We start from the raw sequence: 144,179 nt of genomic DNA, 5'->3' as shown, positions 1-144,179 counted from the left end.
AAGCACATGATACACTTTACACTGCTCACCCTGGGGGAGTAAAGATGTACCAGGATTTAAAGAAAACTTATTGGTGGATAGGTATGAAGAAAGATATTGAAGACTATGTAGCTAAGTGCTTGGTATGTCAACAGGTCAAGGCTGAGCATCAGAGACCTTCAGGTTTGCTTCACCCACTTAGTGTTCCTGAATGGAAATGGGAAGATATTTCAATGGATTTCATCATTGGCCTACCTCAAGTACAAAAAGGCTATAATGCATTATGGGTGATTGTAGATAGATTGACTAAATCGGCTTATTTTATTCCAGTGAAAGATAGTTTTGCTTCAGATCAACTGGCCCAGATTTATATACGGGAGATTGTGAGATTACATGGCGTACCCAAAACTATTGTGTCGGATAGAGACCCCAGATTTGTTTCAGCTTTTTGGGCTAGCTTACAAAGAGCATTGGGTATTAGACTAGCATTTAGCACATCATATCATCCTCAAACAGATGGCCAGACAGAAAGGGTGAATCAAATACTAGAGGATATGTTGAGGGCCTGTTGTTTAGATTACAAAATGACCTGGCATGAAATGATTCCATTGATAGAATTTGCATATAATAATAGTTACCAATCCACCATTAAAATGGCACCATATGAGGCTCTTTATGGAAGAAAGTGTAGATCTCCATTACATTGGGATGACATAGGAGAGCGAGATGATTTGAGTCAAGTTCTTGGGCCTAAGTTAACCCAGAGGATGGTGAAAGATTTAAAGACTATCAAGACTAGATTGAAGCAAGCTCAGGACAGACAAAAAAGCTATGCAGATTTGAAAAGGAAAGAAGTAGAGTTCCAACCGGGTGACAAAGTTTTTGTGAAAATAGCCCCTTATAAGCACGTGATGAGATTTGGAAGAAAAGGGAAACTTGCTCCAAGATTTATTGGCCCATTTGAAATTTTAGAAAGAGTGGGCAAGGTGACTTATAGACTTGCACTTCCACCTAGTATGGATCGAGTTCATAATGTATTTCATATTTCTTTATTGAGAAAGTACATTAGCGATCCTTCACATGTCTTGAAATCAGATGATGTGGAATTAAAAGAAGATTTAGCTTATGAGGAGCAACCGGTGCAAATACTAGACAGAAAAATAAAAGAGCTCCGAAATAAGACAATTCCATTAGTGAAAGTATTATGGAAGAATCATAAGGTGGAAGAAGCCACATGAGAGGTTGAGCAACAAATAAGAGAGAAATTTCCCAACTTATTTGTTTAAATTTCGAGGACAAAATTCTTTTAAGGGGGAAGAAATGTAACATCCGAATTCAGGTGTGTCAGTAAACTCCACTTCCAAAATTATCCCTAGAGTTGATTTTATAACTTGTTATTTAAAGAAATTGCAAAAGAATTATAGAAAACTACTAAATGAGCAATAATTTTCAAAAGGGGTAAAATGGTCATTTTATAAAGGTTCAAGGGACAAAGTGGGAATTAAAATTGAATGGCACACTAGAAATTATATGGTGGTGCTAAGGGTTTTTGGTAATTGGCTAAGGATAAAATAGTTATTTATGGAAAAGGTTAAGGGCAAAATGGTCCAAAAGGCTTATAAAATATATACCCTATTCATTCTCTTCATCAATTGCCGAGAACTCCATTATTTTTTAGCTAAAGCTTCCCTTAACCAAAATTCACCAAAAAACCTAGCTAAACTACCTAATTTCCAGAGGCTTCAGTTATAAAAAATGTAGATCTGTCAATTCTGATCAGTTCTAAGGTAAGAAATTTAATTTTCAAGCGATGTGAAATTTAGAGTTTTGATGGATGATTATATTTTTGGTTGATTAAGGTTGTCAGAAAGAAGAAAAGAAGGTGAATAAGCTTAAATCATCTATTTAGCAAATAAAAGGTAAGAATTTCATACTTTACATACTTGAAGTAAATTTGAGTTAGGTTATTTAAATAACCTTTACTTATATAAGAGTGTAAGGTATTAGAATTAAGGTGATTTATGCTTAAAAGGATAAATAAATTCATTAGGATTCATGATGTAATTTTTGGCCATAAGGGTAAAAAGGTAAATTTTGGCCATAAGGGCAAAAATGTCCTTTTATGTGATATAGGTTAATTTTGCTTAATTATGTGCATAATATGTGTAATAACCCTTATATTAAGCCTACATTGTATATTTTGAAATTAATTAAATGTATGAGATATATATAAATGCATGAGAAAAGAATATGATGTTTGATAAGAAATGAAAAGAATAAGGGAAAACAATGAATAGGCATATTTCATATTATGATTATATATGCATACATGAGGAATCATAGCATATGCATGATTTAGAAAAAAATAAAGAAAGAGGAAAAATATTTTCTAAGTCACGTATGCTTTCAGAAAATGGAAAACAAGTATTTTTGGTTTTATAATGACTCATATGATACAGGAAAGCAAAAAACATACTTAAAATCCTTACACGTGAGTTGTACTATGTGGACAGTAAAGAAAATAATCGGTTGTACTGTGTGGACAACCAACTGTACTGTGTGGACAATAAAAAAAAATATCAGCTGTACTGTGTAGATAGCAAATAAAATAATCGGTTGTACTGTGTGGACAACAAAGAAAAATATCAGTTGTACTGTGTGGACCGCAAAGAAAATAATCGGTTGTACTGTGTGGACAACCAGCTGTACTGTGTGGACAGCAAAGAAAAATATTAGCTGTACTGTGTGGGCAGCAAAGAAAAAAAAATATACGTGTAAGATAGAATTATACTTTGTATGGTGACTGCAAGTACTATCATATGTAGTCTATACCGATCAATGAGAAAGAGAGAAAAAATTTAGTAAATATTTTATAAAAGTCATTTGCATTAGAATTATGCATGCAAGCCTGTGTGGTTGATAAAGAGTTGAGAAAGATGTACGATCAGAAAATAGAAATGTCATGGCACTCATACATGCATAAATCATAATGAGTGAATCATATCTATATAGTAAGGAAATGAATAAATGTATGAAAGAAAGGAATTATGATACGTGTTAAATGCGTGTTCTGTGTCAATTATTTTGTGGTAAATAGCTTAGACACGCTAAGTATGGAAAGGATTAGTACTGGTATAAAATATTTTGAGTATTGAGTATGATTTTCTTACTGAGCCATAGTCGCTCACTCCGTTTAATTTAATATTTTACAGGTAAAGAGATGCAGCAAAGATTCCCGGGAAGTACTAGTGAGACATGAGGCTGAGGGAGAAAGGCACCATACTCTTGTTGATTTATATGTTTTGATGTATATGTGAATATATGCATATATATATATATATATATACTTGATGTAGATATTGGTGGATATGTATACATTTTGTTTCTTATATGTATATATGTGATTGTGTATAGCTATATTTATAATGTGTATATATATATATATGGCTAGTTATGAAAATTGGTAGTAAAGTTTCTGTGGGTGATAATTTTTATGATGGGTATTATTATGTACTTATTTGATTAATTGTGATTAAGTTGATAAAAATTCAGTCGGTTGGTAGGATTGGTTTATGTGAATTGCTAATTGGGAGTGTTACAGGGCATAATTAAAAAGAGAAAATATTCCTCGGGCCCTCTAAAATAGGGGAACTCTTACTGTTTTTCTGTAACACATCCAATGGTTAGGAGAGGTTACATTTAATAAACTTCTCTGTGTTCTTATCACGTTGAATCTATTCTTCTTAAAAACGATTAAAAGCATAGTCGGCAATTTTAATTATCAATTCTACAATAAAAAATTTTGGGAAAAAATTAAACATTTATAGGAAAAAAATCCATAATAACCATTTATTGATATATATGCTACTTCTAATTTCCTAAAATACATTTATCTATTCATAAAATTTCATTTAAAACTGTCTTACAATTATTAATATGAAAATACCCTTATATTTTTTTAACATTTCATTTAACTACATATAATTATCTAAAATTTTATTTAATACCCTCATATGTTATCTTATATCGAGATACATTTATCTACTGCTAACATTTCATAAAATCATTTTACAATGTTTAATATGAAAATGTCTCCTATGTTTTTCTAACAGTTCATTTAACACTCTCATATGTTGTCTTGTATCAAAATGCATCTATCTATTTCTAACATTTCATTTAAAATCTTCTTACAATTTTAATATCAAAATACCCCCATATCTTTCTAATATTTCATTTAACCCCTTAAATTATCTAACATTTCATTGAATACCCTCATATATTGTCTTGTATTGAAATGCATCTATCTACTCCTAACATTTCATTTAAAACCACCTTACAATGTATAATATCAAAATGACTCCATGTTTTTTTAACCTTTTTTTAACCCCCTATAATTATCTAACATTTTATTCAACACTTTCATATATTATCTTGTATGGAAATGCATCTATCTATTCCTAAAATTTCATTTAAAACCTTCTTACAATGTTTAATATCAAAATATCCCTCATATTTTTCTAACATTTCATTTAACACTCTCGTATGTTGTCTTGTATCGAAATGCATTTATCTATTCCTAACATTTCATTTAAAACTTTCATACTTTGTTTAATATCAAAATGCCCCCATATTTTTTTAATATTTTTTTAACCCTTAAATTATTATAAAATATCCAAATGCCCCCTTCACATAAAATATGAACTAGATTAACCAAATAAAATTAAGTTTTGAGTTAAAATTTATATAAATATTTTTTTCTCACAAATTGATTTCTTTTGATTTGAATTCAGAAATATGAATTTTTTCTTTTGAATAAACCCGCAATATCAAATATTGAGTTAAAATGAGAATAAGAATGAGTGTTTGAATGATATGAAAAATGTATGTAAGTGAGGGGTTTATATAGAAATGGTGAAGGGTAGTTTTGGTATTTTAAAAAATATTTAGGATATTTTTGCTTAAGAATATGAAAATGGGCATTTTTGCTTAAAGAAGGGCAAAATGCCATTTATTTTAATTTCCCTATTTCTTACTAATGGAACATAATTTAAAAATTAAGGAAGAATTTTTTTTTTAACTCCCTGCTTCAGGGCTACTTGATCCTGTGCTCCGTAGATATAATTTTCCCTTGACAGTATCGATCATGGTCAATACACGTTTCAAACATATGACGTGGCAACGTTACAGTAACTTAGTACCGTACAAGAATAACACCTGATATTTCCGTTTTAACGCTATGACGGTTATAAAACCCGCCAAAGTCCCTAGCATTTGAACACCCTCTGTTCTTGAAGTTTTCTGTCGCTGAAATTTTCCAAGAAAATCTCCCATTTTAGCCCAAAAAAGGAAAATTCTGCGCGGTTGTTCAAGTCCTCGCTGTACTCTTTTCACGGTGTCTTTATTTTTTCTTCCTATATTTTTTGATGGGTTGCCGAGAATATCATTTCTTTCTTCGTTTTCTGTTTGTTTGACGAGAAACTAAAAGAAAACTCATCTTTTCATTTTCATTTTCATTTTTGAACGATTTGTTCTCTTTGGTAGTGTAAATCTTGTTTGCATTGTACTGTATAGAAGATTGTGTTTTGTGCAATAAAGTAATAGTTTGGTTTCTGTGAACGATTTATTTTCTTTCTCTAATTGTGTTTCTGTCATCAAAGATTCTTTTATCACCATCTTTAAATAATCATTAATTGTACATTTTAATAATGGATTTATAAAAATTATGCAACAGAATATTTTGGGAATGACAATAGAAGTACCAAAACTTTGGGCCGTGAGGAGAAGCCGTAGCAATGGAAGAATCCCTAAAGAAAAAGAAAAGACGTACGTCTTCCTCTTGGATCATGTAAAATGGACAAACGAAATTCCCTACTGTCCTCCATACCATCCAACAGAGTTAAAAAATCCTTTACTTTATCTGCAAAAGATTGCTCCTGATGCTTCCAAATATCGTATGTTAATATAATTTTTAGCGGTGCTTTTGATTGTTCTATAATTGATCACATGCTCTATATATATATATATATATATATATATATATATATATATATATATATAAAATTATGATGATGCTTCAGGCATTTGCAAAATTAAATCTTCTTTTTGCTTAAGAGTTCTTCTTCTTTTTGCTTAATTGTAATTTGACAAAAATCCTCCTTATGTAGGACTTTGGCAAGAAAATTAAATATTTTTAAATCATGTTCACATCATATGTAATAATGATAATGTAAAATTTACATGTTATTTCAAGAAATAAAACATAGAAATATATAAACTATCTTGTAACTTGTAATTTCATTTGAAGTAAAGAAGCTTGAATCATTAAAAATAAGTGATCTTTTGACTTGCACCCTTCAAGGAAGAAAAATGTAAGCTTTCCCGGCAAGAGAAGAAGAAGAAGAAAAATCTATTATTTTTCTACATTTCTCTACCATTTATTAAACTAAAACTTGATATTTATCAAGTTAAAACATATGTCTATTTCTCATTGATTGATAATTAAGAGTAAATTATAATTTGACACATGTTGAATAATTTGTGCCAAAATTATTCATTCAACCTTCTAAACAATTTAAAAATGCAAAATGACAATTTCACCCCTTTTTCAAATCTTATTCGAAAACACTATTTTTATCCGCGGAAAGTGCTTGCCAACTATGGATAAATATTTTCAGCTTCATAACACCATTTTGTTCCTTGAAATATGGGTGTGACCTTCAAGGTTTATAGTGACGTTGCTGTGAGGCCCATATCGAATGATACATTTCATTATATCACTATATAATCCAAAATTGTCGTTAACTAATATACTTCATTTTCTGCTACAAAACGAAGCTCCCATTGATCGTGTGGTGTCATCTAGCAATGTCCCATGACCCCTACATCACAATGAAGTACAAGCTTCACATATACCAAGTGAACCTTTCTTACTCACACTTACCATGTAGTCCAATCTTTTTGTCATTACATCCCGATTAAATTTGGATTAATGGAATGTCAAAATCCAATATTTAATCTTTTTGAATATCAAGTCATACCTCAGAACGTGCCACATCGAAACTCTTTTCATGTGGATTTTTTTCTACACTAGCCAGTGTATTAGATTTTCATGTTTCTCGATATTCGCATGAAAACTTGAGAGTAGTCAAGCTGATAGATCCCTGTATGATCATCACTTGTACTCTCACTCAAGCAATATATGATCAAAGTGGCTTCTGAACGAGACATGATTAGCCTCCTGGTATACACCATATGAACCATACATTCTAGAATGAAGCACAACCGTGATATCTCAAGTCAAATGATCTATACACTAGTATGATTTACGATGTATCATTGACTACATATTAATGCCCATGTGATCATCGTTCAACAATCATGTTCGATAAACAATATAATATAATAACCTTTGATCAGTTCTCTAACCATCAAACAGTCCCATTGTTTACCCATATGTATATCCACTATGTCTAATATCATCCATTGATATACTGTGGTGATATAGCACACACCCACTATGCAATACTATTGCCCAAATAGATTACCTATATAGGGAACGATTTGATGATGTTTATTAAAACTCATCGAGACCTTTCGTATGTCATATACATGTAGTTAATATGGGTGTAATATACAACTACAACATAAATATAAAAAGTAACACAGAAAATATGTGAAGTATTATTAATAATGTATATGCAAGATATACAACCCTTGAAACCAACAAAACGATTGGTTTTTAGGGCATATTCTAATAATAACTCTCACTTGCGCTAAAATCAATCACTGTAGTACCTAATGCCCATCATCTTTAGATGCTGGTCTAACAGTCTTTGCGTTAGTGCTTTAGTTAGTGGGTCTACAAGATTGTCTACGGAAGCAATCTTCTAAATGAAAACATCTCCAACTCTAACAAATTCTCTCAAGATATGATATTTTCGCTGAACATGCTTTGACCTTTGATGCGCTCTTGGTTCCTTTGCTTGTGTAATGGCACCAGTATTGTCACAAAATATAATTATTGGTTGACTCATTTAAGGAACCATGCCCAACTCTGTGGCCAATTTACGTATCCAAACAACCTCTTTCATAGCTTCTGAAACGACAATATACTCAACTTCTATAGTAGAGTCTACAGTAATTGACTATTTGACACTTTTCCAACTGACTGTGCCTCTATTACAGACAAAAACAAATGCAGATATAGACTTTCTATCGTCTACATCTAACTAAAAATCAAAATCTAAGTATCCTTCGAGCATCAACTCTAAACCCCCACAACCTAGTATCAACTCCTTAGTCTTTTTTAAATATTTCAGGATAGCTTTTACTGTTGTCCAGTATCTTTCTCCAAGATTTGACTGATATTTGCTTACTGCACTAACTGCAAAAGCAATGTCTGGTCGTGTACATAACACGACGTACATGAGACTACCTACTGTCGAAACATATGACACCTCACACATTCGTTGTCACTCTTCATCAGTCTTTAGACACATATCTTTTGATAGATACATTCTATGAGGAAATGGTAGAAGACCTCTCTTAGAGTCTTGCATGTGAAATCGTTTCAACACTTTCTTTATGTATAGCTTTTGAGATAAACCTATTAATCCTTTCACTTTATCTCTATAGATGTGAATACCTAAAATATAAGTTGCTTCTCCTAGATCCTTCATGGAGAAAGATTTTGCTAGCCATAGCTTAACCTCAGTCATAGTGCCAATGCCATTTCCAATTAATAATATGTCATCTACATATAAGACTAGAAAAATGACAATTTTATCCCTATCCAATTTATAGACACACAACTCATCTAGATTTTTAATGAAACCAAATACTCAAATTGTTTCATCAAATCGAATATTCCAGCTTGTTCCAATCCATATATAAATCGATGTAGTTTACACACTTTATGTCTCTCGGTAACAGATATAAAATCAATTAGCTGCTCTATATAGATATTTTCCTCAATGTACCCATTGAGAAAAACAGTTTTAATAACCATCTGCCATATCTCATAATCATAATGTGCTACGATAGCTAGTGAGATTTTGATGGATTTAAGCATTGCGACTGGTGAAAAAGTCTCTTTATAATCCAACCCTTGTTTTTTTATAAGTTCCAACCCTTGCTATCAATCGAGCTTTATAAGTTTCAACTTTTCCATCCTTGCTAATTTTCCTATTGAAGATCCATTTACATCTGATCGAAACTATTCCATTAGGTGATTCAACGAGTATCCATACTTGATTGGCATTCATAGATTCAATTTCTGAATTCATTGCCTCTAGCCATCTGTTGGAGTCAATATCCAATATTACCTCTTGGTAAGTTTTTGGATCCTCTAGATGTTCAATTTCTCCCATTAGAAGCAATTCAAAATCCTCTTCTGTTAGAAATCCATATCTCTTGAGAGGTTGAGACACTCTAGCAAACTTTCTTACTTGAGCTGTTGTAGTTGGTACAGGTGATTGTATACTGGGAGGATTTACCTGAGTAGGCTCGGTTATTGGCTCTCCAAACTCTTCTTCGAGCATAATTTTCCTTCCTGTACCACCTTCCTCTAAGAACTCTTTCTCTAGAAAATGTGCATTTCTACTGACCATAATCCTTTGATCAGAGTGAAAGTAAAAATAATATCTTAAACTTTCTTTTGGATACCCAATGAACCGACCTTTTTTCTATTCGAGATTCTAATTTATCAATTTTAACCACTTTGACAAATGTTGGATATCCCCAGATTTTCAGGTAGTTTACACTTAGAAATCTACCATACCACAATTCGTATGGTGTTTTTTGAATGGACTTTGATGGTGCTTTATTCAGCACATGTAGTGTTGTCTGAAAAGCATATCCCTAAAAATAAACTAGTAAGTCAGTAAAACTCATTATAGATCGTATCATATCTAATAAAGTACGATTTCTCCATTCAGACACACCATTATGTTGTGGTGTGAATGACAGAGTCAACTGAGATAGTATTTCTTTGTCTTTTAAAAATTCCTAGAATTTTGTACTTAAGTATTCACCACCATGATCTGAACACAAAGCTTTAATATTCTTTCCAGTCTGGTTTTCTACTTCCTTTTGGAACTCTCTAAACTTTTCAAAAGTTTCAGATTTGTATTTCATCAAATACAAATACTCATATCGAGAATAATCATTGATAAAGGTAATGAAGTATGAAAAACCTCCTCGAGCCATTTCATTAAATGGGCCACACATATTAGTGTGTGTCAATTCTAATATATTTTTGGCTCGCTCCCCTTTATTCTTAAATGGAAGCTTGATCATTTTTCCTCAAAGACAAGATTCATAAGTAGGATAGGGTTCTGAACCCAATGAACCTAAAAGTCCATTTTCTCCTAATTGTAGAATCTGAACCTCTTCAATATGACCAAATTTGTGATGTCATAGAACTATTGGATTTATGTGTTCTCTTGTTCTTTTAGACGATATAGAAGACATGGCGCTATGTAAATCAAGTTCTACCATATACAAACCATTTATTTCCAAAATAAATTAGACATTCATTTCCATTAAATGTAAACTGATAACCATTTTTACACAAAACTAGAATGGAGATGATATTCCTGGTCGCATTAGCAAAATACAAAGTTTTATACAAAGTTATTACATGCCTAGTAGGTAACTATACACTACATACACCTACAACCTTTATGAAAACTCATGTCCTATTGGCTAATCTCAGTGTGATCTCATCACTTCTCAAGGTAGAACTATTCTGCAGATGCTGTAAACAAGCATAAACATGTGAAGTTGCAGCAGAATCCAATATCCAGAAATCAATGTTTGAATTAACATTTAATTCAAATTTAATTACATAACACTAATATGTACTTGCTTTGCTTTTTCTCATATCATCAAGGTATTAATGGCAGTTCCTCTTCCAATGCCCCTTTTGGTTGCAATAAAACAATTGCTCTTCTCATGCGTCTTTTCTTTTTGTGGAATAAATGGTCATGGAAATTGAGAACGTGATGCCCCGATGCCAAAAACCTTCATCCTATAAGGTCTGGTAGTGGTTTTTTTAAAACCCTTTCTTTGTACTTTTAGTCCACTAAATCCCAGTGTCTATCTACTCATACTCATAAGACATGTTTGTAGTCAAATGCATTTTTTGCTATATCAAGGGTACCCTGTTTCATGGTCTCACATTTCATCGTGACTCTAGTCCTCATCTCTTTGCCTATTCAGATGTTGACTGGGCCACTAATGTTTCAACACAATGCTTTATCACTAGCAATTATGTTTTCCTAGGCTACACTTGTTTGTTGGACTACCAAGAAATAGGTTGTCGTGTCCCACTAAAGATAGCAATTTTAGCCTAACTTTAAGGGTCTTGACCCTCTCTAACCCTAATAAGGAGGGGAAACAGGGAAGGGGATGGGGACAGGGATTAAAAAATTTATGTTTTTCAAATAAATTTAGGTTTTTTTTGTGCTTATTAAAATGGTTATTATATTGTATTTGTGACATTTGAAATAGTGGGTTGGTTTTAATTTTACTTAATTTCGTTATTTGATATATTTATATTGTGTTTAGAAGGTATAAGGAAGAGATTTTTCCTTGTGGATACGAGGAGAGAATTTTTCCCTGCATGGATAGGGAGAGGATTTTTCTTTGCAGGAAAAGGACGAAAAATCATTTTCATCCCTGTAATAGGGACGGGGATTGATATCCTCTATGGGGATGGGGATTGAGATCCCCTCCCTACCCCTCCTCGTTGCCATCCCTATGTCCCACTCTTTCTAAGTACCAAGCACTTGCAAATGTGATTGCTAATGTTAAGTGGTTTTGTTATCTTCTATAGGAGCTCGGTATTCCACTACACTCCTCTCCACTTGTGCTTGGTGACAATTAGTCTGCTATACACATGGTTGCCAATCTAGTGTTTCATGCTTGCACTCGACATATTGACATCGATCTGCGCTTCATTCTTGAGTTAGTTGCTCATGGGGCTATTCGACTGTGACATGTCCCTATCATTTCTCATATTACTGATATCTTTACCAAGGGACAATCTTGTGAGCATTTTCTATCCTTGTGTCTTCAATTGTAGCAATTGCAGTTTCGTGAGCTCTTATTGCAATTGCAAGGGAGTGTTCATATACTTTCCCTTTTGGTCTGATTCTAATTAGATCCAATTTTGATTGATTTCATTCAATCTAATTCAGATTCGATATTATTTTCATTTAGTGTATATTATTTTTTCTATTTCGTAGGATTAGATTTTTTTTATCAATAATATTCATTCAATTTATAACTCATTTCATAATTCTTCACATACAGGGTTTTAAATAGAAAAAAAATGAAGCGTCAATACTGTCACCATTATGTTCTTATGGTGTCAGTAATTCTTTCCCGTTATATTAATTACTAATAAGATATAGTTATTGAAGGAACCTTTTTGCGGTTTTAATAGATTACTTTCTTTTAAAAATTCAGTATAGAGGCAATTTTTTATTTTAGCTCAAATTATCTTGCACATACTTAGTTTCATATATTTTTGTTGACTTGCAATTAACATGTGTAATATTTACTTTACTGAGTAGACAGAACTGAGGTTGATGGAGATATTTTATAATTCCAGTCTATTTTGGTAGCAGTAATCTTGTGCTAAATGGCTTACGAGGGCAGTTTTTCATTTTTCTTACATTGACGAAAAGACTTCTCTGATAAATTAATTAGTGTCTTTTAACCAGAGGGCAATCATGTGCACAATTCTATACCAAATTCTTATTGATCTAAAGTTTCATACCTTTTAAAGTTAATTATAATAAGACCAATATGATCATTAGGGGTGTTTGGTTGGGATAATCATATGTCACACAAACTGAAAGATTGTCTAGAAGATTATTTGTTATAAATTAGGCCAAAAGAATTACTCTCACCCAAGGTCTAGTGTATTACCAAAGTGATACCCACTAACTTTAAAAAACTCAAAGACCCACCTGACATCCAACTTTTATTAAAATTTCTATTAGTTAAAAGGGTAAAAATGTCATTTAATTAGTAATATTAAAAAAACTAAAACTTTATCTTATTTTCCCACTTTAGTTTTGATAACTGATAATTTTCCCCTAACTCGATATTTTCTAGTTTAAAAAAATGACGTTTTCCCCTAGCTCTAAGGTCTCATCTCTTTAAGTTTTTTGTTTCTTAGCCGCCCTCCAAAATTTTTGAAAATTTCGTTTCACACGCACCTCAAGGGTTTCACTCTTTCCACTTTGAAAATTTGGCTGCTGGCCAATCTTTGTCGAACGAGTCTGTTGGTGTTTTCCTTCTCTTCGTTGGCCTATTATCTTTGTTGGCTCTCCTCTGAATCTGATTGAATCATCTTCTATCTTTATTTCCATGGTTGGGCGAATCCATCAGTTGTTTTGTCGCAGTCATTGTTTCCACTCATCTACTAAGTCTTTGGTTCCAACCTCAGGATTGACTCCAAGCTCAAGATTTGTTGTTTCAACTTTGACTTGTTATTCTCCACCATGTCATTCACTTGATAGAGCTCATTTTCAAACTCAAAACATTGGAACATGGATGGTCGATGAGATATCTCGAAGAAAAGAGGTTGTCAGAAGCATTTAAAAAAGATTGACCATGGATCGAATTTTCATAGCAGAAGAGATGAAACCCTTGAGATGGGGGCAAGACAAAATTTTCAAAAATTTGGGGGGGGGGGGGGGGGGGGGCAGCTTCAAAAACAAAAAATTTAAAAGAGATGAAACCCTAAAGCTAAGGGAGAAAAGTAATTTTCAAAACTGAAAAATATAAGGTTAGGGGAAAATTGTCAATTTTTAAAACTAAAATAAGAAAATAAGATAAAGTTTTAGTTTTTTTTTAATAACAAACACAAATTGTGGGTATTTAGATCTTCAAAAGTTAATAAATATCACTTTGGTGATAGACTAAACCTTAGGTAGGAATAAGTCTTTTAGCCTATAAATTATTACTGTGTTTAATAAAAATTGTTAGGTATAAATAATTACTATGTTTGGTTGGATGAAATAAAAAGATTACTAAATTATTATTTTACTTTAATATCCTTAATTATAATTATTAAAAAATATTATTCATGTTAATTATTATATTAATTAAAAATAAAGATATTCTTGTCCTAAAAAATTAATAGATAAAGATAAAGTTATAATAAAATCAATGTTGCTTCCATAACTTAAGATCGAGGTAGTAATCATATTATTCATTATATTACATGTCAATAAAAGATTATCAGAATATTTTATTTCCTAACAAAACAAACAAAGTAATGTTAATAATAAAAAAATATATTATTAGAATAATCTTTAAATACTCAAATCAAATGATCCCTTAATGTTATTGAAATTTTTCTGTGACCATAATGAATGATATGGTGAAAGAAAAAAAATTATCATTATTAATCTTATTTCTTGCCATAAAAAATAAAAACTACCTAATATAATAGATCAATGGAAGAGAATTTTAAAAAATAAAAACAGAAAAATTTAGACTGTCATGAGTTAGACTCCAAAGTATGATTTTCAAGTGGTGCCAAAGCAATTTAATGTTGACGATTCTTGAGAATGATAGCTTGCCCTTAGGATCATTAATTATGATATTTTTGCAAAGCTTTATAAATTAATAAAACAATATCATATTTAAATCAGGTTAAACAATATCAAATTAAGTACTTAGATATTGTACCATCATGTGATTAAATGAATATTATTTTATGATAAAATAACACTGAATGGTATGATAACTATACATTTGAATACCCAATTGGGTTCTTAAAATTAGGTGTAGATAATGTTACTTCTTTTTTTTATTTAATCATTTTGTTTTTTTTTCACTGGTCTTTAAATTTAAAATTATAATATTATTAAATAATATAGATTAAATGTACAATAATATCACATAAAAGTTATTTGTATGTTGTACTTTCACTTTTATTTGTATTTTATTGCTTTTATTTGTATGTTGTACAATAATATCACTTTTATTTGTACTTTCACTTTTATTTGTATAATATTATTAAATAATATAGATTAAATGTACAATAATATCACATAGATTAAATGTATTTCACTTTTATTTTTTCACTGGTGAATTATAATATTATGTTGTTAAATGTTGAGTATAAATGTAATTATCGAAGTAGTGTCTTAATGCAAGGTATTATGCATTCTTTTATTTAAAGGTAAGTTTAGCTCGAAATCTAAATCCTGCATTGCGCCATCCGGAAATTCAACGGCATGCAAGTTTAACATGAATATATATACATATATATATATATATATATTGGGTAAGTAAGTTTAGTTGTTCCCCCAAAAAAAATATATATATATATATATACATATATATATATACATATATATACATATATATATACATATATATACATATATATATACATATATATATGTATATACATATATATACATGTATATACATATATATACATGTATATACATATATATACATATATATATATATATTTTATGACATCAACACATAGTAGTAAGTAATAAGCATCTTTCTTATAGTTGTTCCCCCAAAAAATGTGGCTGCTCTGTTATTTCTTCTTCATGGAAAGTGGACTTAAACATTGAATTTATTTTCAATGTTGTGAATTTCTCATTTCTGTTCAACTAAAGTAGTAAGCATTTTTCTCATAGTTCTAAAATCAATTGTGTTAAGTCACTTATTTGATTCTGAGCCTGATTGGAATGAGGTGGAATTCCTAATAAAATGGAAAGGCCAGTCGCATTTGTTATTTCTTCTGCTTCAAAATATATGCTTTGAATTCTCGATCTTAGATATGTTGTTCATGTATGTTGTTACCAAGTTGTGTCATATTTCTGTATAATTATGTGGGAGTTGACATTAATGCAACTTTTTATGTTATTTTTCTTTTTTCCTTTATTATTCACACAACCTTTATATTTTATCTGTGTGAGTTTGCAGCTTAGTGGTTTTAAAAAGGTTTTGAATTATACAAAAAAAAGTAACAGAGGATATAAGGCACCAGAAGGCCGCTTCACAAGAAGAGGTAATGCCTGTCTCATATAAACCAATTCATTTTTGGAGTTCTTATTTCATATGCATGCATGTTCTTGCAATAAACATTTTAATGATTCATTCCCTTGCACTTGTGATTTGTAACTTGTTTAGTGAGACATGAATGGAGATCAATATTTATCCAAAAATAAGCAATTGCATAGCCTTTACGATAATGTATTTAGTTCCCTAGTCTTATCGGTGTTTGGTATTATATGGAAGTCCATATTCAGCCATTTAACTTGCTTCAGGGAGGACATGTTATTACTTCATAGCAGGATCTTAAAAGTCTAAATAAGCAAGTTTTAAAACTTGTTTCAAAATTTACTTGAGGAAGTTCATGAAAAAACATTCTGTTCTATACATTTTTATCATCTGCTCTGCTCTAAATAATTCTCATAATAAATGACATGTTATTGGGTGTCAATGAGTTTGTTGCTCTCTGTTTCTTTTACTATGGTAATATATTTTATCTCTTCATATATTCTCAAAAATTATATTCCTCAAAGTCTAAAAATTATATGCTTGTTTATCTACATCCTTAAATATGTTAAGTTTTCTTTCTTTTGCATTAAGTTTTTGTAATTATTCAGGTCGAGAGGATAATTGCTGATTGAATGATGATTACCTGGAGCAATATCAGTGAGAGCTGCTACTGCTGGAAGCCTTCCACACACAGACGTATAGTGCACTGCAGATTCTGGTGTGAAAGATAGTTGTCTGTAATGTAGTTTTTGCTAGAGTTGTAAATGAACTGATGATATTGTTTGTAAATGCTGTAGCATAGAAAATCAATGAAACATAAACACCATATATTGATGATTCTACTGAAATGAAACAAAGAGATTTTACATCAAAAGGATCTCTGAATACAATTCTGTTTACAATGAATCTCAGCACCCTAATTCAACAGAACTACAGAGCAACAAAACCAAATTCCAGAAAACCACCTAAGAGCAACTCTTAGCCCTAGAGAGACTAACTCTCTCCCTCCTCCACATTCTACAATGTTTTTGCCTGCTTTTCTCTTCCACTCAAGGTCTCTTTTTATCTCTTCTTTTCCACTGCATTTCCTATCCAGCATTGCCACCTAATCTTGGGATATCTTGGTGTTCCCACATTCTAATTGCGTATCCTGATCTGGAGGCTTCTGCTGCGCTTTATGTTCCCCTGCAGGTTGAGTATGTTTTTCTACAAGTTGACTTGCTGGTTGACTGCTACTTGTTATCCTCCCGGTCTTGCCACTTGTGTTTCTTCTTTTCTTCACATAAACATAAACCCTAACATTGAATCAGTAAAGATAGCTTCGATAATGTGATGCTGCAGTATTTAGTCAAGTGGCAAGGCCTTTCATATGCAGAAGCGACCTGGTATAATTAGACTAGATTTTCTTTCTAATCTTGTATTCAAAATAAGATTAGTTATCTCATTTTCAGTGCAATTGCTTTTTTAGTAAATTGAGGCATCTAGTTTTCCATGCTTTCCTGGATAAAATATCGTTTGTGCTAAAATAGTATATCTAGGCTCTCTGAAGGGGGAAATGTGCTGCATCACTTTATCATTTATGGTTTTCTCTTTTATATTCTGTTGCTTTATTTTGCTTCTTCTATGCAGATGAACTTGTCTCATAACAGTAATTAATGTATAATATTTCTTTTTGATGTTTGGTTTTAGGGAGAAGGACGTAGATATTAGTACAAGATAGCGTATCACATAGGTTTTGTTTTTTTTTTCAATTTTTTTTCTCATTTTTCATTTTCTTTTAGTGCGCTTTTCTTCAGCATGGCAATATTTTTTCTGTTTATTACGTTTAGATAACTAAAATTCTTTTATCTTTTTTCTTAGCCTATATTATGGATGGTTGAGCCACAATAGACATGCCTCAAGTTTTCACTCTACCTGGTCCTTTGTATTGAGTTAATATCATCTTCTGTTCGTTTCTAGAATTATGGTTGAATGCTATATTTTAACTATTATTTATGACTTGCACACTTCCATCTGATCTCTACATCATTGGATTAAGATAATGGATGGGTGAAAATTTAAATGAAGTTTTCAATCCGGAAATAAGTGAAAGATACCAACCCTCATAGTTTTGCACAATATCTTTACTATGCTGTAATCATAACTTTAGCATAGTGAGCTTGCTATATGGTGGTGGATGAGCATGCATAATTTATAACAGGATTTTGTATAGTTTTGAGGTTTGTGATCGATCTTTTGTTTGTGAGGCTGCATGTTAAAATCATTGTTTAGTCCATTTCTTTGCAATATACTTGTGAATATGAACACGCATACCCCTTGAAAGTGAGCAGAATTATGGTGTAAAGAGTTTGTGATTTGAATTTTGATAAGGCTCATGAGGCTGCAACGCAGTACAGGGGGAAACGGTGGATCACCGGCGTGAGAAAGGCAAAGGTCTGTAATATAGTGTTGTTGCTGTGGGGCGTTTAGCTCCATTCCTCTTTTAACATCGTGTATCATGAGTTGTAAACTATAAAATGAAAAATAATTCTTTTCTTCCTATGGTTTCTGTTCTTCCCCAGCTTACATATTGTTTTCTTAGTCTTTTCTCTTTTTATCTGATTCTTATATCTTCAGTCATGTAAACCTTACTTTGTGAATAAATCATTTAATCTTTGAACTATTTTGATGTGCAGAAAGTTTACGAAAGCTTGATGAACAACTTGAATGGTTGAAAGGAGGAAAGCCTCGTGATTGTCAACTCGAAGGTTTGAATTTTCTAGTTAATAGGTATGGCTTTCCCATTTGGTTAAAGTTTTGGCATTTGATTTCTGAAAGCTTTCTAGTCATACATGTAGTAACTAGTCTCTCTTAATATGACAGTTGGAGAAATGATACCAATGTCCTTTTGGCTGATGAAATGGGTCTCGGTAAACTGTTCAGTCAGCCAATGCTTGGTTCCTTACAGGTGAACTTTGGTTCTCCTTTCAATGGGTGGTCTGGGAAAAGGTTGTTGTTAAGTCTAATAAAATTTAGTTTATTTTGCTTTCTGCAGAATGCTCAACAAATTCCTGGTCCATTTCTTGTAGTTGTACCATTATCCACCTTGTCTAACTCGGCAAAGGAATTTAGAAAGAGGCTAACCACCATGAATATTATTGTATATGTAGGTGCCCATGCAAGCCAAGAGGTGAGACATGTTATTTATGCAAGTGTTTGGATTTTACATATGAGGAGTGCTTGGATATTTCTTATATGTATTGGCTAGTCCTTTTTTTCTTTAACATCCGTTTTTTAAAGTATTCTCATGAAAGTTCTTGTCAGATAACTGAATTTTGGTTAAAACCAGTGTTTGCATTGATAAGCATATTGTATTTGTTCTCTTAAATTCTTAATGACAAACTTTCTCCTTATTTGTCATCTCTGTCTTCTCTCAGTTCATTTGGTTAACAAGTTTGTAGGTATTTAAAGATACAAGTGAATCGTGAAACACTTGATTATACATGATGCATATATTCTTAAGTTACTTGTAACAACTTTTTAATTATGATTATGAGGAGAGATTACTATAAGAGGAAATTTATATTCTTTTTTCTTATTTTTTGTAATTGTGGATAATGTGGAGACTTTGAGATGATTGTAATTAGAACATAAACAATGACAATGATCATATTTTGAAAATCAAAATTTTATTATCAATATTGTTATAACGATGAGAACATTCATCATTGATATTACGCTTAATGGAAAGTAAATATTGTTAAAATGACTGAAATATTTATCCTTGATATTATGTTTAGTGATTGATAAATATTGCTATGAGGATGGAGATATTCATTATTGGTTATGTTTAGTGATCGATAAATATTGCTATAATGATAGAAATACTCATCGTTGATATTATGTACAGTGATAGGTAAATAATGTTATAACGATGGAGATATCATCGTTGATATTACTATTTTTTAACGACGAGACTTACACCTCTTATTATTTATATTAATGATGACATTTTTCTTTTCATTATTAATACTTTTAATGGTGGAAACCATAACGATAATTGATGATGAGATTTTTTTTGTCATTAAAGATTTTTAATAACGGAAAATAAACTTAAAACGCCTAGTTTTCCTCCTGTTAGAAGTCTTTTCTTTTCTTTTTTTTGTAGTGTTTGGTATTTTTCATACTTTGTATAAAATAGATTGTGATAGTGGCTGTGAGTACCAATTAATCAATTTTGTTATTCACTTGGTGAGGGATCAAACACAAAGAATTTTAATATGGTTTGGCCAAATTTTTGGGAACCAATATCCACAGTTATTCGTAACTTTGAAAAAAAATTCAGCAAAGGGTAAATTAGAAATTACAAAAAATATGTTCAAAGAAGAACTCGATTTTGGACAAGAGTTCTAAAGAGTCTAATTGGGTTTCGATGAGAGTCTCGACAACACTTATCTAATCCTAATTGCCAGATATTAGTTATATCTTATTTGTTGTTCATTATTTTCCTCTCCTCCCCATCTTCCTTAATTAATAATTTTTATTTATAAGACGAAGGAAATATTTTACAATTATATCAGTTACATTTCAAATTGAAATTCAAAATTTAACTTCAAATTTGTTACATATCAATATTGTTATAGTAATGAGGATATTTATCATTAATATTATATTTAATTGTGGGTAAATATTATTAAAATGAGAGGAATATTTATTGTTAATATTATGTTTAGTGACTGATAAATATTGCTATAACAACGAGATATTTATTATTGGTATTATGTTTAGTGACTGATAAATTTTTCTATAATGATGAGGATATTTATTGTTGATATTATGTATAGTAATGGGTAAATATTTTTATAACGATGAGGATATTCATCGTTGATATTATTGTTTTTAACGATGGGACTTACACCTCTTGCTATTTATATTAACGATGAGACTTTTCTTCTCGTGGTTAATACTTTTAGTGGCAGAAAGCTATAATGACTAAATATGACAATTTCAGCCCGACTTTAAGGGTTTCAACCGTCCCTGACCCTAACGAGGAGGGAATTCCCCAATAGAAATGGGGAAGGGGATAGGGACAAGAATATATGTGTCCCCTCCCTGTCCCGACCCCTACCCTGACCCCATCCCCGTCCTTGTCCCCGTCCCCGTCCCCGTCCCCGTCCCCGTCCCCGTCTCTTTATCTTAATATATTTACTTAAAATACTGACATATCTTTAAAGTTTTATATTAATTATGTTTTTTAAATTTATTTAGGTTCTTGTTATGCATGTTAAACTGGTTAATATATTATATTTGTGCTATTTGAAATAGTGGATCAGTTTTAATTTTACTTAATTTTATTATTTAATATATTTATATGATGTTTAGAGAGTATAAAAAAGAGATTTTTCCTTGTTATTCATTCCTTGTGAAAAAAAAAAAGGCATCTTTTTGCTATTCATTCTTTTCCTCTCCTCCTTATCTTCCCTAATTAATCATTTTTATTTATGGGATGAAAGAAAGATCTTACAATCTTATTGGTTACATTTCAAATTCAAATTCAAAATTTAACTTCAAATTTGTTGCATATCAGAGATAAGATAACAATTGTGTCTTGATAAGGTAGGAAGTTATTGTTTTCATTGTGAGCTAGTGATATAAAAATGATAATCATTTATACCTAATAATATTCAAAGTAATCTATCTTCAAAGTAATCTTTTAATTTTAGTAATAAAACAATATCCAAACCAAATGCACCCTAAAGGGATTGCATTAAACTTATCAAGACATAACCATTTTTGTCTAACAAATTACGCAGATCATGGTGGTTATATGTCATTAATTTGACATAATCTCTTCCATATATCACATTACTTAGACGTCATACTACCTGATGATGGCGAAAGAGTTATGACCTCACTAAAGATCCAAATATATACTCAGATGATATCACCTGATCAAAGAAATCATTCAATATAGAGATGTGTTGATAGGTAGAATAGACACTGATGACAACTTGATGAACCCATTGACAAAGCCTTTGTCGTAGTAGGAGCATGATAAATATGTAGCATCATATAGCATCAGACATATGACTAATTGTTAGGATAGGTACTCTAGATCCAATAGTCACCAATGTATAAAAAATTGTAATCATAATTTTTAATTAATAAAAATGGTATTCTTTATCATAAATTATGTGTGCGAAGTAGATAAATGCTCTTAGACTAATTGAACCATGATGAGAAAATCAGTGCGTGCCAATTAATTATGATGACCATATGTTCACATAAGATAGTCATTGTAGAAAAATCCATAATTCTAATATTACCTTGACTAAGAGCATAAGTAATATAATGAGAACTATAATGATATTGAAAACCCCCATCAAAAGTTAGTGACTGATCTCACATGTTAAAGTTGTTTATAGATAACTTAGTACAACACATAGGTGCACATTATAAACGTATCTACCAAACTGACCCACTAAAAAGATTTCATATGAATGGTTATTCTTCAACTATAGTCTATAAAAGATATCATCTTAGCAAACGATAGTGTATATGACCCTTCAACTTGAGGTCATTGGACCATCTTGTACAAAAATTAACATGGTTTGACACCAACATAGTCCATGAGAGAGGGTTGCCAAAAAGGTGATGATTGGCCATACTAAGATATTTACAAAGACTATAGTGGATCAGCAAAGGATTCGTCATCCCTAAGCAGGAGAGTTGATATTTCTAATTGGCCTACTAACAAACATTGATAATCACATATATTTGTGGCCATATTAAGATTGAGTAATTGCTCAATCCAATATTGTTCGATTTTTGACATTAACATCAATCTATGCATATCAAGGGTCCCTTGAGATAAACATTAAATCTATGCATTAACTTTGAAGAGATGTTATATGATGAAAAGATCAGATTTTATGAGGACATAATTGCATCCTATCTATACTCTACTGAGTATGCATTAGCCCTAAAAATTTGCAAGTGCTAAAGATCCAACTATAGTTAAAGAGTGGTTGGAAGTAGTTGAGAGTGCTTTGGCTTTATATGATATGTCAAATCAAGAAACAATCATATATACTCCCCACCTATTTAAAGCAACTACTAAGGTATGGTGGAATTTAACTAGGGAGAAAGTTAAGGATTCTATGATGACATAGGTCGAGTTTGGACAATTATTCGAGGTAGAGTACAATGGTGCTAATGTCACATGTATGAGGGCCCAACGGTTCATAACACTATCACAAGGATCATATTCAAAAAAGGAGTATGCCAACAAATTCAACAATTTGGTGAGGATGCCATTAGGAAAGTGAGCTCAAACTTAGGAAGAATGGATAAGTTCATCTATGGGCTTGATCCAACAATAGTCTAAGATGTCATTATAGGACCCAGAGATATAGTGAGGCCTTAAGTAGAGTTTTGAGACCTAAGATGTTTGTCTATAAGAAGTATAAAGGGTCAACATTAAGCCCCAATTAAGTAGTAGTAATACATAAAGGGGTAAACAACCCGAGATATCAAATAAGGGCAAGAGACCATTCCAATTAAGAGGTAACAAGAAAGGTTAGAAAAGGAATAAGAAGCAGAGAGAGACTGAGATCCCTACTTGCCAGAGGTGTGGCCAGCCACACAAAGGACAATGTTTAGACCACTTATGATCTATTATTATAATAGCTTAGTTATGTTCTTGATTAAGAACAACAAGACGACTATTAGATTGAAGCACATAATTGATGATGGATATTCCCCTAATTAAAGGACTAAGACATATAACCTTTACAATCTATGTTAAAAACAAAAGGGTTGTAAAGGGATAGTGGGAGTTTGATACATTTTTTCTACCTAAGGACTTTTATTTAAGTTAATGAATGTTTGATCATGATCTTTGTTCTATTTTGTTTATTTTATGCATGTGAGCACGTATGATTTGTTATTATACAACATTGTGTCTTAAGAATATTGATTGTCTTGAGAATGACAATCATATGTGTATGTTTCAAGTTTTGACATCACAAGAGTTCTAGTTAAAACATATAAACTTTATTGGAAGATCTAAGATTTTCTTGTTTTTCTAAAAGTATAAAAATTAAAGAGAGATCTAGGTCAATCAGTACTGAATAGGAATAACATATATTAATGATCACTTGTAAGGAGTTACTTTTATCACTCTATCAAATTACTAATCTATAGTAATGTGGTTGCTAATAATGGTAATCATAGATTGATTTTATGTCGATAAATGGATATAATAATTGTTTTGGTTTCTTTTTAAAGGTCATATTAAGTTATTAAGTGTATCATTATTGAGATGTTGTCTCTAAACTATTTTGGTTTAAAAGAAATGGTCACATCACAACTTTTCTTATAAGCTACTTGGGAGTCATTGTATAAAATATTTTGTTTACATAAAATAAAATAATTAGTATTACCCAAATATAAGGATGTTGAAAATTTTTTTATTTTGCATTAACAATAGAGTCATTTTATAAAATCTTTTCTTTAAACAAAATAAAATAATTAGTATTACCCCAATATGAGAATGTTGAAAAATATCTTATTTTGTATTGGCATTAATTGATTTAATAAAAGCAAGTAGTGTTATAATCCAACGATGTGTTGCTAGGTTTAATGTGATCATTAAAGGAACCAACTGGGTTTTACTAGGTCCTTGAGGGTGTGGAACCAGTATTCAAGATAAAATCTTTGGGTGGGTTTGGTTCAAGGATAAAAGTATTATTTTAGAAATTTATATTTCATTAGTTATACTACTTTGTTTGGTTGACAAGTAATAAAAGATTCTGATAATTTTTTATTACCAATAGTAATATGACAGGTAATATAAGAGAAAATTTTATTATCACCTTTACCTTAGGTATTAAAATATTACCAAACTAATCTTAATTTTATTATAATTATATATTTAGTTAATAATTTTTTAGGACAAAAATAACTTTATTTTTAATTAATATAATAGGTGGCATATATGATATTTTAGAATAATTATACCAAAAGACATTTAAGTGAAATAATATGTTAATATTTTTTTTAATCTCTAACTAAACATAATAATTATTTATACTCATCAATATTTATCAAACTTTATCAAAGAAAGTAATAATTCATACTCAGGAATCTTCTAGGTAATCTACCTTTAAGATAATATTTCAAATTTAATAATAAAACATTTCCAAAATCAAACATATAATAATAGTAAAAATTTGGGAAATTAAATTAAATACCTATTTTACCCTTCTATTAAGGAAAAATGTCTATTTTTCCTATTCCTAAACAAAAATGTCCATTTTTCCTATTCCTAAGCTAAAATGCCCTAAATATTTTTTTAAAATATCAAAACTACCCTTCACCACATCTATATAAACCCTCTCACTCTCACTTTTATTACTTACACTTTTCATATTACTCAAACGCTCACTCTCACTCTCATTTTTACTTAATATTAATTACTGTAGGTTTATTCAAAAAGGAAGAAGTTCGTATTTTTGAATTCAAATCGAAAAAAATCAATTCATGAGAAAAAAGTATTTATACAAATCTTAACTCAAAACTTAATTTTATTTGTTAAATCTAATTCATATGTCATATAAAGGGAGCATTCAGATATTTGATAATAAATTAGGGGTTAAATGAAATGTTAAAACAATATGAGGGCATTTTGATAGTACACAATATATGAAGAATTTAAATAACATATTAAGAATAGATAGATATATGGCCAAAGGACTATTTCCTACCCAATGTATGTTTTTTTTCCAAATTCCCCTTGTTAACTTTAAAAATCCCATTTAACCACCCATGGGCCGTTAGACTTAATTGAGTCCATTAGTCATATCATTTTCCCCTCTCAAACCCTAAAAACTAACACTTTCCCCCCAACCTAAGTTTTCAAAAACTGTATTTTCCCCCTAGGGTTTCCAAACCTTCAAATCCAATTTTGTTGACAATGACCGGTGATTTCCAAGCACCTACTCTCCCTCTCTAATGGCCCTTCCTTTTGGTCATACACTTTCGACGTTGTATGGCATCATCGTCGACGAAGATGATTCATCTTCGTCTAAGAACAAAAATGATTTGTCTTCATCAAAGATGAAGATCATTTGCCTTCGTCTAGGAGGGGAAGATGTTGCACGATCGAAAAGAAGAGACATCGGGGAGGAAGAGATGTCACCTAGAAATCATCGATTGTTGCTGAAAAATTCAATTCGAAAGTTTGGAAACCCTAGAGGGGAAAATGTTGTTTTTGAAAACTTGGGTTATGGGAAAATTGTTAGTTGTTAGGGTTTGGGGTAAAAAAAAATTAAATTTAAGTTTATTTTTAATATTAAAAATAAAATAACGATTTTACCCTTGAATCTGTCAGTCTAACTTTTTTTTAACAACCCATGGGTAGGTAAATGGGCTTTCCAAAGTAAATGGGGGGAATTTGGAAAAAAAAGCATACCTTGGGTGGGAAATAGTCCTTTGGCCTAGATGTGTTTTAGTACAAGACGACATACAATGGTGTTAAATGAAATGTTAGATAATTATGAGGGGTAAATGAAATGTTATAAAAATATGGGGGTATTTTGGTATTAAACATTGTAAGAATATTTTAAATGAAATGTTAGGAATAGATAGATGCATTTTGATACAAGACAACATACAAGGGTGTTAAATGAAATGTTAGATAATTATAAGGGGTTAAATGAAATGTTAAAAAAATATGGGGGTATTTTGATATTAAACATTGTAAGACAGTTTTAAATAATATGTTAAGCATAGATAGATGCATTTCTATACAAGACAACATGTGAGGGTATTATATAAAATGTTAGATAATTATAGGGGGTTAATAAAATATTAAAAAAATATGGGAAACATTTTGATATTAAACTTTTTTCGACGGTTTTAAATGATATGTCAGGAGTTGATAGATGCATTTCGAGAGAATACAATATTTAAGGGTGTTAAATGAAATGTTACATAATTATAGGGGGTTAAATAAATGTTAAAGAAATATGAGGGTATTTTGACATTAAACATTGTAAGAATGTTTTAAATGAAATGTTAGGAATAGATAGATGTATTTTAATACAAGACAACATGTGAGAATGTTATATGAAATGTTAGAGCATTATAGGGGGTTAATTGAAATTTTGAAAAAATATGATGGACATTTTTATATTAAACTTTTTTAGACGGTTTAAATGACATGTTAGGAGTAGATAGATGCATTTCAAGAGAACACAACATTTAAGGGTGTTAAATGAAATGTTACATAATTATAAGGGTTAAATTAAATGTTAAAAAAATATCGGGGTATTTTGATAGTAAATATTGTAAAAAAGTTTTAAATGAAATATTAAGAATAGATAATAGATAGATGCATTTTGATACAAGACAACATGTGAGGATGTTATATGAAATATTAGATAATTATAGAGGTTAACCAAACTTTTAGAAAAATATGAGGGGTATTTTGATATTAAACTTTTTAGATAGTTTTAAATGATATGTTATGAGTAGGTTGAGACATTTTGGAAAGTTATAGATGGCATATTTATCAATAAATTGTTATTGCAGATTTTTTCTTATAAATGTATAATTTTTCCCAAAAATTTGTCATTATAAGATTGATAATTAAAATGACTGGTTATGTGTCGATTTGTTTCCAAGGAGAATAGATTCAACGTGATGACAACACAATGAAATATGTTAGAGGATATACACAATTGATTAAAATTTCCTCTGGGACAACATTTGAAGGATTTATTCAACTTTTAAATGAGCATTGCGGTTTTGGTCCAATTAGAAATTGTCTTCAATTATTTATGAAGCCAAAAAAAATTGAGCTCGACTGTCCGGTACAAATCCAAAATGATGAAGATGTCCAAGGTCTTATTGACTTGTTACAATACTTCCAAGAATGTATTCCTATTTTTGTTATATGTACCCCGGTCGAAGGACAAAAAGAAGAAGGAGAAGAAGAAGAAGAAGAACAACAACAACAACAACAAATTAGTGAAGTTAAAAAATAATATAATTTTGAAGCTTAAATTTTTCTAATTTGGTTAATATATGATTTACTTGTGCATGAAGCTTAAATTATAAAAATCAATAAATTGGGTTATTGAAACTGAACTATATTTGAAAGATGACTTGTAGCATCATACATTAACTTATAAAATTTATGCAATTTATTGATTCAATATTATTTCTAAACTAATAATATGATCAAGTCCATACAATTAATTAAAAATATCACTCCAAAATGATATCTTGATCTTTTATTTTATATAATTTATCAATCCACTTAAAGATTCAAATGAAATAATGTTATATCAATAATTTTCATATGTAATAATGACATTAATATTAAAAATATTTTAGTATTTCACTAATACCATAATTTAAAGTTAATAACATGACACTACTCTCATATAATTTTTTCCGTGACAAAATTATTTAGAAAATAAAATCAAATGCACATCCATATATAATGATAGATAATGTATATCATACACATAAGCATATAAAATAAATATATACATAACAACTCTCGTATCAGTAAAATAAACAATGATAAAAATAAATATACATTCATGATCTATTCGATACAGTGAAAATACAACTGCAAGGCTAAATGCTGATGCATAGAGGTGGATGACTCTCAGGGAAAATCCATGCTCCATGACAATGCCAAACACTCGATGAAATGTAACATATAAATGCCACAGTCACTAGAGCCCTTGCCCTGCTAGGGGACACCCTCCGTTCGACGTAATATCAGGTGATCGCCTTATGGTGTATGCCTAGAAGCTATCTAAAAATTCGTTACCTCTAATAACACTGGTATGAATGTCATGTACAGTTGCATCCATCATGCGAGACACTTTAAACTCCTTGAGTATGATATCTTGGAGTTGTATACCGTAATCAATTAATCACGAAAATCTATAACTCTACTACCCAATGTACATAGTCAAAGTTTAGAGGGATGAAAACCTATAAACGTTGAGAAATTAGAATGGATACACGTGTAATATATAATTTAATTCAAAGTAAATTAAAACGAAAATACCACTATACTATACCATATCGGCCTTCCCCCATGATTTGTAAAACAGAGTAGGGGTATAATCTACCTTAACCATCTTTGTGAAGAGCTCGGAAAACTGATACTCCTCTATCAATGTGGTAACCTAGCTGTTGAATGTCATCTTGATATGCCCCACAAAGAAGGTGTGGGTTGTCATCTAACTCTGTGAAATAATAGCCTGCTGATCGTCCTGGTACCGATGTAATATAGCCAAAAAAGAACCGACTTGTTGAAATGGATATAAAAAACTTGAATGGTGTTAGTTCTTGATGAATATATAAAACTGTTAACCAAATTATATAGTAAGTGCAACTTACTTTGTCGGTCAGCCACTCGTCTAACTCCACAACAATCCTCTAGAAACTATCTTTAGACTTCACTTTGATGAAATAAACTTCAAGCTCATCGGATGCTATAGCTTTGGTGCACCACGTGAGGAAAGATTCCTCATACTCTGTAGTAGAGGATAGAATGGTCTGGAGTTGTCATTTCACCCTTAGTTTGATTGGATCTGTATACGGGGTGCGAACAAGTAAACCCTTCCAGATTACTAGACCATGTGCAATACAAGCCATATGAAAAAAAAACATACAACGGTTGATTCAATATTTAATCTTAAGTAACAATTATGATTTAATCGATTAATGTTACCTTATCGATGTATGCCAAAGGAGGTTAAATGGGGAAATCCTTAATTGTAGTCAAGTCAACCGTCCGTACCCTCTCAAAAGACTACAAAATTAATTTTATATCTTCAGTGACAAATATATATGAATATATACTAATTATAATGGATATACCTCATCTTGGTTTCCATTGGAAACATCCTCTTATAAGTTCTCCCCTTGTGAACTAATATCCATTGCCCTTTTGCTGGAGCTGGAGATATCAGCAAGTAACCACAACCGCTCATCCTGAAAAGGAGACAAAACACTTTAAATAAACATAATAATTTGAAAGACCAATTGATCAATGACATTTCATCAAAAAATACACTACCTCTATGGTCGGGGAAGGTGCATAGGGAAAACTCTTGATAAAAAATGCCTCACGACAAGTACCCTATATGAATGAAAAGAACAAATTGGTTAATGATATTTTATATAAAATATAATAACTACAATAATTTTCATACCTCATATGTGGGATCTAAAGCAATCGAAGGACCAACTAAAACACCCTCATAACTAGGACCCTTTTACAAATATATATAAGGAATTAATCAATGACATTTAATTAAAAAACTTAGTAACAACGATAAATGATAAACCTCGGATCGAAGAGGTGATATAACAAAAGGGCCAACCGAGACCCCCTCATAGCGACTACCTGGGGGAATAGTAATAATAATTTAATCAATGACATTTCATATAAAATATAATAAAAATAAAACAACATCTTATATTAAATATCATCAAAAATTAAATACAGACTTCATATAGGTGACGGGATGCAATCGACCTGTCAATGGGGGAGGTTGTCTTGACACTGACTTGCGTACCCTGCAGGAAGTTAATATAAATATTAGAGTAACAACAAAATACAATTTTATATAAGGAATAAATGAGATGTGGCTTTATAACTTGATGAATTGGAGCTGGGAATATACATGTCATAATTTCCTCCAAATGAGTCAGACGATCCTTTAATGAATCATTTGAGAAGACACCTCATCGCATAAACAGGAAATCTCACATAATATCATAGTGCCCCAGTATGCCAAAGTAGCTTTTATTATGGATAGAATAGGTGATGCAGAAGGGGGACACTCCTGTGTGACAGGAAGTGGTAGCACGGTCCTGAACCCTAGGAAGATGTGTGGTCTTGGTGGCTAGTGTTTGAACAATAAGGGGACATGAAGGCTACACTATAACAGGGGGCTAAATAGGCTTTTCATGTGTAGCAATACTATCGACCGGTATATCTACAGGTAGCATCATTGGAGAAACTCCATCTCCTATCGAGGAGAGGCATCGAAGATAATGAAGAGGAATGCAGATCTAAAATACTCGTGTACAGAAGAATCTCTACATACCATGGTCTAGCCTCTTCAATTAGTGACAGACAGAGCAAGAAAGTAACATCATCCTATTCATTTAAATATATAATTCAATATATTTGCAATAATCAAGGTATCAATTAATTCATTAATTAACGATTACATACTTGATCACCGATAAAAATAGTGCCTATAGGACTCCAAGTAGGAGTATCTTGTGTATGCCATTTGGAAATCTATGGAAACGCATGAATATCAACCATATCCACCCAATCATATAGGATGTCCATCATCTCATATATCCAATACTGCAATATAAATGTCAATGGTTAAATTAAATCAATTTGTATTTTTGCCAATTAATATAGGTAATCAAGAAATATAAACTTACCTGAAAATCAAAAAGAAATTTGTAAAGGTCATATTTACGTATTTCGAGCATATAACCAGAACAGACTTTGTCACTCACCTAGGACATCGACTCGCATGTCATCTACCACACTAGAATGCCCCAGGGATAAGAATTAAACCCATCCAAATGATCTACCAACTGAAGGCACTCTGCAAATACCTTCTTTCATTGATCATTCCTCAACAACACCATATGGAGGCAATACAACAAGGCTATCTTGATGGCATCGATATCGTTATCCTTTCATGGCCTAGCCAAGAAAACACGTTTAATATAGTAATACTGCACTTTCTAACAGCCTTGAAAGTAGGTATCTTTAAAATAATGTTCGAATGATCAAGGAATATATGATGAAAGTGTAGTGAGCTAACTGAATGGTAGACTCATCATCAAAGCAAACTCAAATGGGTTGAATCTCACGTCAAACCCATTAACCCTGAACCATAACTCATATCCGTCTACGCCCCAATGTAACTATTGTAGCAAAAATGAGTGCACCAATACTCCGAAGAACCTAATATCTAGTAGTTAAAAGAAATGCCCAAAACATATCCTCTTGAATAATCGAAGCTGCTCTAGGGTCAGTGCTGACCTAATCTTTGACATGGTAGCACGTTGGACATGACATATCACCTCTATTTTGAACTATCCTGACTCGCCTTTGACACGTTTTCTTTTATCAGAAGTATCCTGAAAAGAATTTTGAAAGTTTGTAAGAATTTCATTAAAAACAGATATAGAACTGACAAATATAAAAAAAAAAACACAGAGGTAAAATATGAAACTACATGTTGGAATACCATAGAAAGATGAAAACTAAAAAAATGAAAAAACAGAACTAAAAGTTGAAATCTACACGTTGAAATACCTTATAATGTCAAACAGAAAAAATCGCTAGAAAATCTGAAAATACAAGTTGACATATACTAAGCTGACAAATATTGAAAAACAACACTGAAATTTGTAATCTACACGTTGAAATAACCTAGAATGTCATAAATCGAAAATCACTGAAAAATATGAAAAAGTACGAATTGAAATATGCCAAAATAATAAAAATCAAGAAATTGAACAAAATTTTAAAAACTACACTTCCAAAAACCAAAAAACAAAATTGAAATTCGAATTTTATACGTTGAAATACCTAAGAATGTCAACAATCAAAAAATAGCTTGAAAATTTGAAAAGTACGAGTCAATATATCCTAAAATGATAAAAATAAAAAAAACAAAACTGAAATTCGAACTCTATACATTGAAATACCCTAGAATATCTACAATAAAAAAATCACTTAGAAATCTGAAAACTACAAGTTGATATATCCTAAAATGATAAAAATCAAAAAAATGAAACTGAAATTCGAATTCTATACGTTAAAATATGCTAGAATGTCAATAATAAAAAATCACTCGAAAATCTGAAAAGTAAGATTCGATATATCTTAAAATGACAAAAATTGAAAAAACAGAATTGAAATTCGAATTTTATATGTTAAAATGCCCTAGATGTCAACATTTAAAAAATCACTTAGAAATCTGAAAAGTACGAGTTAATATATCCTAAAATGATAAAAATAAAAAAAATGAAACTAAAATTCAAATTCTATACATTGAAATACACTAGAATGTTAACAATTGAAAAATCGCTTGAAAATTTGAAAAGTACGAATCGATATGTCTTAAAATGACAAAAATAAAAAAACGAAACTAAAATTCGAATTTTATATATTGAAATACCCTATAATGTCTACAATGAAAAAATTACTCGAAAATCTGATAAGTATTAGTCGAGATATCCTAAAATAATAAAAATAAAAAAAACAGAACTAAAATTTAAATTCTATACGTTAAAATACGCTAGAATATCAACAATCTAAAAAGTACTAGTTGATATATCTTAAAATGACCAAAAATCAAAAAAAGGGATCTAAATTTCGAAAAGTAAATGTTGAAATAGCTTAGAAACAGAAAAACTGAAATTAGGAAATTACATAAGAGAAAACGCCAGTAGAAAACACAAAAATAATGAAACAGACATGAAATTCAACAATAACACGTCCAAGAATCCTCAACCAGGAAAAAATGACATAAAATTCGAAAATGAATGTTAAATTAGCTTAGTATGACAAAATATGAAAAATTTATATGAAATTTTATAATTACATCTTAAAATGTGCCTACAAAAGCATAAAAATCAAGAAACGAACGTCAAATTTGAAAACAACATATCGAAACCCTAAAATAGGAAAAACGGATATGAAATTTGAAAACTACACGTTGAAAAACCTTAGGTGTGAAAAATATCAATTTATCCCCTAATAAATTTTTAACTCTTAATAGGTCTAATATTGTGCTTTTGCTCCCTTATCAATTTTCTAATCTCTTACAGGCCTTATAGAATAAAAAAAGTCAATTTCCCCTAACCCCCTGGATTCCTTGCCTTTCACGGATCAACCCATGGTTTTGTGTAAAATTTTCCACAGACCCCCATGGATTTCCCCCTCTTTCCGTGGCCCTAATATTTTGAAAAAGCTAAATTCCCCCCCCCCCCCCCCAATCCCATGGGTAATCATTCCTGCCCCTGGGATTCATTATTCCCCTGAACTCGATCTTCGACCAATCTAACCCATTTTTCGATCAAAAATCGTCATTTCAACCTCAAATTTTAACACAAATCACATATACACATCCTATAACACAAAACCCCTCAAGAATTTCAAGCAAAACAACCAAGAATCAAAACTTTTATGCATTATTCAAAATTAAAACCTCAAAATCTCCCTCAAATTTCAATAATCCTAGCAATAAATTGATTCAAACAAGAGTAGGGATGATGTACTAACCTTCTTTGTCATTTTCGATCGTCAGAAAACATGAAAAATCAATGAAAATTTCTACACCCATGGAAGACTCGTGGGAGACTTGTGTTTTCTTTGAATTTCAACAGTGAATCTGCGGGAAATATGGAGAGGGATATGTAAAATTTTTGGTTTATGTATAAGGGCAGTTTGGTCATTTCTTAAAAAATGCATTTTTGCTTAATCCTTACAGTTTTTGACAATTTCACTTAGCCTCCCTTAATTTTAGGCATTTTATTTAATTTTCATAAAAATTTCCTATTAGGGCTCAGTCCCTTTTTTACGCAATGGTGAAACTAGGATTTTTCAAAGGGTCTTTGTATAGGGTTGAATTTGAGTTAAGTTATCTCAAGTTTAAATCCATATTTGGCTAAGAATGAGCCACACGAAAGTTGGAACTCCTACAATTTCAAGTTTCTGCTTAAAGATTCAAAACTTCTAAATGATGGTTCAAATATGTTTTTCTATAAACTTTGAATTAAATATTAGTTGAAGTGTTCTATTAATTTTGTATTATTAACGATTGTGATTTGTTATGCAAGATTTATCATGAAATTTTATAACAACAGTCACCTTTGATTTAATGGATTTATAACATATCTATTCCTCCTGTACAGTTTTTTACGTCTTTCTTTTGTTTGTTTGTCAAAGACACAATAAGGCATCATAATATCATTGTGAAAGTAAATTTAAATGCCAGTTGTTTGTTTGATTCAAGTAATTCGAATCAAACGATTTAAGAGTATATCCTTTGTAATGATTAATGATTAATTGTTTTTGGAAAGGAATGGGTTCTTTTAAAGATAGAATACATCTCTTCACATCACAAGGTTCATACACTTCAATAAAATCCAGAAGTAAAAACATAACCACATATTGAAATTAGTGTGAGGAAAATTTGAAATTTGTTCACAGTGTCTGATGCACAACTTTATTGGATGCTATATATATTTAACTGCAAATGATGAATCCTGAACTTTGACAATCCTTTATGACATTGATCTTCACACCTTACATGATCACACACATGGAAGTACTTGCATTGTTAAAGTGGGAATGACATTAATATATAATCATATAACATTAATTATCAATAATGGAAAAGAAGATGTATAATTTAACCAAACTGACCTTAAAAAGAAGTTGGAATCTCTCCAACAAGCTTGTTTGAAGATAGATCTAAGATTTCAAGTGCAGTCAAGTCTCCCAATGAGAATGGAATATGACCAGTTAGGCTATTATGAGAAAGATTGAGTCATCGAAGTGAACAAAGTTTTCCAATTGAGCTTGAAATTTCTCCATGAAAGCAATTGTTTGAAAAATCAATGCTAGTAGAAGCAGTAAAAATTTTCTCCAGTTGAAATTCAGAAACTTTAACTACCACCTTATCTCTCCCTCTGGCCACTCTCCCTTCCCTCTTCGGTCGTCTTCGATAGAGAAGAAGACGACGAGTCTTCATCATTGGGACGAAGATGATTTCATCTTTGTCTCGACCAGAGAGAAAAGGAAGAACTACCGAAGGGAGAGAAAAGTAGCGAGGGAGAATGGTCGACGGTCAAAGATGGCAAATCGACGTCGAAAAGAAAATGAACAAACCCTAGGGGGTATTTGCAATTTTCAAACTTTGGGTTGAGGGAAATTGTAACTTTTTTAAACCTAGGGAGGAAAAGTGATAAAGCTTTAAATTTTTTAATAAATAACGGTTTCTCCTCTAATTCTAACTAAAATTTTCAATAAAAATTTACTTATAGGTGGGTGTTTTAGTTTTTGAAAGTTGGAGAGTTAGAGTTTAGGATTTCACTATACTTTATATGGAAATAAGTCTTTTAGTCTAGCACTTAACATAAATGGCAAAATCGATCTATCATTGTCAGCATAAAAATTTATCACTTAAACTCCTAAAAAGTATCAAAATTCTAACTAGCTTTAAAATATTATGTTTTGGTTAATTCTTTGAGGGTGTAATTATTACTTTTAAAACTATTGAGAGGCATATTGAAAATTTAAAATTTTCAAAAACACCCTCAAAATTTTTTGAATTTCAAACATCTCCTTGAAAATGTTCTTTAACACCCCAAATATTTTTAAATTTTTTTTGCCCCTCAAACTTTCAAAAAGGGAAAATAGAAAAAATAAGGGGAAAAAAGTAAAAAGAATCTGAAGAAAAAGTGAATATTTGGGGTTTTTTGAAACTTAAAGAGCAGGAATTTGTCATTTCAACAAACTCTAGATGGAATTAGTCTTTTGGCATTATTAAAATTTATATTTTTCAATTTTAATTGTACGAGGTTGTTTATTATCAACTAATTACACATCTAAAAATCTATGTATCTACTATATGGAATGTTATATATAGTATTTATTATTATTGATTTTAAATTTTTTAAATATGATAAATTTTCATTCGAGATAAGGATAAGAGAAGAGATTTTAACTTTTAAAAGGAATTATCTCACATCTATGAAAATGAGATATATTTTGAATATTTAAATATTAAAGATGATTTATTTTTAAACTTATAGTTGTTTTTTTTTTTTTTTAGTAACGAGGAACCCTATCCAAGTTGAAAAGCCCCTTCAAGGTTGAATCAACCACATCGAGCAGTTTTTTATTTTGTTTTGAGAGTCATATACTATAACAAATATCATAAAACGTGACAAAACTTTTCGTCTCATAAAGTCATAAATTCATCCCAAAAAAATCAGTTGTGACAAAAGATTAAATTGTAAAAAAACGTGCGTTATCAAAAAGTAAAACCCATGAAAAATGAAATCATCCCTAATAACCCACCATTAAGGATGAAATGATATTTCATTATAAAATGATACATATTTTGGGACAATTTTTTTTGTGCATAAATAAATTAACTTTCATCCCAAATTACTCTATTTTGTCCTAGAAAACACATATTTAGGGTCAAAATTTTTTGTCTTTGATTGTACAATGAAATGTGGACAATTTTTTTGTCCTTGAATGTATAATGAATTAAAGACAAAATTTTTCATCATTGACTGTGTATTGAATTGGGACAATTTTTTTCATCCTTGAGTGTATAATGAATTTGAGACAAAATTTTGTCTTTGATTGTACATTGAATTGAAAACAAATTTTTTCGTCTTTGAATGTGCAATTAATTAGGAACAAATTTTTTCGTCCTTAATTATTTAATAAATTAGTGACAAAATTTTTCATCTTTAATTGTGTAAAGAGTTGGGAACAATTTTTCTTTTGTCCTTAATTATATGATGAACTAAATTTTTTGTCTTTAATTAAGTAGTGAATTGAGGACAATTTTTATGTCCTTAATTGTGTTATGAACCAAGAACAAAAAATTTCATCTTTGATTATCTGGTAAATCACTGTCAAGAATTTCTGTTCTTGTTTATGTTGTGAATTTGATACGAGAATTTTGATTATAAATTAAAATTAATAATTACATTAATCCTAAAAATTGAACAATTCAATTAAAAAATATTAATCATTTCAAATTATTACTATTACAAATCAACTAATAACATCGTAAATTGTTACTATTACAATTGTATTAAAAAATATTAATTAGTTAATACTAGCAAAATAATATAACTCTCCTTCTGGTCACTCTCTCAATTGAGACGAAGACGACGAGTCTTCATCTATGGGACGAAGATGATTTAATCTTTGTCTCGACCAGAGAGGAAAGAGAGAGCGATCAGAGGGAGAGATAAGAAGGGAGGGAGAATGGCTAATAATCGAAGATGGCAAATCAATGTCGGAGAGAAAAGAAACAAACCCTAGGGGGTATTATCAGTTTTCAAACTTTGGGTTAAAAATCTCTAAAATTTTATTAAAAAACCCTTAGTTACTAAAAAGGCCAAATTTTCTTCAATCTGTCAATCAATTTTTAATCATGTTTGACAATTTAATATTTTATTTTATTTTTATAACTTTGTTAAACTTTTTTAATATTTTAATAATGGAAAAACTCAATATATTTCAAAGAAAAAATGTGGTTAAATGAAAGTGATGAATTCATTTTTATAGGCTCAAATGGAAAGAAAAGAGCTCAACACTATAAGAGAGATATTTTATGAATAAATTAAAGTGAAATTAGATCTCTTATTCTTGTCCAATGCTTTAGTTTTCACACATAGATTGATTGGGGAAAAAACAAAGTATCTCTTTACTTATGGGCTGCACCAATTTGGGTGAAAAATTAGATTAATATTTTTTATTAAATTATGGGTAGAATTAATATATTTTTTTTAAATTTAGGTAGGAAGGCCTAGGTCTGCCTGCCCTGAACTCAATTCTTCGTAGTTAGACTAAATACATAGAACTTGCGGTTGATTATGCACCATCGGCTTTCCAAGTTGCAGAGATTCCTACTAAACCTTCCTCAGCATCCAACTTCCGTAGTCTAAGGGAAAAACTGAACACAGTTCATAAATTGGGTTGATTGTTTATTAATGAGAGCAACAACTAATATTTTTTTCTTGAGATTCGGCAATAATTCAGGTGATCGTTCTTGTGAATTGATGACAACTGAATTAGGGCCCTAATTTCATACATTTTACTTTTATTTATGGCTATTCAAGTGAGTTTTGAATTGCTTCTACAAAAATTACATACCATCACTTTGACTGGATTATATTTTTAAAATATTTTATTATGGTACCATTTTTGAAATGGATTTTACCCTTAACTCTAATTGAGATTTTTAACAGAAATTTAGTTATAGATGATTGTTTGATTTTTTGAAAGTTAAAAGATAAGAATTTGAGATTTCATTATACCTTAAGTGAGAATAAGCCTTTTGTAGCAATATATTAAAAAAACTATAGTATCATGTTCTCTGTTACAGATATTATATGATATTAATCATGAAGTGAGAATTTTTAATATTAAAAATGTTGATATTGTCATTTTGGAGCGTTCATGTGAACATTATGGACAATTTGTGTGTTGGCTCGGACATTTTGTATTATGTTTTTCTTACAACTTGTCCTTCATATATCAAAAAACAAAACAACAAATTAATTATGATTGAATTATGCTTATTCAGAATAAATTTTTCTAACCTCTTTCCATTATACCGTCGCAGGTTTTAATTGCGGCGAGGCAGTAAACTTTGCACTTAAAGACTGGTTTCCATTTGGGAAAGATGCTGGAGATCAGTATGCACGTCTCCACAAGCAGTTGTTTTAGACAGCTGCAGAATCTGCCTCTCATACTTCCGCTAATGCTTGTTTTAGACAGCGTATAAAATCTCTAAACAGCACTCTCATGAACCTATAGAATGTAAAAGTTCCATTGTGTATACACCAAATTCTGAAACATTAATCTGCAGCCTATGCTATCATGACTGCCACTTGGCCTTCGTCCAGTGTCAATGTCAAACCAGATGCATTCTCCATGGTATGTTTCAACATATGCTTGTTCTTTTAGAATCAAAAACAGTGAATTTGTATCCTAACAGTCTTGTCTCTCTTTTTCTTTTTTCTGTGAAGCTTCATTGTTCTAATGGATGTAGCATAACTGTACATCTAAGTCGAGAGGTGCTGAATGTGGAAACTAAAGCTTGTGACCTTCAGATCAAATAAATAATGTCAGAGCATGCACATATAGTTTCTTGCATTGAAGATGGACTTGCTCTAGATAGAGAGGTAAGCAAAATCTTAATTCAATACTAAAGTTTGTCATAAGAACTCTTGGTGGTATACATGTGAAGCCTGTGTTTTGGCTCCTGCAGCATAATAAAATTACATAATTTTGATTTTATACTAAATGTTTCTGATTTTTTTTTTTTTTTTTTGTTGAACTTGAATCCATTACAGTTGAATACCAGATTGGGACAAGCCAGTGCCAGCTCAAGTAGGAACTAAATAAGCCACAGAGTACACAAGACCGAGCTTGGGCATTCCATAGCTCTCCATAAACCATTACAGATATCAATCCAAATTATACCTTCAAAGGGTAAAGATTGTCAGCAATACTTTTACCTATTTTTCAGAATAGAGATAAAAAATCCTTGTTTACTGTCAAAATGCTGAAAAAAATACCAGTTTTTGGTGGCCATGAAGTGTGTTTTCCTTATCAAGTAATGTAATAAACTCAACTGCAACACTCAAAGCATTGATAGAAGCTAGTGAACTGAGGCTGAAGGACAATAGCTTTTCTTCCCCACCAGCCAAATCTAAAATTCCATGAAATACAATAGAGGGCACCCCATTTGATAGACATGTCTGCAAAACAACACCACTAAACATCAATGATTTGCAACAACGATTTTGAAGTTGGTAAGAACTATTTGATATGAAATTGTTATTCGTTTTCTCACCATCACAATGGAAGCACTCTCTTCATCAATAGTTGAGACATTCAACTCTTTGCAAAGAAATTCTCTATATGCTGCATTATCAAGCTATGTATAAGCTGTGGAACCCAGAAGTCCGAAAACAACTTTCGGTCTCTCAGGTAGGCGATATGTGTCATTAATAAATTGTCGTAACTCAAAATCCTACAATAAATCAAAAACTTATATCAGGTGCTTCAACAAAGAAACAACATCAAAGAAATTGATTCATTTTCATTGCAATCTGATGAAATGAAGAGAAATGGCAAACCTGAAGCTGTGTAGAAATATTAAACCACCTTGAATCTACTTGAAGCCAAAAGATATCTTCCATAGTTTTACCAGCAAAGAGCAACTGTGTTAGGATTGGGACACTTGTCCTCAATCCAATGATCAATCTCTATTATAAATATATGTTTGGGTTTCAAAAAGGGGGAGAAGAAAATATATTAGGGTTTTGTATGTAGGCAGCCATCCTTGGTTGATTGTATAAGGTCTCAGGCGCCTCGAACGACCGGAAAATTGGAGGTTTCGAACTCCTTGAATTGTTTGGTTTATCATTGTAATCTTTTTATTAATAAAATAGTTTTAGTTTATTATGTTTTTTGTGTTTTAGTTGAATAAGGGTTGGTTCCTAACAAAATGATATCAGAGTATTCGATCCAGCGGAGAAGACAGAGGATGCTCAGAAAAGTGAAAAGTCGTTGGAAAATATTCACAAGGAGAAATGAGTCGATGGGTACATGCTGGAAAAGTGCCAAAAAAAGAAAAAGAGAAGAAGAAGAAGGAAATGAAAACAGAAGAAGAAGGAGAAGAAAACGGAACACGGGCAAAAGCTTGAAGAAAAAGAAAAAAAATTACAGAAGACAGAAAGGAGAAAATGTAGAGAAGAAAGAAGAAGAGAAAAAGACGAGGAGAGGAAAAAAAAGGAAAAAGATAAGGAGAAAGAAAGAAGAGAAAGGAGAGAGAGAAAAAACAAAAACAGGTGGAGGGCAATGACTGTTGGTTTGTTGGGAAAAGGAGAAAGAGGGTTGTGGTTTGCTGAGAAAAGAAAAAGGAAGGATGAAGGTTGGTTTCTTAAGAAGAGAAAAAGAATAAGTGTGGGGTCATTTGGGAAAAAGTGAGAGATGAAAAGGAACTAGCATAAAGAAGGGGTAGGTAGACGTAGAAAAAATAAATAAATAATAAAATAATAAAAAACTAAAAATTAAAAAAAAAGAAAAAAATAAATATATAAATATTCATTTTGAGGACAAGATAATTTTGAAGAGGAGAAAAATATTAGGATTAGGAAACTTGTCCTCAATCCAATAGTTAATTTCTATTATAAATATATATTTGTGTTCCAAAAAGGGGGAAAAGAAAATATATTAGAGTTTTGTATAGGAGCAACCATTCTTGGCTGATAGTGAAAGGTCTCCAATGTCTCAAACGGTTGAAAAATGAGAGGCCCCAAACTCTTCAAATTGTTTGGTTTATCGTTGTGATCTTTTTATTAATGAAATAGTTTTAGTTTATTATTATGATTATTATTTTGTGTTTTAATTTTGTGTTTTAGTTGAATAAGAGCTGAGTTCTTAACAAATTAGGTCAGCGAAACTCAACCTTTGCCAACAAATTGTCTCCTGTTTCAGGAAAATTGAAGGCTTCAAATTTTAGTTCTGGCAATTTCCCTTTCTTAGACTCGAATTCCTATACAGATTCAAATGCAGAAATTAACAATATGCCACAAACAAATGAAAAATAGACTACAATTGGATAGAAAAAGTAAGTTTAACTGCATGCCTTCCATTTCCAAGGACTTGTGAAGGCAACATATTTCATTACACTAACATCACCAAGGGACAATGAATCATTAGAGCTTCCAGCTGTCCCATAATGAACCGCCTCTTCAATATCAAATACATCAAGTAAAATTTGCACGGCTATACCTGCATTTAGCTAAAAAGTTCTGCAGTTAAAGCTCAAGCAATGGGAGAGAAGTAAAGGGTATCAGAAATTTAGAACAAATAAACACTTAAACAAACATTTCCAATAATAAAAGATGGTTCAAGAGCTCACCGTTTGTTCCCCACTTAAATAAACATTTCCATACTATTTGTTTTTTTTTTTAAACTTAAGGCCTACCCTAAAAATGGCTGATTTTGCCCTTGGCTTTACCCTTTGAAAGTTTTCATATAATAAATATTACATGTAAGAGCTTAAAACTTAACTAAATTTCGTAAGTTTGAGCATTACATATCAATTAATTATGCAACTCACACCAAGATTTAGTAGCACAGTGTCAATTCAAATAGTGTTTGAATAGTACCTATTTGCTGCGTGGATCTAATGCATTCAACATTTCGGAAAGGACATCCATAATGCCACATGCATTATGAATTTCTGTCAAGCTAGTCCAATTCTAGGCAAATTATGACACATGATTACTAATTGTACGACAGAACATAGTAAAGGAAGTAGTAAATGCAACGCAAATATTAAAATTAAAATAAAGCAAATAGCCAATACTCATTCTTATTTTTGCAATACCCAAATCATCAGGTGAAGTTAGTGCTCCAGAACTCAGAGGAAAGACATGACAAAAAATAAAAAAATAATAGAGCCATAAGCAGAGAGGATTGACCACTGAAATGAAATCACAATACCAATGAAACACTACACCACTTAAGCGTGTGTGTGTGTGCGCATAACAAATTTTAATATCATATTCTCACAGGCAGCTTAAAAAAACAGCACAAATATCAAATAAATGGCTATGCTCATGGCATTAAGTACCACTAAATTAACTTCCACTAAAAACCAGCAAAGAGAAGTACCTCAAATTTGGGAACTCAGAATCTGCAGAAGACTCAGCTGCCTCTTGGTGATTGCCACCATTTCAGATATTTTATGGGAGAATCAAATGGAAATTAGCAAAGCCTAAAACAGTAATTAGCACTGCTTATAGCAAAATCAGTAGAGAAATGTACAATGAAATCAATCTATGTAGAAAATGCATGAAAAGATGAATCAAATGACAGTGCCATGTCTCATCACATAGGTTTTTTCTCCACTAATTAATCACTTAAAGAACCATCCACCAGAAATGTACCAACAACTCCTGGTATGCCGCAAAATATTGTGGATATCTTGCCCTTGGTACTCCAAAAGCTTCTTGCCAAGTATCTATTAGAATCAGTATCTTCTCCTTGACATGAAAGTCAGGTTATAATACAGAATCATGAGAACTATGAACAGGCTTCGGCAAAAGGAAATAAGTAAACCACAGAAAGACAACAAAAACTACTCAAGAAACATTCTCACCTTTTTCTTTACTATTTTAACCATCTCATGAAAAACATCTCTATCTGCCACATGCATATGGACAATGTCCCCACAATTCTTTAAAGATTGTTTCCAACAACTACAATGTAGCCACAAGAATAAACTTAGATAAGTTTACCTTGTTAAAAATGAAAAGACATGAGAAGGCAGACAATAACTTTCCGTCAGACATAGCAACTCATTTATACTCTATATCTGGATCAGAAAGGATATTCAAGGATTTAAAATTTTAAGCTGAATGCCCAAGTATGCGTACACAATATGATCATTGATGTCAAATGACATATATAACTTGTGGTTAAGTTCTTCAATCCTTTTATCATATCCCAAACAACTGAAACAATAAAGTGTTCCATATAAGTATTTGTAATGATAAATAAGGAAAAACAACCGATAATGTGTTAGGGTTTCAACAGAGCATCAAATTTACAAGCAAACACTATGAAAACATTTTCAACTTCTTATTTACAAGAACGGCAGCAATGTATTAGGGTTCCGACCGAGTATCAAATTTAATCAATATTGAACTTCACAAACATGTAACAAGCTGAAATTTCTTTAAAAAAAAAAAATCCAAAAAGAATCCACTGGAAAAGAATCGAATGAAGGAGACAAGATTAAGAAATTTACCAGTTTGTGCTTTCAGTCAGACATTGTCTGACATCGTAATAGGTCAGCCTTTCGTCCTCTTGATTCGTCTCTTAGGCTCCGTCGATCGGATTTCTTCTCTCCTCGTCGTTCGTCAATCATTCGTCCTTTCGGTTGTCGTCGCATAGTCTTATGTGTTCCTCTCGGTCGGTCGCCACTCGCTTAGTCATCTCAGCCGTTGCCGGTCACTGATTTTGTAAGATGTCGGGACCAATGCTATGAACGTTGAAAATGATATTTTGTTTTTTAATTTCTTTTTTTTTTAATCCAAAACAATAACTTCACCAAATGATATCATTTTGAAGTATAAACCAATAACAAAGAGAATGAACGGAAACTAAGTCTGAATATAACTCCTAACTTAAAGTTTGTGTATAAAGAAAAATAGTTTGATTCAAGTTTAAATCAAATAAAAATAGTTCAGGTCAAATTTAATTTAAATTTATAACTTGAATTTGTGGTTTTATTATGTAGCTCATTGGAAAAACAATATCGGTTCATCTAACCATGAGTAAAACGATATTAATTTGAGAATTATTTGATATAACATGAATCGACCTATGAACAAAATTTGAACCAAATCGAATCATCTTTAACTCATGAGCTAAATTGAGTTGAACTCTTTTTATTCGAGTTTGATTTGATTTTTAGAAATCAGTTGAAGGTTTGAGCTTGACTCAAAATTGAGTTAAACAAATTCAAACCGAATCGAACTGAATTGACTTATAAAACTGAGCCAATTTGGTTTATAAGTCAATTTGGTAGAAATATGAATTATAAAGCTCAAAGCACTAACTAGGGAACAATAATATGCATAAGAGTTAGTGGAAAACAAGTTATTTAGGTTAAAATAAATCGAATAAATATCTATATCATATCCTTTATGAATACATGCAACTTTTTATTTCATCTTGAAAGATTGAATAACAAGTTCTAAGACTTGTGAGACACTAGAAAATATACCTATGCATGAATAAGCCACTCTAAGTAAGCATATATAATCTTGAAATGGTGATCACATGCACAACAAAACTCTGAATAACAAATATAAAAATTGAAACCTCTTGACCAAACATGAACACTCTTCACATTTTATTGATGTATGGTTCACAAACATCAACAAAATCCTGAAAGTAAAAACATAACCACATATTGAAACTAGTACAAGGAAAATTTGAAATTTGTTTGATGTTATTTATATATATATTTTACTACAATAATGTTGAATCCTGAAATTTGGCAATCCTTTATGACATTGATCTTCACACCTTACATGGTCACTCACAAGCAAGTGCCTGCATTGCAAAAGTGGGAATGACATTAACATATATAACATTAATAATCAATAATGGAAAAGAAGATGCATACTTAAACCAAACTAACCTTATGAAGACACCAACTTTTGCTTAGTCTTCTTATTACATCTTCTAGTCCCTCACATATTTTAGTAGCTCTATTAATCATCCTTAGAAGCCATAGAGGTTTTCCTATTGTGAACACTAGATATCCTATGAATAAGCCAAGGGGTAGTCCACATCCATATCCCATCATAATAACCTTCCATTCACACCATCCTGAATTACTGAGTCTTTCACCATGGAATATTGATGATTTTGGTTGTGCTGCCTCATCAATATTACATTTGTTGGTCAATATAAATCCACATAAGCTTGGGTTTCCAATGTATGAATCATTTTGGAAGGTCTCGAATTGGTTCCCTTGAGGTATAGGTCCCACAAGTTGATTTTGTGATAAGTTCAACTTTGAAAGAAAGGTCAAACTTACCAATTGCATTGGAATCACTCCAACAAGGTTGTTTAAAGATAAATCTAAGGCTTCAAGTGCAGTCAAGTCTCCCAATGATGATGGAATTTGACCAGTTAGGCTATTTTGAGACATATTGAGAAGTCGAAGTGAATGAAGTTTTCCAATTGAGCTTGGAATTTCTCCATGAAAGTAGTTGTTTGAAAAATCAATGGTAGTAAAAGTAGTAAGAATTTTCTCCAGATGGATTCCAAAACCTTTAACTACCATTTCCACGGAATCTTGATAATATGAAACACCCATATAATTCAATTTCTTTTTTTCTTCATCAAGATTCATCATAGCTTTTAGATTCTCAAAAAACCTTGCTGACAAATAGCCATCAAAATTGTTGTGTGAGAGATCTAAAATTCTCAGCATTGGGAAACTACCATTAAATTCAGAAGAACCCCAAATAGAACCGTAAAAGCTGTTGAAATGAAGAACAAGAACCTGTAATTTGGAAAGATCTCCCAACCAATAAGGGAAGCTATCATTTATGTTGTTGTTTCCAAGATCTAAAACTTCAAGCCTCATACAATTAACCAAACTTTGCGGGATTGGCCCTTCAAGTCGATTACCGTTGAAGTTAAGTGTCCTCAAACAATTGCCTGGTGCAAATGTTTTAGGAATGTTGCCATGCAGTTTATTTTTTCGTACATCCAAGACTTGAAGATTATTGGAGTTGACCATGCATTCAAGAATTGTACCATTCAAGTTATTATTTGAAAGATCTATAACTTGTAATCTACTCATATTGCACAAGTGAGGGATCTCTCCCGTCAAATTGTTATTTGACAGTGAAAGAATTCTTAACTCAGGTAGTGCAATTGGAAATGGTGCTTGAATGAAGTTGGATTGAAGGTCTAGAAGTTGAAGTTTTTTCCATGGAAGGTGTTCTATGGTTGTAAGAAAGTTGTAGGAAAGATTTAAGTAGGACAAACTTTCCTTTCCAATGTTCCACATCCACTTAGGAATTCGCCCGTGGATTCTATTTTCAGAAAGGTCCAAGTAAGTCAGTTGGTTTGAGTTCCTTAAAATCTCTGGGAATTCACTCAAGTTATAAGCGGATAATCCCAAACTGGTGAGTTGCGGAAAGGAAGAATTTCCTTTGAATGGGGTGCTCAAAGATAGACTGACATGAGAAAAGTCAAGCCATTTGAGTTTGTTAAGCTTTGAAAACAAGTAGAGATCAGTGGCACTTGAATTGTTTAAATAAAGAAAGAGAGTAGTTAAATTAACAAGTTCAAATATTGAACTTGGAATTGATCCGTGCAATCGATTACCATCTAAATAGAGAATTTCCAATGATTTACTATGAAATTCATTTATAGTGCCTGTTAATTGGTTAAAACCCAAGTCTACATATCGTAACGAAGGTTGAGTGAATAACCAAGATGGCAGAGACCCATTGAAAGAGTTATAATATAAAGAAATATGAACTAAATTTGGAAGGTTTCCAAGTGAAATAGGTACTAACCCAGAAAGACTGCAGTTTGAGGCAGCAAAATGTGTCAAGTACTTGAGATTTTCAAGAGGACTAAACTCTCCTGAAAAGGTCGTGGAAGACACATACAAAAACTTGAGGGGGCTACTCCAGTTAGCCTTTGGGAAAACAACTGTCAAATCATGATTATATGATAAATAGAGGGCTTTTAAACTTGGTAGGTGGAAGATGTTGTTTGGAAAGTTTCCTTGCAAATCACAATAATGAAGACTCAAAAAAGATAAAGAAGAAGATAAATTCATGAAGGAACTTGGTACAATGGTAGACATGTTCACATAATCAAGATGAAGTTCCGTTAATTTGGTCAGATTTTGAGCTAACCCCTCTAAAGTATTTGTTTCAATTGAAAGTTTATGAAAGTACTTTTGAGAAACATCAAGCACAGTCAATTTAGACAAGTGGGCAATTTGAGAAGGAATTTGACCAGAAAAGTTTGAGCGTGAGAGATTAAGATACGTAAACTAGACAAACGATGAAAATCAGAAGAAATATGAGAAAGATTGAAATCATTAAAAGCTAAGTTTAGCCTTTGCAAATGATTCAAAAGGAAAAGACTAGTGTTTGAAGGAATACTTCCATGAAGCCAAGCACAACTAAGGTCGAGATCAATCACATGGCCTGTTAAAGAATCACATGTGACACCATCCCATAAGCAGCAATCCTTATCCTCTTTCCAAGACATCATTTTTGGATAAGAGACAGGATATGGTTGGAAAAGATCACAATAAAAGGAAGAAGTATTAATGAAGGAAAAGTGTTGTTTAAATTGAAGCAATGCATAACTTTGGCCATGAGAGCAGAGTGTTGCAGAACTTTGAGAACATAAAAATAATGACTGAATGCATAGAATTTGATAAGCCCACATTAGACAACCCATTTTTCTTGAATGATGAAACCACAAGAACATACAGGCCTTTAAATAGAAAAAAGTGAAGAGTCAATATTGTCATCGTTATGCTCTTATGATGTCATGAATTCTTTTCTATTATTTAATTACTAATAAGAAATTGTTATTAAAGAGCTTCTTGCGGTGTTAATTAAATAACTTTCTTTTAAAAATTCAGTGTAGAGGCAATATTTATTTTAGCTCAAATTATATTACACATTCTTAGTTTCAGATATTTTTGTTGACTGGCAATTATTCAAAGTCCAAGTATTATTTTCCAAGTGGAGCATGCCAATGTGATTAACATGTGGAATATTCACACACTGAGAAACACATTAGAAGACTTTTGCCATAACTTACATAGTGGGTATCGATTAGTCTTGGTCTATTAACTATAAAACAACAATATCTTCATTATTGATTTGATGATGTTACCATCATGCATGCCGTCAGAAATGGGCAAGAAGACTTCTCCAATTGCTTTCTGTATACATTTTTTCTCTTACATTCTTGTGCAAATGCAAATAGAGTTACATGTTAAAGGGAAAATACCAATTACATCCTTATTATTTAGGAAACTGCTTTTGTGACATGTTTTACTGTATTTTCCAGTTCGCATAATTTCTGCCAAAGAAACATTCATTCAAAGAAGCCTATCACTACAACAAATTTCAAAAACACCTCCAAACTTTTTTGAATTTCTAAAATATCCTCAAAAATTTTCTTTAACAACCCAAATATTTTTAAAAAGTTTATTTACTCAAATTTTTGAGTGTCAAAGTTCAGAATTTTCACTCAACCAAGAACTCAAACACTCTAAAAAGAAAAATTAAGCAATGGTGATTATTATGGTTAAAGTTGGAAAAGACATTGTTGAAGAAGGATTATAGAGTAGTTTTTAAATCCATTTCAAGTTGAATATTTTTTTGTGTAAACAATTAATATATGTAGTTTGATTTTGCCAATTTTTATAATTTTATGAGTTGTATAAATTTGATTAAATCTTCTATAAGTTTGAACTATCAAATTTGGAAATAGTTGGCAGAGTTTATGATATGTGAAAAAAATTGATTTTAAACAAATTTTTAAATCCATTTGAAGCTGAATACTGTTTTAGTCTGTGGACAAAATTGATTTTAGAGAAGTTTTTTAAATCTGTTTTAAGTTGAATAGGTTTAGTAAACCATTAATATGTTCAACTCGGCCAAACTTCATAATATGCCAATTTGTATAAAAATTTATAAAATTTATGGAGAGATTGTACAACTACAATGTAAACAAGTGTTAGATCATAAGTTATAAGATATATTCATAAATTTAAAACCAAAAATGTACTTTTTTTAAACGTTGATTTATAAACTATTGTTAGTGGTAACCAAAAGAGAAATGTTTGCAAAACATTTTAAAAGAAATAAAAACTTATTTTCCAAAGAAATATAAGTTTTCACTCATTGTTTGTAGTTTTTGAATATCTGAACTGCATCATAAAATTTTAAGTTTAGTCTAACTGAATTATTGACTTTGTTATGCAATGTGCACATTTTTTAAATATACTTGGGTCATCAAAAGTATAAGTGATATATAAGTCTGAAATCATGATCAAATCATTATTAGTACATGGCGCATATGATCTAAAATCCCGATTGGGTCACTAAAAACACAAGTGATACTATGCAAGATGAGTTATATAGGATATATTTTTGCTCAAGATTGATCTATGAAAAGTTGTGAAATACTTTTGGAATTTATACTTTGTTTTATATGCTTAAATATCTCCTTTCGTCTAATTTCTTTATTAGTTTTCAAATTAAATGTTTCTTTTTACATGCATATGTCATTGTTTACTTTTACTTACAGAGTGATCTTTGGTAGATTAAAATTACATAGAAAGTGAGTGATTGTATTGCTTTAACGAATAAAAAATAAGAGAGGTCAACTGAAGAGACTCAATAAAGATTTAATCCACGTTTGATTGTGTATTTTCTTAAATGGCATTTTTATTATTATTTTGTATTGAAAGTTAAAATTTTTGTATACATAATCATATTTATTTATTTAAGTAATTTCTCAATCCTATTATACACTTGTTATAGATTGGTTTTGAGGTATTATATGTTTTTTTCAAGTCTTGTTATATGTTGTGTTTAATGGTAATCTTATGTTCGCAGATAATATATAAACACGATGTTATTTGTTTGCTGTTATATATGTTCTATTGAGCAATGCTATAATGCCCACTTCGCTCTGTTGCAATACAAGATATAGCAGTTGAGCAGTTATCAATGCCCATGAATATCACCGAAACATCAAATGCACCAAATATATCGACCAAGCTTTGCTGGGTATCTCTGCCAGATTAAAATGACAATGAAGAAATAGAACTTGGAACGAATAGCAGCATTAGCTGACAAGCTTTTTGCATAGTTTTCTTGATTAGAGGAAGCAAAAAGTGTTCTTATGAGAGCTCACCTTTTGCCACCGAGGAGCAAGAAATTCATTTACAGAAAGGTCAATCTCTTCATATGAAAGAGGGGAAAACCAAAAGCCCCACTTCAACCATCCAGGCATAGAGGCTGCAATGAATAACACAACACAAGTTTATCCTTTTGGGTGAAAATTTTAAAAACAAATTGGAGGAGATCCAAATAGCCTTACGATGTGTGATCACGAAACCACCAAAAATAAGGACTACTAATACTGCAAAAGCACTGGCTGTGATGGAAGCACCCAGAGTCTGGCATACTGATGCCAACAACCGAAACATGAATATAAAGGCAAGGTGCACAGAAAAAAGTAGAATGAGCTGATGGAACAACCTAAATCATGGCAATCAATTAAATATCAGAACCTCAACCACCAGAAAATGAGAAACTTTGTGCAGCAGCTACTTTTAAATGATCTGCAAAGTAAATTTAAGCATATTGTTGAGGAATTCGTATCTGAGTACATAATCATTTTCTTTTACTTTGCTACACAAGATTAACAAAGCTAATCCTAGGAATTTAGTATGCTGTCACTTTGGAGATTGCTTGATGTTAAGCTTTAGATATAAGGGCACTGATTGATGATCGATAGATGATATAACACAATGAATCGATAAATAAGATATAAAAAGGATACAATGCACTAGTAAACACACCCATTGCAATTGAAACTCACCTCTTGGCCTCAGGACTGTACCCAATGACATAGTAAGTAAAGCATGTCCATGTCACAGACTCAATAACTGAAAGAGGAATTTTCAAAATAGCGGCTGGAATTGCATATGCCCAAGCAGGGTAAAAGCACAACTCTTTCTATTTAAAGAGACAATTCTGTAACACCATCAACAAGAAGTATCATGAGTCCAAAGAACAGGGCACCCATGTAGTAAGTTGCATGAAGAACATCAATGTCCATCTGAGTCCGCAAAAAGACAGTCATCGTGATGGTTGCGACAATAACAATCTGTAACTAGAAATTCCTTTACAAGTTTCAGATTATCCATGCTTTTGCACATGTAATTACAAAAATATAACATAATTGAAAATTAATAATTATAATAATACCTGGGTTGTTTTGAACACAGATAAAAGAATTTCTCTTCAAGAGAAGATATTCCCTTGACATGCAAGCTCTAAGGAGTTGCCACTTAGAAAGAGAATGCACATTGAAGGAAAGAGCATCCTTGTGGCTTTTGGATCTATCATATGGAACAGAGAGATCCTCATCAAGCTTTTTTTGCCAAGAGGAGATTCTTGAATTTTTGACAGAACATATCTACTGAAACATAATTGTAAGGAGCTTCAGTGTGGTACCAGTATTGCACTTGGTCTTTTCAAGATATCACCTGCCGAAAAATGAATAAAAAATAAAAGTTGAAGTACTAATATTTAAGCACGAAAAATAAATTATTATAGGCTCTAATTCACTAACCCCCTAAAGAAAGTCAGCTACACCTTTTCTTTGAGGACACATGAATCCACAGTTACTTGAAAAATTCTACAATTTGATCGCGTGGTCCTTGATACACAACCTTTCCTTCTGCCATGAAAATGATTTCATCCATGATATGCACCATAAAAGTTCAAACGTTTCTGGAGCTGGCTGAGGAAGTGAAATCAATATGGTAGCATCCATGATATGCACCAGCTGCTGCAGACAAGCAACAATCTGATATGCAGCTGAACTGTCTAAACCATTCCATATTTCATCGATAAATAAGGCTTTTGTGGGACCAACAACCATCTCTCTTGCATATTTTAATGAAAAATTAATCCTATAAGATTTATGATAGAATGCATCTAATCCTTAGAATAATCTATTCCATAAACATTACAACCAAGTGGAGCAGATGCATTTTTGAAAAAATTACCTTTAGTCAGTCTCCTTTTTTGACCTCCAGAGATGCCTCTTCTCATCTCATCTGCCACCATTGTGTCAGCACAGATATCAAGTCCAAGGACCTGGGAAGTCACCAAGACAGTAAACATTTGAACTTAAAGCATTTGAAATATACAAATTAACCGAAAATATATATGGTTACAGCTTCAACAAAGAGAAATACCTTTAACACATGATCTGTTTTAAGGGTTGTTTTTTGTCCTTTGGCAGAAATTGCCTGTTATAACAACCTTTGTCATGAACATTTCATACAAGTACCAATGACATACAGAACAAAACATCAGATTTAAACTAGAAAAATATGCTGAACATACCTTCATGCAAATATCTATATCTGGATCTGGTACAACTCCTCGCTCCTCTCTTGTATTGACCTCCAACATCATATCTGCACAGGCAGGGAAAAAAAAAGTACTGTAACTATCAACTACTTGTAGGAATTGATAAGGTAGCTATGACTAATACATCATTGAATTAAATTTAAGTAAGCCTACTTCCTCAGTTTCCAACATCAAGACATTGGGCAGAAAATCAAGTGTTTCCCTCACGGTCATTTCTGCTATATGCAGAGCTTCTTGGCTTATATAAGCTGACGTTTTCTGGGGAACAAACTCGTCCAACCAGTAACCATTATAAGAAACTTCTGTCACCTTTGAAGAAAACAGAACCAAAACTGAGTACATTGGGACATCAAACTTAGATAGCACACAATAGAGAAGAAAATTAGGTGAAGATATTATTTATTTACTTTCATCTTGTATCAAGCTAAAAGCCTAAAATTAATTGAACATATGGCTACAAATAGACTTGATCCTTTTTGAAAATGTAACAAGGTAATCTTAAAAATTGGGCTAGATTCTATCTGATATGAGGAAGGGTTACCTTTGGTTTTGTGCAGCAGTATACAACTGTGCAGTACAAGAGTGAGATATAATCAAATACTAAAATTAGGAAACCTATCAAAGATGTGCAGTTGTGATGCTTCAAGCTTTCCTTTCATGATTCTATCAAGTTTAAGCAAATTGGATATTTAGTTATAGATTCATGCATATGACTGACAGTCAAGATGGTAACATTCCAAATGAAATTCTGAAACCTTTAGATATTTGTCAAGAGTTCCAGAGAGAGCCTTTAAAAGGGTGGTCTTCCCGCAACCTGGGGGCCCAAGCAGAAGAGTCATCCAGCAATAATTCAAGCATATTTAAGTACACATTTGGTTTCATATCCACTGCGGCCTTTCAAATTTTCCTTTAAAAAAAATCTACCAGAAAAGAGGTTTTCCTCAACACCTTCTGAAGCCAAACAAAATTCAGTCTGTTCTCTGATAGAGCATCTCAAAGTGGATCCTTTCCTAGTCATCTATCAATTTAACTAGAAAAGTCATGTGCAACAACAAATTGTTAAATTTTCATTTAAGGACTGGCTGACTAGAATCCTCCACATGATTTCACAAGTTGCCAAGCAACTTAAATGTAAGAGATTTTAGTTAAACCATGCTAAGTGCCCAGCTCACATCACATAAATAGGGCGATGGAAATACTGCATGACAGTGTGATTCACACATACTGGCTCTGATAAAAGGAAAATCCTTATGAAACTTTTTGAAGGTTACCTATGCTTAAATATATGAATTATTCATTAGAAAATAAGTTAGATTCTTACAAACAAGTTCTATAACAAAAGGTCTTCAGAAGTCAAGAAGCACAAGTTAGAATTAGAAAGGTCGATTTATCCTTTAAAGGTAAGTAACAGCAATCAATCAGAAGTGCACAATGACAATTCAACTATATAATGGCTAATCAGTATGGTTGACCCAGAGGGGATTATGTCAATTCATTAATGAAGTTAATTTTACAAACTTTTCATATTACCTTTTAGGCTTAACAATGCCACTTATATCATTAATGATGGTTATCCTAACTTGATTTGACTTTGAACCTATAAGCTTCGGGACGACCTGCAATACAAGGTTCAGTTTCAATAAAATCATTCAAAACTGCAAGTAAGTTGCACCTTAAAGAACTGTCAACAATAAGGACTAATTAAAGCTCTCTGTTTTAAATTTACACATCAATTACAGCCAGATAAGCATTGTTATGGATTCAATTTACGACTCCAAATAAAATGAAGATGCTTACCAAAAGCAAATATTTAATAGAATTCAAGAGAGTCGGAATGGGCTTTGCATGAACAATCTCACAATCAGCTGCCACATTCAGATTCTTATATCTCACCTCTATAGTTGGCAACTCCAAACCAACTCTACAAATTTAAAACAAGACAAACCAGTAATTGTTAAACGCATGACAGACAACTACTGCATTCAAGTCCATTCAAACTTAGAAAAAGAAAATATATGAAATTATTGATCTTAACATTGAAATATAAAGTAGAACCAATATGAACAAAGCAGATTAACACTAGCTTTATAAGTACTTTAATTAATTAGCCTCATTTTAAGTTAATTACATTTACTCAATTAGATGTTGAGTTTATATATGAAAAGGCAATTCAATTATTCGACATATAAAAAACTGAGCTTCCAGTAAGAATATAATTAAAGTTAAAAACTTTCCAGCAAGCCAAACTAATTAAAACATAAGCATTTCAATTAACTTTTAAATACTTCAACCAAGTAGATTTCTTCCAAAAGTGAACTACATTTGTTCAACATTTAGTTAATTTTTAGTAAGACCACAATAATAATTTGAGCCTTCAGTAAGCATAATAAGTAAAGTTACAAACCTGCTGAGAACCCAGAATAGTTATAACAGAAGTACTTCAATTAAATAGATTCCTTTCAAGAGCTAAAACCTCATAAGACCACCATAAAAAACCAATATTTCAACAAGCACGTTAACAAAGACACAAACGTGGCAACAACCCAGATCACAAGACTGCAAACTGAGAACATACACAAACACTTACAGCTCAATTCTTTCTCTGATCTTCCTCAACAACTTCAAATTATCATGCCTAATATGCTTAATAAGCTTCTCGATAAATGCACGCCTCTCAGCCGGACCAAAAATAGTAATATTAATCACCCTCTTCCCCTCACCATCCACAACCTTCCCTTCTCCCTCCATATCGAACAAAGACCCTTGAGCCGGTCAAAAGTCTGTTAATCTCTCAATGGCAGCCCATTGCCGAGAAATTTCAACGTCAGAAACGAGCTCCTCATCGTCATCCTTCCCGGCACCTCTTTGACTTGAAGACGTCTTATGCCTCAGAGAAGACTTTAAGCTTCTTCCGAGCTCAGTCAGGCCGATTCGCACTAACTCTATGTCGTCTGTTCCGACGAACTGCGCCATTTTTTAGGCTTTTTTGCGATAGTGAAGCTGTGAAAGGTTGGTGGTTTGGAACTTTATCCTCTGGCTTCTATTCTTTCAATTATTTGTAGTGATTACGGTAGTGGATAAGGAAAGGATAGAAACGTTTTTTTTTTCCCTTCTAACTTTTTCTAATCTATTTTGGCTTTCCAAATGACGAGTGGCTGGGATGAATTACAAATTATATCACTCAATAGTAAAAAAAATAGTAGAATTATTTTTAAATAATTGGACAAAATATAATATTTTAAAGTTTATTAGAATTTATAAATTTTTTAGGGTTTTAATAATAAATTTTTAAACCAATAAGATATAATAATAATTTTATATCTATAGGAAGTGTTAATGGTGGATTTGTAATTTCAATAAAAGAGAAAATTAGTTTTTTCTGAAAAAATCAAACATAATTTATTAACATAATTTGGACTATGGGAGAAATTTTGGTTTTTTAAAACTTGATGGATGGAAAATAGCGATTTCATCAATCCTTGAGTGGGACATACTGATTTGGCCATAAATTTATTAACGGTGAACCGACCACCATGTGAAAGAAAATGAAAGAAGATAGCACTTAATTCCGGATAAGTGCTTTCCAGGTAGAGCCATCCAGTAATAATTCAAGCACATTTTTATTTTAGTAAACCTTTCATATGATAATCTAAAAACTTTCTAAAATTTTCTCAGTAGGAACATCGATCGAAGTTCGCCATCTCCGTCATGTTGGCTTTCCCTGTCGACTTGTTCCCACTCTCTGACGACGAATATTTCCTCTGACGAAGACAATTTCATCTTCGTTGGAGTGTCTTTATCTCGAACGAAGACAAAATTATCTTTGTTTGAGATGAAGATGGCCTCAAACAGAGACGTCATCTTAGTTAGAGTGTCTTCATCTTAGATGAAGATGTCGTCTTCGTCTAAAGTCTCAAATGAAGATGATGTCTTTGTTTCAGACAAAAATGAAATTATCTTCTTCTGAGACGAAAAACTCTTATGAAGACGATTTCACCTTTGTCGAAGTTAATGGCTTTAATTAGTGGGTGGGAACAAATCGGCATGGAGAGATAACCTAAGTGGGAGGACAAACGTGGGTGATGGTTTCAAAACCCTAGGGATGAAATTTCTACTTTTCAAACTCTGAGTGGAAGAAAACGGTTAGATTTGCAAATTGAGAGGGGGGTGAATGTGACAAAACTTTAGTTTTTAAAATTATTTTATTAAATAATAATTTTACCTTTAACTTTAACTGAGAATTTTAACAAAATTTTGTTTATGAATAGATGTTTGAGTTTTTGAAAATTAAAAAGGGTCACTTTAAGATGTCACATTACCGTGAGTGGGATCAAGTCATTTGGCCATTAAAAAAAAACATCTCTCACTTAAAAGAACATAATTTACTAATTGACATTTTTTTCATGTCATCTTTTTAAATGAAACAATAAGTTAGATTAAATAAATTATTATAATAAATTTGAATTTTGAATAAACTAATAAAATTTATTATAAGAGATATTGAAATTTTTTCTAAAAAATCAACCTTATATACAAAATTATCACACACATAAACACTTGAACATTTTTATCACAAATTGAACAGTTGTTGTTGGTATGTAATGTTTACGTGTGAACTTTGACCTTGTTACTATTCAATTACACAAAAACTTCTGTATTTCTGTTATATCCTATGAGCATCTTTCTTTTATCCATGCAAAAATATTAATAATGAACTCAAATTCTAGATTGTTGATTGTTAATTGTTGGATTTTTTTTAGTTAGATTTAAGGTTTGCTGAGTGATAATAAAAAGTTTTTAGTTGAAAACTCAAATTCTAAATTGTATATCTATGAAAGAACAGGTTGGTGATTTTGCCAACCTTACTTTTACCCAAAGTTGAAGATAAGGGTAATTTAGATATTATACTATTTTTGTGATATAAATATTTAATATTCGAAAAGTGTAATAGATTTGTATAAACGAACTCATTTAAGGATAAAAATTTCAATATCTCTTTTAACAATCATCTTTCATAATAAATTTGAATTTTGAATATAACTAATAAAATTATAACCATCATCTTTCATCTCTTAAAAAATGAATATTCTTTTAGAGAAAGGGGAGAAGTAGCATTAATTATAAGAACAGACACTATACTTATGATTTGATAATTTTTATCATAAATTAGGTAATAAGTCTTTCATAAATTCCAGCAATTTTCTTGAAGACTTTTATCGTTCTTTGGATACTTTATTGTAAATTCCATATACATACTTATCTACACAATTTCATCGTAAGTTAGGTGATAAAATTTTCTTGTACATTCGATACACATACTCTATTTATAGGTTATAACACGTTAAAAAATTATCTTGTGTCTAACTCTTTTTCTACATTTATTTTACATTATTGTAGTAGATATCAAGATTCAATATCAAATCTTTAGTACTGCTATCATAACTTACTTTGTGCAAAAAATTTATATACGTCTTTGGTAGATGAATCAAAATGCTTACTTTTTGTTTTATTTTTAAATATCTAAAAATATGTTAGATATACTATTTAAAAGTCTAATTATGAATCCGAAAACAAAGAAAATGATGTTTTAGCTAATTGATTTTTCACCAATTTTTAGAAATGAATAAATTGACAAATATACAATCTGTATGATATGTGTTTACATCTCTATGTGGGGATACTGGCTAGCCTACAGTTTGTATTATACAGTTATGTTTCTATTGTGTTAATTTGAGTTTTGAGTTAAAAGAATCATATTCTTAATTTTATCTTAATTAAAATCGTATTGAAATATTTTAACCTTAATCTAACCTAAATCTAATTTAGATTGATTGGATATAACCAAGATTGACCCAAAATTATTTACTATTTTCATCTTCTCAAATGTTTTTAGCATTTTAATTCTTTATTTGATTATCCTAACCTATTATTTACAAAATATATAACATAATATTTTTTTTTATGAATGATCTAAAAAATTACATAATAAAATCTTTCAAATACATCAATAATCTTAATAATTAAATCTCATTTTCACTACTGAAAAAAAAAATAAAATTTAAACAAAAATCAAGAACAATTGAAGTAATTACTACTATATAGAGATACAACTATATGCAATATGTCAAGATTTCAATTGTTGTAATTGATAGATATCCTTCAATATTTCTTTAATTTGTCCATATCAAATTCTATTACAATAATTTTTTTTAAATATTCGGATAAATTCAAATAATTTTTGTGTCAACCATAACACAATTTGATTTAGTTTTGATGTGTTTTGGGTTGATTTGAGTTAAATTTCTTGTAAAAAAATAAATCTTAACCCAATATTTTTATGTCACATTGAGTTAATATGTCGTATTGAAAATTATTAGTTCTGATAATAACAAATACACATTGAACCATAAAAAAATACTGCAGCCTTGAAAGTACAAAAGCTATCACATACACCCTTTATTGTTAATTTTTTAATAAAACTATATGTATATATATTTAAGTATATAATTAGATACATAGATGATATGTCATTATATAATTGAATAATTTTTCATTAAAAATAAGATAATATTTTATTATATAATAATATATCATTTATATATCTAACTATATATTTAAAACAAAAGTACTCGCACATAACATTGGGCTTAGGATTTGGACTTAAATTAGCAGGAATAAAGAGCAAATATGAGATAATTGTAAAATAATTTGTTTACATAGGTAAATATGCGTCGGAAAATGTAGAAAGCTTACATAAGAAAGCACCACATAACCTAATGGACACGGGCCGATATCTAACAACATTTCCAGGACTATTTTGTAAATTCACATACTAGTTAGCTCCCTTAGAATTTGTGTTCCAACTGTTAATTCAAAGATACAGTGGTCTAATTCATTGACACGTACGATACTATACATGTACTTTTAAAGTTGATTCTTGGGCTATAAAATTAGAATTTAGGAGCTAAATGTCATTTTATTGGTCAAATCTAGTCTTCCTTTAAATTTAGCACCGAAGACTATGGTTACAAATGAGACGAACTACGTGCGAGTGTTTTACAATATGGTTCCTCTTGAATTGAGCTCAAATTTGAGTTGTCCAAGTTCAACTTTTAAATCTAATTTAAGTTTGATTTGACTGATTTTATGAGTTCATAAACTCACAATACGATTCAAGTAAAATAAATAAACTATTTAAAGATTCAAATATTATAATTATATCTTTAAAATCTTATTTTGTACTTTTTAGAGAATATATATAATTGATAAATATATAAATTATGAGATTTAAATTTAAGTATTCTTTAAAATTAAAGAGTTAAAATTAATTTGTTGAGTCAAGCTTATGTCAGTCGTTGTTGTCTTAAATTTGAGCTTGAACTCTATAAATATATTATCGAGTTAAAGGCTTGCTTAGTTTGATTCGATTCAACTCAATTACGTGCCTACCACAAAATTATGTGGTAGTTTATGTTCAATTACACCCTTACCAAAAATTAAAGGTTCTATGTGGTAGTTTATGATCTCTGAGGGGTACAATTGTCAGACTTTGATGTTTCAAGGCGTACGCGCTTAAAATTTATGAAACTGCCTTACATAGAAATGTTATGATACCTTGCGGGCTTGTTCTTTCTCTCTATTTTTTTTTTTTCTAAAGTATGATACCTTGCGTTTGTCCTTGCCTATTATGACATTTTGAGGCCAGAACGTCTTCGTTTTCATCTAAGACAAAGGCGATGGTCTTTGCCTCCAACAAATGCAAAATCAAAGCAAAGGGAAACGATTGATTGAAGGGGAAAAAAGAGGAAAAGCCGGTCAACGGTTGGAAAGAGTAAGTCATCAAAAGAGAAAAAACCTAGAGAGAAGACCCACTTTTCAAACTTTAAAAGAAATTTTATGGGAAAATTGTGATATTTTCAAATTGACAGGGTAAAAATGATAAAAGTTTTGTTTTCAAAATTTTTTATTAAATAACAGTTTTACCCTTAATTCTAACTAAGATTTTTAACAAAAATTTATTTATAAATGGGTATTTAGATTTTTAAAAATTATAGGGTAAAACTTTGAGATTTCACTATACTTTCTATGAGAACAAGTCTTTTAGCCTATTATTATTAGTATTTTAATTTCATCTATTTGACCTTTCTCAACAATCAAATGTCTTACCTCCTTTATAATTAATTTTACAAATTATAACAGGGAGGATTATATTCGAGTTTAAAATGAGATCAATTTAAATAAGTTTAAGTTTGAATTCGAATTTAAAAGTTAAATATTTTTTAACATGAGTTTGAATGTGAGCTTTATGGTGTTTGGTTTATCAAACTCACGAGTTTAAAAAATTTAACTATAAATTGACTAGAGATCAAAGCTCAACTGATGGGAGAGAAATTGATGAAGATAAAGATATAAGGTGAAACTGAAATTTTTCAGAAAGTTGGGGCCCAACATCTATATGAAAAACATGAGGGGCTGAAATCCTAGACTTAGGGGGGAAAAACAGTTTTTAAACCTGAAAAATATGAGGTTAGGGGAAAAAATAAAATTTTAAAACTCAAATATAATTTTAAAATATGAGTTTAAATAAAATCTATAAATGATAATTTTGTCCCTAACAATAACAACCAAAATTAATAGATGAATGAATATTTAGATTTTCAAAAGTTAACATGTGTGGGTTTGGATTTTCACTAAACCTTGGATATAAATAATCTTTTAGCCTTATTTTAATTGAGTTATTTTTTTTTATAAGTAATTTAAATCAAGATTTTGTAAACGTGATAAAAATTTAAATCCAAATTTTTTCTTATAAAATTTGAATATAGTTTTAATATTTTACCAATTTTACTAATTCCTGTCATCTTTGTAGGTGAGTTAATTTGAATAACTTAAAATCTTTAGCCGTGCTAATCATGTCATTAATGATGCATATCTGTGCCTGATTTAATTTAGTCTGATTTTCCCCTTTAATCACCCTTCATGAACAGGTAAACAATCTGGGGCTATAACAAGCCTTATAGGTCAGACCAACCAGTCATAGGCTAATGAGGAGTTTAATGTGGTCAGCATTGTTTTGGACTGTGTCATACTAAACCTTTAGTAGATTGATCCGTGGACTATTAAACTTTCCTCAGCATCCAAATTCAGTTCATAAATTAGGAACATTTTTTGGGTTGATTGTTTATTAATGAGAGCAACAACTAATATTTTTTTCTTGAGATTTGGCAATAATTCAAGGAGGATGGTTCTTGTGAATTGACAACAACTCAAGGAGGGTGATTTGAGGAGTGATCGCATTTAAATTAATAGAAATTTCTATTTCATAGTCTCACTAATCTAATCGAAAATTTTCAAATAGAAAGACTTATAATTGAATATACCTTCATTATGCTTTTATTTATTTGAACAGTAAATTTAAATATACAAGTGATATAGTTTTACAAATTTCAACGCATGCTTTCAATATTTCAGTAACAAAAGTAAGCACATACTAGAACAGTCATACCCAGCTCGATGTGTAAACTCACAATGTAGTTTACATGCCTCGAAGTCTTTATGCTCATCCGAAGATTTGGCCTCTAACATCCCACCCACCATCCGAAGTTTCCCAACAAGTGTTGGTATTTAAAATTAGATTCAGTTTTGCCATGACCATTTGTTTTCTTTTTTTTAAACAAGACTTGAGTTGGATCATCATTTTTAGGACCGAAATCAATTATATTAAGTATGACAAACCTTACATTTAGTGATCGATCTACAACTACTAAACCAGATAAATTAAGAGTTTGGTTTTAACACATCTCCAGATAACCTATGAAGTGATAATTAATTTCGTATATACCCCTTTAAAATGGGTTGTTACAATTCATTTCTCTTTATTTAATTACACTTTGGTTAACTTTATTTTGAAATAAATTTTGTTGATCACCTACAATATCGTCTCAATTGGCCCTAATTTCACATTTTATTATTATTTATGTATATTCAAATAAATTTTGAATATTGATGCTTCTACAAAAATTACAGACCAATTGTTTTCACTAATAATTTATTTATCATGGTACCATTTAAGTGGGTAACTGTATTTCTTTTTACTAATTATTTTCGTTTATTACAATAATACTTACTAATATTTTGTGGCAATATATTAAAACAAAAATAATAAGTATTGTGTTCTCTGCCACACTTACAAATATCATAATATATTAATTATGAATAAAGGGAAATTTTTTAATATTAAAAATTTTGACATAGTCATTTGGGTGCGTCCATGTGAATATTTTATATAACGCTATGGATAATTTATGTCTTGACTTGGATATTTTGCACTATATTTTTCTCACAATTTGTCCATCATTTATCAAAAAACAAAATAATAAATTAATTCATAATAGATTTTATTTATTCTCGGTTGGTTTTATCATTTTTGGGGAAATAAATTTTGGAAAAAGTGTTAATATGAGATTTTTGTGAATTATAATTATTTACAGTCAACTAAAAATTATTTCAATCGTCGTTTTTAATTTAAAAACATATAGCATTAATTATTTTACTTAAAAAGTGGTAAACTCATTTTTGTTCGATAAAATATAATTTAATTCTTTTAACCAAAAAAAAAAAAGAATTATTTAGCCTTCTCAGTTAAAAAAAAAAATTATGTAATACCAACAACCTTTTATCTCCAATAAAATTAATAATAAACAAGATAAATTCATTTTCTTATTTCTTAGGGAAATTAAAGTAAATGGCCTAAATATCAAGGGTTCAAGCAAAATTGTGATTTGAACAATTGATTTTGCTGCTTGAATTTTTGTTGTTTTGGATGAATTAGTTTAGGGTTATTGTGTTTAACTTAGTGTACAATCGTTTTTGATTGAAATGGTAGCCATAAATTGTTATTTTGGTTGAAAAATTGACCGATTTTCAAATTGGAATTAGACCAAGGGATTTTTGCAAACTCGGGGATTCTCAGGTTTGAGAAATATCCCTCCAATTGAATCGATAACACAAAGGAGGGGGGCAAATGCGAGTTTTTATACCATAGGTACATTGGGGATATTTGAGGGAACCCTGGGGGAGGGGGAAAATTGCAAGTTTTGAAACTTTTCCCATAACATGACACATGGAACCATGTGAGGAGGAGAAAATGTTGATTTTTTAAACAGTTAGACCTATGGGGGTAAAATTGTGATTTTTTCAACTTGTTGGACTGTGGGATAAGGTGAAATTAATAAAGGGCCAAATTGATATTGTTCTAAGCATTTAGGACCTATGAGAGAATGAGAAAATATTATGGGGGCAAATTGATACTGCTATAAACATTAGGACATGTGGGAGAGCAAGAAAATGTTAAGGGGCAAATTGACATTTTTCTAAATCTAGGGTTTTTGGCTTGTAGTTTTTGAATTTTATTTCTATTTTTTACATTCTAGGGTTTTTGGACGTATAATTTTCGAATTTCAAGTCTCTTTTTTTATTTTTGTGATTTCTAAGGTTTCAACATGCACTTTTCAAATATCAAATCAACTTTTTGGTATTTGTTACTAAGGTATTTTGCAACAACTCTCTGGCGAGACACCCTAAACAATACACATTCACACTGAAATGACACCAAATTGAAACACAAGCATAACCAAGGCATAAAAGATAAATCCACCAACACTTCTTAAACACAAGAAAATCATACATTAATTAAACAATAAAATGTTCATTCTAACAATTACATAAATAATGCTCATTATAACAACTATATAATTAAAACATTATTCACACTAAATATATTACATTGCATATAAACACAAGTACTCAAATGAAACATCAATTAAAGTACATCGATTACATATCATTTTAACAAGTACATAAATCATACAATTAATAAAATTAAATAGAAGGTTGTCAAGAAAGATGAACCTTGTGGGACGAAGCTTGGAATGGGTGTTAAGCTTTTACATTGTGTTCAGACATGCCTTGGTTACTTATACTGACTACATACCTTGGGTGTAACAATCTCCCCTTGTGAAAGACATCGATTTCTATTTGAAGGATGACCTGTTCGATGACTATCAAGAACGAGGGTTAAGATAACTCTTTCTTTAGGGGCATGCAACCATTCTAATTGGTTTTCAAGTGGATTGACAAGTTCTACATACATTGCATGGTAGCACTTGGTGATGAAGAAAGGATGAACCCATGCATTCACATTTGTGAGTCTTATGTGTCTTGCAATCACATGCTTGCATGGAATACATGAAAGCTAAAACTTTTTGCATATACAAGACGTTTCATTAAAGTCCACAATGCCCATGTATCCACCAATACCTAGAACTTGATACCAAACATTTGTAATTAGGTGAACCTCTAAGAATGTAACCTTCAACACATGGCAGCCAAACTTCTCCTCTGCCCATGAGGTAACATTTTGGGGCACTCATCTGTAATTTGGAAAAAAACAACATCACATTTGTTAATAACAAGCGTAAGGGAAAAAAGACATGCTTAAATAGATAATTATTATTAACACTGTACATACTTACATGGTTTCTCCTCTTCTAAAACCATCGTTATAATATACCCCGAATGAACTCAATAAGCATCGTGACAGGCAGACCCCATGTTGTTTGACAAGGGCATTAAATGACTTTGCAATGTTAGTTGTCATTATGGTATATTGATTCCTTGAAAAATGTGTCCTACTTTATTTGTAAAACCCCACCTTGTAATACCCTCAGGTACGTTCCAGGGGCATTTGTGTCTTTTGATCATACTTTGAGACATTTCCAGTTTTAAATTTATATGTTGAAATGTATGTGTGTGTGTATTATATACAAATCAATTACAAAGAAAAACAAAGCTTTATACATATTAATATATTCAAAAATATGTAAATAGATATATATAGAAAGAAAAGTCAAAGAAAGGCAATTTTTAAACTTTTTTCATCATTTTCCCGTCTCTTCCAGAAGGAGGCAGTTTCTTCCTTTCTTTGCTGTGTTTTTTTAAGGAAAGTAAGTGATTTCGAAGGGTTTTGGAAGATAGATAAGGAAGAAAAAAAAGAGTAAGCACTTTGGGAGTCTTGGTAACCAAAAGATCTCTTCCTTTTCCCTTTACCTATGTTTATCTATGTATTGGATGCATGTTATATGAATATATTAGTATGTTTTGGTGTTGATTTAAGGTGATTTTGGTGATAAAGAAAGCAAAACAAGGAGGAGGGAGCCAATTTGCAAAGATTTGGCTTGAAACAAGGTAAGGGGTATCATCCTTGATATGTTGCATGTTTTAGGCTTTTGGTTCCTTGGATCTATGTTATAAATGATGATTTGAAGTTGAGAAATGTTGTTTTGCCATTTTGGATGTCTATGTGTGTGATTTTGTTCATGGCAGAAAGTTGCATAATATTTACAATTTTTGCCACTGAGTTCGTCTTATGTTTTGGCTGTCTTATCTAATGAATTATGAGTGCTATTATATCTTGTTGGAAAGCTCTTTGAATTATATTTCCAATGATATATAACTTGTATGAATTAGAGATCATTTGGACCGTTAAATATTGTATGAACCAAAATGACTGCTTTACCAAATAAACAGGGGAGAGTTTTTGCCACTGATTTTATCTCACGTTTTGACTGTCTTATCTAATGAATTATGAGTGCTATTATATCTTGTTGGAAAGCTCTTTGAATCCTCTTTTCAATGACATATAGCTTGTATGAATTAAAAATCGTTTGGACTATGAAATTGTATGAAACTGAAGGCTGCCCTGTCAAATGAACAGGGCTATAAACAATATTTCACAGATTTGGAAAGGAAAAGAAAGAAAAGAAAGGAAAGGAAAGGAAAGAAAGGAGAGAAAAAGAAAAGAAGAAGAAAAGAAAAAAAAACAAGAAAAAGAATTTGGGGCTCAAGATTCAGAGGTTGTCCCAAGAATATGGTCTGGTGAATTATGAATAGATTTAGATGGAAGCAAGATTAGTAAAATATAAGACACGCATGCATACTATGAACCATGAGAGGGCACTTTACACTACATCGCCTGCAGTAGGGCACGTCCACAGTAGGACACGTCCGTAGTAGGACATAAACCCCCAGTAGGGTTCACTCACAGTAGAGCATGCTTGTAGTAGAGCTCAATTTAGATTCAGAAATGGTATAATGAAAGAAAGAAAGAGAGCTTGAGCTTAGAAAAGTGTCAAATCCCTATAGTTAGCTTCCAGAAAGTATCAAATAGACACCAGATAGGACAAAGTATGATCCAAATAGTAAAGAATGAACTGGACTACCCCCTCAATCTCTTATAGAGGTTAGGATGTGAGGTGGAGTCCCGAAAGTAAGTTATAACAGGAAAAAAGATCGTTTACTTGATTTTTTCCCCTTACTGAGTGTTCTTATCACTCACTTCCTTTTCTTTCCTGATTTTAGGTACAGGTGATCGAGGTAGCTGTGAGGCAGGGCCAGGTCAGCGAAGATAGATCCGGCTAGAGCAGGTTATCTTTGGTTTGTATTACATGCATACAGTCGCATGTTCTTATTACTTTTGGACCTTTTTGAGATGATGGTACAGTTGTATATGATTACTCCACGTTTTCATATGCTTTCAGATGAGTTTTCGTACGAGTATATGTAACCTCTTCTAACCATTAGGTGTGTTACAGAAAAACGACAAGAGTTCCCCTATTTTAGAGGGCCCAGGGAATATTTTCTCTTTTTAATTATGCCATGTAACACTCCCAATTAGCAATTCACATAACCAGTCCTACCAATCGACTGAATTTTTATCAACTTAATCACAATTAATAAAATAAGTACATAATAATACCCATCATAAAAATTATCACCTACAGAAACTTTACAACCAATTTTCATAACTAGCCATATATATATATATATAGATATAGCTATACACAATCATTTATATACATATAAGAAACAAAATGTATACATATCCACCAATATCTACATCAAGTATATATATATATATATATATATATGCATATATTCACATATACATCAAAACATATAAATCAACAAGATTATGGTGCCTTTCTCCCTCAGCCTCGTGTCTCATTAATGCTCCCCGGGAACCTTTGCTGCATCTCTTTACCTGTAAAATATCAAATTAAACGGAGTAAGTGACTACGGCTCAGTAAAAAGATCATACTCAACACTTAAAGTATTTCATACCAGTACTAATATCCTCCATACTCAACGTGTCTGAGCTATTTACAACTAAATAATTACACAGAACACACATTAAACACATATCATAATTCTTTTCTTTCACCCATTTATTCATTTCCTTACTATACAGATATGATTTACTCGTTATGATTTATGCATATATGAGTGTCATGACTTTTCTATTTTCTGATCGTACATCTTTCTCAACTCTTTATCAGTCACATAGACTTGCATGTATGGTTCTAATGCAATTTACTTTCATAAAATATTTTATGACCAGTTTAGACTACATACGACAGTACTTGCAGTCACCATAAAAGGTACAATTCTCTCTTACATGCATATTTTATTTTATTTTTTCTTTGCTGTCTACATAATACAACTAATATTTTTCTTTGCTGTTCACACAATACAACTAATATTTTTATTTGCTGTCCACACAGTACAGCTGATTGTCCACACAGTACAACCGATATTTTTCTTTGTTGTCCATACAGTACAGCTTGCGTGTAAGGATTTTAAATAGGTTTTCTACTTTCCTGTATCATATGAGTCATTATAAAACCAAATATACTTATTTTCCATTTTCTGAAAACATGCATAACTTAAAAAATGTTTTTCCTCTTTCTTTATTTTTTTCTGAATCATGCATATGCTATGATTCCTCATGTATGCATGTATAACCATAATATGAAATATGCTCATTCGTTATTTTCCCTTATTCTTTTCATTTCTTCTCAAACATCATATTATTTTCTCATGCATTTATATATATATATCATGCCTCAAATTAATTTCAATTATACAATATAGACTTAATATAAGGGTTATTCCATATATCATGCATATAATTAAGCAAAATTAGCGTATATCACATAAAATGACATTTTTGCCCTTATGGCCAAACATTACATTATCAATCCTAATGAATTTCTATATCCTTTTAAGCATAAATCACCTTAATTCTAATACCTTACGCACTTATATAAGTAAAAGTTATTTAAATAATCTAACTCAAATTTACTTCAAGTATGTAAAGTATGAAATTCTTACCTTTTTTTTGCTAATTTGGTGATTTAAGCTTATCCTCCTTTTTTTCTTCTTCCTATCAACTTTAATCAACCAAAAATATAATCATCCATCAAAACCTTAAACTTGACATATCTTAAAAATTAAATTTCTTATCTTAGAATTGACCAGAATTAACAGATCTACATTTTTTATAACTGGAGGCTCTTAAAATTAGGTGGTTTGGTTAGGTTTTTGGATGAATTTTTCTTAAGGAAAGCTTTAGCTAAAAAATAATGGAGGTTCTCGGCAAATGATGAAGAAGATTAATAGATTATAGGTTTTATAAGCCTTTTGGACCATTTTGTCCTTAATCTTTTCCATAAATGACTATTTTATCCTTAGCCAATTACCAAAAACCCTTAGCACCACCATATAATTTCAAGTGTGCCATTCAATTTTAATTCCCACTTTGTCCCTTGAATCTTTATAAAATGACCATTTTACCCCCTTTGAAAATTATTGCTCATTTAGTAGTTTTCTATAAATCTTTTGCAATTTCTTTTTACAACAAGTTATAAAATCAACTCTAAGGGTAATTTTGGAAGTGGAGTTTACTAACACACCTGAATTCGGATGTTACAATATATATATCTTTTGTTTGCTTTTGAACTGTAACCTCTCCTAACCATTGGGTGTGTTACAAAAAAACGGCATGAGTTCCCCTATTTTAGAGGGCCCGGGGAATATTTTTCTCTTTTTCATTATGCCCTGTAACACTCCCAATTTATAATTCACACAAACCAGTCTTACCAATCGACTGGATTTTTATCAACTTAATCACAATTAGAAAAATAAATACATAATAATAACAATTATAAAGATTATCACCCACAGAACTTTATAATCAATTTTCATAACTAGCTGTATATATATATATACATATTACATATACATCATAACATTTAAATCACAAAATTATGGTGCCTTCCTCCTTTAGCCTTATGTCTCATTAGTGCTCCCCGGGAACCTTTGTTGCATTTCTTTACCTGTAAAATATTAAATTAGACGGAGTGAGCGACTATGGCTCAGTAAGAAAATCATACTAAACACTTAAAGTATTTTATACCAGTACTAATCTTTTCTAATCTTTTCCATACTCAGCGTGTCTGAACTATTTACAACAAAATAATTGACACAGAACACGCATTTAACACGTATCATCATTCTTTTCTTTCACACATTTATTCCTTTCCTTATTATACAAATATGATTCACTCATTATGATTTATGCATGTATGAGTGTCATGACATTTCTATTTTCTGATCGTACATCTTTCTCAACTCTTTATCAGCCACACAGGCTTGTATGCATAATTCTAATGCAAATGACTTTCATAAAATATTTACTAATTTGTTTCTCTCTCTTTCTCATTGATTGATTTAGACTACATATGATAGTACTTGCAGTCACCATACAAAGTATAATTCTCTCTTACACGCATATTTTTTTTCTTTGTTGTCCACACAGTACAACTGATATTTTTCTTTTGCTGTCCACACAGTACAGCTGATATTTTTCTTTTGCTGTCCACACAGTACAGCTGGTTGTCCACACAGTACAACCGATTATTTTATTTGCTGTCCACACAGTACAGCTGGCGTGTAAGGATTTCAAGTATGTTTTCTGCTTTCCTGTATCATATGAGTCATTATAAAAACATGCATGACTTAGAAAATATTTTTCCTCTTTCTTTATTTTTTTCTAAATCATGCATATGTTATGATTCCTCATGTATGCATATATAATCATAATACAGAATATGCGCATTTGTTATTTTCCCTTATTCTTTTCATTCCTTATCAAACATCATATTCTCTTCTCATGCATTTATATATCTCATACATTTAATTAATTTCAATTATACAATATAGACTTACTATAAGGGTTATTTCACATAACATGCACATAATTAAGCAATATTAACCTATATCGTATAAAATGACATTTTTGCCCTTATGGCCAAAATTACCTTTTTACCCTTATGGCCAAAAATTACATCCTGAATCCTAATGAATTTCTTTATCCTTTTAAGCATAAATCACCTTAATTCTAATACCTTACACACTTATATAAGTAAAGGTTATTTAAATAACCTAACTCAAATTTACTTCAAGTATGTAAAGTATGAAATTCTTACCTTTTCTTTGCTGATTCGGTGATTTAAGCTTATTCACCTTCTTTTATTCTTTCTGGCAACCTTAATCAACCAAAAATATGATCATCCATCAAACTCCCAAATTTCACATATCTTAAAAATTAAATTTCTTACCTTAGAACTGACCAGAATTGACAGATCTACACTTTTTATAACTGGGGCCTCTGAAAATTAGGTGGTTTAGCTAGGTTTTTGGACGAATTTTGGTTAAGGGAAAAAGCTTAGCTATAAAGAATGGAGGTCTCGGCTAAAATGAAGAAGGAAGTGAATAGAAATAAGTTTATAAGCCTATTGGATCATTTTGCCCTTAACCTTTTCCATAAATTACTATTTTATCCTTAGCCAATTACCAAAAACCCTTAGCACCACCATATAATTTCAAGTGTGCCCTTCAATTTTAATTCCCACTTTGTCCCTTGAATCTTTATAAAATGACCATTTTACCCCCTTTGAAAAATATTGCTCATTTAGTAGTTTTCTCTAATTCTTTTGCAATTTCTTTACACAACAAGTTGTAAAATCCATTCTAGGGGTAATTTTGGAAGTGGAGTTTACTGACACACCTGAATTCGGATGTTACATTTCTTCCCCCCTTAAAAGAATTTCGTCCTCGAAATTTAAACAAATAAGTTGGGAAATCTCTCTCTCATTTGTTGCTCAACCTCCCATGTGGCTTCTTCCACCTTATGATTCTTCCATAATACTTTCACTAATGGAATTGTCTTATTTCGGAGCTCTTTTATTTTTCTGTCCAGTATCTGCACTGGTTGCTCCTCATAAGCTAAATCTTCTTTTAATTCCACATCGTCTGATTTTAAGACATGTGAAGGATCGCTAATGTATTTTCTCAATAAAGAATTATGAAATACATTATGAACTCGATCCATACTAGGTGGAAGTGCAAGTCTATAAGCCACCTTGCCCACTTTTTCTAAAATTTCAAATGGGCCAATAAATCTTGGAGCAAGTTTCCCTTTTCTTCCAAACTTTATCACCCGGTTGAAACTCTACTTCTTTCCTTTTCAAGTCTGCATAGCTCTTTTGTCTGTCCTGAGCTTGCTTCAATCTAGTCTTGATAATCTTTATATCGTCAACCATCCTCTGGGTTAATTCAGGCCCAAGAACTTGACTCAAATCATCTTGCTCTCCTATGTTATCCCAATGTAATAGAGATCTACACTTTCTTCCATAAAGAGCCTCATATGGGGCCATTTTAATGGTGGACTGGTAACTATTATTATATGCAAATTCAATCAATGAAATCATTTCATGCCAGGTCATTTTGTAATCTAAACAACAGGCTCTCAACATATCCTCTAGTATTTGATTCACCCTTTCTGTTTGGCCATCTGTTTGAGGATGATATGCTGTGCTAAATGCCAGCCTAGTACCCATTGCTCTTTGTAAGCTACCCCAAAAAGCTGAAACAAATTTGGGGTCTCTATCTGACACAATAGTTTTGGGTACACCATGTAATCTCACAATCTCCCGTATATAAATCTGGGCCAATTGATCTGAAGCAAAACTATCTTTCACTGGAATAAAATGGGCCGATTTAGTCAATCTATCTACAATCACCCATAATGCATTATAGCCTTTTTGTACTCGAGGTAGGCCAATGATGAAATCCATTGAAATATCTTCCCATTTCCATTCAGGAATACTAAGTGGGTGAAGCAAACCTGAAGGTCTCTGATGCTCGGCCTTGACCTGTTGACATACTAAGCATTTAGCTACATAGTCACCAATATCTTTCTTCATACCTATCCACCAATAAGTTTTCTTTAAATCCTGATACATCTTTACTCCCCCAGGATGAGCAGTGTAAAGTGTATCATGTGCTTCACTTAGGATTTTCTTTCTCAACTCCAGATCTTGGGAAATACATACCCTGTTTCTGAACTTGAGCACTCCATCTATCATTTGAAACTCAGTTGCTTTCCCTTCACATATCTGTTGACTTATTTTCTGGCACCACAAATCTTCTACTTACTTCTCTTTTATTTCATTGAAGAGATTAGGTTGAATTTCCAATCTGGCCACTTGACTTCTTATCACCTCAATCTGTTCCATCTGAAACTCTTTTTGTAACTCTATCTGAATGGTGAGGTGAGCTATGGCAATCTTTCTACTCAAGGCATCGGCTACCACATTTGCTTTACCCGGTTGATATTTAATATCACATTCATAATCTTTGATTAGCTCCAACCATCTTCTTTGTCTCATGTTCAAGTCTTTCTGAATGAAGAAATATTTTAAACTTTTATGGTCAGTGTAGATATTACATTTAACTCCATATAAATAATGCCTCCAAATTTTTAAAGCAAAAACCACTGCTGCTAACTCTAAATCATGGGTAGGGTAGCGTGTTTCATAATCTTTTAACTGTCGAGAGGCATACGCTATCACCTTACCCCTTTGCATCAGCACGGCTCCCAAGCCATTATGCGAGGCATCACAATAAATATCATAATCTACACCTTCCTCTGGTAATACTAAAATAGGAGCTGTAGTCAACCGTCTTTTTAGCTCTTGGAAACTTTTCTCACAAGCTTCAGTCCATAGAAAAGGAGTTCCTTGTCTGGTAAGAGCTGTAAGTGGTTTGGCTAACCGGGCAAAACCTTGAACAAATCTTCTGTAATCGCCGGCTAGCCCTAAAAAGCTTCTAATCTCTTTCACAGTCTTCGGCCTCACTCATTCAAGTATTGTTTCTACTTTACTGGGGTCCACAGCTATACCTTCCTTAGTAACCACATGTCCCAAAAATACTACTCGATCCAACCAGAATTCACACTTAGAGAATTTGGCATACAATTTCTTTTCTCTCAATCTTTGTAGCACAAATCTCAAGTGTTCGGCATGTTCTTCTTCTGATCTAGAGTATATCAAGATATCATCAATAAATACCACCAGAAATTTGTCAAGGCAATCATGAAATACTCGATTCATTAAATCCATAAAGATTGCTGGAGCATTAGTCAATCCAAAGGGCATTACCACAAACTCGTAGTGCCCGTAGCGAGTCCGAAAAGCTGTCTTTGGAATATCTTGCTCTGTAATCCTCACCTGGTGATAACCTGACCTCAAGTCAATTTTGGAGAACACAGAAGCTCCTTTCAATTGATCAAATAAATCATCAATTCGAGGCAACGGGTATTTATTCTTCACCGTCAGTTTATTCAACTCCCTATAATCTATGCACATACGAAGCGACCCATCTTTCTTTTTGACAAATAGTATGGGTGCTCCCCAAGGAGAGTGGCTAGGTCTAATAAAACCCTTATCTAAAAGTTCTTGCAACTGTTTCTTTAATTCTTGTAATTCAGCTGGAGCCATTCGATAAGGGGCTTTTGAAATTGGGGCTGAGCCAGGTTCTAACTCGATACTAAACTCTAACTCTCTCTCTGGAGTAAACCTGGTAGCTCATCAGGAAAGACATCTGGGAAATCTCGTACTATTGGGACATCCTGAATACCCAATCTTTGAACATCATGCTCATGTACCACATGAGCTAAATATCCCGTACACCCCTTTTTCAATAATTTTTTCGCCTTTACACTACTGATCATCATACTAGGCTGATGACCCTCTCCGAAATTAAAGTAATCCCCATTGTCAAGTTGGAATCGAGCTTTTTTCTTTTTACAGTCAATCTCAACTCCATATCTTTCTAAGAAATCCATGCCTAAAATAACATCAAAATCGGGCATATCAAAGACAATCAAGTCCACCTTTAACTCTCTCCCATGTATCACTACCCTTTGGTCTTTTAACATCTTATCAGTAATCACACTCCCACCATCTGGCATCTCAATTTTAATGAAATGGGTAGATCTAACAGGCACTAAACCTACCCTTTCAATAACCCCTGGTGTAATAAAAGAGTGTGTAGCTCCTGAATCAATCAATGCATATAAAGAAACAGAGTGGAAAAAGAGCTGACAAGTAACTGCAGATGGACTAGCCTCCGCCTGACTATGGGTAGCTGTATAGACCCATGCATTAGTACCTCTCCCTGGTTGCACTGGCGGAATTAGGTTTTGTTGTGGCTGTATCTAAACTGGCACTTCGGTACTTTGGCAATCCTTTGCTATATGCCCTGGCTGTCGACATCTATAACAAATCACTTGTTTCTGCTGGTACCAACATTCCCCACTATGACGTCTCCCACAAATCTGACGTTGGGGAATATTTTCTTTTCTAGGCCTTTTGTCACTCTTCCAACCTTTTCTACTTGCTTTTGACTGAAATTTTCTTTTTCCCCTATTGTTTCTGAAACTGGAGCCAATTGAACTACCTCCTGATGCTGTAGCAGGTGCTGAAATAGTCAATGAAGCAGGTAAAGCTGACTGACTTGGCATCACTGTTTGGGGTACTGTCAATGATAGAGGTGTTGACATAGAAGGTGCATTCCTGGGTAGCTTATTAACATATACCTCCAACCTCAATGCTCTCACCAATGCCTCTTCATAAGTTTGAGGAGGTTGTGGTCCAGCTAGCACATGCAAGACTATCTCCGGTTTGAGACCTTGAAGAAATCTGTCCAACCGGAGACTAGGAGTACTCACCATACCTGGAGCAAAACTGGCTAAGACATCAAAACGGGTAGAGTAATCCTTTACTGAACCCTCTCCCTGCTGTAAAGAAATGAACTCTTGAACTTTGACTGCTACCACATCAGCTGTTCTGTATTGGGCCTCAAACACCTTTCTAAAGTCTTTCCAGGTCATCAGATCTACATTTCTGGTTTCTTTAACTAGGTCCCACCATACGCGGGCCTCTCCCTTCATCAAGAAACTGGCATACCGAACTTTTTCTCAATCAGTCATAGGAAATAAATCCATAGTACTTTTCACTTGCTTGATCCATTCATCAGCCACTAAAGGATCTTTAGTACCTTTGAATTCAGGAGGGGTATGCTGATTAGGTAAGGAATAAATGGGCTCAAGTCGCCTTTGAGCTCTAATTTCTCCTCTCCCTTCATTCCTTATTTCATTTCTGATTTCTTCTATGACTTCCTCACGAATCTCACTTCTAATCTCATCTCGGATGGCATCTCTGGCTATATTTTCAGGTGTGGGTCTATCTTGACTCTCAGTCAACACCTGACGGACTATATCTCTTATTTCTGCTAGCCCAAATCCTGAACCAACTGACGGGGCAGGGTTAGACGGTTCTCCCGTCTCTCTTTGAATACTCCTTCCACGACCTCGTCCTCGTCCTCATCTTGTGGTACTCATCATCTAATAACTGCATAAGTGTAATTACATAATATTCTATTATTTGAATACAGGTAAAGAAAATAACTTATTGCAGTCGATTCTCGGGAGCTGATCTGTGAGACATGAGGGGCACCTGTGCAATATTAGAATGCAAAACCATAGATATATTGTATTATATTACCACGTATTATACTATATCTTTCTTTAAGCGCCCAAAATCGCGCTCTGATACCAAAAATGTAGCTTCTCCTAACCATTGGGTGTGTTACAAAAAAACGGCATGAGTTCCCTTATTTTAGAGGGCCCGGGGAATATTTTTCTCTTTTTCATTATGCCCTGTAACACTCCCAATTTATAATTCACACAAACCAGTCCTACCAATCGACTGAATTTTTATCAACTTAATCACAATTAGAAAAATAAATACATAATAATAACAATTATAAAGATTATCACCCACAGAACTTATAATCAATTTTCATAACTAACTGTATATATATATATATACATATTACATATACATCATAACATTTAAATCACAAAATTATGGTGCCTTCCTCCTTTAGCCTTATGTCTCATTAGTGCTCCCCGGGAACCTTTGTTGCATTTCTTTACCTGTAAAATATTAAATTAGACGGAGTGAGCGACTATGGCTCAGTAAGAAAATCATACTAAACACTTAAAGTATTTTATACCAGTACTAATCTTTTCTAATCTTTTCCATACTCAGCGTGTCTGAACTATTTACAACAAAATAATTGACACAGAACACGCATTTAACACGTATCATCATTCTTTTCTTTCACACATTTATTCCTTTCCTTATTATACGAATATGATTCACTCATTATGATTTATGCATGTATGAGTGTCATGACATTTCTATTTTCTGATCGTACATCTTTCTCAACTCTTTATCAGCCACATAGGCTTGTATGCATAATTCTAATGCAAATGACTTTCATAAAATATTTACTAATTTGTTTCTCTCTCTTTCTCATTGATCGATTTAGACTACATATGATAGTACTTGCAGTCACCATACAAAGTATAATTCTCTCTTACACGCATATTTTTTTTCTTTGCTGTCCACACAGTACAGCTGATATTTTTCTTTTGCTGTCCACACAGTATAGCTGGTTGTCCACACAGTACAACCGATTATTTTATTTGCTGTCCACACAGTACAGCTGGCGTGTAAGGATTTTAAGTATGTTTTCTGCTATCCTGTATCATATGAGTCATTATAAAAACATGCATGACTTAGAAAATATTTTTCCTCTTTCTTTATTTTTTTCTAAATCATGCATATGTTATGATTCCTCATGCATGCATATATAATCATAATACAGAATATGCGCATTTGTTATTTTCCCTTATTCTTTTCATTCCTTATCAAACATCATATTCTCTTCTCATGCATTTATATATCTCATACATTTAATTAATTTCAATTATACAATATAGACTTAATATAAGGGTTATTTCACATAACATGCACATAATTAAGCAATATTAACCTATATCGTATAAAATGACATTTTTGCCCTTATGGCCAAAATTACCTTTTTACCTTTATGGCCAAAAATTACATCCTGAATCCTAATGAATTTCTTTATCTTTTTAAGCATAAATCACCTTAATTCTAATACCTTACACACTTATATAAGTAAAGGTTATTTAAATAACCTAACTCAAATTTACTTCAAGTATGTAAAGTATGAAATTCTTACCTTTTCTTTGCTGATTTGGTGATTTAAGCTTATTCACCTTTTTTTCTTCTTTCTGGCAACCTTAATCAACCAAAAATATGATCATCCATCAAACTCCCAAATTTCACATATCTTAAAAATTAAATTTCTTACCTTAGAACTGACCAGAATTGAAAGATCTACACTTTTTATAACTGGGGCCTCTGAAAATTAGGTGGTTTAGCTAGGTTTTTGGACGAATTTTGGTTAAGGGAAAAAGCTTAGCTATAAAGAATGGAGGTCTCGGCTAAATTGAAGAAGGAAGTGAATAGAAATAAGTTTATAAGCCTATTGGACCATTTTGCCCTTAACCTTTTCCATAAATTACTATTTTATCCTTAGCCAATTACCAAAAACCCTTAGCACCACCATATAATTTCAAGTGTGCCCTTCAATTTTAATTCCCACTTTGTCCCTTGAATCTTTATAAAATGACCATTTTACCCTCTTTGAAAAATATTGCTCATTTAGTAGTTTTCTCTAATTCTTTTACAATTTCTTTACACAACAAGTTGTAAAATCCATTCTAGGGGTAATTTTGGAAGTGGAGTTTACTGACACACCTGAATTCGGATGTTACACGAACTCTCAGTTTTCTTAGAATAATTTCTAAACACTTTTAGTGATACATTTATTTTAAAGTATTTTAAAAGAAAAAAAATAAAAACGCTTCAGATATTAATTCGTAATATTTCTCCTTCGGTGGGTAGTACTTCTAGGGAGGGGTGTTGCATATCTCATGTAGGTAAGCCCCAGCCTGAGAATATATTGCATCAAGAGATCTCATCATAGCCTCAAAATTTGCTTCTATATGTGACTTTGCAGCTTTCCAACATAAACATGCAACCTGCGAGTTTATAAATAATATGAGCACTTTATTATCAAAATTCATAAAATGTTAAATGATACACGTTACCTATGAGTCACGTTTGTACTTTGATCGTACGTTACAGAGAAGGTGATGACAACAACACCCATGGTATACATCTGAAAAGTCTTTAGTAATTGTTGAATATATAACATGATGTCGATTCGAGATTATTGCCAACTTTGGGATTTCATTGATGCATTCTTTAACCTTCATTGGAAACCAACACCATGCATTCTTTAACCAAAATATGCATTTGAGTATATTTGGTTATTACCTTTGAGACCTACTGCAACGAATAAATGTTTGAGATATTGACCTTTAAGGAAAGTAGTGTCAATGTAAATAACAAGTCAAATATATTGTTTAAATGTATGGACGAAACATCCTAATGACATGAAAAATAACTTAAATTGATGTTCATTATCTGTTTCTATAGCTATAATGGTTCTCATATTAGCACGTTCTAAATTATATCAATAATCAGGTAAGATCATAAATGATTCTTTTGGTGAGCCCTTCAATGAATTTAAAACCCAATTTCTTGCCCGTCAAGCTTGTGAATATGAAATGTCAATTTTATACTTGTCGACGATGTCAATAATGATCTTTTTAAGTTGATAAATTCGATCAATCAACACAAACTTTGACTTCATTATTGACCTAAAGCCCAAGCCTTAGCTTGTCTATGATGTGATATTATCTAATCAATTGAATTTGTATGGGTTAGATTCATTTCACCGATTTGAAAGACTTGACTAGATTTGAATCTACTTCCCGTTAAATACCAGTGGCATTTTTCATCATAACACTTAGTCTTCCATTACCCCATGTCAGACTCAGGCACTCTGTGTTGAAATCCTTTCCCCAGGGCAAATTAATCCACAATATCTTTCAAGTGTTTTTGTCATGAAAAATGTCACCAAGTTTTATAGCATTCCCCTCTTAGATTGATCCTAAACCACTTGATGATGTTGAAGGTTATAGAGGAAAATTGAGAACCCACTTAAACAGATCAATGGGGACATTGTCAAAAAACGGTTCTGAATAATTTATGCCACTCATAATAGGATCTTCAAATTGTAAACTATTTATATCACAGGTAATTGGTGACATATCCTTAGACTCTGCCTCATCAAAAGGAATATCAGTTATCTCATTTCCGTCAAAGTCACTCCAGTCGGGAACCCTCTTTTTGTCTCCACGAGCTCATTCATCAACAATATGAAATGCATCATTATTGAAATCAATCAAGTCTTTGTAATCAAATTCTATTTTCACTTCACTAGTTTCTTCTTCTTTTTGTTCTTCGATCAAGGTACATGTAACAAAAATAGGAATACATTCCTTAAAGTATTGAGACATGTCAGTAAAGCCTTAGACATCTTCATCATTTTCTATCTTAACAGGGCAATCAAGCTTAATTTTTCTTAGTTTTATACATAATTGAATGTAGTTTCTGATTGGATCAATATTATAATATTTACTCAAAAGTTGGATAAATCCCTAAAATATTGTTCCAAAGGGAATTTTTACCAATTGTTTACAATCTTCTACATACTTTTCTGTGTTCTTATCATGTTGGATCTATTCTTTTTAGAAACGAACAAAAACATAACTAGCGATTTTAATTATCAATTTTACAATAAAGAATTTTGGGAAAAAATTAAACATTTATAAGAAAAAATCTATAATAACTATTTATTGATATATATGTCACCTCTAATTTCCTAAAATGCATCTATTTATTCCTAAAATTTCATTTAAAACAGTCTTATAATTATTACTATCAAAATACCCCCTATATTTTTTTAACATTTCATTTAACCACTTATAATTATCTAATATTTTATTTAACACTCTCATATGTTGTTTTATATCGAAATGTATCTATCTACTACTAACATTTTATTTAAAATCGTCTTACAATGTTTAATATCCAAGTGTCTCCTATGTTTTTCTAACAGTTCATGTAACCCCTTATAGTTATCTAATATTTCATTTAACACCCTTATATATTGTCTTGTATCGAAATACATATATCTGTTTCTAATATTTCATTTAAAACTTTCTTATAATGTTTAATATAAATGTCCACCACATTTTTTTAACATTTTCTTAAACCTCTTATAATTCTCTAATATTTCATTTAACACCCTCATATATTGTCTTGTATCGAAATGTTTCTATTTATTCCTAACATTTTATTTAAAATCTTCTTACAATGTTAAATATCGAAATGCCCTTATATTTTTTTAACATTTCGTTTAACCCCTCATAATTATCTAATATTAATTCAACACCCTCTTATGTTATCTTGTATCAAAATGTATCTATTTATTTCTAACATTTCATTTAAAACCTTCTTACAATGTTTAATATCAAAATGCCCTCATATTTTTTTAACATTTCATTTTTACTCCTTATAATTATTTAACGTTTCATTTAATACCCTCATATATTGTCTTGTATCAAAATGCATCTATCTAGTCCTAACATTTCATTAAAAACCGTCTTACAATATTTAATATCAAAATACTCTCATATTTTTTTAACATTTCATTTAACCCCCTATAATTATCTAACATTTAATTCAACACCCTCATACGTTGTTTTATATTGAAATACATCTATCTATTCTTAACATTTTATTTAATACCTTCTTACAATGTTTATTATCAAAATGCCCCTCATGTTTTTCTAACATTTCATTTAACACCATATAATTATGTAACATTTTATTTAACACCTTTATATATTATCTTATATCGAAATGCATCTATCTACCTCTAACATTTCATTTAAAACCTTCATACTTTGTTTAATATCAAAATCTCTCCATATTTTTTAATATTTTGTTTAACCCCTAAATTATTATCAAATATCTAAATGCCCCTTTTACATAAAATACGAACTAGATTTAATAAATAAAATTAAGTTTTGAGTTAAGATTCATATAAATACTTTTTTCTCACAAATTCATTTCTTTTGATTCAAATTCAGAAATATGAATTTTTTTTTGAATGAACTTACAGTATCAAATATTGAGTTAAAATGAGAGTAAAAGTGAGTGTTTGAATGATATGACAAATGTATGTAAGTGAGAAGTTTATATAGAAGTAGTGAAGGGTAGTTTTGGTATTTTAAAAAATATTTAGGGCATTTTTGCTTTGGAATAAGAAAGTGGGCATTTTTGGCTTAAAGAGAGGCAAAATGCCATTTATTTTAATTTCCATATTTCTTAATAATGGAAAATAATTTAGAAAATTAAGGAAGAATTTTTTTTTTTAAACTCCCTGCTTCAGGACTACTTGATCCTATGCTCCGTAGCTATAATTTTCCCTTGACAGTATCGATCATGGTCATTACATGTTTCAAATATAAGACGTGGCAACTTTACAGTCACTTAGTACCGTACAAGAATAACACCTGATTATTCCGTTTTAACGCCACGACGGTTATAAAACCAGCCAAAGTCCCTGGCATTTGAACACTCTCTGTTCTTGAAGTTTTCTGTCGCTGAAATTTTCCAAGAAAATCTCCCATTTTAGCCCAAAAGGGGAAAATTCTGCCAGGTGTTCAAGTCCTCTCTGTACTCTTTTCATGCTGTCTTTATTTTTTCTTTCTGTAATTTTTGTTGGGTCGCCGAGAATATCATTTCTTTCTATGTTTTCTGTTTGGTTGACGCGAAACTAAAAGAAAAGAAAACAAGAAAAAAAAAATCATCTTTTCATTTTCATTTTTGAACGATTTGTTCTCTTTGGTAGTGTAAATCCTGTTTGCATTGTACCATATAGAAGATTGTCTTTTGTGCAATAAAGTAATAGTTTGGTTTCTGTGAATGATTTATTTTCTTTCTCTAATTGTGTTTCTGTCATCAAATATTCTTTTATCAGCCATCTTTAACAATGGATTTATACAAATTATGCAATAGAATGTTTTGGGAATGACAATAGAATTACCAAATCTTTGGGCCGAGAGAAGAAGGCATAGCAATGGAAGAATCCCTAAAGAAAAAGAAAAGGCATAAGTCTTCCTCTTGGATCATGTAAAATGGACAAACGAAATTCCCTACTGTCCTCAATACCATCCAACAGAGGAGGAGTTAAAAAATCCTTTACTTTATCTGCAAAAGATTGCTCCTCATGCTTCCAAATATGGTATGTTCGACAATGCTAATATGATTTTTAGAGGTGCTTTTGATTGTTCTATAATTGATGGCATGCTATAATTTTTTTTTTCATGACGATGATTCAGGTATTTGCAAAATTAAATCACCATGGGAGGTTTCTGTGACTGCTGCTCATGTACTGAGTAAGGAGATTGAGGACTTTAAATTTGGAACTTTAGTTCAACCTCTTCAGGTTGACACCGAGGGGGCATTCTACCAAAAATTGGACAGGTAAATTAAGAGTTGTTCTTCTTTTTGTTTAATTGTAATTTGACACAAATCATCCTTATGGTTACTTTCAGGAAATATACCTATGGTACCTTCCAGCACAAGGCAAATGAGGAGTTCGTTCATCAGTTTCCTCGTGCAGGTGGTCGTCCTCTTTCATACATAGAAAAGAGATTTTGGCTTGAAATGGCTCATAAACAAGAAACAGTTCAGTATGCAGTGAATGTTGAAGGCAGCGCCTTTACCTCAGATCCTGGCGACAAGCTTGCAAAAAGCAATGGCAATTTGAAGGTCTCAATGATCCTAATGCTTTTTGCACTGGCTTAAGCTGAATCTTTTTCATTTTGCATCCTTAATTTTTATGGGTTTCTTTCTTTATTCTCAGCATTTTAAAAAGCTTCCAGACAATGTTTTTCGCCACCTGGATATAACTGTTCCGGTATGGAGAATGATGCTTGATTCTCAGTCTTTTAGGTCTTAAAATTTTTTGATAGTTTCTCAAACTAATCTGTTGTAAATTTAGGGAATAACAGATCCGATGCTTTACATTGGTATGATTTACAGTATTTTTGCTTGGCATGTGGGAGATCAATACTTATATAGGTACCATTACTCTCTTTGCCAATTCCAACCCTTTGCTTTTTGATTCTCTGATTTTCTCTTTTATCTATTGTTAGTATCTACTTATAATATTCTCAGCATCAATTATCTTCACTCTGGAGCACCCAAAACCTGGTATGGTGTTCCAGGTAATGAGGCTCCTCAGTTCGAAAGGGTAGCAATGTATCATCTGTTTGCCAGTAAGAACTTTTCCCTCAAGGGAGAGGACAGAGTTTTCAATAGGTTAGCAGGAAAAACGACAATGTTTCGTCCAAATTTATTGCTGCAAAATGGTATACCTGTTTACAAGGCTCTGCAGATGCCTGGGGAATTTGTTGTTACCTTTCCTAGAGCATATCATGGAGGATTCAGTAATGGTAAGATATCTCACATTCCTCTATTTTGAGTCACATTTGCGTCTTTCTTTATGTGTGCATTATGTTTCTAACCTCTTTCCATTATTCCGTTGCAGGTTTTAATTGCGGCGAGGCAGTAAACTTTGCACTTAAAGATTGGTTTCTATTTGGGAAAGATGCTGGAGATCGGTATGCACGGCTCCACAAGCAGTTGTTTGTTCCTTATGAAGAGCTCCTTGTTAAAGAAGTAATGTCAGTTAATCACTCAGCTGCAGAATCTGCCTCGCAAACTTCTGCTAATGCTTGTTTTAGACAGCATATAAAATCTCTAAACAGCACTCTCATGAACTTAAAGAATCTAAAAGTTCCATTTGTGTATACACCAAATTCTGAAACATCAATCTGCAGCCTATGCTATCATGACTGCTACTTGGCCTCTGTCCAGTGTCAATGTGGAACCAGATGCCTTTTCCTTGGTATGTTTCAACATATTCTTGCTCTTTTAGAATCATAAACAGTGAATTTGGATCCTAACAGTCTGTCTCTCTTTTTCTTTTTTCTTGGCATAACAGAGCTTGTGAAGCTTCATTGTTCTAATGGATGCAACATAACTGTACATCTAAGTCGAGAGGTGCTGAGTGTGGAAACTAAAGCTCTTGACCTTCAGATTGAAGAAATAATGTCGGAGCATGAACATATAGTTTCTTGCATTGAAGATGGACTTGCTCTAGATAGAGAGGTAAGCAAAATCTTAATTCAATCCTAAAGTTTGTCAGAAGAACTCTTGGTGGTATATATGTGAAGCCTGTGTTTTGGCTCCTGCAGCATAATAATCTTACATAATTTTGATTTTATACTACATGTTTCTGATTTTTTTTTTTTTGTTGAACTTGAATCCATGACAGTTGAATACCAAATTAGGACAAGCCGGTGCCAGCTCAAGTAGGAACTAAATAAGCTGCTGAGTACACAAGACCTAACTTGGGCATTCCATAGCTCTCCATAAACCATTACAGATATCTTTTGCACATATCAATCCAAATTATACCCTCAAAGGGTAAAGATTGTCAACAATACTTTTAACTATTTTTCAGAATAGGGATAAACAATCCTTGCTTACTGTCAAAATGCTGGAAAAGATACCTGTTTTTTGGTGGTCATGAAGTGTGTTTTCCTTATCAAGATATGTAATAAACTCAACTGCAACACTCAAAGCATTGATAGAAGCTAGTGAACTGAGGCTGGAGTATAATAGCATTTCTTCCCCACAAAACACAATAGAGGGCACCCATTTGATAGGCATGTCTGCAAAACAACACCACTAAGCATCATTGATTTGTAGCAACGATTTTGAAGTTAGTAAGAACTATTTGTTATGAAATTGTTATTTGTTTACTCACCATCACAATGGAAGCACTCTCTTCATCAACAGTTGAGACATTCAACTCTTTGAAAAGAAATTCTCTATATGCTGCATTATCAAGGTATATATCAGCTGTGGAACCCAGAAGTCCGAAAACAAATTTCGGTCTCTCGGGTAGGCAATATATCATTAATATATTGTTGTAACTCAAAATCCTACAATAAATCAAAAACTTATATCAGGTACTTCAACAAGACACAAAATCAAAGAAATTGATTCATTTTCATTGCAATCTGATGAAATGAAGAGAAATGGCAAACCTGAAGCTGTGCAGAAATATTAAACCACCTCGAATCTACTTGAAGCCAAAAGATCTCTTCCATAAGTTTACCAGCGTAAAGCAACTGGCTCGGTGTAAACTCAACCTTTGCCACCAAATTCTCTCCCCTTTCAATAAAATTGAAGGCTCCAGATTTTAGTTCTGGCAATTTCCCTTTCTTTGATTTAAATTCCTGTACCATTTCAAATAGAGAAAATCAACAATCTGCCACAAACAAACGAAAAATGTACTACAATTGGATAACCAAAGTAAGTTTAACTGCATACCTTCCATTTCCAAGAACTTGTGAAGGCAACATATTTCATTACACTAACATCACCAAGGGACAATGAATCATTAGAGCTTCCAGCTGTCCCATAATGAAACACCCCTTCAATATCAAATACATCAAGTATAATTTGCACGGTTATACCAGCATTTAGCTAAAAAGTTCTGCAGTTAAAGCTCAAGCATTAGGAAAGAAGTAAAGGATATCAGAAATTTAGAACAAATAAACACTTTATTTATTTCACTTAACATTTCCCATAATAAAAGAAGGTTCAAGAACTCACCGTTTGTTTCCCAGTCATTACATATATCACATCTACATTCTTAATCTTCCCAATGTTAAACCACAAATGGGTTGCCAAGGAAATTTTTACCATGTGGGACACATTAACGACTAATAAAGTAAAAGAAAGAAAGAAACAAGTAGAACATCAAACATAAAGAAAATGAAAGTGTTACCAGCCAAGTCAACCAAGGGGATTTATGAATTGCGAACAAATAAACCAGAGGTTTGGAGGGCCATATCTTCGGTGGAGTAAGCCATAACAAGCCCAATATAAGGCCCGCCATTCTCATTCACTCTGTCCACAATCTCATGCAAAGGACGAGTCTTCCTCAGCTGCACACAACATTGAACCATAAGCAGCAGCCCCACCGCCACCAGCTCCAACTCAACCACCCGCCGTGCAGTCATCTGGTCCTGGAAAGCAGGAGAGAAATGAAGTATGCGAATAGACCGAAAGAGATTGCTGGCCAGACAGTGTTTGCGCATGTGATAATTATCAACGTATCTACCTACCAGAAATTATTCGTCAATGATAGTAAGATTGATTGATTAACATTTTCCCACTAAAAACACTTCATTACACTATGTAGTGTAAATGATCAAATCACATCTATCAAAATTGGTATTCATTAGTATACATAATTTTATTTATAAATTAATCAAAATTTTTTATTTAAAACCAAACTTTGTTAATGTGAAGTTTACCATTATTATTAATGTATGATTTTTATTATTAATATCATAATTTTAGAAAAATATTATAAAATATCTCTAAAATTTTAAATTTTTTTATATTTACTTTTATCATATCATTACTTTTCAAATAATATGTATCATTTTATATAGTATCAAATTTTAATAATACATCTTAAAATATGTATTATTTTTTTATCTATATTAATACTCAACTATTCTTTTGGTAATTTCTTCTTTTTAATTTTTAATTTTTTTATTACATCTTCCAATATGATGATTTATTAAAATCTTAGTTAAAATAAATTAATTCTTTGTTTCGAATAAAAAATGTGATTTATATATTAGCAAAAAATGTTTTTAAGTGGGGAAAAATGTTAACCATTTGATGTCAATGATTGATAAAGTTTTACCGACGTGATACGTGACGCTAAATTATTAAGACTCACAAGACAACAATCGTTGTAAAAGATATTAGCAAAACTTTTTGGCCAAAATTCATCAGTAAACCCTACTAGTAATACTGCTAAAATTTTGTTGAATCCTGGTACCCTAAGGTATCTCCAATCCTTTGATTTTCTCCACATACATTTTCTACCTAATTTTTATTCTAAACACATCATAAACAATCATTCTACATAATCAAATTTTATTTTTAAGTTGCACTATTAGTATTTAACTAAGTTAACTGACAAATAACAATATTAAAGATTAAATTTTCATTTTCATAAATCACAGAGTTTATCTACTATATATTATTTGGTTTTTAATTCTGAAACAAAAAAAATATATAATATAAGAGATATAGATCAATACTAATCTGGGTTAGGATAAGTTTTATGTAAGATATTTGCTATTTAATATTCGAATGTTGATTGAAACTTGTGTTTTTAAGGTCGAAGACAAGGGTACTTTAGATATTATACTAGATTTTGTGGTATAAATGTTTACTTAATAAAATGTGTGATAAAAATGAATTCGCAGGATCGAATGATAATATTTTTTTATAATATCCCCTAAATCTAAATCACTTGAGAACAGAACCAATTAAAGTCCATTCCTAGCAGCACAAAACAGACATGAACGACAAGTCAAAACTCTTGAGACACGAGAAACCATTAATCAAAATAGAGAAACTCAAACTAAAGGAAATGTACATAGCACTACATCAGAATTATCTCCCTGCAGAACCCAATGGTAGCCCCAAAAGCTACTAAAAATAGAGGCATTGCAGCAAGGAAAAACCTATGAACCAAGCTCTAGAGGAATAGGGTGGTTTAGTACATTTAATGGTTAGGTAGGTCAATGCGGGTTAAAAAAAAAAATTATTGCTATAATTGAAACATGAATTATAAAGCTCAAAGTGCTAACTAGGGAACAATAACATATGCAACGGTTAGTGGGAAATGGGTTATTTAGACTAAAATAAATCAAAGAAATTTCTATATCATGTCTTTATCAATATATGCAACTTTCTATTTCGTCTTGAAAGATTTAATGACAAGTTCTAAGACTTGTGAGATACTAGAAAATATACCAAAACATAGATAAGCCGCTCTAAATAAACATACATAATCTTGAAATGGTGACCATATGCATAGCAAAAATTCGAATAACAAATATAAAAATTTAAACCTCTTCACCAATCATGACCAACCCTCACATTTTATTGAAGTGTGGTTCATAAACTTCAATAAAATCTTGAAAGTAAAAACATAACCACATATTGAAACTAGTACAAGGAAAATTTGAAATTTGTTTGATGCTATATATATATTTTACTACAATAACGCTAAATCTTGAAATTTGGCAATCCTTTATGACATTGATCTTCACACCTTACATGGTCACCCACAAGCAAGTACCTGCATTGCTAAAGTGGGAATGACATTAACATATAATCATATAACATTAATAATAAATAATGGAAAAGAAGATGTATAATTAAACCAAACTGACCTTATAAAGGCACCAACTTTTGCTTAGTCTTCTTATTACGTCTTCTAGTCCTCTCACATCTTTTGGTAGCTTTATTAGTCATCCTTAGAAGCCATAAAGGTTTTCCTGTTGTGAACACTTGATATCCTATGAATAAGCCAAGGGGTAGTCCGCATCCATATCCCATCATAACAACCTTCCATTCACACCATCTTGAATTACTGGGCTTTTCACCACGAAATATTGATGATTTTGGTTGTGCTGCCTCATCAATATTACATTTGTTAGTGAATATAAATCCACACAAGCCTGGGTTTCCAATGTATGAATCATTTTGGAAGGTCTCGAATTGGTTCCCTTGAGGTATAGGTCCCACAAGTTGATTTTGTGATAAGTTTAACTTTGCAAGAAAGGTCAAACTTACCAATTGCATTGGAATCACTCCAACAAGCTTGTTTGAAGATAGATCTAAGGCTTCAAGTGCAGTCAAGTCTCCCAATGACGATAGAATATGACCAGTTAGGCTATTTTGAGAAAGATTGAGGAGTCGAAGTGAATGAAGTTTTCCAATTGAGCTTGGAATTTCTCCATGAAAATTGTTGTTTGAAAAATCAATAGTAGTAAAAGTAGTAAGAATTTTCTCTAGATGGATTCCAAAACCTTTAACTACCATCTCCACAGAATCTTGATAAAGTGAATCACCCATATAATTCAATTTCTTTTTTTCTTCATCAAGATTTATCATAGCTTTTAGATTCTCAAAAAACCTTGCTGACAAATAACCATGAAAATTGTTGTGTGAGAGATCTAAGATTCTCAGCATTGGGAAACTACCATTAAATTCAAAAGAACCATAGAAGTTGTTGAAACGAAGAACAAGAACCTGCAACTCGGGAAGATCTCCCAACCAATAGGGGAAACTATCATTTATGTTGTTGTTTCCTAGATTTAAAACTTGAAGCCTTGTACAATTGACCAAACTTCTAGGGACTGGCCCTTCAAGTCCATTACCGTTGAAGTTAAGTGTCCTCAAATAATTGCTGGGTGCAAATGCCTTAGGAAGGTTGCCATGCAGTTTATTTTTTCGTACATCCAAGACTTGAAGACTACTGGAGTTTACCATGCATTCGAGAATTGTACCATTCAAGTTATTATTTGAAAGATCTACAATTAGTAAGCTACTCATATTGCACAAGTGAGGGATCTCTCTCGTCAAATTTTTTTTTGACAATGAAAGAATCATTAACTCAGATAGTGCAATTGGAAATGGTGCTTGAAGGAAGTTGGAATAAAGGTCTAGAAATCGAAGTTTTTTCCATGGAAGGTGATCTATGGTTGTAAGAAAGTTGTGGGAAAGATTTAACCAGTACAAACTTTCCTTTCCAACATTCCACATCCACTTAGGAATTCGGCCCTGGATTCTATTTTCAGAAAGGTCTAGCCAAGTCAATTGATCTGATTTCCTTAAAATATCCGGAAATTCACTTAAGTTACAAGCGGATAATCCCAAACCAGTGAGTTGCGGAAAGGAAGAGTTACCTTTGAAAGGGATGCTCAAAGACAGATTGACATGAGAAAAGTCAAGCACTTCAAGTTTCTTAAGCTTTGAAAACAAGTTAAGCTCAATGCCACTTGAATTGTCCAAAGAAAGACGAAGAACTGTTAAATTAACAAGTTCAAATAATGAACTTGGAATTGATCCGTGTAATCAATTACCATATAAACAGAGAATTTCCAATGATTTACTATGAAATTCTTTTATAGTGCCTGTTAGTTGGTGAAAACCCAAGTATGCATATCGTAACGAAGGTTGAGTGAATAACCAAGATGGCAAAGACCCATTGAAAGAGTTATAATATAAAGAAATATAAACTAAATTTGAAAGGTTTCCAAGTGAAATAGGTACTAACCCATTAAGACTGCAGTTTGAGGCAGCAAAATGTGTCAAGTTTTTGAGATTTCCAAGAGAACTCAGTAATTCTCTAGAAAAGCCGTAGAAGACACACACAAAAACTTGAGGGGGCTACTCCAATTAGCCTTTGGGAAAACAACTGTGAAATCATGATTATATGATAAACGGAGGGTTTCTAAACTTGGTAGGTGGAAGATGTTGTTTGGAAAGTTTCCTTGCAAATCACAAGAAAAGAGACTCAAAAATGATAAAGAAGAAGATAAATTCATGAAGGAACTTGGTACAATGGTAGACATGTTCACATAATCAAGATGAAGTTCTGCTAATTCGGTCAAATTTTGAACTAACCCCTTTAAAGTATTTGTTTCAATTGAAGGTTCATCAAAGTAATTTCGAGAAATGTCAAGCACAATCAATTTAGACAAGTGGGCAATTTCAGAAGGAATTTGACCAGAAACGTTTGAGTGTGAGAGATTAAAATGTGTCAAACTAGACAAACGATGAAAATCAAAAGAAATATGAGAAAGATTGAAATCATTAAAAGCTAAGTTTAGCCTTTGCAAATGATTAAGAAGGAAAAGGCTAGTGTTTGAAGGAAAACTTCCATGAAGCCAAGCACAACTAAGGTCGAGAGCAATCACATGGCCTGTTGTAGAATCACATGTGACACCATCCCATAAGCAGCAATCCTTATCCTCTTTCCAAGACATCATTTTTGGATAAGTGGGTTGAAGATAATCACAATCAAAGGAAGAAGTATTGATGAAGGAAAAGTGTTGTTTAAATTGGAGCAATGCATAACTCTGGCCATGAGAGCAGAGTGTTGCAGAACTTTGAGAACACAAAAATAACAACTGAATGCATAGAATTTGATAAGCCCGCATTAGACAACCCATTCTTCTTGAATGATGAAAGCACAAGAACATACAGGGTTTTATATAGGAAAAAAAACATGAAGAGTCAATATTGTCATCGTTATGCTGTTATGATGTCATGAATTCTTTCCTGTTATTTTAATTACTAATAAGAAATAGTTATTGAAGAGCTTCTTGCCGTGTTAATTAAATAACTTTCTTTTAAAAATTCAGTGTAGAGGCAATATTTATTTTAGCTCAAATTATATTACACATTCTTAGTTTCAGATATTTTTGTTGACTGGCAATTTTTCAAAGTCCAAGTATTATTTTCCAAGTGGAGGATGCCAATGTGATTAACATGTGGAATATTCACACACTAAGAAACACGTTAGAAGACTTCTGCCATAACTTACATAGTGGGTATCAATTAGTCTTGGTCTATTAACTATAAAACAACAATATCTTCATTATTGATTTGATGATGTTACCATCATGCATGCCATCAGAAATGGGCAAGAAGACTTCTCCAATTGCTTTCTGTATACAATTTTTCTCTTAAATTCTTATGCAAATGCAAATAGAGTTATATTATTTAGGAAACTGCTTTTGTGGCATGTTTTACTGTATTTTCCAGTTCGCATAATTTCTACCAAAGAAACATTCATTCAAAGAAGTCTATCACTAGAACAAATTTCAAAAACACCACCAACCTTTTTTGAAGTTGCAATATCTCCCTGAAAATTTTCTTTAACACCTCAAATATTTTTAAAAGTTTATTTGCCCCTTAAACTTTTGAAAATGGAAAATATAAAAAATAAGGGAGAAAGAAAAATAAAAAAATACCGAGGAAATTTCTAAAATTTGTTTCTGTCAAATTCAAAAAGTAGACCATTAATAGGTGTAGTTTGTTTCTGCCAAATTTCGTAATTTTATAAGTTATATAGATTTGATCAAAATTTCTAAAATAGTCATCAGTGATCATGGTTTGTGGACGAAATTGATTTTAGAGAAGTCTTTTAAATCCGTTTTAAGTTTAATATATTTTAGTAAACCATTAATACATCTAGTTCAATTCGGCCAAACTTCATAATATGTTAATTTGTAAAAAAATTTATAAAATTTATGGAGAGATTGTACAACTACAATGTAAACAAGTGTTAGATCTAGGGTTTTTCCTTTAGTTACCTGTAGGATTTTATGAAATTACTTTTGGATTAAAGTTTTTCAATGAGATTTAAGAATATTTCAAAGAGTTCCTTTATACGAATTGTGTTAACTAATCAATGAGATTAGTTATGGCCAGGATACCAGCAGTTTCTTGCATACTACTTTGTACATTTGAGAGTTTGTATCAACTTTTATTCTTAACTCTAGGTAAGTCAAAATAACTCCTTTTGTCTGCATATAAATGTTTGAAAATAGTAACCAACTTCAATCACCATGGCATGAAGGCTGCAATGAATAACACAACATAAGTTTATCCTATTGGTTGATGATTTTAAAAACAAATTTGAGGAGGTCCAAATAGCCTTACGATGTGTGATCACAAAGCCACCATAAATCAGGACTACTAATACTGCAAAAGCACTGACCGTCATGAAAGCACCCAAAGTTTGGCAGACTGATGCTGGAAACTGAAACATGGATATAAGGTTAAAGGTGCACAGCAAAAAGTAGAATGAGCTGACAGAAGAACCTAAATCATAGCAAATCAATTAAATATCACAACCTCAGCCACCAGAAAACGAGAAACTTTCTGCAGCAACTACTTTTAAATGATCTGCAAAGTGAATCCAAGCATAATGATTTGAGTACATAATCATTTTTTTTTTACTTAGATACATAAGATTAACAAAGCTAATCCTAAGAATTCAGTATGCTGTCATTTTGGAGATTGCTTGATGTTAAGCTTTAGATATAAGGGCACTAATTGATGATCGATAGATGATATAACATAATGAATCGATAAATAAGATATAAAAAGGATACAATGCACTAGTAAACACATCCATTGTAATTGAAAGAGTTGTGCTTTTACCCTGCTTGGGCATATGCAATTCCAGCCACTATTTTGAAAATTCCTCTCAGTAATTGAAGAACACTGGAAGTCTAGCTGTTGTCAGAGACAATTCCGGAATACCATCAATGTGAAGTATCATGAGTCCAAAGAACTGGGCGCCCATGTAGTAAGTTGCATGAAGAACATCAATTTCCATCTTAGTCCGCAAAAAGACAGTCATCGCAATGGGTGCAACGATAACAATCTGTAACAAGAAATTCCTTCACATGTTTCAGATTATCCTTGCCTTTGCACATGTAATTACAAAAGTATAACATAATTGAAAATTACTAATTATAATAATAACCTGGGTTGTTTTGAACACATAGATAAAAGTATTTCTGTTCAAGAGAAGATATTCCCTTGACATGCAAGCTTTAAGGAGTTGCCACTTAGAAAGACAATACACATTGAAGGAAAGAGCATCCTTGTGGCTTTTGGATCAATCATATAGCACCTAGAGATCCTCATCAAGCTTCTTGCCAAGAGGAGATTCTTGAATTTTTGACAGAACATATCTATTGAAACATAATTGTAAGGAGCTTCACTGTGGTACCAGTATTGTGCTTGATCTTTTCAAGATATCACCTACCGAAAAAAGAATAAAAAATAAAAGTTGAAGTACTAATATTTAAGCATGAAAAATAAATTATTATAAGCTCTAATTCACTAACCTCCTGAAGAAAGTCAGCTATACCATTTCTTTGAGGACACCTGAATCCACAGTTCTCGAAAGATTCTACAACTTGATTGCATAATCCTTGATACACAAGCTTTCCTTCTGCCATAAAAATGATGTCATCAAAGAGTTCAAATGTTTCTGGAGCTGGCTGAAGAAGTGAAATCAATATGGTAGCATCCATGACATGCAACAGCTGCTGCAGACAAGCAACAATCTGATATACAGTTGAACTGTCTAAACCATTTCATATTTCATCCATAAATAAGGCTTTTGTGGGACCAACAACCATCTCTCCTGCATATTTTAATGAAAAATTAATCCTATAAGATTTATAATAGAATGCATCTAAACCTTAGAATAATCTATTCCATAAACATTACTACCAATTGGAGCAGATACATTTTTGAAAAAATTACCTTTAGTCAGTCTCCTTTTTCGACCTCCAGAGATACCTCTTCTCATCTCATCTCCCACCATTGTGTCAGCACAAATATCAAGTCCAAGAACCTGGGAAGTCACCAAGACAGTAAACATTTTAACTTAAAGCATTTGAAATATGGTTACAGCTTCAACAAAGAGAAATACCTTTAAAACACCATCTGTTTTAAGGGTTGTTTTTTGTCCTTTGGCAGAAAGTGCCTGCTATAACAACCTTTGTTACGAACATTTCATACAAGTACCAACGACATAGAGAACAAAACATCAGATTTAAACTAGAAAAATATGCTGAACATACCTTTTTGAAAATGTAACAAGGTAATTTAAAAACTTGGGCAGAGATTCTCTCTCTGATATGAGGAAGAGTTACCTTTGGTTTTGTTGAGCAGTATACAACCGTGCAGTACAAGAGTGAAATATAATCAAATAATAAAATTAGGAAACCTATCAATGATGTGCAGTTGTGATGCTTCAAGCTTTCCTTTCATGATTCTATCAAGTTTAAGCAAGTTAGATATTTAGTTATAGATTCATGCATATGACTGACAGTCAAGATGGTAACATTCCAAATGAAATTCTGAAACCTTTAGATATTTGTCAAGAGTTCCAGAGAGAGCCTTTAAAAGGGTGGTCTTCCCGCAACCTGGGGGCCCAAGCAGAAGAGTCATCTTGCAATAATTTAAGCATATTTAAGTACACATTTGGTTTCATATCTGCAGCGGCCTTTCAAACTTTCCTTTAAAATAATTATACAAGAAAAGAGGCTTTCCTCATCACCTTCGGAAGCCAAACAAAAATTCAGTCTGTTCTCTGATGGAGCATCTCAAAGTGGATCCTTTCCTAGTTATCTATCAATTTAAGTAGAAAAGTCATGTGCAACAACAAATTGTTAAAATTTCACATAGAGACTGGCTGACTAGAATCCTCCACATAATTGATTTCACAAGTTGCGAAGGAACTTAAATGTAAGAGATTTTACTTAAATTATGCTCAGATTCCACCAAGAGGATATAAAACACTTAGTTAAGTGCCCAGCTCACATCATATAAATAGCGTGATAAAAATATTACAAAAAATGTAAATATATAAAGCTCCATATTGCATGACAGTGTGATCCATACATACTGGCTCTGATAAAAGAAAAATCCTTATAAAACTTTGTGAAGGTTACCTATGCTTAAATATATGAATTATTCATTAGATAATACATTAGATTCTTACAAACAAGTTCAATCACAAAAGGTCTTCAAAAGTCAAGAAGCACATGTTAGGATTGGAAAGGTCAATTTATCCTTTGTAAGTAAGTAACGTCAATTTACGACAATCCATCGGAAGTCCACAATGACAATTCCGCTATGTAATGGCTAATCAGTATGGTTGACCCAGAGGGGATTAGTCAATTCATTAATGGAGTTGATTTTACAAACAATAAGTTTTTCATATTACCTTCTAAGCTTAAAGATGCCACTTATATCATTAATGATGGTTATCCTAGCTTGATTTGACTTTGAACCTATAAGCTTTGGGACAACCTGCAAATCAAGGTTCAGTTTCAACAAAATCATTCAAAACCGCAAGTATGCTGCATCTTAAAGAACTGTCAACAATGAAAAATCTGAGGCAAGGACTAATTAAAGCTTTCTGCTTTAAATTTACACATCAATTACAGCCAGAAAAGCATTGTTATGGATTCAATTTACAGCTCCAAATAAAATGAAGATACTTACCAAAAGCAAAAGTTTAAGAGAATTCAATAGGGTTGGGATTGGCTTTGCATGAACAATCTCAAAATCACCTGCCACACTCAGATTCTTATATCTCACCTCTATAGTTGGCAACTCGAAACCAACTCTACAAATTTAAAACAAGATAAACCAGTAATTGTTAAACGCATGACAGACAACTACTGCATTCAAGTCTATTCAAACTCAGAAAAAGAAAATATATGACATTACCGATCTTAACATTGAAATATAAAGTAAAACCAATATATACAAAGCAGATTGACACTAGCTTTGTAACTACTTTAATTAATTGGCCTCATTTTAAGTTAATTACATTTACTCAATTAGATGCTGAGTTTATAGAGAAAAGGCAAGCCAACTATTCGACATATCAAAAACTGAGCTTCCAGTAAGAATATAATTAAAGTTAAAAACTTTCCAGCAAGCCAAACTAATTAAAACATAAGTATTTCAGTTAACTTATAAATACTTCAACCAAGTAGATTTCTTCCAAAAGTGAACTACATTTGTTCAACATTTAGTTAATTTTTAGGAAGACCACAATAATAATTTGAGCTTTCAGTAATCATATTGAGTAAAGTTACAAACTTGCCGGGAACCCAGAATAGTTACAACAGAAGTACTTCAATTAAATACATACATTTCAAGAGCTAAAACCTCATAAGACCACCATAAAAAACCAATATTTCAACAAGCACGTTAACAAAGACACAAACTTGGCAACAACCCGGATCACAAAACTCCAAGCTGAGAACATACACAAACACTTACAGCTCAGTTCTTTCTCTGATCTTCCTCAACAACTTCAAATTATCATGCCCAATATGCTTAATAAGCTTCTCGATAAATGCACGCCTCTCAGCCGGACCAAAAATAGTAACATTAATCACCCTCTTCCCCTCACCATCCACAACCTTCCCTTCTCCCTCCACATCGAACAAACACCCTTGAGCCAGTCAAAAGTCTGTCAATCCCTCAATGGCAGCCCATTGCCGAGCAATTTCAACTTCAGAAACGAGCTCCTCATCGTCATCCTTCCCGGTACCTCTTTGACTTGAAGATGTCTTACGCCTCAGAGAAGACGTTATGCTACTTCCGAGCTCAGTCAGGCCGATTCGCACTGACTCTATGTCGTCTGTTCTGACGAACTGCGCCACTTTTTGGGCTTTTTTGCGATAGTTGTAAAGCTGTGAAAGGTTGGTGGTTTGAAACTTTATCCTCTGGCTTCTATTCTTTGAAGTATTTGTAGTGACAACGGTGATGGATAAGGGGAGGATAGAAACTTTTTTTTTTTTTTTAAATAAATTTTTCTAATCTATTTTTGCTTTCAAAATTACAAGTGGTTGGGATGAATTACAAATTTTAAAAATATATCATTTAATAGCTTAACAAATGACAATGTCACTTTCAATGAATGAACTGAACAAAATATAATATTTTAAAGATAATTAAAATTTATATGTTTTTAAAGGTTTTAATGATAAATTTTTAAACTAATAAGATATATTAGTAATTTTATATTTATATGAAGTGTTAATGGCAGATTCGTAATTTCAATAAAAGAGTAAAATAATCCTTTCTAAAAAAATCAGACATAATTTATTAATAGAATTGGATTATGGGAGAAAATTTGGCTTTCTAAAACTTCATGGATAGGAAATTGCCATAAATTTGTTAATGGGCAAACCTACCACCATGTGAAAGAAAATGAAAGAAGATAGCACTTAATTTTGGGTAAGTGCTTTCCTGGTAGAGCCATCCAATAATAATTCAAGCACATTTTTTTTTTTAGTAAACCTTTCATATGATAATCCAAAAACTTTCTAAAATTTTCTCAGTAGGAACATCGACCAAAGTTAGCCATCTCCGTCGTATTGGCTCTCATTGCTGGCTTATCTCCTCGTGTCGATTTGTTCCCACCCACCGATGACAGGTATTTCCTCTAATGAAGATGAAATCGTCTCAAACAGAGACGTCATCTTTGTCAAAGTGTCTTTGTCTAAGGTCTTAGATGAAGACGAGGTCTTTATCTAAGACCGTCTTCATCTCTGATGAAGATGAAATCGTTTTTTTTCAAGACAAAGGCATTCTTATGAAGACGATTTCATCTTCATCAAAGTTAATGGCTTTGATCAGTGGGTAGGAAAAAGTTTGAACCGGCCGGACCGTGAACTAGAACTGTAGACTAGTACTATAGAAGAAGGAACCGTTTTAACCTTAGAATCAGATTGGACCACGGTCGAATGTCGGTTCTCACCTGAACCATGGTCTAACTCAGTTTATGTTGTTTTCGGTTCAAGGTTTTACATATAAAATAACATTTTTATTCGTTTCTACTTTCTTCTGCTTTCTTCTTCTTTGTTGTGCACGCAACAGAAAAGCAGCTCCTGCAGGCGACGACATGTCCAACTTCTCTCCAATGATTCAGCTCTTTTCGACAACGGTTTAAACGTTTGCCAACGACGACAACAATGATGTCCCGGGGTGTTGGATTCAATCACAGGCTCATAAGACAAGAATATCTAGGGCTATATTTGGAACCTTTCATGACAACTTCTTAGGCTCTAACGGCGGCTGACGACGATAAGTTCTTGTTGCTGCTATGACCAACGATTATACATCAACAACAACGACGGTATACTGGTCTTTTGTAAGGCGTTGTGAACTGTTTGTTTATATTTGGAAATTTGTTTGAAGTTCAAAGTTCTTTGCGTTTGCCATGATTATTAGTATTAAGCTTCTTACTCGTTTTTATTACTATTACTATTTGTTGGAAGCGAGTGATTTTATTACACTATGCAGGGACTATTTATCGTCAACAACAACGATGACACAGTGTTGCTTTTGTTTGAAACAAGTGAACCAAATTTATTACTATTTGTTTGAACTTCAACCAGTAACACTATTTGTTTATCATATTAAGCTTGATTATTACTATGTGCAAGGATCAGCCAGCAACCAAGAAACTTCTATTACATAATTTACTTAAATTAGTATTTGATACTCAGCTAGCAACACTATTTATAATTATGTAAGCACAATTTTATAAACTATATATAAACTGTATATACTGTTTGAAGCAAGGAATGCAAAAATGTTCAAACAATATTTGAATTAAGCCTGCTTGTGCTTTGTAAACGGTTTGTTGAAATTAAAAGGTTTGTTTTATATACTATTTGTTTTGACTCTGAAGCATATTGTATAGTGTTTTTTAAAATTTTTTCTTCTGATAATGTGGTCAAATAGTATATAGTAAATCAACATTGTGATATTTTAAATTTTAAATTAATAGGTTTTAACTTTTGGTGCTTGTCAATTTGTGTTATGATTTTTGGTGTTTAATAATAGGTCAATTTGTTATTGTTAATTTGTAATTAACTTATTGTTTTTGTCAATTCAATATGTTATTGTTAATTTTTAATTGACTTATTGTTAATTTGTAATTTTATTACGTATTTGTATTAGCTGTCTAAACTGAATGTATTTCATTCGTAATGTGATTAGTTTCCAAGAATTTGAAAATTGACTATCAAGCTTCTGTAATACCCTCTATCTATAATAAATCAATGTATGACAATTTTATTCCGTTAAGCCAACTTAATGATCAAATTATGAATATTATTGTTTATAACAAATGTATGGCTATGTATGTTAAAATTATAAAAGTTTTTTATTTTTAACGCTTAGTATATATTTAATGAATATATATATATATATATATATTAATTGGTATTCTGATTTTATTATTATTTTTATATGCAACAGTTAGGTAAAGTGGAAGTATGTTATTATCTGGATCTAGGGTTTCTTCAACACTATATCAAGTGAAAGGTGATATTGCTTGGACACATGTTTCTGAGAGTGTAGATGAGAATGGAAGAAAGATGTTAAATTGTTTATATAGTGGTAAGACAACTAGAGAGGGTGGTATATATAGAATGAAACAACATTTGGCTGGGAAAAAAAGAGATGTTGGTCCATGCACTAAAGTTCCTCATGATATTAGATGTCAAATGGTGAATGCATTAGATGAGATTGCAACAAAAAATAAAGAAAGACAAGAATTTCGTGGGCATGCAACTCCGTTTGGTGCTAGTGCAACTATACCTTCATTTGAGGGTGATATTGTAGTTGAAGAATTTGAAAGGTTGTCTCCTCTTATGAACATGCCTAAAGGCAATACTGGTACCAGATCTTCTAGAAAACAAATTAGACTTACAAATGATTCAAAAAGAAAAAGACTGATTGGGGTTGGTGATTTTTTTGCTCTAAGGACTACTAGTGGGGCTCAACCTTCAATAAAGAGTGTTTTGGTTAGAAAAGAAGCCAAATGGAGAGCCGACATGGCTGTTGTGAGGTTCTTATATGATGCTTGCATCTCTCTTAATGCATTAAATTCTATTTATTTCCGACGTATGCTAGATGTCATAATTGCAATTAGGTCTGAATATAAGCAATCGACATATTATGAAGCATGAGTGAATTTGTTGAATGATTCAAAGAAGGAAGTGAAATTACTTGTTGATAGTTACAAAAAAAATTGGGAAGATGTTGGTTGTACACTAATGGCTGATGGTTGGACAAACATTTCTAGTAGGTCGCTGATAAATTTTCTAGTGTATTGTCCAAAAGGGATTTGTTTTATTAAATCAGTGGATGCATCTGATGTTGTAAAGAGGGCAAACACATTATTTCGATTATTTGAGAAAAAGTATTATGGGTTGGGCCTAAGAGCATTGTCCATTATGTGACTGATAATGTAGCTAATTATAAAGCAATTGGAGGATTATTGTGTGAAAAATATAAAAATATTACTTGGTAACCTTGTGCAACAGATTGTATTAATTTTGATTTTGAAATATATTGGTGAAATGGATCACATTGTTAGAATTTTCAAATGTGCATCTCTTATAACAAAGTTTATTTATAATCATTCATTATTAATAGCTTGGTTGAGGAAAAGAGAAGGATGGAGAGAAATTATATGGCTTGGTGCAATCTGATTTGCTACAACTTTCATCGTATTACAAAGCCTTTTTGAGCATAAGTATGACTTGCAAGCAATGGTCACTGATAGATTTTTTATTGATTCCAGATATGCAGAGAGTAATCAAGGCAAAGAGGTTGTGACCATAATTATGAATAATGATTTTTGGAATGAAATGGGTATAATTGTAAAAGTTGTGGGTCTTCTACTGCGTTTGTTTTGTATTGTAGACTCATATGAGAGACCTTTATTAGGATATGTCTATAATGGAATGTATAGAGCTAGGTAGGGGGTAAAGAAGTTGTTCAAGAATTAAAAAAAAATTATACAAGCCTTATACTTAAATAATCAAGTTGAGGTGGGATAGGACATTGCGTCGAGGTATTCATGCAGCTGCATATTACTTGAATCCTGCCTTTCAGTATGATCATGAATCTTTTTGCACAAAACCAAAGGTATTGCGAGGTTTCCTAGATGTTGTTAAGAGTAAAACATATATGCTTAATGTTAGTACGGCAAAGTTAGTGGAAGAGAGTCCAATGTTTCGCGATTATGAGGGCAGTTTCTCATGTCGGCTTGCTATTGAGACGTGCAAAAGCACGCAACCTGGTATGAATTTATGCGTTTTTTATGTCTCAATTCTTTTTCTAATTTATAAAATTCTATTACATAAGTATTTACATGTTATTTTGTATTAGATGAATGGTGGAGAATATATGGATACAATACTCCTAATTTACAAAAGCTTGCAATTAAAATTCTCAATCAAACTTCAACATCTTCAGGCTGTAAGCGTAATTGGAGTGTTTTTGAACGCATCAACATGTAAATGATCTTGTTTTCATTTATTATAACTTACGGTTGCAAAATAGGTAACACAATTGTTATTTATGCATCATTATATTTTTTAATATTTTTATTACGAGTATTTTATCACGTTGATTGATTATTTACAATATGATTTTACCCTGCTTAATAGCTGTATTGGTATATTAAGTTGATTGGTATATTGCTCTTTAATGTTTTAATTCTTTACTTCTTCTCATTTTGACTATTTAGGTTATGTTACAAGAAATCAAATTTTGATTCAACTGATTATGAAAGTATCAATAAAACTGACTTCTGGATAGTGGACAAGGAAGAGGAGTTTAGTGAACTTAATGCAGATGAATTGAATCAAATGCTTTATGGAGAGGGATATATTCCCATCAATAATAATCCAACAATTTATGATTTTTTCCATAATTTTTTAGGTAAAAACTTTTTTTTGGTACTTATACAAATATTTACATACTTTCATAAACGATTGATTTTTAAGGTGAAAAAAATAAAAAAATTCAACTATAAATTTTGTAAATAATGCTATTGAAGATGATGTTGTAGAAGCTAAACAAATTATGGAAGGTACAACAGGAGCGATGACATGACCTTTTACCATTAGCGATGATGAAGAATGATTAATTACTTATTTATTAAACTTTATGTTAGACAAATTATATTTTTTATATGTTTTGTTAAATGTTGAATTGAATATTATTTGTTCAATAATTTTTGTGTTGATTGGTTGGTATTATATTTTATTTAATGCATATATTAGATTTATATTTTGTTTGGGTATTCAATAATTCATATGTTTGTTGAATTGATTTTTTTAATACATATGTTTTGTTTTGATACAAAGTTAATAATTATTACTTATTAAATTAATGTCTAATAATACATATATTTTGTGAATTATGAAAAGCATGCATAACATAAAATTTAGTATATAAAACACATGTAATTAAATATAAATTTTTTAAAGTTATTATATACAACTAGAATTTCGGTCGAACTGGCAGTCCAACGGTCTGACCAAAATCAGTATTTAAAATGATTTTTACTTCGATCTGGTTTTAAAAACCTTGCTTGAAAGAACATAATTCACTAATTGACTTTTTTTTTTTTCATCTCATCTTTTTAAATGTAACAATAAGTTAGATTAAATAAATTATTATAATGAATTTGAATTTTGAATATAACTAACAAAATTATTACAAGGGATATTGAAAATTTTCCCAAAAAATCAACCTCATATACAAAATTATCATGCATAAATGCTTAAACTTTTTTACCACAAATTGAACAGCTGCTGTTGGTGGTACTGTTCACATGTGAATTTTGACCTCAATACTGTTTAATTACACAAAAACTTTTGCATTGCTGTCATATCATGTGAAAATCTTTTTTTTGTCCGTGCAAAAATATTAATAATGAACTCAAATCCTAGATTATTGATTGTTGATAGTTATATTTTGGGTTTGCTCAGTGATAATAAAAGTTTTTAGTTGGAAACTCAAATTCTAAATTTTGTATCTGTGGAAGAACAAGTTGGTGATCCTATCAACCTATTTTTACCCAAAGTTGAAGATAGGGTAATTTATGTGTTATACTATTTTTGTGATATAAATGTTTAATATCCAAAAAGTGTGATAGATTTATATAAACAGGCTCATTTAAAGGTAAAAATTTCAATATCTCTTATAACAATCATCTTTCATAATAAATTTGAATTTTGAATATAACCAATAAGATTATAACAATCATCTATTGTCTTTTAAAAAATGAATATCTTCTTGGAGAAAAGGGAGGAGTAGCATTAAGCATAAGAACATACACTATATTTATGATTTGATAATTTTCATCTTCGATAATTTTCATCATAAATTGTCTTTCATTAATAAGTCTTCGTTCTTTGGTAATAAGTCATCATAAATTGTCTTTCATTAATAAGACTTCGGTAATAAGTCTTTCATTAATTCCAGCAATTCTCTTCAAGATTCTCATCGTTCTTTGAATACTTTATTGTGCATTCCATACACATACTCATCTGCACAATTTCATCGTAAGTTAGGTGTTAAAACTTTCTTATACATCCCATACACATACTTTATCCTATAGGTTATAACACGTAAAAAAATTATCTTGTGTCCAACTCTATTTATATTTATTCTATATTATTGTAGTAGATATCAAGATTTAATATCATATCTTTAATACTGCTATCATATCTTACCTTATGCAAAAATTTCATATACCTCTTTGGTAGATGAATCAAAATGCTTACTTTTTATTTTATTTTTAAATATCTAAAAATATGTTAGATATGTTATTTAAAGTCTAATTATGAATCCGAAAACAAAGAAAATGATATTTTAGCCTATTGATTTTTCACCAAATTTTAGAAATGAATAAATAGACAAATTTACAATCTGGAAGACATATTACACGGCTAGCTTGATAGTTTGTATTATAGAGTTATGTTTATATTGTATTAATTCGAGTTTTGAGTTAAAGAATTTTATTCTTAACTTCATTTAAATTAAAATTGTATCAAAATATTTTAACTTTAATCTAACCTAAACCTAATTTAGGTTGACCAGACATAACCAGGATTGGCAAAAAATTGTTTACTATTTTCATCTTTGCAAGTGTTTTTTTTAGCATTTTAATTCTTTATTTGATTATCCTAACCTACTATTTACAAAACATATAATATAACACTTTGTCTTTTTATAAATGGTCTAAAAAATTACATAACAAGATCTTTTAAACACGTCAATAATCTTAGTAATTAAATCTCATTTTCACTACCAAAAAATAAAATAAAATTTTTGAAAAAAATCAAGAATAATCGGAGTAATTACTACTATATGGAGATATAACCATATGTAATATGTTAAGATTTCAATTGTTGTAATTAATATTTGTCCTTCAACATCTTTTTAATTTGTCCATATCAAATTATACTATTGTAATATTTTTTTAAATATTCAGGTCAATTCAAATAATTTTTGTGTCAACCCTAACATGATTTGATTTAGTTTTGATGTGTTTGGGATTGACTCAAGTTAAATTTCTTGTTAAAAAATTAACTTTAAACTTTTTTTTTTTATCATATTGAGTTAATATGTCGTATTGAAAATTGTTAGCGCCAATAATGACAAATACACATTAAAGCACAAAAAAATACTTCAGCCTCAACCCTTTATCATTAGTTTTTCAATAAAACTATATGTACATAATTTTAAATATGTAATTAAATATATAGATGATGTGTCATTATATAATTGAGTGATTTTTAATTAAGAATAAGATAATACTTTATTATATGATAATATATTATCAATATATTTAATTATATACTCAAACGTATGTGTGATGGACGCATTGTAGGAGCATTGAGCCATCAAAGAGATTCGTTGTACATTTCAGTTAGGCCAATTATGAGAAGTAGAGCTAAGAAGATGCAACAAGCCTTAGTTGGGCTCGTGGAGGACTCAAAGACTAAAACCAGCTCACTCAAAGATGATTGGATGCTTGAAGAAGCCAACAGAGAGGTCAACTTGATTCAGGCCTAAGCCTATGCGCAGACAGACTTTAAATAGTCATAACTTTTGAACCGGGAGGAGTTATGGGGCCTATAATATATCAACTATAGCTCGTTTTGAGCTCTATAATAACAACCCACTTTGTCGGTTGCGCCCAATTTGGAGGCCCAAATAAAAACCATTTCAATGTGTATTATGTAGTCTTTGTTTTATCAAATTTAGGATTTTCAGTTTTTATGATTTTGATCTTGTTTGTGACCGAGCTAGACTTTATTGAGCCCAATTGATATATTTTCTTTTAATTTAACTAGTGTTTTGGGTAGTTAATTAGGTAATGGGCTTAGAAAATTTGAAAGTCCATTGGGTCATGGGTAGTTTAAGGTTAAATTGACATTGTACTATAAAAACTGAACTTTTCATGATGAATAAATCTTTTGGCAATAGATTGCTTACTGTTGAATTTACAATCTTTGAACTTATCAAGATTCATCTTGTGGTATTCACCATTAATGATACCAAGGTTCGTTCGATTTCATATCGATTCAAGTTAAGGTTTAATTACATGACGAAACCAATTCAATTATGGGGAAATATCTTCTTGAGTGTTGGATCTTGCGTCAAATCGTCAAGGTGTGCATCAATAGACACATAACATTGATCTTAGTATTTGGTTTTAAATTAGCAGGAATAAAGAGCAAATATGAGATAATTGTAAAATTATTTGTTTACATAGGTAAATATGCATCGCAAAATGTAGAAAGCTTACATTAGAAAGCACCACATACACTAATGGACACGGACCAATATATCACGACGTTTCGAGGACTATTTGTGAATTCACATAGTAGTTCACTTTGAATTTCTGTTTAAACAGTTAATTCAAAGTTCCATTCAGTAATTTTATTTTCTTTCTAATAGATACAGTGGTCTAATTCATTGACACGTACGATACTTTACATGTACTTTTAAAGATGATTCTTAAGCTATAAAATCAAAATTTAGGAGGTAAAAGTCAGTTTATTGGTCAAACCTAGTCTTCCTTTAAATTTAACACCAAAGACTACGGTTATAAATAAGACGAACTGCTTGCGAGTGTTTTACAATATGGTTCCTCTTGAATTAAGCTCAAATTTGAGTTGTTTGACTCTTGAGTTAAATTCAAGTTTGATTTAATTGATTTTGTGAGCTTATAAACTTATAGTACAGTTCGAATAAAATAGATAAACTTTTAAAAGTTTCAAATATTATAATTATATATTTAAATCATATTTCTTACTTTTCAATAAAGATATAATTGATAAATGTATAAGTTATGAAATTTAAATTTAATTATTTTTTAAAATTAAGGAGATAAAATTAATTTGTTGGGTTAAGCTTAAGTCAGTCGTTATTGTCTTAAGCTTGAACTCAAACTCTATAAATATATTATCGAGTTGAGGGCTTGCTCAGCTTGATTCAATTCAGCTCAATGACACTCTTACCACAAAATTATGTGGTAGTTTATCTTCAGTTACACCCTTACCACAAAATTATGGTAGTTTATGATCTTTGAGCGGTATAATGGTCAGATTTTGATGTTTCAAGGGTGTACTTGTTTAAAAACCTAGGAGAAAATAACCACTTTTTGAAGGAAATTTTAGGGGGAAATTTGTGAAATTTTCAAATTGAGAGGGTAAAATGTGATCAAAGTTTTGTATTTTAAATTTTTTGTTAAATAACAATTTTACCCCTAATCCTAACAAAATTTTTAATAGAAATTTGTTTATGAGTGGGTGTTTAAACTTTTTAAAGTTAGAGGGTAAGACTTTAGAAGTTCACTATATCTTAAGTGGAAACAAGTCTTTTAGACTATTATTATTAGTATTTTAATTTTATCAGTTTGATATTTTTTAACAATCAAATGTCTTACCCATTTTATAATTAATTTAACGAATTATAACAAGAGGATTATATTCTAATTAAACTTATTTGAGTTTAAAATGAGTTCAGTTTAAATAAGTTTGAGTTTAAATTCGAGTATAAGGGAAAAACTGAACACAGTTCTTAAATTAGGAACATTTTTTGGGTCGATTGTTTATTAATGAGAGCACCAACTAATATTTTTTTCTTTAGATTTGGCAATAATTCAGGGAGGATCGTTCTTGTGATTTGATAACAAGTGATCAGGGAGGACTATTCTTGCGAAACTCATAACAACTCAAGGAGGATGATTTGAGGAGTGATCACATTTAAATTAATAGAAATTTCTATTTTATAGACTCTCTAATCCAATTGAAAATTTTTAAATAGAAAGACTTATAATTGAATATACCTTCATTATGCTTTTTATTTATTTGAACAGTAGATATAAATATACATGTGTTACATAGTTGTATAAAATAAATTATTAATTTCAGATGCTAATTAAGATTAGAAATGCATGCTTCAATATTTCAATAACAAAAGTAAGCACATACTAGAACAGTCATACCCAGCTCGATGTGTAAACTCACAATGTACTTTACATGCCTCGAAGTCTTTATGCTCATCCGAAACGTTGGCCTCTAACATCCCACACGCTATCGACAAAACGATTGAATAAAGCAAGCACAAAAGTAATGCCCCACAAGGACTTGTTTGGTAACCCACCATCTTCAATTTTGTATGTTAATTACTTGCTGTAAAGGGAAATTATTTATACAGAGTTAATGTTGAATGCAAAGCTGTTTACTTGTTTTAATTTGTTGGGATTAGCTTTTGTAACAATATTCATTTTCTATAAATAAGCTTTTTTTATCCTAAACTATATTGGTTTTGAATTTAAAATTTTGTTCTACTTCAACTAATTATAACAATAATTAGACAAGTATTCATACTTGGTTTCCCAACAAGTATTGTTATTTAAAATTAGGTTCAGTTTTGCCATGACCATTTGTTGTTGTAAATTAAATACAATACTTCTTTATCACAATACACTTAATTAAGGGTAATATTACAAGAACAACTTTTTGTTAACAAACTAAGCTAAGGTTGGGTGAGGGCATTTATGTACTTGTAGAATCATATTCTTGTTTCTACATATTCTTGTTCTTGTAGAATCATAATCATTTATCAAAAAACAAAATAATAAATTAATTCATAATAGATTTTATTTATTCTCGGTTGGTTTTATCATTTTTGGGGAAATAAATTTTGGAAAAAGTGTTAATATGAGATTTTTGTGAATTATAATTATTTACAGTCAACTAAAAATTATTTCAATCATCGTTTTTAATTTAAAAACATATAGCATTAATTCTTTTACTTAAAAAGTGGTAAACTCATTTTTGTTCGATAAAATATAATTTAATTCTTTTAACCAAAAAAAAAATGGAAATATTTAGCCCTCTCAATAAAAAAAAAATTATAATACCAACAACTTTTTATCTCCAATAAAATTAATAATGAACAAGATAAATTAGTTTACTTATTTCTTAGGGAAATTAAAGTAAATGGCCTAAATATCAAGGGTTTAAGCAAAAATGTGATTTGAACAATTGATTTTGTTGCTTGAATTTTTGTGTTTTGGATGAATTAGTTTAGGGCTATTGTGTTTAACTTAGTGTACAATCGTTTTTTATTGAAATGGTAGCCAGAAATTGTTATTTTGGTCAAAAAATCGATCGATTTTCAAATTGGAATTCAACCCAAGGGATTTTTGCAAACTCGGGGATTCCTAGGTTTGAGAAATATCCCTCTGGTTGAATCAATAACACGAAGGAGGGGGGCAAATATGAGTTTTTATACAATTAGTACATCGGGGGATATCCGAGGGAACCCCGGGGGAGGGGGGAAATTGCAAGTTTTGAAACTTTTCCCACGACACGACACATGGGAACCATATGGGAAGGAGGAAATGTTGATTTTTTAAATAGTTAGACCCATAGGGGTAAAATTGTGATTTTTTCAACTTGTTGGACTATGGGATAAGGTGAAATTAATAAGGGGCCAAACTGATATTGTTCTAAGCATTTAGGACCTATGAGAGAATGAGAAAATATTATGGGGGCAAATTGATATTGTTCAAAACATTAGGACCTGTGAGAGAGCAAAAAAATGTTAAGGGGCAAATTGACATTTTTCTAAATCTAGGGTTTTTTACGTATAGTTTTGGAATTTTATTTCTGTTTTTCACATTCTAGGGTTTTTGGACGTATAATTTATGAATTTCAAGTCCCTTTTTTGAGTTTTGTGATTTCTAAGGTTTTTGACATGCACTTTTCAAATATCAAATCAACTTTTTGGTATTTGTCATTCTAAGGTATTTTGCAGCAACTCTCTGCTAAGACACCCTAAACAATACACATACACACTGAAATGACACCAAATTGAAACACAAGCATAACTAAGGCATAAAAGATAAATCCACCAACCTTGAAATTCCACTAACACTCTTTAAACACAAGTAAATCATACATTAATTAAACAACAAAATGTTCATTCTAACAATTACATAAATAATGTTCATTATAACAACTATATAATTAAAACATTATGCACACTAAATATATTACATTGTATATAAACACAAGTACTCAAATGAAACATTAATTAAAGTGCATCGATTACATATCATTTTAACAAATACATAAATTATATAATTAATAAAACTAAATAGAAGGTTGTCAAGATCTTGTTCCTTTATCTCTTCTAGATGAACCCTATGAGACGGAGCTTGGAACGGGTGTTAAGCTTTTACGTTGTGTTCAGACATGCCTTGGTGGCTTATATTGACTACATACCTTGGGTGTAACAATCTCCTCCTATGAAGGGCATCGATTTCTATATAAAGGATGACTTGTTTGATGACTATCAAGAACAAGGGGCAAGATAACTTTTTCTTTGGGGGCAAACAACCATTCTAATTGGTTTTCGAGTGTATTGACAAGTTCTACATACATTGCATGGTAGCACTTAGTGGTGAAGAAAGGATGAACCCATGCATTCACATTTGTGAGCCTTATGTGTCATGCAACAGTAATCGCATGCTTGTATGAAATACGTGAAAGCTAAAACTTTTTGCACATACAAGACATTTTATTAAAGTCCACAATGCCCATGTATCCACCAATACCTAGAACCTGATACCAAACATTTGTAATTAGGTGAACCTCTAAGCGTGTAACCTTTAACACATGGAAACCAAGCTTCTCCTCTGCCCATGGGGTAACATTCTGGGGCACTCATCTGTAATCTGGAAAAAGCAACAACACATTTATTAATAACAAGCATAAAGGAAAAAGGACTTGGTTAAATAGATAATTATTATTAACTCTATACATACTTACATGGTTTCTCTTCTTCTAAAACCATCGTTGTAATGTGCTCCGAATGAACTTAACGAGCATCATGATAGGCAAACCCTATGCTGTCTAACAAGGGCATTGAATGACTTTGCAATGTTAGTTGTCATTATGGTATATTGATGCCTTAAAAAATATGCCCTACTCTATCACTCATCACTTTTTGGCTCCTTTTTAACTATCATGCCTTGTTGGAGCTAGATCATTTACTTAACCGGTATCTCTAATATTGTGAAACGTTTTAGTAACCTTAGGGCAAACCTCCAATAAGGTAATCAATAATGAATTTTTTATAGCTAGTAACCTTAACCTAATAGATTTCTCTAGAAATGCTATTATTCAATAAAGATGTTATCTTGGGCTTAGGCGGTCCATAAACTCGCTAGGTCAAAACTATATCCTCAATCAGTAATACAAATTCAAATCTTATCTCTAATTCTTTAAAGTTAGAACCAGCCAGAACCTCATTTGTGGTTTTATTATTATTGTTCACAATAATAGTCTATTAAAGATAGGATGCAATAAGCAATATCATTAACAATAAATAACTTCAAAACCTTATAAGCTATTATCCACGAGTGTTCCAAGCATATCATCATACAATCATCTTTGGGCAGAGAATACAACATGCAGTTAAGACCCTCAAACATAAGATTACAAATAAGGAGAATAAATAACTTTTGGAAAGTCTATCACCTTTAGGTAGATAAACCCTCCTAGGTTATTGCTCTCTTTCAACCAAAAGGAAAAAATATGTCCATTGAAAAATCACAGCCACCTTTGAGTGAATTAAATTTTCACAACCAATGTTATTTCACAATCACCTCATGCAACCATCAACTTTCACACACACATTAACCACGTTTGGGTAGGAAATTATATGTATCAAATTAAAGAATGCCTTTTTCACCGAACATAGAAATTTTGCAAGCTTCAATGAATTCGCCACTTTGACAATTAAACATTCTAACAACTTATAATAATTTCTACTGAGACTAAATAATATTGTCAAAATTAAGATTTCATGAGATACAATATCAAATTATCTCTAGCAATCTTAACTAAATATTGCAACAAATCTGTATTAGGTAATAATCAAAGTAGTTTTAAAACCATATAAGTCATACCTTATAAGGATTTCTAGTGCATCATCATTAAATCACTTTTAGACAAAAGAAATGATATGTTATTAGGAACTTATACACAAGGTTATATAAGTTATATGAGGACCTTCAAAACATATGGTTTTCAAAAGAAATATTACCTTTGGACAAACTTGCTAGACTATTGTTTCTCCTCTATTTAATAGAATAACACATGTCAATTGAATAAGCCCAACCACCTTTGGGTATATTAAGTTGTCTATCACTAGTGCATTTCCAAAACTAACCTTGTGCATTAAAAACAAAAGAATGTATCATTATCAAAGGGAAAATTTTGTAAGTCTCAATAATATACCACTTTGGTGATTAACATCATAAAAACTCACAAAATACTCCAATGATACAAAATATTTATGCCTTAATTAAGATTTTATGAGACATAATACCTTATTGTCTTTAACAGTCTTCCTTAAAACTATTGCATCTAACCAAGTGAATAATAATCTTAACCTAATGTAGTAACTTAACCACACATGAAAGAGTTGATACTTAAATTTATCGATCCTAATAACTAGAGAATACTTTATGCCATAATATTTAATCTAAAATTTAATTCACTTTCAAATAGAGACTTACAAGTGCCTAATATATCATTCCATGCCACCATAAGCCATTCACATGCTGCCATAAGTCCTTAATGCTAGTTTGCTTGCCTTTCCTATGTTGTAATGTGCATTCTTAAACCTTTACTATGATCATATGTCCTTATTATGCTTATATACTCATTTGCACTTCCTAAATGCCTTCACACACTAGTGCATGCTTAAACTAACCTTTATGCCCTCCTAATTGCTACCATTAGCCCTCAATATGCTTTATGGGTTGCCTTTAAAAAGCTTTCCTATACAAATATTCATGTGCACTTGTCTGTCTTCTTAAATCTCTATACATTCTTATGCAATATCATATGTTGTTATAGTGTTTCATGTGTTATCTTAAACCATTAACACATTTTAATATGCCTTAAAAAAGAAAAAACTTTACACATGCACATATACTACTAGGATCAATTATACATTATTATGTGCAATTAATTGGTATAACTCACTATTTACATGCATTTAGAAGACACTACTTGTTACACATACCCACTATAAGCCTACACACACCTCCAAGATTGCCAACACACCAAACAACCATTTTGTGTGCCTTTTGTGCCACCAGGGGAGGTTTCATGCTCTTTCCGCACCTCAAAGAAACCTACACATGCTTTCCTGAGTCATTAGCCTTTACCATACGTGGCCATGTCTATATGACGTGCTTTAACTAATGAACACATGTTTCCATGTACACTTCTCTCTATCAACATTTTAACGTGTGTGGTATCATGTGCTATTTATTGGGTTGGGTTCATTCAATCATATGCGGGTAGGATCATTGGGCCAAGTTTGACCCAGTTTGACTGTACAAGGTTTACTTAACCTATTTGAGTTAGAGGGTTGAGTTCATGGGTTTTCCCAATTGGGTTATGACCTGGGAGTCTTGTAAACCCTAAATTATCCAATTCGGTCACTCCAACAATGAATTTAACAATTTCTTTAACGATTACTAATTCCAACAAGAGATATATCTAAAAAGTGTGTCATTGTCATCTAGACCAGAGTCTTTGCCTTAAAATCATGTTAGAAAATTGTGGAAGAAGGCAGTCACACTCAGTCAACAACTATGACTTTTCTACTCAATCTTGTCATCGATTAGTAGTGCTGATTAAAGGAGTATGGGTATGAGGGTACGACTTATGACGATGGTGGCTCAAATGCCTCCAATTTTGCTAGAAATTATGGTCGAATGATAGCTCTACGTGACCTTTTTTTTTTAATTTGAAACCCTAATTTTAATTCAAAATCTTAATTGAAATAAACCTTAATTTGATTTAAATGAAACCCCAATTTCAGAATTTGTTATTTCAATTCCATATTTCAAATTTCATACCTTAATTTTGGAATAAAATATTCTAATTTCAATTCTTAAATTCAAATTCTATAACCTAATACATATTGCTCTAATACCACATGTAAGATTTACTTTGAATAAACTGAATAAAATAAATCAATAAACTATAATCCCAATATCTACACATAGATTATAAAATATTGAATTAAACTTTAGGGTTTTAGAAATACCCGAAACACTATGCAATCTGAATCCATTAAGCTAATGAAATTACCTGTCGAGATCACCTCTCTTAGGGTACTTACACTTATCCAGGATATGCACCCTGAGAAATGTGACAAGTCGTACTCTATGGTATGCTATTTCAATGATTAAATGCAAGACATTCGAAACAGACCCACATTCCAAAAGTGTATTAAAATGAAATACAATAGCTCAAACATTATCTGGATAATATAAATGAAAACATCTAATCATAAGTGTGTAATGAATGGTTTGTGAATGAGAATGAAAAACATCCAAGTCCCCTTGCACTCATGTGTCATAACAAGCCATACGACTAGTTTCCCCGCTGCCACCTCACTACTTCAGAACCCTACTTGCAAAATCACATATAAAACATGTGAGTGAATTTACATTTTGCAAATAACAAAAGTAATTTATGTAGTGGTGTTACTTCTTTCTTAAGAAAGTTCACGGATGTATTCCCCAACATCCTAAATATTGATATTTAAGTAACGAGTAGTCATCTCGAATAACTAACCCATACAATGTACATCGATATCCCAAACATCAAAAGAAAAGCTTATGACATCTCGAATGTCATTCTTATATGCAATTCATACACATGCCAATCAGACTTGGGCTATTAAAACAATATTACTCATACAATGGGTCCCTAGATGACTCTTGTCTTTGTACACTCATCCCAAATGCTATAACGCTTATCATCGGTGTGGAACTACAAAGATTTATTAGCCTTATTGCTTTTACTCCCACTTTACACATAATTTGGTGGCTTGTAACAGTATTGTACATCATATCAAACTTTTTGATCAAAATAGGACCCAGTCAGATACATGTCGTCGTCCACATAGTTAGGCACATATTTATAAATTTCCATTACCAATAACTCTCATTAAGGTCTTATCATTAGTTTTCTTCCCTCAATATCCCTCATAGGGTTAAGTTTGTCATTTCTCTAATTCGTATATTCATAACAAAACTTCATACATTTTGAATCCATTTCAAGTGATTATACTTTCAAGTTTCCCTAAAAGTACAAGAGTGTGTATCTTTTATACATAGACATGTATTACCCAATCTACACGACGAGCGACAAAAACACACGAGAGTGTATCCTTGGTGCAGGTCACATGGTCATGTGTCCCATACCACATGGGCATATGTCCATGCCAAATTTTACACCCCTGTGTACCTAATCTTACACGGGTAGATATTCCTAAATGTACACGGTGTGTGTCACTGAAATTCCAAAATTCTAATCCTAAGACTCCTGTATTTTCCACACATCTAAATACAATCAAAATCCTTCTAAAAGTATATATTTCATAACCAATACCTTACCATATAGCCCTATTCCGCACTACACACATGAATCAATGATTTAAACAACATCAACATGGCCCAACACATAACCAATTTGCCTATCTTATTCTATACTACACATCAAAGGTTCATCATCCATATACCAATTTTAGTGAATTTTCTATCATTATACCAACCCAAATGATCCATTAACATTAAATTAAACAACCACATATAGAGGAAATCATTACTAAATCGAGATAAAAAAAAAATATAAACTACAAATAAAACCATAATCATGAAAAAAAACTCAATCAACCCTTGCTTTTGCTATCAATATATATATATATATATAACCTAAGCAATCAAGTATCATGTTCACATTCAATTCTGAACCATCAGTAACACCCAATACAACAATAACACAAGAACTCATGCTGCTTATCTTAATACAATGATAATAGTCTTCTCGTGGCTTGAACGATTCTCAAAAGCTTCTCTCCTAGCAAGACATGGCTCTACCACTCTCCAATCCTCCCTTTTCTCTTATTGGCTAAAAAGATTTTAGAAAAAAGTGAGTGTTGCACATTCTACACCTATTTTTATTTTTAGATTAAACAGGCATACACGGGCGTGTATTTCAATTATGAAGCATTAAAACCACATTGTGCAATTGCCATGGAACATGTCCTTATCTCAGAATTCAAAATTCACTGACTAGACACGGCCATGTACCCTATTTACATGAGCGTGTACCTTGGCCAAATTAAACAATTCGTGAAAAGATCATTTTGCCCTCTCTGCCATATCTTACACGGGCGTGTAGCCTCTCATGCATGACATGCATGCCACAAATCACATAATAGCTTCACAAACACAATCTCACATAGGAAAATACTAAAAAAGACCAAAGTACCCTTAAGCATACTTGCAGATGTTACAGAATTCAAGGTAATAATGTTGGGGAGAAATGGTTATTAACAAATATGAATAAGGCGAAATGACTATTTCCCACCCAAGATTTACTAAAAGGACAAATTTTTATCTTTTTAAGTTTCAAAAAGCCAAAATCTGGCCTTTCATCCACTTCTATTGGTGAATTTCATTTAAGAGTGAATTTGTTGTCTCGAAGGCAGAGGTTGTTATAAGTAGCATGCTAGCCAAGGGCTTTATTCTTGGTAAAGATGTAATTAGCAAAGCAAAAGCCTTTGATGAGAAGCACAGGTTCACATCTACTACAACTATAACAGTTGTTTTTATTGATTAAAAATTGGCCTCACTGAGAAAGTAAGTGTTGGCACATCTTTTGTCAATGACAAAGTGGAGGAAATGGATGAGAAGTTTTAGGTTTCTAAAAAGACTAAGTCTACCTTGTCAACTATTGAGTAGACAATTAGTAACGCAAGATCTGGACTCATGAAGAATCACTATGTTCTGAATAGGGCTTCATAGTTTATTGGTGCATATAGTAAGGTTTCAAAGGCACTAGGGGAAGTGAGTAAGAAGACAAGAGAGAAGATGTTGGTTAAGGAGGCAAAGGCATGAAAATCGATGTTTCCCAAAGATGAAAGACACCAAGTTTGGCATTTCACACTAATCTTCATCGCTCTTCATTGTGATAAACTGATGAAGATCCAGCAAATGCCGATCTTCGGGCCACCGTTCCAACTGGTATTAGTGGTCTTTTGTGGAAGAGAAGTCAAGAGAGAGAGAGGAGAAGGTCGTCGCGGTTGGGCAGTGTGGCTAGGAAAACCATAGAGGGAAATGTTGATTTTTTAAATTTTGAGTGGAGGAAAATTTGTTAGATTTTTAAATTTAGGAAGGAAATATGATAAATTTTTAGTTTTGTTAAATATTTTGATAAATACAATTTTACCTCTGATAATAACAGTAAAATTTAGCAGACGGATGAGTATTTGGATTTTCGATAATTAACGAGTGGAAAGTTGGGTTTGCATCAAACCTTGGGTGGTAAATAATCATTTGGCCTTTAAAATATCAGAGTACTAGGTATGTGATACAATAAGTTTGTGTAATTTATTTGTATTCATGATATTTGTTGTCTTGTAATATCATAATTTGTACTCATGGTATTTGTTCCCTTGTAATATCATAATTCTCCCGTATCTACCATTCATGTGAGATTGGTGCGGAATCGAATCTATAGACCTCCCTCTCAAAGGTTTCCAAGAGAGAGCAGTGTCGAGTTCGATGAATAAATCCCAGCAATTGTCATTGTATCTCTTGATTACAATTCTGCCTTACTGTTCTCACGTATTCATCATCAACTCTTTCCTCAATCGATGGCGGCCCTTCAGAATTGTAGTTTCTGGGACCAGCTTGACTGTGCAACGAAGAGAATAATAATGATAGCAGGAGCAACAGAAAAATTGCAGAACCGATCAAGTAAATGAGTAAAATACTGATGCTCCTGGAGATGATCTTCATTAGAGTCGCCGGCAGTGATGATGATTACTAAAGAGAGAAATTGTAATGGTGGTGGGGAGATTTTTAAAGCATGAAAACACCCATTTCGTTATTGTTTGTGCCGCTATAGAATTTTCATATCGATTGAGACAAGGAGTTTGGAATATTTTAGATAGTACCTAGGAAGGTATCTTGGTAACACAACGATAGCAGATGATTAATGGTGAACTTGGGTTGACATTGTAACTTATATCTTAAAATATTATCTACAAAACTTATTATAAAATTATTACATATTGTAAAGCTTGTATCTGCAAATATTTATAATTCAAAACCTGTTTTAAATAGTGTTAAAGTCAAAAAAAAAGCCTAATGACTGCTTCCCACGTTGGGTATGATGAGATAACAAATTTTTACTTTTTAGTTCTGAAAAAACCAAGTTTTTATCCATATATTATACTCGTTAAAAAATCTGCTAAATATTTTATAACAATATTGAAAAGATAAAAAAACGCTATCGCTAAATAACACAATGCCTCTAAAAGTCTATTAAATAAATTTTTTTCTCCTAATTTATATTAATTTTAATTAAAACTAAAAAAATTACTAACACAAATATATATATTGGTGTCATGGCATATAATCATATGTTTAGGGTAAATTTATTTATTTTTTAATTTAAAGGGTTGTAATGAAAATTTTTTAGGGCATTTTAGAAATTCTAAAATAAAATTTGCAGTTTTTTTTTAATTTTAAATTCTAATATATCTCTCAATAGTTTCAAAAATTACATTTGCACCATAAAAAATGAATAAAATGCAACAAATTAAGGGTGTAAATATCATATTAAAACTATTAGGTTTACAAATATATTTTTAAAATATATAAAGTGAATATAATAGTTTTCTAAACAAAATAAGTTTTGAAAAATAACATTTATACCCTGACACTCCATATTATTATATTTGTACAAAATAACATAGATACCTTTTGAGTGTTAAAACTAAGAGTTGTCTCTAACATACAAGTGGTAAATTAATTTTTTTAAACTTGAAAGTATAGAATTTTGTTATTTCATCAGAAATACTTATTTGGGAAAACAAAATCCCAAAACTTAAGATTTGACTGAATTTATTGGCATTACATAAATCTCTAATGTACTAAGTCGACATAGTGCAACCTCTAATGTACACCATTACATAAACCTCTGCCTGACAATCTCAATGGCGTTAGAATTGTCTTTGGACGTGTCGGCGGCAACCCCAATGACTACTACTTGTCAAAAGTTTTCTAATTTGTTGATGAATTTATGCTTGATGCCTCCTTGAATTGGATTCATCTTCTTTAAAATAGTGATTCTTGATGGAATTGAATAAATTGTAAAGTTGCCGTCATTTGGAATGGAGAGAGTACCTAATTTCTACTGCTTAATTTAACTTGAATAAGCATTCCGTCAAGCTGTCCCCACAAAAGGTCATATGACCTTTTAGCTTTATCAAACCAATCACATGATATAATATATAATACTATTACTGTATTTTTTAAACCACCTAATGGAAATATAAAATATATTTTTTTAATATTCTCCCAAAATGAAACATACTAAAGGAATTGCATTAAACTGGTCAAGGCATAATTATTTTTGTGTAAAACAATCACCAAAATTACCAAGATCATGGTGGTTATGTGTCATTAATTCAACATAGCCTTTTCCATATATCATATTACTCAAACGTGATACTACCTGATTAGATTATGGCAAAAGAGCTACATGCTCACTAAAAATCCAAACATATATTTAAACAATACCACCTATTCAAAAAATAATTCAGTGCGGAGATACGTAAATAGGTAGAGTAGACACTGATAACAACTTATTGAACTCATTGACAAAACCTTTATCGCAATAGAAGCATAATAGACATATAACTTCATATGACATTAGACATATGACTAATTGTTAGGATAGATACTCTAGAGCCAATAGTCACCAATGTATAATCAGTTGTAATCATAATTTTAAATAAATAAAAATAACGTGGCTAGAGTTAGACGACTCTTTAAGGCAGAGTATAGGGGTGTTAATGTCACATGTATGAGGGCCCAAGAGTTCATATCACTATCATAATGATCAGATTCAAAAAAGGAGTATGCCAACAAATTCAACAATTTGGTAAGGACACCCTTGGGATAGCCAGTTAAAAGTTGGGGAGAATGGATAACTTCATCTACGGGCTTGATCCAATTATAGCCTCGAATGTCATGATGGGAGTTTAGCCACCTAAAGTTATAGTGAAGCCTTAAGTAGAGCTTTGAGACTTGAGTTGTTTGTCAAAATGATGTCTAAGGGATCAATATTAGAGCCCTAGTCAACTAGTAGTAGTACAGAAAGGGGTCAACAGCCTGAGATATCAAATAAGGGCATGAGACCATTCCAATCAAGATGTACCAAGAAAGGTTAGAAAATGGAATAAGAAGCAGAGATAGACTGAGACCTCTACTTGCTAAAGGTATAGCAAGCCACATAGAGGAGAATGTTTAAACAACTTATGATCTATTATGATAATGGTATAGTTGTGTTCTTTATTAAGAACAACAAAACTACAAGCAGATTCAATCACATAGTAGATGTCTGATGTTCCCCTAACCAAAGGACTAAGACATATAACCTTTAGAGTCTATGTTAAAAACAAAAGGGTTTTAAGGGTCTTTTAATATAATGGGTTGGTGAAGGATTGATACATATTTTTCTACCGAAGGACTCTTATTTAAGTTAATGAATGTTTGATCATGATCTTTGTTCTTTTATGTTTATTTTATATATGTGAGCACATATGATTTGTTATTACACAACACTATGTCTTAAGAATATTGATTGTCTTGAGAATGACAATCATATGTATATATTTCATGTTTTAACATCACAAGATTGTTAGTTCAAATATACAAGCTTCATTGGAAGATTTGAGATTTTCTTATTTTTCTAAAATCATAAAGTTAGAGAGAAATTTAACTCAATCAATGTTGAATAGGAATAACATATATTTATGATCATTTGTTGGGAGTTACTTTTGTCACACTTAATTACTAATCTATATCAATGTCGTTGCTAGTAATGATAATCATGGATTGATTTTCTGTCAATAAATTGATGAAATAATTGTTTTGATTCATTATTAGAGGTCATATTAAATTATTAATTGTATTGTTCTTGTGATGTTGCTTCTAGACTATTTTGTTTTTTTAAAAAATGGTCACATCACAACTTTTCTTATAAGCGACTCGAGAGTCATTTTATAAAATATTTTTTTTACATAAAGTAAAATAATTAGATTTCGCCAAATGTGAGAATGTTGAAAATTTTCTTATTTGGCACTAACATTAGTTGATTTAATAAAAGCTAGTAGTATTATAGTCCAATGAGGTGTTACTACGTTTCTTGTGATCATTAAAGGAAACAACTAGGTTTTCCTAAGTCTTTGACGGTGGAACCAATGGTGAAAATTCCTATTAGGTCTTAGTTCCCTTTTCACCCAATGGTGAAACAAGGATTTTTCAAAGGGGACCTTTGTATAAGGGTGAATTCGAGTCAAAAACTCAAGCTTGAATCTATGTTGACTCGAATTAGCCAAGTTAGTCAAGTTTGGCTCATTTGCCCATTTGATGACATTGTCACCTTCTAGCAATATTGTTCGTCCCTTCAATGATATTATTCACTCTGTTTGCAGTAATGTTCACCTCATCAACAATCATTTAATGATACTGTGCACTAGTTTGAATGAGCTTAAGCTAAAGGTTGAGCTATGGATTCAAACCAAGCTTGAGTGAGCCCTTGTTCAAGGTCGACTCAATTTAGCTTGAATCCGCCTTTATCTCTACAACTGTACCATTAGGTACTCTAATTTTTGTTTTGTAGAATAGCAAACTATTGACTGAGACTCACACCGCAGTTTGCAAATCACGCTGGCAGAACAACTAGGCAAATTGCAAGTTGTAGTATTCATTATTTTAGGGATGAGCTTTGATGAGATATTACACAAAGAAATAGACTGAAGGAGGAAATGGCTAATGCAACCTACAACCTTAAGGTTGCGGGATAAGCATGACCTTCATGCTAAACTATTCATTTTATTTTTTTTAATTTAGTGGTAGGCATAAGCCTACCTTACAAGGGGTTGGCTTCACCTTTAACTTTACCATTTGAAAGTTGTCACATAGTGAAAAATTATTATAAGGGAGGATCAATCTAGCAATTCAATTTTTCACCTACAATTTCAAGTTTTTCTTAAAGATTCAAAACTTTTAAATGATGGTCGAAATATGTTTTTCCATAATCGTTGAATTAAATATTAGTTTAAGTGCTCTAAGAATTATGTGTAATATACCCTTTTTGTACAAAGAGAAAAAGAAACAGAAACACTATTTGATAAAGAAAATGTAGGGAGATGCTAAGATCAAATAAATATTGTTGCAAAGCAATATTAAGAGATTATATATAGGAGGAATCATTGACTTTGACCCAAAAAAAAAGAAAGATTTTATGATTTGACGGATTTTTAAGAATGGAAACAAGGGATATAGTTGGATTGATTTGGAGAAAAAGAGGTATTAATTAATTATAATTAAAGGAGTTTTTATCTCTTTGAATAGATTCTTATAAGCTGTAAATTTGTTTTTCCAAGAGTTTAGACTTCATAAGAAAAATAATAATATTAGTTTTTCTATATTTTGGCAATTGAAGAAAGGGGAGTTGTAGAGTTATTTTGATCAATAAAAGGACTGAAGATTTGAGACAACATGAAGATATTGGTATCTCATTGGGTGATTAAAGACATAGTTAGAAGTTGTCGAGGTAAATAAAAGCTTATATAATATGTAATGATTTTTGTTTTATATGAAAAATGTTTATATGATTATTTATGTTATAAAATTCTTTTTACTAAGATTGATAAATTATAGTATGATTTTATTTTATGACTATATGTTAGAAGTATATAATCTTTTTATATAAAATACTTTTGAAAAGTGTTTTCATATTTTCTATAGAAAAAAACTTATACTATACTATGTGGTTGTTAAGATGAAAGTATTTGAATTAATTTTTTGAATAAAGATTTTGGAATATTTTCCGAACATAAAGATTATTTTAGAAAAGCAAGTTTTATAAAATTGTTTTTGTCGAATGTCCGTAGTAAGATAAGAAATTAACGGATTTATGAATCGATAAATATAATCAAATCATTAAACATCCAGGGATATATGTTGAATGATGAAAAGTCTATGGACCAATTATGAATATAAATACAATGAAAGGTCTGTGGAGGACCAATTATTTTGAAAATAAGAAGTTTTTATAATTCAACGTTTATTTATTAAAAAGTTATGTATTATGTTTGTTTTTATTTGTTGAGTTGTTGGCTCACTCTTTATCTCCTTTATTTTGCGGAACAAGTTTTTTAGATTAGTTAAGAGGAGTGAAACAAAAAGAAGATTGATGAATGTTGTAATTGTGGATCATTATTTATAAAACGTAGATTATGTTTAATTACTTTTGAGTCTATTTTGAGAGGAATAAGAATATTTTATGACGTAGAATTACTTTTATTTAAAATAAAGCCATAAAATAAATTAGCTTTGCAATTTTGAATGAGTTTAGAATATGAGGTGTTTCATCTTGCATAATTAATGGTTGAGATTTTTTTTATAAGTAATTAATTAGAAAATTTTACAAACGTGATAGACTCGAATCCAAGAATCATCTTTGATTTGTTATGCAAGATTTATTATGAATTTTAATAACAGCAATCATCTTTGATCTAAAGGATTTATATCTATTCCCAATGTACAGTTTTTGACGTCTTTCTTTTGTTTGTTTCTCAAAGACACAATAATGCATCATAATATCATTTGTTACAGAAAAGTTGGAAAGTAAACTTAAATGCCAGTATTATTCTATTAAAAACTAGCAAAAATGTCATTCAAGTAATTCGAATCAAACGATTTAAAAGTATATTCTTTGTATTAATTAAAGTCGAAATCGTTTAATGATTAATTATTAATTGTTTTTAGACAGGAATTGGTTCTTTTAAAGAAAGCACTGCAAACTATAATCACATCATAGACAGAATACATCTCTTCACATCACAAGGTTCATAAACGTCATAACCACGTATTGAAATTGGTACAATAAAAATTTGAAATCTGTTCAAGTTGTTTGAGGCACAACACTATTAGATGCTATATATATTTAACTACAAACAATGAATCCTAAAATTTGGCAATCCTCTATGACATTGATCTTCACACCTTACCTGATCACCCAAAAGCAAGTACCTGCATTGCTAAAATGGGAATAATATTAGCATATAATCAGATAATATTAATATTAAAACTGAAAATCTAAGTCAATTAATAATGGAGATCCTAAATGTCTAGACAAAGAAAAGTAGACCAAACTGACCTTATGAAGAGACCAACTTTTGCTTAGCCTTCTTATTACGTCTTCTACTCCTCTCAAATCTTTTAGTAGCTCTATTAATCATCCTTAGAAGCCATTTCGGTCTTCCTGTTGAGAACTCTTGATATCCTATAAATAAGCTGAGGGCTAGTCTGCATCCATATCCCATCATAACAACCTTCCATTCACACCATTCTGAATTATTGAGCTTTTCACCATCGAATATTGATGATTTTGGTTGTACTGCCTCATCAATATTATATTTGTTAGACAAAATAAATCCACACAATCCTGGGTTTCCAATGTACGAGTCATTCTAGAAGGTGTCAAATTGGTTCCCTCGAGGGATAGGTCCCACAAGTTGATTTTGTGATAAGTTTAACTTTGCAAGAAAGGTCAAACTTACCAATTGTCTTGGAATCTCTCCAACAAGCTTGTTTGAAGATAGATCTAAGGCTTCAAGTGTAGTTAAGTTTCCCAATGACGAAGGAATATGATCAGTTAGACCATTTTGAGAAAGATTGAGGAGTCGAAGTGAATGAGGTTTTCCAATTGAGCTCGAAATTGCTCCATGAAAGTGATTGTTTGAAAAATCAATGGTAGTAAAAGTAGTAATAATTTTCTTTAATTGGATCTCAAAACCTTTAACTACTATCACCACGGAATCTTGATAATATGAATCACCCATATAATTCAATTTCTTTTTTTCTTCATCAAGATTCATCATAGCTTTTAGATTCTCAAAAAACCTTGCCGACAAATAACCATCAAAATTATTATGTGAGAGATCTAAGATTCTCACCATTGGGAGACTACCATTAAATTCAAAAGAACCATAGAAGTTGTTGAAATGAAAAACAAGAACCCGCAACTCGGGAAGATCTCCCAACCAATAAGGGAAGCTATCATTTATGTTGTTGTTTCCAAGACCTAAAACTTAAAGCCTTATACAATTGACCAAACTTCTAGGGATTGGCCCTTCAAGTCCATTACCGTTGAAGTTAAGTGTCCTCAAATAATTGCCCTGTGCAAATGCATGAGGAATGTTGCCATGTAGTCTATTTTTTCATACATCCAAGATGCGAAGACTACTAGAGTTTATCAAGCAGTCAGGAATTGTACCATTCAAGTTGTTATTTGAAAGATCTACATAGAGTAACGTACTCATATTGCACAAGTGAGGTATCTCTCCTGTCAAATTGTTGTTTGACAATGAAAGAACCCTTAGCTCAGGCAGTGCAATTGGAAATGGTGTTGTAATAAAGTTGGATTGAAGGTCTAAAAATTGAAGTTTTTTCCATGGAAGGTGATCTATGGTTGTAAGAAAGTTGTAGGAAAGATTTAACCTGTTCAAACTTTCCTTTCCAATGTTCCACATCCACTTAGGAATTTGACCATGGATTCTATTTTCAGAAAGGTCTAGGTAAGTGAGTTGGTCTAATTTCCTTAAAATATCTGGGAATTCACTCAAGTTACAAGCAGATAATCTCAACCAGGTGAGTTGCAAAAAGGAAGAGTTACCTTTGAATTGGGTGCTCAAAGATAGATTGACATGAGAAAAGTTAAGCACTTCAAGTTTCTTAAGCTTTGAAAACAAGTTAAGCTCAATGCCACTTGAATAGTCCAAAGAAAGACAAAGAGTAGTTAAATTAACAAGTTCAAATAATGAACTTGGAACTGATCCGTACAATCGATTACTATCTAAAAGGAGACTTTGCAATGATTTAATATGAAATTCATTTATAGTGCCTGTTAGTTGGTTAAAACCTAAGTCTACAAACCGTAACGAAGATAAAGTGAATAACCAAGATGGCAGAGACCCATTGAAAGAGTTATGATATAAAGAAATATAAACTAAAGTTCCTAACCTATTTACATGAGAAGGAATTGGACTAGTTAGTTGGTTCAATGAAAAATCTAAATAAGAAAGATGACTTATGTTCAAAATCATATCAGGAACTTGACCTGTGAAATTATTGGACGAAAGAACTAATATATTGAGCTTATCAAAATTTGCAAAAAATGAAGGAATGTGACCTCCAAAATTGTTTCTTGACAACCACAAATGATTAAGGTTTGAAAGGTTTCCAAGTGAGATAGGTAATAACCTGGAAAGACCGCAGTTTGAGGCAGCAAAATGTGTCAAGTATTTGAGATTTCCAAGAGAGCTTGGTAATTCTCCAAAGAAAGTTATGGAAGACACATCTAAAAACTTGAGGGGGCTACTCCAGTTAACCTTTGGGAAAACAACTGTCAAATTATGATTATATGCTAAATTGAGGGTTTTTAAACTTGGTAGGTGGAAGATGCTATTTGGAAAGTTCCCTTGCAATTCACAAGAAGAGAGACTCAAAAGAGATAAAGAAGAAGATAAATTCATGAAGGAACTTGGTACAACAGTAGACATGTTCACATTATCAAGATGAACTTCTGCTAATTCGGTCAAATTTTGAACTAACCCCTTTAAAGTATTTGTTTCAATTGAAAGGTCATCAAAGTAATTTCCAGAAAGATCAAGAACAATCAATTTAGACAATTAGGCAATTTCAAAAGGAATTTGACCTGAAAAGTTTGAGTATGAGATATTAAGATTCATCAAACAAGACAAATGATGAAAATTAGAAGAAATATGAGAAAGATTGAAATCATTAAAAGCTAAGTTTAGCCTTTGCAAATGATTCAAAAGGAAAAGACTAGAGTTTGACAGAAAACTTCCATGAAGCCAGGCACAACTAAGGTCGAGATCAATCACATGGCCTGTTAAAGAATCACATGTGACACCATCCCATAAGCAGCAATCCTTATCCTCTTTCCAAGGCATCATTTTTGGATAAGAGAGTTGAAGATAATCACAATCAGAGAAAGAAGTATTTATGAAGGAAAAGTGTTGTTTAAATTGGAGCAATGCATAACTCTGGCCATGAGAGCAGAGTGTTGCAGAACTTTGAGAACACAAAAATAACAACTGAATGCATAGAATTTGATAAGCCCACATTAGACAACTCATTCTTCTTGAATGATGAAACCACAAGAACATACATGGTTTTATATAGAAAAAACAAAAAATGAAGAGGCAATATTGTCACCGTGATGCTGTTATGATGTCATGAATTTTTTCCTGTTATTTTGATTACTAATAAGAAATAGTTATTGAAGAGCTTCTTGCCTTGTTAATTAAATAACTTTCTTTTAAAAATTTAGTGCAGAGGCAATATTTATTTTAGCTCAAATTATATTCCACATTCTTAATTTCAGATATATTTGTTGACTGGCAGTTATTCAAAGTCCAAGTATTATTTTCCAAGTGGAGCATGCCAATGTGATTAACATGTGGAATATTTACACATTCTTAGGTTCACACACTGAAAAACACGTTAGAAGACTTCTGCCATAACTTACATAGTGGGTATCTTCATTTTTGATCTATTAACTATAAAACAATAATATCTTCATTTTTGATTTGATGTTACCATCATGGATGCAGTCAGAAATGGGCAAGAAGACTTCGCCAATTGCTTTCTGCTTACATTTTTTCTCTTACATTCTTATGCAAATAGAGTTAAAATACCAATTACACCCTCATTATTTAGGAAACTATTTTGTGACATGTTTTACCGTATTCTCCAGTTAAAACTCATTCAAAGAAGTCTATCGTTAAAGCAAACTTCAAAAAACACCCCCAAACTTTTTTGAATTTATCAAATATCCTTGAAAATTTTTTTAACACCCCAAATTTTTTAAAAGTTTATTTGCCCCTCAAACTTTTGAAAATGGAAATAGGAAAAATAAGGGGAAAAGAAAATTAAAAAGAATACCAAGGAAAAGTAAAATTTTGGGTTTTTTTGAAACTTCTAGACAAAGAATTTGTCACTTCAACAAACTTTGGATGGAACAGCGTTTTGGCCTTATTAAAATTTTTGTTTACATAATCATATTTATTTATTTAAGTAATTTCTCAATCCTATTATACGCTTGTTATACAATGGTTTTGAGGTATTATCTGTTTTTTCTTTCAAAAAGTCTTATATGTTGTGTTTAATAATAATCTTTTGTTCGCAGATGACTTATAAATACAATGTTATTTGTTTGCTGTTAGATATTTTTTATCGAACAATGTTATATATATATTTTTTGTACACAATTTAAATATACAGATAATGTCGCATCATATGATTAAATTTTATTTTATCTCTAATTCAAAATTATTCAATCACATATTGATACATTATCTATATACTCAAATTATGTATAAAAAGTATGTACATATAATTTTATTGTTTTTAATCTTACAAAATATTCTTTTTTTAAATATATATATATATACACACACACACGATGAGACCAGATCATTAACTCCATCAACCCAGAAGGTCCTTTATCATTAAGTCACAGAATGTCCTTTATGATACTTAATGACCAGATCTCAAAATATTCATCTATGTACTCAATGACATGTCAGTGTTATATGTTGTGTTTAATGGTAATCTTATGTTTGCAGATAATATATAAACACGATGTTATTTGTTTGCTGTTATATATGTTCTATTGAGCAATGCTATATGATGCGCATTCCGGTCTGTCGCAACACAAGGTACAGCAGTTGAGCAATTATTGATGCCCATGAATATCACCGAACATAAAATGCACCAAACATATTGAATAAGCTCTGCTGGGTATCCCTCTGCCAATGACAATGAAGAAATAAAACATAGAACGAATAGCAGCCTTAACGGACAAGATTTTTGCATAGGTTTCTTGATTAGAGGAACCAAAAAGTGTTCCTATGAGAGCTCACCTTTTGCCACCAAGGAGCAAGAAATTCATTTATAGAAAGGTCAATCTCTCCATATGAAAGGGGAAACCCAAAACCCCAACTTCAACCACCCAGGCATGGAGGCTACAATGAATAACACAGCATAAGTTTATCCTTTTGGATGATGATTTTAAAAACAAATTGGAGGTCCAAATAGCCTTACGATGTGTGATCACGAAACCACCAAAAATCAGGACTACCAATACCGCAAAAGCATTGGTTGTCATGGAAGCACCCAAAGTTTGGCAGACTGATGCCGAAAACCGAAACATGGATATAAAGGTAAAGTGTACAGTGAAAAGTAGAATGAGCTGACAGAAGAACCTAAATCATTGCAATCAATTAAATATCAGAACCTCAGCTACCAGAAAATGAGAAACTTTCTTGCAGCAACTACTTCTAAATGATCTGCAAAGTGAATTCAAGCACATTGTTGAGGAATTCATGTCTGAGTACATAATCATTTTCTTTTATTTTGATACAGAAGATTAACAAAGCTAATCATAAGAATTCAGTATGCTATCATTTTGGAGATTGTTTGATGTTAAGCTTTAGATATAACGCACTGATTGATGATTGATAGATCATATAATATAATGAAATGATAAATAAGATATAAAAAGGATACAATGCACTAGTAAACACATCCACTGTAATTAAAACTCAACAATTGGCCTCATGACTGTAGCCAATGACATGGTAAGTAAGGCATGTCCATGTCACAGATTCAATTAATGAAAGAGGAATTTCCAAATTGGTGGCTGGAATTGCATATGACCAAGCAGGGTAAAAGTACAACTCTTTCTATTTGAAGAACACTGGAAGTCTAGCTGTCGTCAGAGACAATTCTGGAATACCATCAACGTGAAGTATCATGAGTCCAAAGAACAGGGAACCAATGTAGTAATTTGCATGAAGAGCATAAATTTCCATCTGAGTCCGCAAAAAGACGGTCATCATGATGGTTGCAACGATAACAATCTGTAACAAGAAATTCCTTTACATGTTTCAGATTATCCATGCCTTTGCACATGTAATTACAAAAGTATAACATAATTGAAAATTAATAATTATAGTAATAACCTGGGTTGTTTTGAACACAGATAAAAGAATTTCTGTTCAACAGAAGATATTCCCTTGACATGCAAGCTCTAAGGAGTTGCCACTTAGAAAGAGAATACACATTGAAGGAAAGAGCATCCTTGTGGCTTTTGGATCTATCATATGGCACCAAGAGATCCTCATCAAGCTTCTTGCCAAGAGGAGATTCTTGAACTTTTCACAGAACATATCTATTGAAACATAATTGTAAGGAGCTTCAGTGTGGTACCAGTATTGCGCTTGATCTTTTCAAGACATCACCTGCCGAAAAAAGAATAAAAACTAAAAGTTGAACTACTAATATTTAAGCGTGAAAAATAAATTATTATAAGCTCTAATTCACTAACCTCCTGAAGAAAGTCAGCTATGCCATTTCTTTGAGGACACCTGAATCCACAGTTCTCGAAAAATTCTACAACTTGATTGCATAATCCTTGATACACAAGCTTTCCTTCTGCCATAAAAATGATGCCATCAAAGAGTTCAAATGTTTCTGGAGCTGGCTGAAGAAGTGAAATCAATATGGTAGCATCCATGATATGCAACAGCTGCTGCAGACAAGCAACAATCTGACATACAGTTGAACTGTCTAAACCATTTCATATTTCATCCATAAATAAGGCTTTTGTGGGACCAACAACCGTCTCTCCTGCATATTTTAATGAAAAATTAATCCTATAAGATTTATAATAGAATGCATCTAATCCTTAGAATAATCTATTCCATAAACATTTCTACCAAGTGGAGCAGATACTTTTTTAAAAAAATCACCTTTAGTCAGTCTCCTTTTTCGACCTCCAGCGATGCCTCTTCTCATCTCATCTCCCACCATTGTGTCAGCACAAATATCAAGTCCAAGAACCTGGGAAGTCACCAAGACAGTAAACATTTTAACTTAAAGCATTTGAAATATGGTTACAGCTTCAACAAAGAGAAATACCATTAACACATGATCTGTTTTAAGGGTTGTTTTTTTTTTTTTTGTCCTTTGGCAGAAATTGCCTGTTATAACAACCTTTGTTATGAACATTTCATACAAGTACCAACGACATAGAGAACAAAACATCAGATTTAAACTAGAAAAATATGCTGAACATACCTTCATGTAAGTATCTATATCTGGATCCGGTACAATTCCTCCCTCCTCTCTTTTATTGACGTCCATCATCATATCTGCATAGGCAGGAAAAAAAAATAGTACCATACCTATCAACTACTTGTAGGAAAGAATTGATAAGGTAGCTATGACTAATACATCATTGAATTAAATTTAAGGAAGCCTACTTCCTCGGTTTCCAACACCAAGACATTGGGCAGAAAAATCAAGTGTTTCCCTCACTGTCATTTCTACTATATGCAGATCTTCTTGGCTTATATAAGCTGACGTTTTCTGGGGAACAAACTCATCCAACCGGTAACCATTGTAAGAAACTTCTGTCACCTTTGAAGAAAACAGAACCAAAACTGAGTACATTAGGACATCAAACTTAGATAGCAGACAATAGAGAAGAAAATTAGCTAAAGATATTATTTATTTGTTTTCATCTTGTATCAAGCTAAAAGCCTAAAGGTTATTGAACATATGGCTACAAATAGACTTGATCCTTTTTGAAAATGTAACAAGGTAATCTAAAAACTTGGGCTAGATTCTCTCTCTGATATGAGGCAGAGTTACCTTTGGTTTTGTCCAGCAGTATACAACTGTGCAGTAAAAGAGTGAAATATAATCAAATAATAAAATTAGGAAACCTATCAATGATGTGCAGTTGTGATGCTTCAAGCTTTCCTTTCATGATTCTATCAAGCTTAAGCAAGTTAGATATTTAGTTATAGATTCATGCATATGACTGACAGTCAAGATGGTAACATTCCAAATGAAATTCTGAAACCTTTAGCTATTTGTCAAGAGTTCCAGAGAGAGCCTTTAAAAGGGTGGTCTTCCCGCAGCCTGGGGGCCCAAGCAGAAGAGTCATCTTGCAATAATTCAAGCATATTTAAGTACACATTTGGTTTCATATCTGCAGCGGCCTTTCAAACTTTCCTTTAAAATAATTATACAAGAAAAGAGGCTTTCCTCATCACCTTCTGAAGCCAAACAAAAATTCAGTCTATTCTCTGATGGAGCATCTCAAAGTGGATCCTTTCCTAGTTATCTATCAATTTAAGTAGAAAAGTCATGTGCAACAACATATTGTTAAAATTTCATATAGAGACTGGCTGACTAGAATCCTCCACATAATTGATTTCACAAGTTGCGAAGGAACTTAAATGTAAGAGATTTTACTTAAATTATGCTCAGATTCCACCAAGAGGATATAAAACACTTAGTTAAGTGCCCAACTCACATCACATAGATAGGGCGATAAAAATATTACAAAAAATGTAAATATATAAAGCTCCATATTGCATGACAGTGTGATCCATACATACCGGCTTTGATAAAAGAAAAATCCTTATGAAACTTTTTGAAGGTTACCAATGCTTAAATATACAAATTATTCATTATATAATAAATTAGACTCTTACAAAAATGTTCAATCACAAAAGGTCTTCAGAAGTCAAGAAGCACATGCTAGAATTAGAAAGGTCAATTTATCCTTTGTAAGTAAGTAACATCAATTTAAAACAATCCAGTGGAAATCCACAATGACAATTCAGCTATATAATGGCTAATCAATATGGTTGACCCAGACGGGATTATGTCAATTCATTAATGGAGTTAAATTTACAAACAATAAGTTTTTCATATTACCTTCTACACTTAACAATGCCACTTATATCATTAATGATGGTTATCCTAGTTTGATTTGACTTTGAACCTGTAAGCTTCAGGATGACCTGCAAAACAAGGTTCAGTTTCAACAAATTCATTCAAAACTGCAACTTAAAGAACTGTCAACAATAAAAAATCTAAGGCAAGGACTAATTAAAGCTCTCTGTTTAAAAATACACATCAATTACAGCCAGATAAGCATTGTTATGGATTCAATTTACGGCTCCAAATAAAATGAAGATACTTACCAAAAGCAAATTTTTAATAGAACTCAATAGAGTTGGGATGGGATTCAATGTATGGTTGGCAACTCCAAACCAACTCTACAAATTTAAAACAAGATAAACCAGTAATTGTTAAACGCGTGACAGACAACTACTGCATTCAAGTCTATTCAAACTTTGAAAAAGAAAATATATGACATTAGCGATCTGAACATTGAAATATAGAGTAAAACGAATATGAACAAAGCAGATTGACACTAGCTTCATAAGTACTTTAATCTCGTTTTAAGTTAATTACATTTACTCAATTAGATGCTGAGTTTATATAAGAAAAGGCAAGCCAATTATTCGACATATCAAAAACTGAGCTCCCAGTAAGAATATAATTAAAGTTAAAAACTTTCCAGCAAGCCAAACTAATTAAAACATGAGTATTTCAATTAACTTTTAAATAGTTCTACCAAGTAGATTTATTCCAAAGTGAACTATTCAACATTTAGTTAATTTTTAGTAAGACCACAACAATAATTTGAGCCTTCAGTAAGCATATTAAGTAAAGTTACAAACTTGCTGGGAACCCGGAATAGTTATAACAGAAGAACTTCAATTAATTACATTCCTTTCAAGAGCTAAAACCTCATAAGACCACCATAAAAAACCAATATTTCAACAAGCACGTTAACAAAGACACAAACTTGGCAACAACCCAGATCACAAAACTACAAACTGAGAAAATACACAAACACTTTCAGCTCAATTCTTTCTCTGATCTTCCTCAACAACTTCAAATTATCATGCCCAATATGCTTAATAAGCTTCTCTATAAATGCATGCCTCTCAGCCGGACCAAAAATAGTAACATCAATCACCCTCTTCCACTCACTATCCACAACCTTCCGTTCTCCCTCCATATCGAACAAAGACCCTTGATCCAGTCAAAAGTCTGGCAATCTCTCAATGGCAGCCCATTGCCGAGCAATTTCAACGTCAGAAACGAGCTCCTCGTCGTCATCCTTCCCTGTACCTCTTTGACTTGAAGATGTCTTACGCCTCAGAGAAGACTTTAAGCTTCTTCCCAGCTCAGTCAGGCCGATTCGCACTGACTCTATGTCGTCTGTTCCGACGAACTGCGCCCTTTTTTAGGCCTTTTGCGACAGTTATGAAGCTGTGAAAGGTTGTTGGTTTGGAATTTCATCCCCTGGCTTCTACTCTTTCAATTATTTGTAGTGATTATGGTAAGGCCTAGGGACTAATTTCCACTCAAAGTTTGCTGATTTTTCAATTTCTCATCCCATAACTATGATAATCTTATTTATCAACTTATAAACGATTAAAATTAATAAAATTTTAATCTATAAACTAACTATTTCTCTCATAATTCAAGTTTTAAAAAACAACATTTTTCTCCCTAGGTTTAGTTTTTAATTTCTAGCAACATCTTCAGCGTCATCGTTTGTAGCCTTTTCCTCTCGACACTTCCTCTTCCTTCGGCGGTGCCTCTTTCGTCATCTCTTCCTCCTCCAACCAACCATTCAAGCCAGGAAGACGAAGCTAGTTCGACAATGATCTCATCTTCGTCTAAGAAGAAGATGAGTGATGCACAGCTACCAGAGGGAGAAGAGATGTTAAGGCGGATCATTAGAGGAAAAGAAGCCGTCGGGAGAGAGAAATCATCGGAGGAAGTGGTTGGATATTGAAGTTAAACCCTAGGGTGGTAAAGTGATTTTTTAAAACTTCGTTTAAAGGGAAAATTATTATTTTTTAAGGTTTAGAGGAAGGAAGAGATAAAATTTTAGTTTATTTTTAATATTATAAATAAAATGATACTTTTACCCTTTAAAACTAATAAACTTAATAGTTCATGAGTAAATAAATAAGATTTTCAAAGTTAAAGGATGCAAATTTGGGAAAACAACATTCTTTAAGTGAGAATTATGCTAATGGATGAGGGGAAGGAAACAAAGGTTTTTTTTTTTTTTAATTTTTCTAATCTATTTTTGCTTTTAAAATGACAAGTGGTTGGGACAAATTACAAATTTTAAAAAATGTCAAGAGTGTTAATAAAATTTTAAAAGATTTTTGAAAATTCAAAAAAGTTTGAATGTGATTTTAAAATTTTGATATATCCTTCTATAGTGTAAAAAATGATTATGTCACTTTCAAATAATTGAACAAAATATAATATTTTAAGGTTAGCTAGAATTTCAATATTTTTAAAGACTTTAATGATAAATTTTTAAACTAGTAAGATATATTGATAATTTTATATTTATGTGAAGTGTGAATGGTAGATTTATAATTTCAATAAAAGAGTAAAATAATCATTTTTAACAAAATCAAACATAATTTACCAATAGAATTGGATGATGAGTGGAAATTTGGCTTTTTAAAATTTAAAGGGTGGGAAGTGTCAATTCATCAAACCTTAGGTGGGATATAGTGATTTGGCCATAAATTTATTAATGGTGAAACCTATCACCATGTGAAAGAAAATGAAAGAAGATAGCAGTTAATTTTGGATAAGTGCTTTCCTGGTAGAGCCATCCTGTAATAATTCAAGCCCATTTTCATGATATTCCAAAAACTTTCTAAAACTTTCTCGATGGGAACTTTCCACCAGAAAAGAAATTCTTTGAAAATGTTGATGAAATATTGTCAACCTTGCTTATATTTATGTGAATCTATGAATATATAAGATATTAAATTCTTACAAAAAAGTCTAACTTGCAAAGGTTCAACAGAGGTAATATCAAATTACATTAAGCGAAATTATACATACATACTTTTAGAATAGAATATGAATACACAGGTGATGTTGTTAGAGTTATCAACATCAACACGTGGCTGTGAGGAGTTGAACAAGTCAAGTTTGTTTTCTTAGTCAAAGTTATGCTTCTGTTAGTTTTTTTTAAGCTAAGAATTGTCCTAGTCTTAGGGAGTTTGTTACAGCACGTTGCTGCACATATTTACAATGACTTTATTTTTTTTATTTTTTTTGTTGATGATTTTGCCTATAAAAAGGCATGTGTCAGGTGAGTTTTGTGTGATGTGGTTAGGGAAATAACAATGTTTTTTCTCCTCTGTTTATCTCTTTTATTCAGTGGTTTTAGTCTGTAATAGATTGGTATCAGAGCCACAAAAAGAGTAAATAAAAAAAAAAGACAAAGGTTGTGAGTAGTAGTTTTTAAATGGGTGATCTTCAAGTCATTGGCGAAATAAAAAAGCTCAACAACCAAAATTACAATGTTTGGTCAACATGTATGATGTCTTACATGCAAGGCCAAGACTTGTGGGAGGTTGTGAATGGAAGCGAAATTACTCAACCGGAGGCTGAGGATGTGAATGATACATTACAAAAATATAAGATAAAAGCAGGCAAAGCGATGTTTGCCTTGAAGACAACAATCAAAGAAGATATGCTAGAGCACATTCGGGATGCCAAAACCCCTCACGAAGCTTGGAATGCGTTCACCAAGCTGTTCTCAAAGAAGAATGACATAAGGCTCCAACTTCTAGAAAAGAGTTATTGCTGGTAGCGCAATGTGACTTGACGATTGCTTAGTATTTTCACAAGGTGAAGTCATTATGCCTAGAAATTTTTAAGTTGGATCCACAAGCTCCAATCGGGGAAACCAAGATGAAGAGAATAATCATCCATGGTTTGAGACCAGAATTTAGAGGCTTTGTTACTACAGTACAAGGATGGCAAAATCAACCATCACTTGTTGAGCTTAAGAATTTACTTGCTAGTCAGGAAGCCCTGACTAAACAAATGGGTGAAGTTTCTCTCAAGGGTGAAGAGGAAGTGCTTTATGCTAACAAAAGCAGGTGGAATTCCAAGCAGCATATCATTGGTAGAACTAAAAAGAATGAGAACAAGGTAAAAAGTAATCAAGTTGAAAGGAGCTCCCGTATTGAGGGAGATTCAAAGAACCTTGGTAGCAAAAAAAATTTGAAGGGAAGTGTTACAATTGCAGGAAAAAAGGTCACATAGCAAAAGATTGTTGGTCAAAAAAGGATCTACAGAGAGTAATGCTGCTACTTCCAAAAGCCAAGATGAATGGAACGTTAAGGCATCTCTTACAGCAAAAGAAGAGTCAGCTCTTACAGTAACAATGTCTGAACAGATTGATTATAAGAAAGATTGGATCATTGACTCAGGTTGCTCAAATCATATAACGAGTGATAAAAGAAAATTGTAAGATTTGTCGGATTACAAGGGAAGACGTGTAGTGGTGATAGCAAATAACTCAAAGTTATCGATAGCTCACATTGGTAATATGATATTCTCTTCCCAATATAATGCTAATGATGTGTCACTTCAAAATGTCTATCACATCCCAAGTATGAAGAAAAATCTTCTCTTCGTAGCACATTTAACGTCTTTAGGTCATTTTGTTCTATTTGGACCATAAGATGTGAAGGTTTATCATGACCTTAAGATTATAGAAGAGCCAATGATGAAGGGACAAAGACTAAAGTCAATTTATGTGATGTCTACAGAAACCGCATATGTAAACCAGACGAGAAAGAACGAGACAACAGACTTATGGCATATGCGGCTAAGTCACGTTAGTTATTCCAAACTATCTGTGATGATGAAAAAGTCGATGCTAAAAGGACTTCCCCAACTTGAAGTGAGAAAAGATACAATCTGTGCAGGATGTCAATACGACAAAGTGCATCAATTACCATATGAAGAGTCAAAATGGAAAGCAAATAAGCCATTATAGTTAATTCACTCTGATGTGTTTGGACCTGTTAAACAAGCCTCTCTCAATGAAATGAAGTACATGTTAACCTTTATTGATGATTTTTCCAAGTACGTGTAGGTGTATTTTAAGAAAGAAAAATCTAAAACTTTCTCAAAGTTTAAAGAATTCAAGGAAATGATGGAAGCAGAGGTTGATAAAAGAATTCATTGTCTGCATACTGACAATAGGGGAGAGTATAACTCAAATAAGTTTTTTTACTTCCTTCGAGAATGTCAAATACGCCATCAGTTCACATGCGCCAACACTCCACAGCAAAATAGCATGGCAGAAAGAAAGAAAAAACAAGCACCTAGTGAAAATTTGTCGAAGTATGATTCACTCAAAAAATGTTCCAGGACATTTTTGGGTAGAAGCAATGAAGACCGCAACCTTTGTGATCAATAGGCTTCCTCAACAAAGGTTAAATTTCTTCTCACCCTTTGAACAATTGTGCAACATGAAGCCTACAGTTAGCTATTTTCAAGTTTTCGGATGTGTTTGCTATGTCTTTGTACCTAATCATTTATGCAGCAAGATGGACAAAAAAGTTGTTAGGTGTGTCTTTGTAGGATATGATAATCAATGAAAAGGGTGGAAATGTTACGATTGTACAACTGGAAAGTGTTACACTTCTCGAAATATAGTGCTTGATGAATCATCTTCATAGTAATCCTCAGAAAAGAAGATATTACTAGATCAAATGTTTTCAAGGATGAGTTGTAATCTACTCAAATTCAACTAAGTTTAGGTGAAGCTAAAAATGTAGCTAATAGTGATATCAGAGATGGTGAAACTCAAAATCCTTGGCAAACTAGTATGCATGAACAACTAAGTGAAGAATGTAAGTCTAGTGAAGCAGAAGCACCAATTCCACTTAGAAGATCAACAAGAACTAGAAAGTCAACTCTCAAATATGCTAATATTGTTATAGTAGAAGACGTAAACGCAAAAGAACTAGAGACATTTGAAAAGGCATTTCAAAATCCAGAGTGGAATAAAGCTATGAAAGAAGAAATTGTTTCATTAAAACAAAATCAGACTTAGGAGCTCGTGCCAAAGCCAAAAGATGTAGTACCTATTTCAACAATATGGTAGCTCCAGGATTTTATAGTAAATGGGTTTATAAGATAAAACATCACACGGATGGATCAATTGAAAGACACAAGGCTTGTTTGGTAGCTCCAGGATATTTTCAACAATATGGACTAGACTATGATGAAATGTTTAGTCCAGCTGCAAAGCTTACAATTGTACGAGTCTTACTTACAGCTAGAAAAGATTGGAACTTATGGCAAATGGATGTTAAGAATGCATTCTTGCATAGGGAGTTGGATCGAGAGATTTATATGAATCAACCAATGGCTTTCAAAGTCAAGGTCATCCTGAATATGTGTGTAAGTTACAAAAGGCACTTTATGGATTAAAATAAGCACTAATAGCTTGGTATGGTAAGATTGCTGAATTTCTAACTCATAGTGGTTATTTGGTGACACCTGTAGATTGTAGTTTATTTGTCAAAGCTAATGGAGGAAAACTAGCTATTATGCTAGTGTATGTGGATGATTTAATCATAATAGGAGATTATGAAAAAGAAATTCTCTGAACAAATGAGAATTTATCAATACATTTTCAGGTGAAAGAGCTTGGATAGCTCAAGCACTTTCTTAGTCTAGAGATTGATCGTACTCAAGAAAGAATAATTCTTCATCAACAAATGTATTCTAGAGATCTATTAGAGAAGTTTGGAATGCTAAAATGCAAGCCAATCGTGACACCAATGGAGCCCAACATCAGAATATGTGCTCACGAAGGGAAAGATTTGAAAGATGCAAGAATGTATCGACAATTAGTAGGTAGTTTGTTTTATTTAACTTTAACTAGACCTGATATCTCTTATGCAGTTGTTTTGATAAGTCGATACATACAAAATCCAAATAAGCCTAATTTGGAAGCAGTTTCACGAATTTTAAGATATGTGAAGAATACGTTTGGCTATGGTGTTATACATAAGAAAGGTGAAGATTGCAAGCTAGTTGGTTATTATGATGCTGACTATGCAAGTGATCATGATACCCAATGTTCAACTACTAGGTATGTCTTTATGTCTAGGTCAAAAGCAATTTCTTGGTGCAGCAAAAGGCAACCAACTGTGTCTTTGTCAACAATAGAAGCAAAGTATCGAGTCATAGCAATGGCAGCTCAAGAGAGCACTTGACTTATGCAATTGTTAAAAGACCTGCATCAACCAATAAATTATGCAATTCTGTTATATTGTGACAACTAATCGGTAATACAATTGGCAGAGAATCCAGTTTTTCATGCTAGAACTAAACATGTGGAGGTGCATTATCATTTTATCAGGGAAAAGGTTTTAGAAAAAGAGGTTAAGTTGAGGCATATTAAGACAAAAGACCAAGTTGTAGACTTATTCACAAAAGGTATGAGTGATAGCAAGTTTGAAAGCTTTTGTCATCAGCTTAGCATAGTGAAGAGTTTGGAAGCTAATGTTAGGGAAGAGTGTTAGAGTTATCAACATCAACACATGGTTGTGAGGAGTTGAACAAGTCAAGTTTGTTTTTTTTAGTCAAAGTTATGCTTCTATTTAGTTTTTTTTAAGCTAAGAATTGTCCTAGTTTTAAAGAGTTTGTTACAGCACGTTGCTACACATATTTACAGTGACTTTATTTTTTTATTTTTTTGTTGATGATTTTGCCTATAAAAAGGCATGTGTCAGATGGAGTTTTGTGTGATGTGACTAGGGAAATAACAGTGTTCTTTTCTCTATTTATCTCTTTTATTCAATGGTTTTAGTTTGTAACAGATGTGTCATCATATGATTGGGTGTTACTTTATCTTTAATTTAAAATTATCCAATCATATTATGATATATTATTTATATACCAAAAATATGTACGCATAGTTTTATTGAATTAGATTAAAAGATTTTTAAATTTAATGACAATTTTGTCCTTCTGCTTAATTTTCTAGGAAATTTTTTGTTTTTCATGGAAAATATTTTTCATGTTTTTGGATAGAATCTAAAGTGCGTATGTAAATGTTGAAAAATTTCATGTCATTCAATAAATTTGTTATTCTGTAAAACAAAATTAATGCATACCCAAATTCGATTTTGTTCACATTGTTGATTCGAATACACTTCAAGGATTCGATGTGAGTCATTTCCATGATATCATTTGCTTTTGTACTGCGATTCTCAACTTGTTTTAGGGAGACTTAGTTTATTGTGTTTTTTGGTTTTTGGTTTTATGAAGAAAAGAAAAATCTTCTGTGTATTCATATTTTGCATTAGCTCACTACACAAGAGGTAGTTTTGGACATATTTATAAGTATGCAACTACCTTCCAACTTTCAACCAACTGCCCTTGGCAGTTAATGCAAGCAACCAGATTGGGTTGACTCATCATAGATGGACACAACACAATGTCTCCTACTCACACATGATGAAAAATCCGAACCAAAAGTTTACCATAGAAATCCCATACAGTAACACGTTTCATACATACAATATGTCATCATTTGATCTCACAAGCAACCTACACTTGAGAGTTATTACTATGCATCTTTCAGGAATGACATAGCAATCTGCACTTGTCATCATTTGATTAAGTGTTACTTTATCTTTAATTTAAAATTATCTAATTATATGATGATATATCATCTATATATCCAAATTGTGTGCCAAAAATGTGTACACATAGTTTTATTGAATTAGATTAAAAGATTTTTAAATTTAATGACAATTTTGTCCTAGTGCTTAATTTTCTAGGAAATTTTTAGTTTTTCATGGAAAATACTTTTCATGCTTTTGGATGGAATCTAAAGTGCATATGTAAATGTTGCAAAATTTCATATGTCATTATGTAAATTTGTGATTCTGTAAAACAAAATTAATGCATACTGAAATTCAATTTTGTTCGAGTTATTAATTCAAATATACTCTAAGGATTCAACGTGAATCATTTCCACAACATCATTTGCTTCCATACTATGATTCTCAACTTGTTTTAAGGAGACTTGGTTTACTGTGTTTTTTGGTTTTTGGTTTCTAAGGAGAAAAGAAAAATCTTCTGTATAATCATTTTTTGCGTTAACTCATTGCAAAGAAGGCAATTTTGGACATATTTATAGGTGTTCAATTGCCCTCCAACTTCTAACCAACTACCCTTGGCAGTTAATGTAAGTAACCGAATCAGGTTGACTCATCATAAGTGGATCTAAACACAATATCTCTTATTCATACATAACGGAAGACTCGAACCAAAAGTTTAGAAATAAAAATCTCATACAGTGTAAATTTTATACTTACAAATATGTTATGCGACCTCGCAAGCAACCTACACTTGGGAGCTTATTACTATGCATCTTTCAGGAATAATATAGTCGTTCCAACCATTATAAAAAAAATATAAAGCGTTAGCCTTGTTGTACACCAAACTTGCTCGATAACACTAACTCTTTATAATCCCTTAGTTATTATTATGTTATTTCAAGTTCATTTTCTCTCATAAGCAACAAAATTGATCGACCAATG

The 144,179-nt window shown here is 31.7% G+C and overlaps 2 protein-coding genes, 3 long non-coding RNA genes and 2 pseudogenes across 12 annotated transcripts; 1 reads left to right on the top strand and 6 right to left on the bottom strand.

The window, feature by feature from the left end:
- Positions 1-40,347: 40,347 nt before the first annotated feature.
- Positions 40,348-41,549, bottom strand: LOC123209105. Its single transcript, XR_006500943.1, has 3 exons — positions 40,993-41,549; positions 40,707-40,886; positions 40,348-40,611 (listed from the first exon to the last, which is right to left on the bottom strand). It is a non-coding gene; the product is annotated as an uncharacterized LOC123209105 (long non-coding RNA).
- A 762-nt stretch (positions 41,550-42,311) lies between these two features.
- Positions 42,312-45,029, bottom strand: LOC123209104. 6 transcript variants are annotated; one of them, XR_006500938.1, is made up of 4 exons: positions 44,679-45,029; positions 43,541-44,127; positions 43,033-43,125; positions 42,312-42,662 (listed from the first exon to the last, which is right to left on the bottom strand). It is a non-coding gene; the product is annotated as an uncharacterized LOC123209104 (long non-coding RNA). The 6 variants fall into 6 exon arrangements; XR_006500939.1 differs by having other exon boundaries at positions 42,312-42,652; XR_006500942.1 differs by lacking the exon at positions 43,033-43,125 and having other exon boundaries at positions 43,541-43,643; positions 43,816-44,127.
- A 944-nt stretch (positions 45,030-45,973) lies between these two features.
- Positions 45,974-52,082, bottom strand: LOC123208518 (receptor like protein 22-like). The gene is made up of 5 exons (XM_044626052.1): positions 52,052-52,082; positions 51,548-51,634; positions 51,362-51,465; positions 46,080-48,467; positions 45,974-45,991 (listed from the first exon to the last, which is right to left on the bottom strand). The coding sequence occupies exons 1-5, from the start codon at positions 52,080-52,082 to the stop codon at positions 45,974-45,976; spliced, it is 2,628 nt and encodes an 875-aa protein (XP_044481987.1).
- On the bottom strand, positions 51,065-56,696 carry LOC123209096 (annotated as a pseudogene).
- Positions 51,858-133,742, bottom strand: LOC123209092 (annotated as a pseudogene).
- LOC123209097 (lysine-specific demethylase JMJ706-like) lies at positions 83,364-86,611 on the top strand. Of its 3 annotated transcripts, none has more exons than XM_044626849.1 (9): positions 83,364-83,436; positions 83,796-84,021; positions 84,119-84,263; positions 84,335-84,551; positions 84,646-84,699; positions 84,794-85,237; positions 85,333-85,692; positions 85,789-85,955; positions 86,122-86,611. In XM_044626849.1, the coding sequence occupies exons 6-9, from the start codon at positions 85,042-85,044 to the stop codon at positions 86,167-86,169; spliced, it is 771 nt and encodes a 256-aa protein (XP_044482784.1). In that variant the 5' UTR covers positions 83,364-83,436; positions 83,796-84,021; positions 84,119-84,263; positions 84,335-84,551; positions 84,646-84,699; positions 84,794-85,041; the 3' UTR covers positions 86,170-86,611. The 3 variants fall into 3 exon arrangements, with proteins under 3 accessions (XP_044482784.1, XP_044482783.1, XP_044482785.1); XM_044626848.1 differs by having other exon boundaries at positions 84,784-85,237; XM_044626850.1 differs by having other exon boundaries at positions 83,371-84,021; positions 84,784-85,237.
- Positions 131,184-132,856, bottom strand: LOC123209106. Its single transcript, XR_006500944.1, has 3 exons — positions 132,648-132,856; positions 132,224-132,525; positions 131,184-132,137 (listed from the first exon to the last, which is right to left on the bottom strand). It is a non-coding gene; the product is annotated as an uncharacterized LOC123209106 (long non-coding RNA).
- Positions 133,743-144,179: the final 10,437 nt, after the last annotated feature.

Source organism: Mangifera indica, chromosome 2 (genome assembly GCF_011075055.1).
Source record: "Mangifera indica cultivar Alphonso chromosome 2, CATAS_Mindica_2.1, whole genome shotgun sequence".
Lineage (NCBI taxonomy): Eukaryota > Viridiplantae > Streptophyta > Magnoliopsida > Sapindales > Anacardiaceae > Mangifera > Mangifera indica.
This window is presented reverse-complemented; position numbering and strand designations above follow the sequence as displayed.

What these genes read in the sequence shown, in the direction of transcription:
- LOC123208518 (XM_044626052.1), bottom strand. Translation starts at nt 52,082, where the DNA reads ATGTCATTGGGTACAGTCCTGAGGCCAAGAG. An exon ending in TACAGTCCTGAGGCCAAGAG is followed by an intron (nt 51,635 to 52,051) that starts GTGAGTTTCAAT and finishes TGTTGGCATCAG; the next exon opens with TATGCCAGACTCTGGGTGCT. An exon ending in TTGCTCCTCGGTGGCAAAAG is followed by an intron (nt 48,468 to 51,361) that starts GTGAGCTCTCAT and finishes TCGTTTGTCTAG; the next exon opens with TTTACGTATCTTAATCTCTC.
- LOC123209097 (XM_044626849.1), top strand. Translation starts at nt 85,042, where the DNA reads ATGTATCATCTGTTTGCCAGTAAGAACTTTTCCCTCAAGGGAGAGGAC. An exon ending in TCATGGAGGATTCAGTAATG is followed by an intron (nt 85,238 to 85,332) that starts GTAAGATATCTC and finishes ATTCCGTTGCAG; the next exon opens with GTTTTAATTGCGGCGAGGCA. An exon ending in GACTTGCTCTAGATAGAGAG is followed by an intron (nt 85,956 to 86,121) that starts GTAAGCAAAATC and finishes AATCCATGACAG; the next exon opens with TTGAATACCAAATTAGGACA.